The sequence below is a fragment of the Marmota monax genome, unplaced genomic scaffold (assembly GCF_021218885.2).
Source record: "Marmota monax isolate L192 unplaced genomic scaffold, Marmota_monax_Labrador192_F-V1.1 WCK01_AAM20220418_F8-fsc00015, whole genome shotgun sequence".
Classification (NCBI taxonomy): Eukaryota; Metazoa; Chordata; class Mammalia; order Rodentia; family Sciuridae; genus Marmota; species Marmota monax.
In genome coordinates, this window is record NW_026692194.1 from 4,123,977 (window position 1) to 4,268,155 (window position 144,179).

The 144,179-nt window shown below is 41.2% G+C and overlaps 1 protein-coding gene across 4 annotated transcripts; it reads left to right on the forward strand.

Moving 5' to 3' along the window:
* The first annotated feature begins 5,939 nt into the window (after positions 1-5,939).
* Sertad2 (SERTA domain containing 2) lies at positions 5,940-117,284 on the forward strand. 4 transcript variants are annotated; one of them, XM_046422879.2, is made up of 3 exons: positions 5,940-6,627; positions 23,392-23,489; positions 111,994-117,284. In XM_046422879.2, exon 3 carries the CDS (start codon positions 111,998-112,000, stop codon positions 112,940-112,942), a length of 945 nt encoding a protein of 314 aa, XP_046278835.1. In that variant the 5' UTR covers positions 5,940-6,627; positions 23,392-23,489; positions 111,994-111,997; the 3' UTR covers positions 112,943-117,284. The 4 variants fall into 4 exon arrangements, with proteins under 4 accessions (XP_046278835.1, XP_046278828.1, XP_058428657.1 ...); XM_046422872.2 differs by lacking the exon at positions 23,392-23,489; XM_058572674.1 differs by lacking the exons at positions 5,940-6,627; positions 23,392-23,489 and adding an exon at positions 48,363-48,530.
* Positions 117,285-144,179: the final 26,895 nt, after the last annotated feature.

The window sequence follows — 144,179 nt, forward strand, 5'->3', positions numbered from 1 at the left end:
AGTGAACCAATTTCCCCAACATTATCTGTGAAACCAAATCTTTGTTAGATTAGCTTATTATTCCCAATCCTTCCTGTGCTATAGAGTGCCTTTGCTGTGGGATTTCACCAGAACTTCCACTATTGATGTTTGACTTGGCCATATATCTTGTCTGGACAATGGAACATTAGTCGATATGACAGGAGCAGAGACATTAAATGTGTTTGAATGACTTGGCTTCACCTTTTGAGCTTCTGTCATTGCCAGAATGAGACGTAGTGAAGACTTGAGCCTGACCTGCAGCCTGGAGCCAAACTCAAATAAACTTTGTGAGCCTAACTAAGCCTTGAAGAGCCCGGCTGAGATCAGCTGGATCTCAGTTCATATACAAATCCATGGGAGGTTGGTGGTGGGGAGAGACAAGTGGCTGCAGTAAGCCACTGACATTTGAGGATTGTTTGTTATATAATATTATTATTGTAGTAAGCAATAACTGTCTATCTCAAATGATTTCCACATGGATTTGTGGTGTCACTGTTACCGTATATCAGGTTCTTATAGGTAATTGGGTTGTTGCCAATTTCTCTATTTTTGTTCTACTGTTCTATGTGTCACTCAAACCTAAAGTATGTCTTAGTATCTGGAGCTCAAATCTCCCTTCTATGATTTTTTTTTCAAAAATGGCCAGATTATGATGGAATTTATTCTTCCATATACATTTTAGAGTAAGTATAAATTGTTGGGCATCGTGTTACACACCTGTAATCCCTGCAACTTGGGAGTCTAAAGAAGGAGGATTGCAAATTCAAGGCCAGCCTCAGCAACTTAGCGAGGACTTAAGCACCTTATTGAGATCCTGTCTCAAAATAAAAAATAAAAAGGGCTGGGGAAGTAGTTGAAGGTAAAGCACCCCTGGGTTCACTCCCCAGCAACACCCTGCCCCACCAAGAGAATAAAGAGAAATTCCTAATATCTTGCTACAAATTCGATTTGCATTGAGTTTATGATGAAATCAAGAACTAATTGATTTTTTTTTCCACTTAGGAGGGTTGAACCCAGGGATCTGAGCTATATCTCCAGTACTTTTAACTTTTGAGACAGGGTCTCACTAGGTTGCCAAGGCTGGCCTCAAACTAGTGATCCCCCTGCCTGGGTCTCCTAAATATATGGAATTAGAGGTGTGCACCACTATGCCCAACCCTTGTTATTTCTGATCATTTATTTTGGATATGTTGGATGTTTTCTATGGTTGATCATATTACTGCAAATAATTCCAGTTTTGTTTCCTTCTTTGTACTTCTTTTATTTACTTTCTTCCTTCTTTAAAATATATTATTCACTTAGCTAGGACTTTCAGTAGTCTCATGTTAAACAATAGTAACAACACTATCTTGATCTCACACTTAAATGGAATGTGCTAAAGTTAATCCATTAAGTAACATTCTTGCTGTACATTTTGTTCCTTTATAAAGTTAAGTAAATTTCCTTCTATTTCTACTTTTCAGAAAAAAAAATTATCATTAATAGGTGATATACTTTCTCAAATGCTTTTTCTCTTCGTATTTTCTAGATAAATTACATGGATAGATTTTCTAGTGTTAAGTCATACTTGTATTTCTAGAATAGCCTCTACTTGATTTATTATGTTTTTATGAGAGATGGCTAGATAGGTGGTACATTGGTCACCTTTCCATAACTGTAAATACCCGAGACAATCAACTTATAAGGAAGAAAAGTTTATTTTGACTCATATTTTTAGAAGTTTAAATCCATGCTCAGTTGATCCATTTTGGGGGGCCTCAGGTGAAGCAGTAAGCATGGTTGGAGTACATGGTAGAGCAAAGAAGTGTACATCATGGCCTTTGGGAAGCAAAAGAGAGAGTAGGGGTGGGGATCCCAATATCCCCTTCTAGGGCATATCTCAAATGACCTTATTTCCTTTCACTGGACCCTACCTTCTAAGGGTTCTACCACTTCCCAATTGTGCTACAGGCTGGGGACCAAGTCATCCATATATGGGCTTTTGGGGGTAGTCAAGGTCCAAAGTATAGCGGGTAGAAGGGAAATGGATTTCAAAGTTTCTCCAAGCTCAACATAGCAAGCATGTTGTATTTAGTTGGATAATATTTTATTTATAATTTTTGCAACCATGTTCACAAGCAAAGTAGGCTTATTCTTTTTTTCTTTACTTTTTCTTTTTTGGGTGCCACGGATTGAACTCAGGAGTGCTTAACCACTAAGCCACATCCCTAGCCTGTTTTTTTTTTTTGTTGTTGTTGTTTTGTTTTGTTTTTGAGACAGGGTCTTGCTAAGTTGCTTAGGGCCCTGCTAAATTGCTGAGATTGGCTTTGAACTTGTGATCCTCCTCTCTCAGCCTCTCAAATTCTGGGATTAGAGGCATGTGCCACTGTGCCTGGTTGGGCCTATCACTTTCTTGAACTTTTTTTTTCAGATTCAGAATTAAATTCTACTGTGTGTGTGTGTGTGTGTGTGTGTTCTGCTGTGCTTCCTCTTTTTCACAAATGGCTTTTTTTTTTCCTCATTTGTTTTGTAATTCAAATTGTGAGCTCATGTTTGCCCAGCATTTATATGTGGGAATTCTGTAAGGTTTGAGATTAATCCTTTATCTATGATAAAGAATTTGCTTTTGCTTCCTGGTTCATGTGGGTAGTATATATTCAAAACTGTTTGTATGGAACTTAAATAATCTAATTGAGGAGATCAGCTATAACCCTATAAGCTAAGTAATAGTAAAGAGGAAGAAATCTTTTAGCACATGTCACTTGTATTTTATTTTAGATTCTATAAACTTGTACATGTAACTCACATCACAATAGATTAGAAAGTACAGATAAGCAAAAGGAAAAGTAGATAAATATGCACCAAATCCATCTTTTTTTCCTGACAAACACACTTAAAGTTCCTAGACTTTTCCTCAGGTTCCTATTTAAATGTCTCATGTGTGTACTTTTGAGCCTCTCAACCAGATTGTAAGCTATTTGAGACAACATAGTACTTTCTAAAAAAATTAGGCACACAATCTAAGCATATCACTAGTCTCACTCCACTGTTCAAAAGAAAAAAAATATAGTAACAATAGAAATATAGCATTTGCATGTAGAAATTTAGATTTTGAAATGTAGATCACATGTAGGAAAAATTCTGCTTGTGTGAACTTTGAGATCATAAATTAGCTAAACTTTATATACACACACTGAATCATACATAAAATAAGCTACAGTTGTTCTTTTAGGCTTCTAACATTTTTATTTGACTTCACTGTACTTTTCAGTGTTATAGTTCCAAAGTATGCCCATGTCATTCGTGAAGGGCAGTTTTTCAGCTTCATCCTCTTTTTTTAGGGATTACCCACGTACTAGGCCTGTGTACAAGAAACATAGAGAGGGAAGTGATCACAAAAATGAAAATAGAAGAAACATGGAAGCAAGGAGATAGGCATGTGAGAGAATGAAAAAAATAGGAAGAAAGGAAGGAATAAATAGGGATTCTCAAATAAAATATGTATTGTATTTAAATATTTAAAATTTCAATACTAGTTCAAGTCCCCTGGGTTATATGTTTAGAAAGATGTCCAGGTACAAGCTAAAGAAATGGATGACTCAGTAATCTGAGAGTGGACCCAGAAACCTGGGTGGGCCTTACACATAATTTAAGAAATATTGGAATAGGAAGAGCATAGAATTAGAAAGTGACTCATGGTGGATTGGAGGCATGTAACAATTGACAAAGGGGCAATTTTTGCCACAAGATGCTAATCCTGGGTATTTGGGAATCCTCTGAAATATACTAGTGAATGTCTAGACTCAAAATCTTCTTCTGTTTTTATAGTACCCACCACAGTATGTAAAATAATACTTTCACCATCTACTTTCACTTGTCCACAAAACGACTTCTCAGAGGAAGAAATAAGAAAAGGGCTTTCTAACATGTTTCACAAGCACATTCTTAAATGTAATACAGTAATCTACATTAGAAAATGCAGCAGATTTTCCCCACATGAGGGATCTAGTTTGTTGAACTTATCACAGAACCCTGGCCAGGGGAACACTGTGTACCTTCTGTGGATCAGGATGTTTTAGCGGGAGGACACTGGTCTCTTTGCCCTGCAGAACTCCAAAGGAGTTTTAACACATTAAGGGACAACGTATACATAACCTGTGTGCTACAAGAAGTTTGTGATACAGCTCACTTTCCTAAGTGGATTTAGAATTACAGAAATCCTGGTGCAGGCTTAAATCAGAAGGGGGAGAGGTAAGAGATATCAGGTTTTGTGTCACAGCTAAGCCCAGGAGAAGGATCTGATCCTAAAGTGACATAATCAAGGCAAGCCCCCAAATGACTAGAGTAAAACCTTTGTTTTTACTTAATACATCTCTTTTGATTCCAGACCACTGTAGGTTTCAGTTATGTGGGAAAAAAAATTACCTCGCTCACCTCAAGACCCTATATTAATCCTCCATCTCTAGTAGACTTGTATATGGAAAGTGAATGTTGGGTATACTGAGTGGATGGGAATACAAATGCAATATCTGATTTGCCTTTCCTTAGTTTCTTGACAGAAAGTAATTATTTTAAGCCTCGGGAATGCACCTTGGAGCAAAGAAGATGAGCTCTAGCCAGTGCTTCTGAGGGCATCTCTATTCGGGTTTATTGGTGATTGCAGTTACTTCCAAGCACAAGTGCATGGAAAGGGTTAAGATATGTGAAATAATTATTGGAGAGTGGCCAAGATATTGAGAAACGCCATAGATCCTGGGAATCAGCAGTGAGGAGATCTAGGAGTGGGTGCGCCCGAGCCTTGCCATCAGGGTTCAAGGTGAGGAAGTGGGAGAAAGAGCGGTGAGGGCGGGTGGGTTGGGAGGAAACTAAGGTACACGCATGCACTGAAAAAGCAAAGCCGATACAGCTTCACTCGTGCCAGGTTAAGTGCCTTTTCCAGAAACTCAATAAAGACACGGTGTGTTTTCAGGAGCTGTTTCAACCTGTCCACACCCTACCCTGACTTTCCCAGAAAACAGGCGAGGGACAAATGCCATTGCTAAGCCTCCCGTCTCCTCTGGTTTGCAGGCTCCTCAGATCCCAGAACACATCCTCATTGACTTCACACAGAGTTGTCTCCAAAAGTGGGCACTGTGTAGACATGGGCCAACTTTGGATGTGATTCACTCCAAATCGGGTTATCCCCCGGGAGTGGGGTTTGGCCGCAGGGGCTCCCGGGCAGCGCCAGGCAGAGGCTGAGCAGCAGCAGCAGCAGCCAGCAAGCTGAGTGAGGAGCAACCCTCCGCTGCCGCCTCCTCCTGCCGGCGCGGAGTCGGCAGCACAGCCAGTCCCTATCGCTGTCACGCAGCCAGCAGCACGGCCCCCGCCCCCCCGGGCGGCCCCAGCCCTCACACTGTTATTTGCGTGACTGACCCGAGCGGGGTGGGAGGGAGGACCCGGCTGGGTAGAGAGGGAGGGCGTGGGCCCGCCGGCTCCTTCCCTCTGGCTCCCTGCGGCAACTTTCTCCTCCTCATTGGCCATCCGCTTACGTCCATCACCCCCACGCGGCGCTCGGATTGGCAGAAGGCGCACTTCTGGAGCGAGGAGGGCAGAGTGACTCCGCTGGTCTCCGGCGCCTTGTCTTTCCCTCCACCCCCCACTTCAACGTCCACCCACCTCTCCCCACCCCCCACTCCACTTCCCCCGCCCGGTTCGCGGCAGTGTCCTTAGAAGACTCATTGGGCCAGGGGCGAAGCCAGCCGCCTATCGAGCCGCACCATCATTGGTCGATACTCATGCCCGTCGGGACGGCAGGCCTCGCCATGGGGCGGCTCCGCTCCGCTCCCCGCCCCGCAACGCCTCGCCCTCCCAGTAGCCTCCTCCCCTCGCGGCTCTCCCTCGGCCCCCTTACCCCGCCCGTCCCCGCCGCATCTCCCCTGTCCAGCTGGGCGGGGACTGCTGTACGACTCTGTAAAGTCTGTGAGTCACTGCACAACCCATCAATCCAATTAAATGTCTTGAGCGAGCTGAGCAGGCGGTGCTGCCGCCCGCTGCCGCTCGCCCCGCCGCGGCAGCCCCTGCTCGCAGCGCCCCTCTGATCCATGGCTGTCTGTCTGTACTTGTTACGGTGTAACATCTTCCTTCTCCTCCTTCTCCTCCTTCTCCTCCTCCTCCTAGGGAGCCGCTGCAACTTCCCCTCAGCCAGCCTCCTCCTCTGCTTGGGGACTGCAAAGGCATGGGATAGACCCAAAGCCACTTCTCTCTGTCTCCCCACCAGCCCTTGCTCAGTTTTGCTCCTTTAAATTAAAGTCCGTTCCTCGCTCCTCATCGTTTTAGAGATTTATTTGTCAGACTATTATTTCCCCTGGTTTTTCTTTTTCCTCGGCGGGGGCAAGGGTCGTAGGGGCCGGTGGGTTTATGTTAGGGAGGGGCGCTCCCTCACCCCACCCCCTCGGTTTTTCCTCCTCCCTTTTCGACCGTGACTTGATTTCCCTGCTCCTTTCCGTTCCCACCCGTCGAACTCACCGTCCTGCACTCGAGTGACGCACCGACACCCCCCCCCCCCCCAGCCCACAGCCCAGACGTCCCCTCCCTCGCTGCCACCCCGACCCGTCTCGGAGCTGGACCGGGTGCAGACTTTGCAAAAGGGTGAGTACCATGTAGGTTTTCTTTGGTGGGGGTGGGGGATGTGAGATCCAAACGCGGTAGCCGGTCCGCTCTTGGGGAGGGCAGGGATCAGGTTGTGGGCTGGAGATTCCTGGTCCGGCGTGGATTTGAGGTGGCGACTCCCTCCCTCCCTTGCTCCCTCTTCCCCCGCCCCTCGACTCCTTATTCACCAGCCTTGCTGTATTTCTAGGTATTGCCAGACTTCCACCATCGGGGCATTATAACGCTTATACAATAATTGGTGATGGCATGCTTTCTGTCTTTTGGATGCCTAGTGAGCAGTAATAGCGATGTGATCCGATAGACTCTGTGACCTGCAAAAAGTGTAAAATGGCTAATGGGTACATTTTCCTGTAAATCAAAGTTAACTTTTGTTCAGTAAAGGCAAAGCAGAAGGTATTATTCATTTGAATGTGTGGTGATAGAGCAAGGAAAGACAGGTTGCCTAGTGGCATCGCTCAGTGTTATTTTTTAAAGATAATTTTATGGTTCCCTTTTGAAAAAATATCAATTCAGGATTAAAGGTTATGAAGTCTTTGAACCTGTTGGAGGAAAAAGCAAGGTAAGATGGAAATTCCGTTTAACACTTCGTCTTTAGCTCCTTTCTATTCTAGGGAGGCATCACAGTACAGAATTTTGTGTTTCCCAGTTACTGGACACAGTGGAGTGTGTTAAGGATATATGAGAAATATGGATTATGTTTCCTTTGATATTCATCTTTTGGTACTTGTATTACTCTTTAAACAATGTCATTCTACAGTTTTTTTTTTTTTTGTAAAATTTTAATTTGGTTTCTTGGTTATCAGTAGTTCAAAAGTACAAATATCTACCCTTATGTGCTTTATGACAACCTTGTCTTATGCATCTTTAATATTTAGTGTGAGATAAAAGTAAAAATTATGAGAATGGTTATTCTGAATTGGCTTCTGTGGTCACTGTTTAGAATTCTGCTATTTTAAATTGGTATTACTCTTTTTGAATCAAGTTCTGGGCTAGTTGTCCACAAGAGTCAAATTAGGCCAAACTAAACATGTTTTGAAATATTAAAGTACAGGAAAGGCTTCTTAGTAGTTAATTCTCTCCTTCTCTTTCAGACTAACCAGAATAAGTTGTTGCTAAATTTAATTTTAAAGAATAGACTGTTCCTGTACTGAAATCTGCCAAGTTGCTACAGAAAGATTCTTTTTAAAGAGCAGAAATGTGTTTATGATCAGTCCCAAGTAGTAAAGTTGAAAAGTGACTTACATGTAAATGCTGTCTTAAAGAAATGCTTGTCATAAACTCCAAACCTTTCAATGTGTTTCAGAAAGACTTATACAAAGCCTTTTTTGAATTGCTTAATAAATTTCAGCATGTGACCTTTTTCATGAGGGTACAACTGAACCTTTGAAAGGCCAGATAGCACAGGGGAGGTATACTGCCTGAATTTGAATTTTGCCATCCCTCACTGGCTCTGTGACCTTGGATAAATTTCTAAACTGCTCTGTGCTGGTTTTCTCCTATACATGGGAAGGGAGACTCCTTTTTAAAGGGTTGCTGTAAAGATTAATCAGAGTGGACAACACAGAGCACTGTGTTAGCTGCCTCATAATTATCACCATTCTCAGAGAGGGTGTCAAATGTAGTGGCTAAGAGTAGAGTCTCTGGAACCAGATTCTGTAGGTTCAAGCCCAGCATTTCTGTTTTGACCTTGGTCAAATTAACCATAGATTTCTCATCTGTAAAATGGGAATAATGGTAGCACCTGCTTCATAGGGTTATGGTGAGAGGTATGGATAAAATGAGTTAGTATGTACAGATTTTAGTAGCATTTGGGATATGTATCTTGACCAATTAAGCTTTTTAGCTTTTTTTTTTCCCCCCATCACTGGAAATTGAACCTAGGGGGTTCTATTGCTGAGCTACCTCCCCAACCCTACTTTTTCTTTTCTTTCTTTCTTTTTTTTTTTGAAACAGAGTCTTGCTAAGTTGCTGAGACTGGTCTTGAAATTTAGATACTCCTGCCTCAGACTCCCAAGTAGCTGGGATTATAAACATGTACCATTATGGTGGGCCCACATTCAGCTCTTTCATGTTGCTTGGTATTTCTTGAAATATGAATGACTATTTTGTTTACACGTATTTTTTTTTGCAAAGATAAAGAATCATTGCTGTTAATAAAATAAATATAATTTAATCAATATGTCTGATGTTTGAACTAGAGTTTATCAGAGCCTTTAAGAAGTTTGATTATTGAATGAGTTGAGTTGATCACTTGTTCATTTGAACTTGTATAATATAATTACTGCCTCTATTAAAATTATAATATAGATCACATACTTGCTGATATCTAGTTTTCTCTCCTACTAAACAGAAAGCTTTTTGAGGGTAACAGTAGTGTTTCAATCATGAGTTAATCTCTGTTGCCTAGCAAAGCTACTAGCACAAAAAGAAGCTTAATGAATACTTGTAGAATTAAACAATGTTATTCTCAAATCATTTATGAGTAGTTGAATGAACAGTACACATGATACTATGAAGAATACTGTTATTTGTATTGTTAAATTGAATTTTCACTTTCTCAATTATTATTTTTGTAACTAGAGAATAAGTGAGGGGATTCACAATATAATTTGTCTTTTACTAATAGTTTTTGGCTGGGCATGGTCATACACGCCTGAAATACCAATGACTCTGGAGGCAGCAGGATGACAAGTTGGAGGCCAGCCTCCACAATTTAGTGAGACCTGTCTCAAAGTAAAAAAATAAAAAGGGCTGGGGATGTAATTCCATGGTAGAGCTTCCCTGGATAATCCCCAGTGAGAGAAAAAATAAAGACAAATTTTCATTTTGAAGAATAAATTAAAAGTCACCTGAAAAGCCCGTCTGGTATTTTCCTTTGTTGCCTGATATGTCAATTTTTTATCATGACTCTCTTATTCCCAAACTTTGTCATTAAGTTGAATGTTATTGTTAATGTAAATTACACAAATTAGACTTTGAATGTCTGAAAATATGGTAGTTATTTTCTCTGCCTCAGAATTAATAATAAAGAGACTTTTCAACCTAACACTGTAAAATAAAATTTTATCATTTCCTTAAGGACCAGAGCCTTATTTTTCTTGCCATTCAAGAATAAAACTCTTTCTTTTTAAAAAATATTTATTTTTTAGTTGTAGGTTGACATGATACATTTATTTTACTTATTTATATGTGGTGCTGAGAATCGAACCCAGGGCCTCACACGTGCTAGGTGAGCGCTCTACCACTGAGCCACAATCCCAGCCCCAAACTCTTTATTTTGAATAGTCTTAATAGATAATTAGGTATTGGAATAGCTGCAATAAATAGTGTGATAGGATCATAAAGGAGGTGTATGTAATTAGTAAATAAAACACTTAAACTTTGCACTTTACCACATACTTTAATAGGCATTACATAATTGTGGAATATATACATTTTTAAATAAGCAAAAATGATGGGGCCTACCACCTGCTTCATTTATAGAATCATCCTGTTTTACTTGTCAATAAAATTCATTTTAATTACTGTGCCCTCCAAAGTTATAAAATACAAGAATTGAGAAAGGATCCTCAGCAAAAAAATCTGAATACTAATCTACTCAGAAGTGTTATAGTGTCTCATAACATTGTTAAAACTTTTCTAACATATGAAACATTTGTTAGTTACAATGCGTGTAACTTTGAGTACATAGACCTTTGTTTCTCCAAATCTTGTTATCCAGTTGAGTTGAATATATTGCATTTTCATTTTTTAAAACAATTGATTTTTAGAAAGCTTGCCCTTTTCTTTTTGTATGAATACTTTTAAAGCAGTTAATCAAAAAGCAAAATTTGAAATAATTTATAGGCATATAGAAAAAAACTTAAGGATCTGGTCAGCAAAATGGAAAGTCTCATCTCAAGTTTTTCCTTGACATATTTTTGCATGACATTGTTTCCACAGCTCAAATATCTTTCATTTAACTGCTTTTGTGAAGACATTTGGCTATTTATTAGGATTTTATAGACATTTACAATGTTTCCAACTTTATTGGGGTTGGGTGGAATCTCACTATGTTGCCCAGGCAGGCCTGAGCTCCTGGGCTCAAGTGATCCTCCTGCCTGGGTCTCCTGAGTAGCTGGCTAATGTTCCCAACTTTTAAAAATGCAGTATTTGTTGTGAAGAAGTCTTTGGAAAGAAAAGGAGTAGAAATAACCTTTAGGGTTTGTGATTTCTATGCTTATAGTGGGAAAATGGATAGTTATATCAGGTAGTGATGGAAAGGAGAGAAAAATAACACATGCATTGTCTAATGACGTGGGCTCATGGCCTTTCACATTGAGTGGCAGTACGGATTGGCATGTGACCTTGAGCGTTACACTTTACCTCATCTATTCTCCATGGTATTGCCCTGTCAGTGGGAAGAAAAAAGATAGTTAATCCTGCTCTCACTCACAGAGGAAGTTATAAGAGTAAATTGTGTTTTTAAAAATCATTTGGGAAGGACAAAATTCTCATAAACACAAAGTAAACTTTAGCATTTAGAAATAGATATTTGTTTATCATTATATAAAAATTGTGATCTCTCAGATATTTATCTACAGGGCATTCCTTTTGAGTTCAGACTTGAAGAGACTTCTTATTGATATGCCTAAGGTACCATTTAAAGAAGTAAGAAACTTTGCTTTAGTTGGATGGGGTTTTAAATGTTAATACTGAGTTTTGGGGTATCCCAATTTATAGCAGATGTTGATATTTTAAAAACTTACGTTAGGTGTCTGGGAAATAATACATTTTATTAAGTTAAAGTTTGCAAAATTTGTAAAAAAAAATAAAGTTTGTAAAATTTGTATTTGCATTGCAGGGGAAAATGTGTAGATTTACTGGATTCCATTAGAAGTATATTCAAAGAGAAAAATTAATTGCCTTCTTTACTTTTAAATTTCAAAAGGATTACTTGACTGTAGGACCCCCCCCTTTATACTCAATTTACTTTGTACCTTGAATACAGTGAAATATGCACATTTCAGAATAGTAGTTTTGAGGATTTAATTTATCCCAATTGTTGATGGACCTTTATTTTATTTATTTATGTGTGGTGCTGATGAGAATCAGACCCAGTGCTAGGCAAGTGCTCTACCACTAAGCCACAACTCAGCCCTAACCCAGTTAAATTTTTATTTAGAAAGGTGAGTGAAGACACATGCAGAAAGGCTGCATTTTAAGAAATCATTTTTTTCTTTTGTCCCTAAAAATGAGTGATGAGTCGTCTTTAAAAGTCTGAGGCTTGGGGTTAATACAGTATATAAATTTCTTTGAATTAAGCTTTACTTCTCTACAGTTGTTAGCAGAATTATGATTATGATGATGATCACTTTTCTAAGAGGAAATATAATTCTAGGGTACTCAGAGTAAGATGTATTAAACAAAGCATATAAAATATTATTTATTCTAATATTGACGATAGTAAATGGTGAGCCTCACATGTGAGATTTCTAAGCAGAGAATAATTTTTTTCGGGGGAGGGGTGGGGGTACATAGCATGCTAAGGATGCACTATTATCACTGAACTATACCCCCAGCCTCCAAAAAAGTAACTTTTAAAAGTATCATTCTTTTGTCCTTTTGTTCAACAGCCAACCCAACTGAGGCAGAACTATCTGATTTCTTCCCCACCTTTGAATCTAACATCCACATTGATGTTTTTAATGTTTTGCATTGAATATTGGCTTTAACACATTAAATAAAATGACCAAAATAGTTCACCCTCTTGACTTTGTTCTAACATTGTTTTTCATTTTTCTTAATATTTCCATATGAGTTTGTCTTTTCTTTTTATGTGACATCTCTCTGATTTTATTATTACTTCTTTTCAAGAGTCATTTGGATTCTTTTTCATTGATGATAGCAATTTTTTTAAGCTATGTTTGCCTCTGTATAAAGTATGAAGAAGGGGCTTTCATTTTATTCCAGTCCATTTTATGAGACTTCTGTAAAGAAAAATTTTCTTTGCTTTATGTCAAAAGAAGAGTTCTCTCCTTTTATCTGCACAAAATTTAAGGATCTGCTTCATAAACCTAAGACCAAGTTTTAGCCTGTGCAAGGTGGTGTCAAGGGAAAACTGTAATATGTTTATTAACGTCAGATTTTCTATTCTTCTATTGTATCCAAGGGGAAACCTACAGAATTTTTTCTGTCCAGGTTATCATGAAATGTCTCAGACATCCAAGCTGTTTTTGCTCTATGCCAGGTGCCCTGGTGTGCTTTGGAGACTGTTTGTGTGATGGCCATGGCCACCTGACCTCGTGGGGGTAGGGCTGGAGCAGGGGGTGGGGGAGGTGGGGGGGGGTACTGGCTAAGAACATTACAGCAGACAGGATGAGCAGCTCCTTTTGTTTTGTTTTGTTTTTAACTCTTTAAGCCAGACAGAACTTCAGACCATGTCCACTGTGAAGTTTTCCAGGGCTCTCCATTGTTGCTTGATTAATGGTTCCTTGTGAAGTAACCATCAGCTTTATTGTCTTCCATGGCTTCAACTCAAATGAAATGTATTCCTTTGGGTTAACTTTTGTGTTGATTTTAAGGGTTCTTTTTTACACAGAAAATCAGAGTGTGAAAGTGAAGTGTTTTTTTTTTTTTTTTTTTTTTTTTTTGCCATGTGGGGATTGAATCATGGCAGGCAAGTATACTACTGCTGAGCTACATACTCAATCCTGAATATATACTTTGTAAATCAAAAAGATTTGCATAAAAATCCTGTGAGTAACAAGTTTTTTAAGGACCAAATCCTTTTTTTTTTTTTTGCCCCTGATACCAGGGATTGAACCCAGAGGCACCTGACCACTGAACTACATCTCCAGCCCTTTTTACTTTGAGACAGAGGTCTTGCTAAGGACTTGCCTTAAGGCCTTGATAAATTGCTGAGGCTGGCTTTGAACTTGCAATCCTCCTGACTCAGCCTCCTGAGTCACTGGGACTACAGGCGTGCCCCAACAGATCCAGCCTAAAATCCTCTGATTTGGAGAGTGCCTAGTAGTTTTAAAAATACATACAGATATTAGTAGTAAAAAACCTTAAATTCCACTAAACAAGGGTTGGGAATGTAGCTCAGTGGTAGAGTGCCTATCGGCATTCCTAAGGTTGTGGGTTCCATCCCCAGTACTGAATAAAAAATAAATAAGTAATTTTTTTCCCCAGAAAAACTGAAGCCTCCTTTTGATTTAACAGTCCATTGCTAATTTTTATTTTAACAATTCAAATATAAAATTAGATAAACTGCATTTTGGAGTTGATTAAAATATTTTCTAGAAATTGCACTTTATACATCCTATGCCTTTGGGAAAAAGGTTGGTCTTTTTGTGCCCCTGAATCTATTTTTGGCTTCTGTTTATTCACTCATTCAGTGAATTCAACAGATATTTATGGAGCACTTGCTACTATGTGACAACTAAGTCTTCCTGGGCACATACAATATATCAGTGAGGAAAAGAAATGAATATTCCTACCCTTGTGGAAATTATTTCCAAACTATTTCTGTGTGTACAGAATTTGTTGTCTACTATTTGAAATAGTCTTAATTAAATATTATATAATAATGATCTGAAAAAATAAGGATTCTTTATATGGATTTTATGCTCTTTGACTTTTTATTTATTTATTTTTAAAGCAAATGAAGAGAAGCAGAGATTTTTTTAAAAATATATTTATTATATTTTTAGGTGTAGATGGACACAACACAATGCCTTTATTTTTATGTGGTGCTGAGGATCGAACCCGGGTCCCACTTGTGCTAGGCGAGTGCTCTACCACTGAGCACAATCCCAGCCCTCTTTGGCTTTTTATAAAAGGAACCTTAAGTCCTTAAAAACAATTCCACTTGAGTGGACATTTTTTAAATTTGAATTTGGGTTGAAATGTTAAATGTTAAACTGATGTTGTCTATAGTTTCTACCAGAAATCATTAACCTTGTTTACTTATGAACCTTGGAAAACCATATAGTGGATGAGGTCTGAAGTTTCTCTTAGGTTTTCTTTACATTTTTAATGTTGTTTTCTCCTGTTGCTTTGTTTTCTTTGTGACAGAGCCTGGAGGGGGGGAGTGCACCCTGAAAGTTTCACAGTGGAAATGTAGTTATCCCTTGTATATTGCACAATTAACAAGGAAACCTTAACTTTGCTTTGTCTAGTGCACCCAAAGAACTAATTTTTGTTTCAGTGATTATACGTGTGTAATTTCCTACATAAGTATAACCTTCAGTGTTCATTTCCAATTCAGATACTAAAGTGGATGGACCTAAGTTTATTTTTTTAAAATGCAGTGCAAATAGCATCAATACATTCTCATAAAATGATTTTCATTATTTTGTTTTATTCATAAATATTTAATACATGTCCCAAGTGCTTAAGAGTATCAGAAACTAATAATAAGACATGACATCTGCTCATAATTTTGCTCAAGGTCCAGTTGGAGACAAAAGATCCCCACATGGAAATTAAATCTCTCATATTGAGCAATATGGGATTTAACGTAATGGGGAGTCCAGCGTAGCCACTATGGTAAGCCAAGTGCTAGGTCAAGTGGATCTGCCTTCTAGAAGTTCTCGATGGACTTTAAAATTCTTTCTTTTTAAATTTGAGCAAAGCTGGTAGCAGAAGACATCTAAGAATAGAATAGTCTTTAGCTACTGTGGTTCAGCTGAGAAGGTGATGGAAAGATGGAGCAAACAACATGGCCATTATTACATTCACTACCCCGACTGGAAGCAGAGACTGCACTTTTGAGTAGATTATATAGACAACATAAGATACATTTTAGGTTCTTGAGGGAAAAATTTCATAGTCTGGAGAAGCCTCATCAATGAGGGCACTGTGGACAAAGGGAGTTCCCTGAAAAATGGAACAAACACTGGAAGAGGAGAAAAGAATTGGAGGTGGAGACTTAACAGTTACTGAAGTCACTTTCTTCCTCGGTTTTGCCTAGAGCAACCCTGCCTGCAAGATGGATATACTCTGGGCCTAATACAACAACTTTAGGAAGTCTGTATATATTACTGCTATATGTAGATATACTCTTTCTAAATTGTTTTACTTTGGAATTAGCCGAAATTCTTACTGTGGGTATATTTAAAATCTCAAACATAGTGTTGTATGACTATGGCTTTAGTTTTTATTTTTCTAAGTATTTGGAAATGTTAAGGATACATATGTTTATATTTACACCTACACTTAGATAGGATAATACAATGTATGTTTGTCTCTTAGATTTAAATTCAGGAGGAAAAATCAAAATCCTCATGTTTATTTTATTTTTTTAATGAAAGTATTTGGACTTTTATATGGAGACTGTTTTTCTGTTCTTTTAAATAACAACCTCTGTGAAGAGTTTCCTTTCCTGAAAACTCTCTCTGCTAGGACCATCATTCCAGTCCATTGATTCACAAAGTTACCCAGGATACTTCTGTGAATTATCTTGATTGCTATGATGGTTTCAAGGGTGTATACATATTGTCAAAACTTACCAAATTGTATAATTTAAATGTATGCACATTTTATACCAATAAAACTTTTATAAAATCCATATATGTTGTAAGGTCTATTTTCATGATAAAAACTCTATTGTAAGAATTATGTTTTTAAGGTTTATTGTTTATTTTTTATTTTGCTACTTAATTTTATCAAATCTTTATTCACCTACATTCTGTACCCCATACACATTTATACATTTCAAGTAAGAAAGATAAATAGAACTGAGGCAGCCCATGTGCTGGCTGAAATTTAGATATTGGACCTTAGAGAGCTTTTTTCCATATGTAAGACTCACTGGAGTATCTTTAAGTAATTTGCACAAATTTGAATTTGGAGACTTGGAGTTGTGTATTTATTCTTCATGGAATCCTTTCCTTATAGTTGAGCAGATTATGGCTCATTTTTAACATGGAGTAAAGAGCATGATTTTAGTAAGACTTTTTCTTTTTAAATGAGGACAGATGGCTTAATGCTTCTCCCTAAATATTGTTCCTTTTTTTTTTTTTGGCATTTTTATAAGCTAAATTTTGGGCTGCTGGGAACAGTGTCACATGCCTATAATCCTGGCTACATGGGAGACTAAAGCAGGAAGATTGAGAGTTCAAAGCCAGCTTGGGCAATTTAGCAGGACCCTGTCTCAAAACCAACCAACCAACAAACAAATCCCCTTCTTAAACAGTTTCAGCAAGTAAACTCTCCAAATAGATTTGTTTAGGGAAGAACTAAGTCTATTTCATTCTTCCTGCCACTATGATCACTGAGCACAGCACAGAAGGCTTAATTTAAGTTTGTGATGCTTTAATATTAATTGAATATTTCTTGTGTTATCCAGCATACATTTCAGGTAAATTTCTTTATTGTTGGAATTAATGACAATGTTAAGTTTAAAACACTGACAATTTTTAATAAATGGTAGTCAAGAAAAATGATCTGAGTTGTGTTTCTGGGGTTGGAACTATCAGAATGTTAATGAGCTATGACTCTGAAGCTCACCCTCTTTCTACCATACCAGCAGGACACCTTAGAGGTGGCTCTAGCTTCAGTACTTTAAAAAGTCCCCAGGTTATTCTAATGTACAACCATACTATATAGTGCTGTCTCCCTCACCACCCCCCCCACTTTTAAAATGTGAAGAAAACCTGAAAGAATAATTCAACAAACACCCATATGCCCTCTGCCTAGATTCAGTAATTATTAATGTTTTGCCATATTTGCTTTATGACTTGATCTTTCCCTCTTTCTCCATATGTATACTTTTTTTTTTTTCCTATATTAAGTGAAAGTAAGTTTCAGGCATCATGACTCTTTACCATTGAATATTTCAGTGTACATCTCCTGAGACTAAGGACATTCTTCTATATAATCACAATACCATTTTCATATCTAAGAAAATTAAAGATAACTTGGAATGCTTTTCAGAAGTTCGATTCCATTTATTAAAGCAGAAGAGTCTATGTTCTACTAAAAATTAAATGCATACAAAGTGAGAAGTTCCACAGAATATATAATTCTGAGAATTTTTGCTAAGATATGTGTTTGTGTTTGCAAGTAAGGCCACTGCTTCAAGAATTCTGATGAAGTCAGTGTGTTTTCTTATTGATGGTGAGGGAAGAGCCTTCTAGTTCTAATGTTATGTGATCATGTCACAGGGAGCTGCATTGATCAACACTACAGGATGGTTTAATGGGAAAACTGAGTTTCAAGCCAGACAATGTTGGGTCAAATACTTGCTTGGTCACTTGCTGCAGGGCACGTTGAGAAACTTAAATTCTTATATCAGTTAAGAGGCTTTCAGAAACCGCCTTCACATTCATTGGAATCTTCAGGAAATTTATTATATCACAACAAATTCAGAGATAAGGCAGGCTCCAGGCTTGGTCAGTTCTTAGCTCAGGTTCTTACTGTCTTTCTATCAATTCTGACTCCTTGTTTGTTCCAGATTCTGCTTTGGTTCCTTCTACAGCTGGTTCATATTCATACAGTGAGTATTGTGAGGAAGTCAGAAACCTCTACATAGAGATGGACCGTCTGTCTTTCTGTCTGTGCATCTCTGCCCATCTCCTCAGAGGAGCGTTCTGTCTGGCCTGGCATAGGCTAACCTAGGTCCTCCCTAGAGCTGGGTTCTCTTGGGGAGTGGGGAAAATGGATGTGAGTACACCAGTAACAAGTGCTGGTCCCTCCTCTCAGCCTGTTTTCTTTTCTAGAAGCTGGGCATGGTGGTGCATGCCTGTAATCCCAGTGACTCAGGAGACTGAGGCAGGAGGATTGTGAGTTCAAAGTTAGCCTCCGCAAAAGCAAGGTGCTGAGTAACTCAGAGAGACCCTGCCTCTAAATAAAATATAAAATAGGGCTTGGGGATGTGGCTTGGTAACCGAGTGCCCCTGAGTTCAATCTCTGGTACTACCCCCCCCCAAAAAAAAAAAAAAAAATCCTGTTTTCTTTGCTATAAAGTAGGAACAGTGATATCTATCTCTGTGATTATACTAATGTAAAATAGGTAACATGAAAAAATAAAGCTGATGTTTAATAAATGTTCTTATTCTTTCTTATCTCCTTTCCATCTTATAGAAAATTCCATCTTCCTTTGACACATCTGCCACACTCTATACTGTAACCACCTGTAAATGACTCTTCCTGAAAGGTCTCTTACTTGTCTTCTCCCCTTAGCATCTAGGGCACAGCATTTTATGTGAAGTTTGTTTGCAGATTGGTCTGATACCTTCCATTAACCTATCTTGGCCCATCTTATTTTTTCTGGTGTATTTCAGCTTGATAATATATTATTCCAAAGCAGGGAAGGGAAACTGTCAACAGTGTGTACATATTTATCGAATCAAGTGGGAGCAGAAATCTCTCCAATTTTACTATCCACAAAAACAGCAGACTTAATAGATTCCCCCTCTTTATTTAAAAATAAAGCACCACAACCCATGATAAAATCAGCAAAACAGAATGGTATTTGAAATATAAGTAAGTAGCTTATCTGTCAGGATCAACCAGGTCTTTGATATTTTAGGGAAGTCCAGGCTTATTAATATAGTTTAGCTGCACTGCTTTCTCCAGAACTTCCTTTCTAAAAACAATTGTGTCTAATATTCCGTGAGTCTTTTTTGAATTGTTTGGTCTTGAACCCCCTCACACTCACTGAAAGAGAGTCATCTTCCCAAGACATGTTTTCTAGAATGTGTGAACAAGGGAGGGTCTTTGTTCAGGCTTGCCCTTTTCAAAATAGGTAAAGTGGATTGTCAGATTTTGCCCCCTGTGGTATTTCTAACTACTCCTGGAACACCTGTGATATCCTTCAAAATTGTCACAACCCAATTACAAGGGACAATCTCCCCTGCCTTTTTTTTTTTTTCAAATTTTCTTCCAAAACAATAAGATCCCTCTTGAGGATCCTTCTGGATACCTTAAGTTTAGTTCCTGCCGCCCTCCATGGCCAGGGAGTAGAAGAGTGAAAAGCCTGGTGCCTCTCTTGGCTTGGAAGATGCCGAACCCTGGCTTGTCCCTCTTCAGTTACAGTTATTTTCACTTTGTCTTTAATTTTTAGATTTAGTATTGATGAAGTGTCTATGGATCTGTTAAGGTCTGTGAACACTGAAAATACTCAGATTTTGAATGATTCCAGCCATAATTCAAAGCTCTGTTGGCATGAATCGATTCACCAGAGGAATGTTTTTAAGTGTGTGTTGATGTTTCTTATGTGTCTCAAATGAAGGTTCTATATATGTTAAACTATAAAGCAGCACAATGAAAGAAAAACTCTGAAATAAATTGTGATTTTAATGAAAGAAGCCAAGAAGGGACATTTTGGCTATAATTTTACTTAAAAAGTCCTGGAGTTTTGAGAGGAAAAAAGTTTGAAATTTGTATTGCATGTCCTTGAAGTGCTATTAGTTACTTTTAAGAAGGATGAAATATGATTTTTAACTTGCAAAGCTTTGTTTCATTTGGGTAGCTTTTTAATTTTAGTGCCTTGCAAAAAAGTTTTGTGGGCAAGATTCCCTTTGCTATGTAACAAATGCTTTCACTGTTTAGCTAAGGCTTGCTACCAGTGGCTCAGAGGTTGAAATAAAAAGTGAAATGGCTGTTGTTTCCCCATTTAATAACCGGATTTTATTTTTATTTCCACTCCCCAGTGTTAAAAAAAGAAATGAGGGGGAAAAAAAAAGCAAGGATTGAGATCCAAAAGCTCAAAGTTAGATTTAATTTCCTAACTAGAATGAGGCTAGCTTTGCCGTGATGTGAAAGGCATATGTAGGAAACATTTGTTCATAGCCACACGGTTGACCGTATGATTGCTGGGCTTAGTACTTGGATCAGGTTGTATTCCTGTCTTTAGACAGTCAAGCAGGTAAGAACCAGTCAAGTCTAAGCAGTTGAAGTGACTTAACTTCTTTCTTCCTCCCTTTTGAAAAATATTTTGAGTGTGCTTCTTGCCCCACTTCTTAATCCACATGAGAGAATGTAACACAGGTCTAAATGACACTGGGTTGGACAGCAACAAAGAGTTAAAGAGTGTATTTTCTGCCTCTTATTATGGAAGACTTTAATGATAAGTAGTTGTCAGGGATTTGTCTTTGCTTTCCTCCTCCTCCTCCTCCTCCCCCTCCCCCTCCTCCTCCTCCTCCCCCCTCCCCCTCCCCCTCCTCCCCCCTCCTCCTCCCTTTTTCTTCTTAAAGAGGGATTGAATCCAGGGCCATGCACATGCTAGGCAAGCACTCTGCCACTGAGCTACCCGCCCCCCCCCCCAATCCTTTATTAGAATTTCATTTTGAGACAGGGTTGCCCAGATTTCCCTTGAACTTGTGATTCTCCTGTCTCAGCCTCCTGAGCAGCTGGGATTACAGGTCTGAATGACTACCTCAGGCTTTTTGTTTGTTGGATTGCCATGCTGGGGATGGAACCCAGAACCTTGCACATGCTAGGCAAGTACTCTGTGACTGAGCCACACCCTCAATCCAGCTTTGCTTTTTTCTTAATTTTGTCATTTCTCAATTCTACCTTTGAGCTTCTTGTGGGCAAGGTCTACTGCCATAAGTTGTGTGAAGTGAATTCTAAGGAAAAACTGCTTTTGTCCCAGGTCCTTCATTGTTTTCATTTTTCTTCAAGGAGTTCTCACTTTGGTTGAAAATCTTAGTGTGACTAATGAAAAACTGTTAACTAGCTAAGAAAAATATTTTTTTTACATTATCTTTAAAAAGTATTTGGAAAAAGAGTGGGGCATGGTGGCACACGCCTATAATTCCATCAGTTTAGGAGACTGAGACAGAAGAACAATGAGTTCAAAGCCAGCCTCAACAACTTAGCAAGGCCCTAAGCAAATCAAGGAGAACCCATCTCTAAATAAAATACAAAATAAGTGATGGAGATGTAACTTTGTGGTTAAGCACCCCTGAGTTCAATCCCCGATACCAAAAAAAAAAATAGTATTTGGAAAAAGGATTATATTTGGAGAATATTATTTGTTACTGTTTCTGCAAGATCCAAATAGCCTGGTGAAATTTTAGGGCTACAGTTCCATTTTGCCATATTAAGCATTTTGCCATTCAGTACGTGCATCCTCAGTGCGTGTTATGTTACTGGCACTTGAGTTTTGAGAATGCTTTTTTTGTTTTTAAATTAATTTGCAGCTGGCCAAAAACAAAGGCTAGTTTGAGGATATTATTGGAATTGTGCTATGTTTGAGAAACTTGATTGTCAGAAAATATGTCTGTAATTTGTTGAAGTGCCTAGATATAAACTTAGCTTTACTGGAGACCACATCACAGATCTGTGCCTCCTACCTTAGCATGAAGATAAAGGCAATTCTGTCTTCTTATCTCTGTTGTATTCCATTGCAACTAACTTCACATGTTGCCACTGAGTGGTAAGTACACTAGATTGACATGATTTTTTTGTATTTTATACTTTTTATAATTTATTATATCTTGTAGTGTTTATGCATAAAGAATGGTAAGATTAAAAAAATGAAGCCTTTTCTATGGGCTAATTTAGGATTACTAACAGCTATAAAGGCACTTGCAGGGCTGAGAATACAGCTCGTGGCAGAGTGTATACTTAGCATGCGTGCATGAGGCCCAGATAATAAAAGAAGAAGGCATTTGACCACTCTTTTTTTCTGTTTTGCTCATACAGGATGATGAATAAAGGATGGGCAAGAATTTGTACTGGGGTGTTCTAGGAGAGGTGTTTGTTACCACTGCATTTTGTGTAGTCTACATCATTTCATATGACCTTTGATGGCTGTTCTGGTGACCTGGGCTTCACATCCTTCTGAGAAACTGTAGATTTTATTATGGAATGCTTATACAAATAAGATTTTAAAAAATTATTTTTTAAGATGGGGCTCTTACTATGTTGCCCAGCCTGACCTGGAACTCTGGGGCTCAAGTGATCCTTTTGCCTTAGAGTCCTGAGTAGCTAAAACTATAGTACATGCTACTGTGCCCAGAAAATAAAATAAAATAAATAAATTTCCTATTTCTCAAAATAGAGGTCTTTTTTTTTTTTTTATTCTTCTGCTTCATTATACGTTAGTCATTTGTATACTTACAGGCGTTGTCTGTGTGAGAATTTCTCTCTTGAAAGCTTTTGAGTTGTTTTTCAGCCTAAGTTGTGTACCTTCCAGCGAGCACTATCCCTGCCTCTTACTTAGGAATACAAAATAAGATGCACGTTGAAATGCTTATCCTTTAACTCTGAGCAGGTATCAGTGCAAACCCAGTATGTATCATTATGTGATGAGAAATATATATTTTTTTTATGACTAGGAAAAAGTTTTTGGCAAAAAGAAGTTCTGTCCTGTTCAGTCAGCTACTGAAATGGAACTGAGTCTTCTTTTATTAGGTGGGTCTTTGAAGTTGGGATGATTTAATGCTCATAGTCACCTGTGAGTGTTAGTGCAGTGAGTCCCTGGAACCCTTTGTGCTCCCGAGGAGGCCATTTATGTAGCAAATGTGCAGTGAGTAAGCGTATTATGACTTTTCTAAATAGCATGCTGTAGAGCAGATGATATTTTGGTATACTGGAGTGCAGCAGCTTAGCCAGAAGGTGTCAAGTGGAGACTCAGGCACTTGGTCAATGCAGTTATAAATTTCTACTCTTCACGTGCCCTATTTTCTCTGTGTGAGTTTGTAATTGCTTTGTAGTAATCCTGTCAATTTGACAAACAGAAAAGTCAACAAAAATAAAATCTAAGTGGTCAATTCTAGAGTTTTTTTTTTTTTTTTCTTACAGATTTTTTTTTTCTTCTCTTGTACCTGGGATTGAATCCAGAGGTGCTCTACCACCAAGCTGCATCCCCAATCTCCAGCCCTTCAATTTTAGAATTTTAAGTAAGTTTTTATTAAAATATTAAGAATGAGGATTACTATCAATTTGGTTTCTCTTACCATTCCTCCAGCTGATTGCCTCCTCTGGCAAGTTGACTGCTTTACTTCAGGCCAAATTTTATTCCTTTTAAAGACAAAGTTCATGAACTTTGTACCTGCTCAGGATGTGTGGAAGCTCTGCTCTATAATCATTACTTTGTTGATTCAATGAAAATTCGGTGCATTTGAAACCTCCCTGACCATGGATTCTTAATGCTCTTGTCACCATGTTGTCATTGTTGCTCTGTCCTTTACCACACAAAGCTGGTAACAGCCACTTGCAAATCTAAAACATGTCCATATTTTTCTACAAAGGTTTTTGGCATTCTTTCTTGGCATTCATATTAAGGAGGAGCCCAGGGATGGCCCTTCCGATTTCTTGAGGTGTTTAAGAATATGTGGCTAATACTACTTGCTGGAACCGACCTTGGAAAAATTGAACTGGTGCCATATTTTTTGTGCTACTATTGTGTCTGACTATAAAATGAAGGAAGTGCTAATAACACTTCCTACTTGTTTAGCACGTTTTCCTCCCCAGCTCTCAGAGGAGTTGGCCAATAGCAGGCTGGATCTCCAGCCTCTGTTTCTGTTCTTTTCTAATTCCTGTCTTATAATGTTGAATAAAACTTTCACTTGTTAGCTGCTTCTTTTTTCTTATGTTCTCCTAAAAATTAGAAGATGATATTTGTTTTTTCATTCCCATTTCTCAGATACTGAGAACAAGGCACGTCTCAGCTAAGTATTTGACCTGGGTTTATGCTGTAATCAGTCGCAGAGCCAAAGCAGACTGGGGATCCTTCCTTGGCTTCATTTTATTACTGAGTCAGTTTCTCTCCTTTTCAGCTACCCTTACAGGACCAAAGAAAACAATTTTCAGGTGCCAAAAATATTTCCTGCATCTCTTCTTCAGTGTTCCAATGTTAGGATTTACACTAGATTTATTGTCTGAAGTAAAGTTTCATTGCCAGTTATAAACATGATCTGCTCCCATATTATTCCTGATCTGACTGCTGTCCCAGAAGGTGATGGATAGTTGGAGGAAGATTATAATGAATGCAGCCCCTATTTTCTTTTTGCCCTTCTAAATTTGATTTAACAAGTTGCTTTCTGCCAGGAAATTTCATGAATGGTCAGATTTTAATAAGCCAAAATTTTTTCCTTTATAATAATAAATGTAACAAAATCTCTCCCCAAGGTGGATTTAGCTAGAGTAATACTTGTGTGAGTACTTTCTGAATTTATAGGTAGAAACAACTCCAATCACTCTTAAAATGTGTTGTTCTTATAAAATGTGATCACTACATCTGAATATAATTTATGTTTGGAATATGTTGTCCTCAGTTCTTTTCACTAGTGAATGTTGATAGAGAATGTAAGGAGCACTCTGTAAAAACTAGAAGAATTGACTGTTCTGCTTTCAAAACCCTTTTTCAAAATCAGACTGAGGATGAAATTTTTGAGAGTGACAGTCCCTTTCCCCCACTTCAAATTAACAAAAGTGAAAGTTGCATTTTGGTCAATTTTGTACATTCTTCTTAGTGAAACTGTAAGAATCGGAGTGAATGCACTTCACCTCTATTCCAAGCAGTTCTGTTGTTCTACTGCCCTCCGCCTGTGCTTGTACCCACACACCGCACAGAAAGAGTTCATTCTTGCTCACATGCAGCCACAGGAGGCTAGCTCCTATGGTCCTGGGCTCAGTGGAAATTGGCAGCCTTTCTCCTCTTGCAAACAACAGCCTAACATCACCTCAGGCAGTGGTGATAGTGGACCCACTTCAGAGATTCTCAATTGGCAGAACTGTGGAAGGCCTGGCTTTGATCATCTTCTGTCACACTTGAGTAAATGCAGTGCAGAGAAATTTGTTAATGTCGGAAATACTAGGGTGGCCCTTTAAGACTGTTTTTAAAGTACAGTACTTATCCCTGCATTTTCATATGTAATCTGAACAACAAACCTGTGTGATAAGCAAGAGAAATGAAGTCATTTCTATTTTAAAAATGTGCCAACCCAAGTCCAGGGAATTAAAAAGTCAGTAGTGGCAGTGGAGTGACTGAAATTTAGGCCTTCCAATCCCTGTCTTGTCTCTCTCTTCACTGTTAAATAACTTCTTTAGAATAGTAATTATTAATTGTTCTGTTCTGTTACTCCCTCTCCCATCTAAACTGTGTAGGATGATGATTTATGAGTTTTTTGTTTTTTTTTTTTTTCCATTCAAGACATCTGTGCCTTAAAATCAGATAGTCTTGCTGCATAGGGATCTCCTAGACAATGAGACACTCCACTTCCCTGCCTCTGAGAGTCTTTGGAAACATCTAGCATTAAATCTACACTTGCGAGCTTAATTGGGAAGATTTATTAACAAGATGATCCTGCTGCTCATTTGGCTTGTGAAAGCTACATAAAATTGAGAGGATGGATGATTGAATTATTGTTGTTAACTGGAGGAGACAAAACCAACATGAAAGGACTGTTTCATTTGTTAGAAATCAGAACTTTGTTGGGGGAGAGGGAAGAGAGTTGAAGAGCTACTAATTAAACTAAACTAGTTCGTTTTATAAAATAGTTGTCTTTCTCAAATGCCCACTTCTGGTTCATTTTCAGGCAGTTACAAAACGTGAAAAAAAAGAACAATTACCTTCTAGGTTTTATATAGCTGCATGTATGGTTTGGGAATACTTCAGGTTGCAGGTAATGCTTGGTTTTCTGTTTGTGACTCGTGAGTTAATTTTTCAAGGTGATATTAAGAATAGGCAGAAGGAGCTGGACATGTAGCTCAGTGATAGAGAGTATTTGCTTAGCATGTTTGAGGTCCTGGGTTTGGTCCCCAGTGCTGCTAAAACAAAACAAACAAACAAAAAACTATTAGGCAGCAAAGGTGTTTAGGTTCCTGTGGATTGACCACAGTAAATTACATGGACCTTAACTTCTTTGCTGAAAGCCCCAGACTCCCAACAAGCTTACCTAATTTTGAGGCATATATTTAGAGTATGGAAATTAATATTTATTTTAGTTTTCTTCGGACATGAAATATTTAAAAAATAAAATTCTATACATTAAAAAAGCAAATATAATTTTTTAAAATGAAACTTTTTAAAAATATTTTTTTAGTGTTGACGGAACTTTTATTTATATGCGGTGCTGAGAATTGAACCCAGAGCTTCACACATGTGAGGCAAACACTCAACCAGTGAACCACAACCCAGCCCCCAAAAGGAAACTTTTTGTTTTATTTTATTCTGTGCAGTGGCTGTAACCTTGAGCCCTAGGTCCTGTACTTGCCAGGGAAGCTCTACTACTGAGTGTACCCCTCTCCCCAAATAAACTGCTTTTAAGAAGTGCACTCTGGCACATAGTAGGCACTCTAAAAGGAATTTGAAATAAAAACATGATGATCATAAGTTAACTATATTAGCAATCTCAATATACTAGCATCTATATAATACTTGACTAAACTATACCTGAGAAATAAGTACATTTGGGTGGGGGAAAAATAATCTTTATTGAATAACTTGAAACAAAAGGATGTATGTTTTGCTTTAATTTTTTTTTTTTTTTTTTGTAGTTGTAATGCTGAGAATCGAACTCAGTGCCTCACATATGCCAGCCAGGCAAGTGCGCTACCGCTGAGCCACAGCCACAGCCCTGTTTTGCTTTTTAGTTCATTAAATGGAAGAAAAGTTTTGCCTTCACAAGATTGTACTGCCAGTGTTTTTAAAATTATAGCAGGCTGAGGGAATAGAGGTGAAGTGCATGAAACCTGCGGCAACAAAGAAAACAAGTCTCTGCCTTGTCACCGTCTTTCGCTTCTTTCGGTGACAAAGAAAAAGGAGCACGTAACAGCTGCCAGCCAAAGCCTCTCACTTCTGCTCTGCCGCGAAGGTCTCCAACTCTGGGGTTGCCGCGGGAGCAGAACCGAGTGGCCCGTGCAGCGCGCCGTGCAGGCTGCGCAGGGAGCTGCCTCTGAAGGGAGTGGCCGTGCAGTGAGCTGCTCGTGCAGCCAGCGCCTGCCGAGGAATGCAGTGCAGAAAGCAGCCCTTGCTCTTCCCCACCCCTGGCCTCGGGAGCCCACACTCACTGCTTACAGGAATGGCAGCCGCGGTTCTCTCCAACCAGTTAAAGTTAAAAAGAAAAAGAAAAGATTCCCCCAAGGGTCTCCCCTTATCATCTTACAGCAGTGGACTTTCTCAGCCTCCTGTGAGGTTGTTTGTAATTGTGAACAAATAGTCGTAAGGGCGGAGGTCAGAGGCTGGCTATTGAAGCCAGGGCGAGGGCAGAGAGAGACAGGTTGGGCTTTGATTGGCAAACTATCTTGCTATCCATTCCACAGTGGATGTAGTAAGAGCAGAAAACAAAGTTGGATTTTAATTTGAATTCTTCATGAAAGCACTAGCTTTTTATTTTAACATTTCAGAGTTGGTTGAAAAATACCTCTGGGGCAGGATGGTTACAAATAATCATAGCACCTTGATTTGTATGGAGCATTGTATTTCTAATTGCCCTAATGAGCATTATCCTGTTCAGCACCCACAGCCACAACTACCTTGTGAAGTATTTATTGTCTTTCCCATTTTAAAAATGATAAGCCAGAATTCTAAAGTTAGGGCTTGTCTAAGAGCACACAGTTTCTGTGCAGGGCAGCTGTCCTGCTCCAGTATTCCCTTCACTGTGCTAGGAACCAGCCCCTTGATAGCATCTAGCTTTCTGGTTGTCACTACTTCTCACAGAAAGCCACAGTCCAAAAACCACCGTAGTGACCATTTCATGTAGTTTACCATAAGAACAAACACATCATCAAAGGGCCACTTCTTGATTAACTTTGACTTTAATTATCAAACAAAGGAAGAGGAGCCTTGTTATTTCCTACCTTGAATCAGAATGGTAGTGCAAAATGAACAGTAGAGATTATTGAGTTTTAATATACATTTTTAAAAAACTGGAGTTAAAGCCCTTCATAAAGAAAGTGAAACTTCTGTTAGTTACAGAAACTAGGGCCCACTTCCTCAGACTAGACCAGTGTGTTCTTTCAAAGGACACCTCCTTCAAGAGGTCGTAGCTTCATCCCTAAAGCTAATTTGACATGAGCTTTTAACATATTTCTGAGAATCTATGCTGTGCAAAACCCTGTGCAGCCAGCTATGCAAGCATTTAGGATCCAGTGGGAGACTTAATCCAGGGGAGAATGTACCCAGGGTTGTGTTCAGCCATTTAAAAGACTCAGAATGTTACCATTTGACAAATTTGGCCCCAGTCCTCTGGAAACATTAATGAAGAAACCCTTTCTTATATGTCCTTATGTGGCCTCCCATTTGGACAAAAAAGTGATGATTTTGGCCACTTTGGAAGTTTTAGAATAATGCCACACAACCCTGAGAAACTTGTTATCACAGGTTTCTTTTTAGGCATTATCCCTAGATGTTTTAACTGAGAAAAGTATTTATTGCTCATGCCTGGTTATCAAAGCTTTGCTAATAACATTTAACTCCTTGGAGTAGATTTTCAAAGAGGTAATGGTGAGCAAACCACATGCATCATGGTCTTCCATGAGCACTGATCAGCTGAGAACCTGGAGGGCCTTTCTGGATGTACCCATGATCAGCTGGGCAGTCTCCAAATCAAGTTGAATTGAGAGAGAATGCAGAATGGATCACAATAATTATTAGTGTCATCATATGTAAGAGATCACCTTACCAACACACACTCACAGAATGCCATATAAACCTAACTTGCACCAAATTAAACTTGACTTTCTCAACAGTTGCTTCCAAAGCTGAGCAAACTGCATTGTGTAAATGGGTCATTCAGTGCAGTATTCTCCAAGGCATGCTCAGATACACAAAGGCAGCTGGGTTGTAAGTTTCAAAGACAAACTAGCCTCCAGTAAAGCAGGTATGGGAGGAGCTGTGTTGTAGTCTTAGAGGAAGAGAAGTTTCTCTTTAACTTAAAACACTGTATTCAATTTCCTAGTCTCTTGGCTTGGATTGTGCTACCTCTGTGAGTTCCAGTTTTTACTTTTTAGCCAACCCATCTTTTTATTCTCTTATATTTCTGCATCCAAGTCCTTGAACCACATGCAGTAGAACTTGATTATAATCAGATGGTCCTGCCCTTGCACAGTTCTCCTGGGCCTAAGAACTTGATGGGATGATTTGGGGTTAACTTAAAAAGAAAGACACTCCTTTGACAAAGGTCTGTGCAGTACCTTTTGGCCAAAGTGTATCTCACTGGCTTCAAATTAGGCTAGAGAGAAGGTCAAAATATTATAAATGGTGCATACATGAACTTTGCTATAGAGACTTTGAGGATCCTGCTTCTCTCTGCTTACCATGTTTACCCCCAAATATCCTTTGTTCCATTATAGTTGTGAAGATCAAAGTTGATCTTCAGCAACAATCTTTTTTTATATTTGTAGTTTTTTATGAATTAATTTTGTCTCTTACATGATCAGTGGAGGGTTCGTCTGTAGGTTTTAGGGCAAGAACCTATTTGTTGTCCCTTGGAATTGAAATTTTTAATTTATTAATTCTGTCCCAAGACTGTAAGAGAAGAACAGGCATTGTATATTTATTTGATTGAAAATGTCAGAAACTTGTGAAAGAAATTTGGGAGAGAACTTAGACATAAAGGATCTCAGAAGAAGTTGTCACCAAACTGTGGGAAGGGCAAGAATGCAGCTGACCCCAGTGTGGCCAGAACTCTCTTCATCTTTCATCTCTGCCTCCTTCTACATGCTTGATCATCTAACCCAGCAGCGCTTAACCACTGAGCCATATCCCCAACCCCTTTTTTTGTATTTTATTTAGAAACAGGATCTCACTGAGTTGCTCAGGGCCTTGCTAAGTTGCTAAGCTGGCTTTGAATCTATGATCCTCCTGCCTCAGCCTTCCAATCCACTGGATTACAAGCATGCTGTAGCTTGAAACATAGCCACCAGCAATTTATCATATAACGTCTGTCACTGAAATGTTCCCTGGACACCAAATTAACAAATCATAAGCAAGGAACTCATGATTAATATGATCGGTTGTCCCTCTCTGTGTTATTCAAAGGGAGGTGGGGTCATGTAGAAACATGGTGAAATGGGTAAAACTCTCCAGCATGTATATGCAATGCAACATGCTAGCCTCTTGTGCCTTTAAAAAGTTGGGCTGGAAACCCATAGTAAGAAATACATTTTGCATTGGGGTATACATATATACAAATTTAACTGGGAAAAAATTGTGAAGCAATATTCACTATGTTCCAGGCATTCTGATATTTTCTTTTGTATCGCATTGTAGTTCATCTTTAAATAATGCTAATTGTAACCTACCTCATTGATTTCATGACTCATTGATAGATAATATGTAAAGTTTGAAAAATGCTGTGTGAGACATTAAATGTAGCAGTTAAGCTCATGTTCAAAAGATATTTGGGCATGGATATTTATTGAGTCTTGTTGAAGAACTATCTTACATTCTAGTAAGATGCTAGGGTCTCAGAGGGTGACAAATATGTGATATGAGTGCCCTTTCCTGTTCCCATAGTGGATGTGCCAGCACTTCCTACTGAGGGGTATTCTGGAGCCAATTCCTCGACTCTTACAAAGTAAAACAAGTGCCATATGTTATCAGCCCCACTCCCCTCAGTTTTGGATTTACCTCTTGCTGAAAAACACTGAAATCTTGTGGATCTAGAAAATTTCCCAAAGTGCTTTCAGTTCTCTCTTAAAGTAAAACATCAACATGACATTCTTGAGAGCATTTTTATGGCAGCACAAAGTGCAACTTTGCTGATTATGGTAATGCTATGAAAGGATGGCTGATATCTTCACCTCTCCAGGACACTGTGGAAAAACTGAGGTCCCTGGGTTTTTTTTTCCTTCTGTCAAAAATTTGAATCTGTAGTCTTCCATCTCTAGAGTTACATTGAAAGATTCACACAGAAAATTGGTAAGGATAGTGCAGAATAACTTCTGAATGAGACATAACAACGCAGAGAGGTAGCATTCCTTACTGCTGACAGCCAGAAGCCCATCAGGATCCCAAATGACCAATGACCATGTAGTGCATCAAATCTAACTGTGAAATGCAGCACAATGCAACTTTTAGAAGATAATACTTAGGAAAGGGAAGGACTTCACAAACAAAACACAAAAAGTACTGGTCAAGGAGGAAAAGATTGATACATTTGACTACTATTAATGAACTTCAATTCACCAAAAGAAAGAAAAATACTAATTACACACATCACGGACAGCTCATATTACGAATATATAAAGAACTACTGGTGGGAACGTAAACTGGTACCACATGTGAGCAAAAAGGCTGGCAGTGTCTAGTAAACTGGGAAAAGATAACCCTACCATTCAGCAGCTTCACTCCTGGGTTTACACCCAGAAGCAGCAGTTCCTCAGACCTCTGATCTCACTTTACACTTGTTTTCCTTATATTTTTAATTATTTTGTGGTTCTGGAGATTGAACCCAGGGTCTTGCACATGCCAGGCAGGCACTGTACCACTGAGTTACATCCCCAGCCCCTATACATTCTTAAATATTATTGAGGACCTCAAAGAACTTACATTAATATGGATTATATCTATTGATTTCTACCACATTAATAATAGAAAAACAATTTTAAATATCATATATTTATTACATGTTAACATAAATTTTAAAAAATTTTTATTTTGTTTTGGAGTGCTGGGGATCAAACCCAGGGCCTTGAACATGCCAGGCAAGTGATCTGTCTTTAAGCTACACCTCTGGCACAAATAACTTATTATTTTTTTAATGAAAAAAATCACTAAACTTTACCAAAACATAAAAACCGTGGTGAAATAGTCATACTGTTGTAGTATTTTGCAAATGTCTTTACTGCCTATTCTTCATCTAAAAACAATACATCACAACTGCTAGAGCATCCTTTGATAGAAGACAGCTGGGTACTCATATCTGCTTTTTGTTTTAGAAGTTGTGATGTATTGTTTTGGCTGAAGAATATAAAGAAAATCTGACTTCACAGGTATGTAGTTGGAAAAAGGAGGAATATTTTAATAAATTCTTCAAATAATTGTGGATATTCTACTTTTATACTGTACTCTTGACAAATGGCAGTCTAAGAGGTTGGTGGCAATATGAAACCCAAATTCATCAAGGCACCTTTTTTTTCTTTTCTTTTTTTTTTGGTACTGGGATTTAACCCAGGGCACTCTTCCACTGAGCTACATTCCTGGCTCTTTTTTATTTCATATTGAGACAAGCTAAATTGTCTAGGCTGGCCTGGAACTTGCTATCCTCCTGCCTCAGCCTCCCAAGTCTCTGGGATTACAGGCATGTGACACCACACCTGGCATCAATGAACTTTTAATTTGTTACCTTATACATTGAATAGGTTTTTACTCATGAAAGATTAAGGAATATCATACAGTGATTACTTGGAACATATTGGTTTACTGAACCATGTGATCTTTACATGGTTCACATATTTCATTGTACAATATTAAAATATCACATTCTTTAATTTTACCACTGATTTCATCATAAAAGCATTATAAATATTGGGTTGTTGTCAAGCTAATAATGGCAGTACAAGTTTTCCAAAAATTCTAATTTTTCACTTGAAAGCCTGAATTTTATCACTGGGATGGGAACTGTGATAGGCTCACTGCCTGCCAGATCCTGGAGTCTGAATACCCATGGGTGGTCCCACAGTCCTGTCTTCAAGCAGAAGTGGCCCTGTGTGAGCTGTGTCTGCTCAATGGCAAACAAGCTCCCACAGCTTTTCCTCCGGGCACCGTGAGCCTCACCACTCAGAGCTCTGTGTGTGCGCCCCTCTCCTCACACAGTGCTGCAGACATGTGCCCAAGGGGAGAGGATCAGTAAAATAATGTTTCTCTTGCCTTGCCCAGGACATTTTGTAGGACACTGGTATGTTCTGTAGGTGTGGAGGAGAGGGTGTGATGACTGTCTGTCACTGTGTCACTGTAGGGCTCCTTCCTGCCTTTACTCTGGCAAAGGCACCAGCAGTTCTACCCATCCCCCATGTCAACAGTGAAAAAGGCAAAATACCTCCGAATTATTATGAAAATAGAGTTTTCATAATATTTGTGTGTCCTCTGAAAGGGTCTGGAGATCCCCAGGGATCCTGTGCAGCCCTCAGGACCCCACTTTGAGAACTGCCCTAGAGCATACCCAGCTCTTATACATGTGGATCATGGGGTGGGGGTGGGGAGCAGGGTATGTGAGCAAGAACTGCTCATGGCTGGAGGGGGGTTGTAGGATACTGGTAATGTTGTCTGTTTTGATCTGGGTGGGCATGTTTGTTCTAGAATTTGAAAATCTGTTCATTTATATTTTTGCACTTTTCTAAAAGTCTATTATCCTTTTAAGTTTTGTTTTGAAATCCCCCCCCCCCCCGCCCACGCTGTAAGACCTGTGCTCTAAGTTTTTAAGCTACATCATTAACTTTGGTTTGGTGATATGAAAACCACACTGAGAAGAGCAGAGCCAACCTTTGGTGTTTCCCTCTTTGTAGTGTACATAGGGTTTATTTGTTGAACCTTTTCTCCTTTGGGGCTGTGGTTCCTTCAGCTATATTACAATTGGGGTGCATTTTTTCCCCTTGTAGTTACTGACATGACTAATGATGAAACTTTTTTTTTTAATCTAAAACTTTATATGGTATTTAGTTATTTGAGACTCAGGAACCTTGCCATAGAAGCTGTACCCCTAACATCATTTTCTGGAAAGGGAACACAGTAAAGAGTGACTTGAGCAAGGACACAAAGTGGAGAGTAAAATTCTTAACTTCCTTTCATGACTTTCCTTTTATAGTAAGATTTCAGCATGACCATATTATCTTTGTACACTTTGTCTCATTGTATCTCTATCACACTGTGAGTTAAGCATAAAGGCACCAATATTTCCATTTTATAGATAAGAAGAGTGAGGCACAGGAAAGATCAGTGACTTATGTATAGCTGTTTCAGTAGCAAAGCCAGAACTAGTGTAGACTTCATTCTAGAATTCACCACCCCCCAACCTGGTTTAATTGTAAGTAATTCAAGATGGCCATCAAAATCTGGACCTTTTTATTCTTGAGTCATTGGCTATCTTTCTGGAAGCCATGTGTCCCTTCCTTGGGTTTATACTAGCATCAGCCTTATCCATTGTGCTTCCTTATATTCTGAGGCTTGGCATGAGAACATTTAGAGGACCACAGAGATGCATTCAATTTCAATTTTGTCTTTAGAGACTGAGTCCACTGAGGTGCACATAGGCTTCAACATGCACCCAGGTGCCATAAGCAGGGGGAGTGTTTATTCTCCATTTATCAGTTATCAAGATGACTGGAAAGTAGGGCTGCAGATGAAGGTGGCTAGCTTTCACATGGACCTGATCTCCCAATAGGCACATTTCCTCATTCCTTGGCACTGGTTCGCACACCAGGGTTGTGCATGCAGGAGTACAGGCACTAAGAGAAAAGATTCACTCCAGCATGGTTAATTGGTCAGGCAAAGAAATCACTGAGGCTCTGCAGTGTGTGTGGAATGGTGTCCTCCAGAGTTCATTGACTTAAATGGACACGTGGTCTTCACAAAGCAGCCCAGACTCTCTGGCAACAGAGTGAGGAAATTAGAAATAAGGGCTGCTTTTATTGTTTATCTTTTTTTCTTTTTTAAAGTATGATTTACCTTTGCTAAATGTTAGCATCCATCCCTGAATAAATGAGAACATTTTGGGATATTATGGGACCCATATTTCACAGCCAGAATCCAGATTCAGTGAATACTTTTCTCATTAAATCCTGAGGCATTATTTTAAGCATAAGGTCTCTTTAAAAAATTTTTTTTTTAGTTGTTGATGAACCTTTATTTATTTTTTATTTATTTATATGTGGTGCTGAGGATTGAACCCAGTGCCTCACATATGCTAGGCAAGTGCTCTATCACTGAGCCACAACCCCAGTCCCAGCATAAGGTCTTAATCCAAGTGTTTCACAAGTGAAGTATAACAGAAATCTAATAAATGAATCTGCTAATTGTGCTTTTCCTGATGCATTTCAAATAGGGCAGTCTCTAATTATAAGCAATCCTTCATACAAATGGCTGCTGCTCTTGCCCCAGTTTCCCCTTCTAACCAGGCCCAGATGCTGCAGCCACAGAAGACGCTGGCTCACATAGAATTGGAGGGTCAGAGTGGAGGAAGGAGGGGAGAAAATTACTGAAACGGTCCCTGGAAGCAGATCCCAAGAACACAGCTATCTGGTCCTACTGTGGTACTTTCTTGCCCTCTAGCCCACTACCATAGTTCTTTTTTTTTTTTTTTTAATCCTTGTCATATGCCACTAAATAGAGTAACTCATTGTGTGTGTGTGTGTGTGTAGGGGGGCGTATCATGGGTCTTCTTTAATGTTGGCAAAGAGGTTATATTGTAAAGCATAAGCTTTGGAGCCTGATCTTTGAACTTGAAATTGGGCGTTACCACTTCCCAGCTGTGTGACCTTTGGGCAGATTGCTTCACCTTTCCTGACAAGTCTGTTTTGTCTTCTGTGAATAGGAATAATTATACCTGCCTCCCAGGGTTTCCCTAAAGATTAAATTAAGACCTGTGTACATGTAGTGTTCATGACCCCATGCCTAAAATATAGTAAGCTCTCATCAAACAGTAGTTCTTATGGTCTGTGAAAACCAAGAAAAGGTTCACTGATGATCCATATGATATAAATTATTTTTATGACAATGTTTTTTTTTTTCCCCCAAATATCTAACTCTACTTCTTGGAGAAACTGATGGTAGGGTGGGGTGGGGGTGCGGGGCACAGTAGGAAACTTTCCTCATGGAAGGGCTAGGGAAAGGGCAGGCCAAGATGGGGAACTCAAGAGATTTTAAGCTTCATGTGGACCTGGGAAATGGGGAGAGAATTCTAAGGTGGGAGTGGGTGCATTCTGCCTGCACTGAACCACATACTTGTTTTTTGGACTCGGATTATTAACACTGTATCTGCCTTCTGGCTTGCACGTTCAATTACTGGAAGAGCTTAAATAACAAAATACCCCATGCTTTGGGTCCTGCCCAGCCAGTCAAATCTGAATCTCCAAGCGTGAGATGCCACCATACCTGTAGCACCTCAGGTAAAAAGTGTACAACCAGGGTTGGGAAGCTCATGAGTTATGTGTGTACTAAATATACTATTTAGGCCAACCTGGAACTCTACTCATTTTGACTTTTACACCAGTGGGAACTTTACACACACACACACACACACACACACCATCCCAAATGTATGTAGTTTTACCTTAACCAAAACTTTTTCCTTCATTGATTCAACAATTATGAGGAGTACAGAAGAGATGATACTGTCAGTGCTTTTGAGGTGGAGGGAGATTTATGCACAACTACAGAAATTTCCAAGGTAGCATGAATGCCAAGTAGAGATGCAAATTATGATGACAGTTAAGAGGAACAACATGGTATTTTGTTAGTGCTGGCAGGGAAGTTTCTGAAGGAAGGTATTATTTGAACAAAATCTTCAAGAACAGTTAGGATTAGGGACAGTGAGGATGAAGGGGGGAAGGGCATTTCAGAGGGAGGGAATATGTGAGGAAAAACTTGGAGATGACATTGTTCAGGGTTTATATGGAAAGTAATGAGTGGTTCTAGGTGATGGGAGCAGAGCATGTTAAGGGGATACATTCTAAATTTAAAGGGCAAAGAGTATACGAACCAGAGGGGGAGAGACCTGAGGTTCATGCCAAGGAATTTGGCAAGCTGATGCAGGAGGAGTTGAAGAGGAAAGTGATGTGGTGAGAACTGTTGTCTAGGAAGTTAATTCTGGTAGTAACTGAGAGAGGAGAAGAAGTTCGTGTGCTTCCATGGACATATGCCTTTCCTGAAGAAAAGAGGCTGTGCGAAGTCATGAGGGTCAGGTGGTGAGCCACAAACCGTGATAGTTGGGCCCACATGGAGAGAATGGGAATGGGAAGCAGGTGCTTGGTCAGAGGACAAGCTCATTCTTCATTGGATCCACCATTATCCAGTGTCTGCGAGTTATTCTGCAAGATCTATGTTAGCCCAATTCAAACCACAAGTTTGGGTTATTTCTAAGATGAAAAGGTGCAGAGAAAAAGCTGGACAATTTTTTTTGAAAACTACCCATTGAGCCTAGAAAATTGGAAAAATTGTTCAAGATGAGGTGTTTCCATTGCCACTTGCTCATAACTATGATTCTTCCTAGATTATTTCTAGAATAATCTAGGCAATCACCATTTCTCTGGAAACCATCTGAGCTCTTTCTTGAATCTCATTCTCCCTTTTTTAGGCATTCTTTATCTAATGGCTAGATAAAACCAACTTAGGAGTACAGAGTAATTCTTTATTTAGAAATAGGAAGAGTTTTGTTGTAAACCAATTCATGCAGCTGCAGAACTCTGATATCCAGAAATCAAGGAAGGAGTATGGGTGTGCATTTGCCCTATTAGCCCTGGACTCAGAGTCATGGGAGAGGAGAGTGATTTATGCCATTTCCATTTAATATAAATGTTAAGGATGAGAAGAAAGGCTAATGTTAGTGCTGCCTTAGAAATGAGATTAATTAGGTAGAACCATACATGGTTAATCAGGGAGATTAAGGGGAGGGAGGTGGCTTTCCCTTAGGAAGTTTCCTCTGCCTTAAAGAAAGTAAAAAGTCAACATGGATATAAAGACAATAAAAAAGACAATAGACAGCATTGAAACTTTTATTTTAAAAAACGCAATTGCAACCATTGAACTGCTTTTGAAAAACTTTGTCATTTGCTTATTCCATGTATGCATGTTTTTAAATAATATATAATGCATGATATAATACTGTATGCTAGAATATGCACTTAAAATATAACAATAATTTTCTTATATTTTTATATCATTTTATATTAGAAATTTATTTACTATTGTAAACATTCTATTTATAAATTACAGTTTATCAAGTCATTCTCTAATGTCAGATTATTATATTATTTCTTTTTTTAGGTCCTAGACAAACACTGCATGTTGTATCTTCCATATATGCCTTTATTTCTCCAAAATAGATTATTTCTCCAAAATAGATTCCTAGGAGTGAATTTATTGAGTCAAGCCTATAATATCTTTATAGTGAGTGTCACAGTTCCTTCTTTCACATTCTTTAACATTCTCATAATAATGAACCCAGAAATTATGGAGCTTTCTTATTTTACAGTTTTTTTAGTTTTTTTTTTTTAAATTTCAAATTCTCTTAAAGTTAGCATCTCACAAATACATCTTCATCTATAATTTAAGTTAAATAACTCAATTCATTAATTTATAGTTCTCTAAATAAGCTATAACCTTTATTATGTTTTTTAAAAACCCCACAAATTATATTCTTTTTTCTTCAGTATTTCCAAAAAAACAGCTTATATCACTATTTTGTTAAAACTATAAATCTCTATAAAATTCTAGGTTTTCTTTTCTTCATAAAGTGCTAAGTCAATTAAATCATATTTATATATTTAGTATGTTTCAGAATTTTTTTTTCATTTATAGCTTTTTAAAAAAAAATTACTGCACCATGGATAAAAAGGTGAAATTCATTGTGGTATATTCATATAGGTACATAGGAAAGTTTGGCAAGATTCATTCCACTGTTCCTCCCTTTTCCGTTCTTCCTCCCTCCTCCTCAATCCCCTTCCTCTACTCCACCGATTTCTATTTTCATGGAATACTGCCCCCCCCATCACATGTGCATGCACGCACACATTTGTTTTTTTCTTTCTTTGTTCGAGCTTCTGCATATGAGAGAAAACTTTCAACCCTTGACTTTCTGGGTCTAGCTTATTTCACTTAGCATGATGCTCTCCAGTTCCAGCCATTTCAGCAAATGTCATAATTTTATTCTTCTTTATGATTCAGTAAAACTCCATTGTGTATATATATTTTCCTTTAACCATTTGTTTGTTGATGGATATTGAAGTTGGTTCCATAGCTTACTTTGAAATTTTTGATGTTTGTACATACAGAAAGTTTGTGACTTCTATTAATTTTTAAAAGGAACTACCTAATTTTTATTTGAGCTGGTAAATATAGATCTAGAATATTAAAGCATATTTTTCTGTAAACTGCAAGTTATTTTGTATTCAGGTGAGTCTTTTTCTGAGGATTTATTTTCTGTGCATCTGATATACAGCTTTGTTAAGACTAAAATAAGCTCTGTGGCCTACAATAGCCTTCTAGCCAGTCAATCTCTGCCGTACTTCTCTTTCCCCTCCAGTTCATCCTATTCATTACTCCCAGATTAATTTTCCTAAAACACGGCCTACTGGAAAACCTTAATTGACTCCCCATTTCTAGATGAATTTAACATAATGCTAATTTAACCTTAGCATTTAAAAGCTATAACAGAACATGCCTCTGCAGGCTTATGAGAACCACTGGCAAAGACATCAGTGTACCAAGTGGCTCCTCACCTGTACCTACTAGTCAGACGCCTTGAGGGGAGGACCTGCTGAAATCCCACTCCCTTTTAAAGCTCCCCACTAGCCTGAAGTGCTTTGCTCTGGACCTGGAAGTGGTGGACCCAGCCTCACGTGCTGACAGACAGCACCATGCTCTCCAGCATGAATGCAGGCCTCTCTCTGCTTAGGCTTCTTCTGCCTGTAAAATGGGATCAAACAGTATCCTGTGAGAACAACTGCAATTATGCAAACAATAATAATTGGTACAGGGTAAGCCCTAAACACATGTTAGCTGCTACTCTTGTGTAGAAATAATAGTAGTAATAAAATCACATGCTTCATTTTCAGTCAGATGTGGGCTCAGGTCACAACTGTTTTTCTTCTCTCTAGATCTTATCCAAATTGCCTAATTCTTTGACCCTCATCTACAAACAGGGCTAATAATAGAGTTAACTTATTTAATATGAGATGTAAAATCGTTAGCACATTGCTACATAATAGACACAAAATCACAGCCAACATTTTAGTATGTGCCAGGCAGAGTTCTAAGCTCTTTATTCTTTAATTACATTTCCTGTCAAACCCAAGAGTTGGTACCACTAATATCATCATTTTATGAGGAAGAAACTAAGACACAGAGAAGTTCAGTGATTTTCTCAGGGTCCCACAGCTAAAAGCCATAGATTTCAGACTCAACCTACAGACTCCAGAGCTCACTCTTAACCTGCACTATGATGTAACTTCACATTATTATATTGAATTGCATTATTATCGACTTCCTTTATTTCCCCACATCTCTCCTGTCAACACTAGCTCCCTTAGGACTGTGGGTAATTATTTCTTTATGTCTCCTATAGCACCTAGCAAGTACTTCATATGTTGAAGACATTTAACAAATAAGTACTCAGTTGAGCATAACAAACATACCCATTTCTGACACCTGGTCACAGGTAAACTACTGCTGACTTTCCCTTCTAGGCAGGTGTCTTCTGGCAGGCAGTGTTCCACCCTCAATTTGGAGGGCTGTGATTTGCCCACTTAGCTACTTTCAGGAGCCTCTTCCCTCCGAGCTTTGAAAGCCTGTGTCCCCGGGAGGGCTAGAGAAGGAGGAGGCACAGGACTTGGGAGGAACTCTGAAGTACCAAGCATCTGGAAGCAGCCTGGTCAGCTATGACGGGAGGAAGAGCCCGGGCCGGGTAAGAGATGGCTCAGGGAAGGCAGGTTTAGCCTCCACCCTTCCTCTGTGACTGGGCTAGGAAGAAACCTTACCCCTGGACTCTACCACAGTTAACCCTGTGGACTGTGTCATTCCAGAGAGATGCTGCATTCTTTTCCCAAAGACATGGCCCTGTTTCACTTGCTATTTTCAAGGAGCCGTTTCTGAGCTGATTGTCTTCTGTGTCCTTGTGCATTCTACCTGCACCATGAAAGTGCCATCACATTCTCCTCCTGCTGCCACACTTGCTTCTGTGGATTTCATGATTATCCCTTAAAACAAAACAACAACAACAACAACAAATCTTTTTATTCTAGCTTTCTCCAAAGGAGAAATTTAGGTGTGCATCATTCTTTATTTTATTGCTTCTATTCTGAAAATTTGGAGATTTAATCACAATTGCTATCTTCCTGAGTAATCTGAAATTCTGTATTGCCACTGTGATTGTTTTTCTTTGACATTGACACTTTGATTTATTTTTTAAAACACTTTTTTCTTATTTCATATTTTTCTTATTATTACACAATATATATTCATTGTATAAAACTATGTAAAATGAAGAAATAATATGTTAAAAATAAAAACTAGGCTGCATTTTGCTAGATACTTGCTTCGAACATTTTGATAAATGTGCTTCTTTTGTTTTTTCAGTGAACATACACACCTTTCATAAAATTAGGATCTAACTGTGCATACTACATCTTAATTTGCTTTTATTGTATGATTTACACACATTATTCTTTGACTTGCTTAGAAATAATGGAAATGAATGAAAAGGAGACTTTATATATTGCTGACAATCAACATTAGGCATTTATTATTAATACATTTCTTAGGACCTAGGTAGCCTTTTGTCCAGACTCCACTTAGGTGTCTATCTCAGTTTTTCAAAGAAGAGTAATTAAAAAGAGAGAAAGAGGGGGGGGGAGAGAGAGAGAGAGAGAGAGAGAGAACCTTAAAAAGGGAGTTTTGAGGTGTTTTGAGGTGGTTTCCTCTGTGGATGGCAGGCACTGGCCTTCACTCTGCCATTTGAGTCCTGCTAATGAAAACAAAGCTGGCTTTGGGCTGTGCACTACTCTATGTGGTACTTGATTCTATATGCCTTGGTTTTCCACATGCCTTGCCAAATTGGTTTCCTGACCATGACCTTGTAGTTCAGCATTTCCCCTTCCCTCCACCCGTTTCCTGCCTTCACTTTTGATCATTAGAACTTTTTTCTTTTTTTTCACATGAATCCCATGGTAGTAATGTGGTAGCCAGATCTGCAATCAGGAGACCCCACCCTTGGTCCCCTGAAATCCTTTTTGGAAAAGTACATTTTACAGTTCTATACTCAATCAATGTAATATGAAACCACCACACTTTTTCTTTCTATTTTTCATCCAGATTTTGGAACAGAGTAACATTTTTCCCTCATTAATCTTGGCATGAACTTTGCTCTGGAGTGTTTTCGACTCTTACCTGTGTGCATGTGACTGCTACATCTTGTCCAGCCCTGACCTCTCCCCTCTGCTACAGTTCTGTACTTCTGGGTACTTTTAGGAGGTCTTCATTTAAGTATAATGTTGTCTGCTTTAAACTCAACATGTCTTAAATGGACCTAATTATCTTGCATACAAACCTGCTTCAGCTGCCGCTTCTTAACCACTCCCCTGCCCCTTTCCTATAGAACCCAATACTTTGAGTCTCCTGGAGTACTATCAGAACTGGTAAGGGAAAACAGTAGTGACCAGATGCAAAGAGAGTATGCAGAACTTGACAGCTTTCCAATCACTTTGAAAATATAATGAAATAAAATGCCAATCACCCAGCTATTAAAATTATAAAATACCTTGGAAAAAATTTAGTAGTAATTTTGTAAGATGTGTATTACAAAATCACTTTCGCTGAAGAGCTAAATACATACAGAAGAATATATTTTCAGATGGGAAGGTGTCAGTATTCCCAAACGTGGTCTGTACATTTATGCGATTTCAACTAAAAGTACCAATGGCATTTTTTTTTGTGTGTGTTTTTTATTGAGAAGGGGTCTCATTATGCCCAGGCTGGTCTTGAACTTGTGAGCTCAAGTGAACCTGAGTAGCTGGCACTATAGACATGTGCCAATGTGCCCAGATTGGAATTTTTAATAGGATTTAATAAGCTGATTCCAGTAGCCCTCAAAGTTTGGAATAGTCCCGACAAGTAGGAAGGAAAGTATACTGAAATCTAAAACATTATGGTGGGTTAGGGATGTAGTTCAGTTGTAGAGCACTTACTAACATGCAGGAGACCCTTCACTCCACAGCACCGCCAAAAAAAAAAAAAAAAAGGGACAAACAGATCATTAGAACAAAACAGAATAGAATCCAGAAAAAGACTTTAGAACTAAATTTAATATATGATAAATATAGTATTTAAAATCAGGAGGAAGTGGATGGACTGTTTGGTAAATTAAGGGAGACACAGAAAACACTGGCAAGGCCTTCAGGTGCCCGCATGCATGGTGTATCTCTTGGAGCACAAAATCCCTATGACTGGAGAGCAGGAGCTAGGGGTGGTAGGGAGACAAGATAAAGGGGTGAGCAAGGGTAAGATTCATGTGTCCTAAAAAGTCTGGGCTTTTATTCAAGTACCTTTTTCATCCTCAGATTGGTAAGAACTATTCTCTCATATTTTCTTCCATGTTCTTTTATACTTTCTTTTATTACATTGAGATCTTTATCTGGAATTTATACCTGCTCATTTTATGAGGTATGGATGCAACTTTCATTTTTCCAAACTAAATAGCCTGTTGTCTCAACTCCTCTCCCACAGATTTTAAATGCTGTTTTAAATGTCATCATTTGTCAAATTCTGTTTCTGAGCCTGTTTATGGACTATCTTCTGTCCCATAAATCTGTCTAGTCCTGTGCCTAGGTTAAATGCACACCTTTCATTAGTCATAAGTAATTGAGTGACATGGTGTATATGTAGAAAGATTGTCCTGGCCAGGTAGGATTTTGTTCCAGTAAAACTGAAGCAAGAGATAGTCTCTGCCTGAGCTGAACTGAAACAGCTGGGGTGGGATGGGCAGAACTTGATGCTTTCTGAGATAGGGTGAATATAGGGAGAGGCCTGAAGATCAGGATGATGCCCAGCTTTCTGGCTTTGGAAACTGGTTGGATGATGGTTGATATTTTTCACTGAGAGAGGAAGTGGACCAGATTTGAAGACAGGGAAAAGAGGCTTTGTTCTGGTTTGGGCATGTTGAACTTAAAATTTACCTATGAAAGTTTTCAGAGAAATAGACTTAGGCAGTTTAATTTGTAGACCTGAATCTCATTAAAGATCTGGGTAGAGAAGCATCAGCATAGAGCCCACAGTTGACATCATGGAGTAAATGGAAGAATACAAGGAGAGTGTGTAAGTGAACAGGGAAGGATGGCAGCCTGAGGACTACCTGAGGGAGCAGAGCCTCCAAGAGACTGAGAAGGGGGAAAGGTGAGTGTAGTCAATTTAATTCATTTAGCTGCAAAGGCAAGAAAGACTGATACTTAAGGAATGCATGGAGTTGAATGGTTTTTTGAGGGCTTTGTTTTTGTGTTGTGTTACTGGAAAAGGCTTCAATATTCTTAGATTGATGGGAAGAGTCCAGAAGAGGAAAAGGAAATAATTGATAGATCCTGGTTCCCAGAGAGACTGAAAATAAGAGCCCCAGAGGGGTTGAGATGCAGAGAAGGAATACATGTGTAAGTCACTTTATCAGGTAGGGTTAGTTAAGAGAGATGGTTTCTGTTTTCTCTGTGAAGTAGGAGAGAGGGGGGATGTGGTAGAATGAGGGGACTGAGGAAAGTGCAGAGTTTGAAATAGCTCCATCTGTGGAGAATGGAGAGAGCAATTCACTGGCCTGGCATGATGTTTTTGGACATGTGGAATTTGAACTCCAGGATGCAACATCTGTGAAAGGTGAGAGTCAGGAGCTGAGGCTGGAGCTCAGGTTTGCATAGGGAGATTTGGAATTATTAGATTCCTTAAATTAATGAGTCAGTGGGAAATGAACAATAGGCAGAGCAAATGGAATCAGAGAGTTTCTAAACAAAGATCTTGAAAAGGAATAGTAGAAAAAATAGAAATATTTATTAAGTATTACATCACGGTGACCAAGAGGTCCAAATAGAAGGGTGTATTCATGAGTGGACTTAATGTGGAAGAGTAGTGGGTTTGACCCTGGCTGCCCATTTGAATCACTTGGGGAACTTGAAGCAGGTGACTGTGCCTCTGACAATCCAATAGCAATTAAGTTGGAACCTTTGGGTATGGCCCTGGCATCTGTATTTTTCTTTGTACAATGAACTTCAAATCTGTAAGTAGGGTGTAGACTAAGAGAGACAGAGATGGAGTGAGAAAAAGTAATTAGACCTGGCAAGCAGATCATCAGTGGCCTCAGGGAGTACAGTTTCAGTCAAGTGGTGAGACTAGGTTATTCCAATTTGTCGAATGGGGCTGGGAGAGGGAGGGGGCTCAATGAGGATACAGAGTTTAGTGGTGAAAGTAAGTGGAGAGAACTGATGCTGCGTGCCCCCCATCTTTCTTATAAAGTTACATGTTATTATCTGCTACAGACTGTGAGTGGAGTGTGGATCTGTTTGAGATTTTGTGGAGAGGGAGGAAAATGAAACAGTTGCTATGAGGAATACAAGGGACTGCAAAGCCACAGCAATGACCTTGATGAGCAGGAATTGCATTCTGTAATTATCTGGCCTCTGTTAACTCTGTTATTGGGATAAGGCACACAGTGCTAATGCATGTAGTGCAGTGATATCTAAGGCAGGGGACAGGTTTTGAAGTTAGCATGTAAGGAAAAACTGCATTTGGTCAAAATTGCTCTTATAAATCTCATAGGAAGGTGCACAGTGGGGAGGACCGACATTCCATCTCCACAGAGAGCCCATTTTCCCCAGCTGCAATGGAATCATCTTCTTCAATTGAGCACAAAATGAAATAGTTGACTTGCATACAACTAATGTTATATGAAAAATGTGACTCTCTGCATTCAAATCACACTCAAGTTAATTAAATACTCTCATTAAGGAGAAATACTTGTGTCTTTAAGAAGGGGCACTTAAGAACTGAAATTGACTGAGGGTAGAAAAGAATGTTTTTTGTCTCTGACTTCTAGGCATACAATGAATAAAAATGGGAATTGCCTATACTATCTAAATCATTATTTTTCAGCTTTCCTTTTTAAATTGGGCACATTGGATTTGATTAAATTAAATGCATACTTATGTAGCTCACACCACTGTATTTTTATTTCTTGCTTGTCCAAAATTATCTTTGAGAAAGTATGATATATTTGTTAAGAGCATGGGCCCTGGCTTAGACCATGTGGGTTTGAATCATAGTATGTGTGACTGTTCGTGTTACTTCATCTCTCTTTTCTTCCGATTTCCCATCTATAAAGTCAATTTGAAAACACTATCTACCTCATAGCCTTGTTATGAGGACCAAGTAAGTGCAAAGCACTCATTGATGTTAGAAGTGACTGTTATAGTAGTGGTGTGTGTTGATTTGTAAGTGTGATTTGACATTAGACTACAACTTACATCACAAGGTCAGACTTTTACTAGAGCTTGGGCTGTTGCCCAAAAAGATAATCTTGCCTTTCCAATGGAGCCCAGATGAAAGAGCTGCTGGCAAAAGTTTGGATTTTTACTACTAAAGGGGTCGGGGAGGGGTGCTTATTTATGACTTAAAAAAATTGAATCTGCCCAAAAGAGATCTCTCTCAAAACTCAGAACAAAAAAAAATACACCTATCAGACACAAAATTGTAGTCTTTGGACTAAGATAAACAATAAATGCATTGGGATATAGGAGATTCCTAATAAACGTAAGATCGATGGATTGTTCCTGCCAAAACCAATGGTGCCCTGTGTGTTCAAGACAGACTCTTTTAGGTGAAGTGATATAAGTTTGCCAGATTTAGGCTTCATGAGTTATGAGAGCAAAAGCGAGAAGACGGGGAGGGGAGAGAGAGAGGAATTTATTTAAAAAGAGCATCTCTATTGAAAAGGGGCAATGAAGAGAAGTCTAATGATGTGTTGATGAAATTAAAGGGTGGCTAAAGATGAAGTGATAAAATAGTAAAAAGAAAGCAGCTTCATTTTGATAGAGTGGGGAAAAACCCAGTAGATCTAAGATTAGAGCATTTTTAGTACTAGGCTTTTCATATCTGGTTTTTGCAGTGGTCCCTTTCAAATGTGTAGTAGTTACTGGCATAAACTTCTCATTACCACTCCTTTGAAGTATATCTGCCCTGTTTGCAATTTTTTTTTCAGAATAAAACCTGTAGCTGATAAACATGTCCACATTTAGAAATTGTCTATATGAAAAAATTATCACACTTTGACTCAGAAAATAATTAGACCAAGCCTCCGAGCTCTTTGAAATAATTGTACTATATAACCTATGTTTAGAAGTACCTCAGAGAATTAAAATTCATTATTCTCCATGTTTAAAAAGTCAGAACCACAGTGAGTTGAATGACAAAAAAGTCATAAAATTTAAATTTTAGTTGGCTGGTTTCATGGCTATTCCATAGCATTATAGTACTGAAATCATTTTTATCCTATAATCATATAATAACTAATATTTCTGGAGCATTTTTTGGCTGTAAATTGTCCTAAATGCTTTATATTTATTAACTTCTTTGTGAAGTTAATATTAATAAGTTAATATTAACTTCTCTGTGAAGTAGAGTTTATTGTTACCCCTACTCTTTAGATGAAGAAACCAAGGCACAGAGAGGGTAGGCCTTCACTAATATGTGGCAGAGCAGAATCTATATTCTTCTCTGCCTCCAGGCTTTCACCACTGGGCTAGAGTGCTTAGGCTTGAACACACATTCTGAGATGGAGTTTAATATGCTTGGATTTCCAGATTTCTTAATTTTTAAAGACAAGGGGAGAGTTTACAAAATTAACTTGAATTTATTGTACTAATTATGGTACCCTTGCAGAGATGATGCCTGTTTGAAAGGTAAAATTCCTGAGATTGTAAGTTCTTCTGAATCTTATGGGCGACTGAAACAAAACTTCCAGCTGCTCTGGTTGTACTGTTTACTAAAGAAGGCTAATAACATGGGTGACGTTAACTGTTCCTGGTAAGGATACTACTTCCACATTGCATGCCCAGCATTTTAAATTACTACTTTCTTTTTTTTTTTTGCTTGCAGTACTGGGGGCTGAACCCAGGAGTGCTCTACCACTAAACTACAACTCCAGCCCTTTAATTTTTTTTTCTTTTGTTTTGAGACAGGGTCTCACTAAGTTGCCCAGGCTGGCCTTGGACTTTTGATCCTCCTGCCTCAGCCTCCCAAGTGTTTGGGATTACAGGTGTGTGCTACTGTGCTTGATTTACTTCCTACTTTTTAAATTGATTATATGTCTGAGGATTTGGGAATAGGTAGTGAGTGAAGATATTCGGGTTTTCAGCAAAATAAAGAGATCTTTTGGTAGTTTAGGACAAAAGAATTCCATTACATTTTGGATGTGTTTTCAAGTGTCTTTCTGACTGGGCAGAATTGATGCAATGATCATTTGAACAACTCCTGGTGGCCTTGAACAGTTCTTTCAAAGTTCCTCAGATGCTTTTGCTTTTTGTATGAAATTCAGAAGAGCATCATGTATAAGATAAAACAAGTGATTTTCTTAGGATGCGTCACCTCCATAGCTGATCTAGTCTGTTTTTTTTCCTTAGGTCCAACCCCTCTAAATGAGAAGGGAGGATTTTATTCCCTGTTAGCTCAACTTGGTAAAAGTTTAGGCTTATACTGCCATAAAGAATAGATTAAAATTATCTTATGTCTTAACTGAATTCATATTATATTTTACTCTTTTAGAAATTGTCCTAATTCTTTGTATGTGCCTCCATGTGTGGTTTTTCTTATTATTTTGTCTAATCATAAAGATAATGTATGTTTGTGCAAGAGATACAAATCATAAAAGTATATCCCACCTCCACCAAGCCCTCCACTCAATCGCTGTCTTAAACAACAGTGAATAAAATCATATTACAGATGCTGTTTTGCTTTCTGTTATTTTCTGTCATAGAAATCTTTCCATGTTTTGAATAGCAGTATAGTATTCCAATGTGAAAGGATATATTATAATTTATTCAACAAACCATATTTTCAGGCATCTGTGTTGCTTTTCATTTAGACTCTTATAAGCAGTGTGCTGTTGGGAACATCACATATACTGACATCTTTGCACACTTTTCCATTTTCCTCCATAGGATAAGTCTGTTAGGAATGGGCTTGCTGATTCTAGCAAAATATATAATAAAACATTTTTATAAGTTGCTAGTGTGCTTCGGTGACTGTACTGGTATGAGCTCCTACTATCAGTGCATGAGAAGGTCTAGTTCATTATACCTAAATTTCTTCTTTCCTGATATTATTTACTCATTATTTTAATAATTATCAAATACCTACTACATGCCAGGTGCTATCTTTTCAATGATTCAAAAATGTTTTTTGCCTTCTTAGGATTTATTGTTTTGAAAGGCTAGGACCTTTCTAGGTTTTTGTTTTGTTTTGTTTTTGGTATGGTGGATTGAATCAAGGGGTGCTTTGCCACTAAGCTACATTCTCAGCCCCCTGCCCCAACCTTTTTAAAAAATGTTATTTTTTGAGACAGAGCCTTGCAAAGTTGCTGAGGGTCTCACTAAATTGCTGAGGCTCTCCTTGAACTTGCATCCTCCTACATTGACCTCCCAAGACTTCTTTCTGTTTGTTTGATCTTTAGTATTTTTGCTTGTTTCTTTTTAAATCTACATGTATTTTCTTCTCATTAATTTTAATTTTTATGTGTCTATTGACTAATAGTCATCTTTTGTGAATCACATATTCATATACTTGTTTTTCTGTATGTTTTTTTCCCTGATTTTATTACTATTTTTAGATTATTATGTAGTCAGATTCTATCTTTCTAGGCAGGCCTCCTCCACCCTAAAGATCATAAAATTTGTTTGCCCATTGGACTAGCCAAGGTTCTTGGTTGCAAAAACAGAAACTGTGGTCTACTTAAGCCAAAAATGGTATTGGGTGCTCCCAGCATTGCCAGGAAGGCTGGAAACAAGGAGTCGAAGGGGCTGGGACCTGTACCAGAGGGGACGGCAGGGCAGGGACAGGCTGGTAATGTGAGCCTCCTCTGCCCTTGAACCTGGCACTTCTCAAATAATATTTTCAAGAAGACAGTTTTTCCACCGTTCTTCATTGTTTTCAGGGTGTCTTCATTTTTAGGTGCATTATCCCCCTGTGGTTAGTAAAAACAGGCAGAAGTAATAGTCTGCTTTAGCTTCCCAGGCAGAAGGACACTTCCTAGCAGATGATTGTATAAAGCCTTGGTGGTGTTTGGTCTCATTGGCCTGTTTTGAGACTTGTGTGTCTGTGAACCAATCACTGTGGCAAGTGGGGTGGAATGCTTTGATTGGACAAACTAATGTCATATGTTTGTCCCTGTGATTGTGCTGGGAGTACAATCAGCTGGACTGAGAAAAAAAGGGAGAAGAACTTCTCAAAGAAAAGCAGGGTGTTATTGTAGAAGAAGGGAAATAGATGCAACAAAAGCATTAGCTATCATCTTTGATTATAGTACCTGACATGTTTTATATTTGACTGGATTCTATAATAAGTAGTGCAGAATGCCACTTACTAATTTATTGTTTTAGAAAATTAAAATGTAATTTTTATTAAATTATTCTTTCTCAATATACATCAATCACTAGGGAGATGAAATAGTAAAATCCCTATACAGAAAGTAAGTCTCGTCCTTCATTTTTAAATTAGTTATACTGCCTGAGAGAAAGCTGTTTGGAGGAGTTACTTCCTTTTTTGTTGACTACAAGGAACATGAATTCTTAAACGTGCAAGATTCATACAGGGTGAAGATGTATATTTTACTAAAAGCCCAATGTAGTGTTATAGGCATGTTTGGAGGTCTAGACTGTAGCATATACTAAGAAAGCCAAAAATATAAAACCGAGAAAAAAAAAAAAACACCCTCAATAACATGCCATAAAAAGTTACTGCTGTGTTATAGTCCTGCAGTCATTCAAAACAGTTTCCCTTTTTGAGTCACAACTTGCTCAGTGTATTTTCTCCTATGAATGTCAGTAATATGTCCTTTAACAAATAGAAACATATCAAGAAAACAATGTAGTATATGAAACAAATGTGGGTTTTTTAGAGTCAGACAAACCTGGGTTTCAATCTGATCTTTAAAATTTTACCTTAAGTGTGTGTGTGTGTCTCTCTCTCTCTCTCTCTCTTTTTTTTTTTTTTTGGTGCTGGGGATTGAACCCAGGGCCTTGTGCATGCAAGGCAAGCACTCTACCAACTGAGCTATATCCCCAGCCCCTTAAGTGTGTCTCTCTATGTGAAAAGTGATGTGATAACAATTACACAAATTTAAGGATTAAATTATGATGTTTGCATAATAACAGTATCTATTATTATTACAATTTAAAATTATTATTTGGGAGAAAGTAGCATTCTTTTGGAAAATCAGTTGTGCCAATTAGCATATGCGGAGACAATTGTGTGTCTGAAAGAAGCAGTGCACATTTTCAAACTGGAATTTATTTATTAAATTATTGTTGTGGTTCTGGGGATGAAACCCAGGGTCACACATGCCAGGCAATCCCTCTACTACTGAGCTACATCCTTAGCCCTGGGATTTTCTTTTTGATATCTGTAGATTGGGAGTAACTATGGTAAGCCTGTAAGGCTGATATACCCAAGATAGGCTATGATGTGCTAGCTTGGATCTTTCTACACTGTTCAGGGATCTATGAGATGTGGTATTTGTGTGCACTTTCAGGCAGAACAGCCATGACCCCAAATGCCTGGTCACTGCCCAGTAGTCTTGGCCCCTAGGAACTAAATGAATCCTCTTTAGAATAGTTGCCCATTCTAGCCCAGCAGGCTTTGAACTTGGGGCCACACTATAATTTGATTAACACTTTCACTTATTGATGGTCTCATTTTTTTTGGCCCTTTGCAATTGGATGACTTTTACAAAGGCTTTATCCTTCAGGCAAAGCATATATTTGTTGTCTAACTACAGAGTTTAGCATTGAATAATTTTATGACAGACCACATTTGGCATGCTTAGTTATTCAGGGAATTTTCAAAGAACCGTGGAGGGACTTTTTAGTCACACATCCTCTGTTCTTAGTCATCTATTCCTTTTATGGTAGTCATTAGCAAATATCTCTCAACCTCTTCTATAATGTTTAACAGTCAGTGTAAGCTCTCTGTAGTGTTGGCTGTTTTGAGCTCTGTGTACTTAATTATGAGACAGTCAGCATATACTTGTGAAAACATAAACTAAATGTTGGTATATTCTCCACATGGTTTCTTTTTACAGAACCACACTTGTTAATACCCACATTAAACTATTTAGGCCATTAATTAAAATATTTTTCTTTTCTATGCCATTTTTGGTATTATCTCTTCTCTCCTTCTCTTGTACCACTTACTTAAGTGTCATTGATTACATTCAGAATTAAGGAACAAGAGGACTGAAGGCCAGTGTGATTAGGAGGTTTGCTTTACTGCACAGGAAAACCAACATGTCTACGTTCTGGGACGTCAGAATCACCGTTTGCGATTAACTGCTTGACCTGGTGGCCTGGTCAAATTCCAGGGTTGCACCACTGCATTGTGCCTTCCCTAATACCTAGTAAACCCAGCTGTTTGGCTGACACCTATTCTCCTTAACTGCTAAATGCTGTTTTTAGGCTGTTTTTTTACTCTTATAAGAGTAGACCAGAAGAACTTCTTGTACCTTTTCTAAAAATTTGATAATTTTCACTCCAACTCCTTCTAACCTCTGCTTTCTTCCCCAACTCATAGACACATTTCCCTAAACATATTCATAGTGTGTCTTTTTCATACACCTAGAAGACCTTGGACTCACAGCTTTAAATCAACACTGAAGGTAATAATTAAGGTAAGAAAACAAGGATTTGGGTTGATGAGTCAGATAACTGGTAGGACCTTCCTCCGGATCTCTAGCACAGTATTGTATTACAAAGTGCTCTTCTAAATGTCTTGCAGGCCCATGACTCAGCATATCCTGAGTGAAACTTGTTGTCTCTCTCCAGCCCCTGGCTTCCCCCTCCAAATTCTCTGTCATGGAACTCTCTCCACCCTTTAATCAACTAACCTGGAAGCCAGCTCTCTTCTCCACACTCCATATCCAACCCCCCCAGCCCCTGGGAGGGGGCAGTAGACCCTGGGTCCCCTCATCTCCAGCAGATGCCCCAGCAGTAATAAGCAGGTGCACCATTCACCGTGGTGGGCTGTCCCACCATCCCTGCCAGGTGACCCCAACCAACTTCCGGCTTCATCTTCTTACACCACCAAGTGCATTTTATGTTCTGACCTCATCAAAAAAGTCTCGGTGCCCTCAACACACTTTGCCATTTCATTCCCTTCTCTTAATGAGCTCATTTTTGTGGTTGCCTTTCCTTGTTTGTACATGATGAAGTTTTATTCATCCTTTAAGCACAACCCAAATGTTATCTCTTCCTTGGCCTTGCTCTGCAGAATTAATGGTGTTTCCTTTTGTGACTTGAGAGCTTATGCTTCTAGCTGCTCTGCTGTAGTGAACCAGTAAATCTCTGCTGCTCTGGAATTAGACACCTGGGTTGAGATCCCAGCTGAATGCCCACTGAAAGACTTTGGGTAGTTGTGAAAATCTCCAAGCTCTCAGTTTCCATTTTCCATATTTTTGTAAAATGAACACAAGCCTCTACCTCATGAGGTTGTTATGAGGATTAAGTGGCAGAAAAAAGTACCCAGTGTTCAGGGTTATCTTAAAATGATGAACTACTGAATATTTGAAAGATAAACTTGTTGCTGTGCCTTTTGCTGCGCTGTGCTCACCTGTCTTCCTCCTTTTTGCACTGTGGAGAGCTTCCTGTGTAGCAGGCACTGTGCTAAGAATGGTCATAATAGTGTCTCCCTCAAGTACCCTCACAACAACCCTCGGAGGGAAATATATTCATGAGTATGACTATATGCTTTGTAAGTTAACCAAGGAGGAAACTAAGGCACTGAACAGAGATTCAGTGCCTTGTTTAGGTGAGAGGAGAAACCAGAATTTGATTCCAGGGAGTTCTGGCCAAAGAGCCCATACTCTCAACCACCACACAAGTTTACCTCACAGTGAGTACTTAATAAGTGTCTGCTGGAACAATAATAAATGAGATTCAGATAAACAGGCTTGTGGGGCCAAGTTCTGGGAGATGACCTATTGAAAGAGATATGGGTAAGAAGTAAAATAAATCATCAAGAGATAGACTAAATGAGTAAAAGAACATGATAATAGTAGTGATACCAGGGGCCATCAGTATTAGTGACTGGGGCTGGCTGGTCCTGGCAGATGTATAAAACTCTGTTTCTTGAGTTGGAATGCTTCTGGATTATAAAAAGTGGCTTTATTCCTCTAACTAGTTTGATTCAAACCCAAATTAAAATGTATTATGAGGAGGACTTCTTTTTCCACCACAAAAGAGTCAATGGTATTGTTTCTACCTTCCTACTGTAAATAATTAGAAAACTGGACAAAATGTGTGAAAGTTGTTTCCAACAATAGACAGCAGGCAGTGTGACTATGATCAATCTCTCAGAGAAGGGAGGTGGGTAAGTCCCTTGAGTCTGTGGCAGACATCAGGCTCTGCATGCCCACAGTCCAACTCCACATGGCCAGTGTGTGGGTGGCCCCAGATCACCCTCAGTTGGGTGATTTGCTGGGAGGACTCACAGGACTCAACATATAGTCATACTCGTGACTAAGGTTTGATAGTGGAAGAATACAAAGCAGAAAATCAACAAAAAGAGAAGGTAAATGAGGTAAAGTCAGGAGGAAACCAGGGACAAGCTTCCAGGAGTCCTCTCCTGAGTGCTGCACAGGATGCCCTTAATTTCCCTAGCAACAAGTTGTGACAACACATGTGAAATGTTGTCATACTAGGGAACCTTATTAAAGACACTGTGCCACCCTAGCAGGGACAGGCCTGCTAGGTTGGCTCTGTTCTGTGATTTCTAATCTTCTGTGAATATCTAATTTCTAATATCTGCTGTGAAGATAAAAATAAAAAGGTCCAGGATGTAGCTCAGCAGTAGAGTACCCCCAGGTTCCATCCTAAATACCAGGGGGCAGGGGACATAAGTGTGAAAATGGAAGATACATCAAAACTGGTAGTTCTAGAACTGAAAAATACAATGTCTGAAATGAAAACTCCACTGGATGGCATTCACAGCAGATTAGAAATCACAGAAAAAAAGGTCAGTGATCTTGAAAACATAACCATAGAAGCCATCTCATGTGAAACATGGAGAAAAATAACTGCAAAAGAAATGAACCTCTAGATGCTCAGTGACCTGTGAGACATTGCTAAGTTGTCTAGTATGCATGTAATTGAAGTTCTAAGGGTGGAGGGGGAAAAAAATTGAACAAAACAAAGGCCCAAATGTCCAAATTTAATGAGGACATTTGAATGAAACCAACAAAGAAAACCACAGCAAAGCATAGCATAACCAAATTGCCAGAACCCAGTGACAGTGACAGAATTCTTAAACCAGTGAAAAGAAAACACTTACATGTAAAGAATTAAAAATGAGAATATCACGTACTCCCCATCAGAATCCATAAAGCAGCAGACAATGGAGTGGCATCTTAAATGCTGAAGGGGAAAAAAAGCGAATATAAAATTATATACCAGGTGAAAATAATTTCAAAAACAAAACAAAGACCTTTTCAAACTAACAAAAGCTGAGAAAATTCATAGCCAGCAGACCTGTACACTGAGAAATGTAATGGCAAACTTTTCAAGCTGAAGGGAAAGATCCCAGATGGAAACTTCATGTATAGAAATAAATAAAGAGCACTAGATAATGGTTAGTATGTAGGAAAATACAAAAGACTTTGTTGTCCTTTAAAAAAAAATTGTTTAAAAATATCTTTTAAATAATAAGTTAAATAAATAAATGACTATTTAAAGCAACATAATAGCATTCATTACATTGTGAAGTTTATAACTTTTGCACAAATAAAATTTTTGACACTAATATCAAAAATGGTTCTTACAATATCTGCAAAGTGGTCTAATATCATTTGAAGGTACAATTGATTGAATTTTAAATGCAAGCCAGGCACAGTAGCACACACCTGAATCCCACATTGGGACGCTGAGGCAGGAGGATCACAAGTTCAAGGCCAACCTCAGCAATTTAATGAATCCCTAAGCAACTTAATGAGACCCTGTCTCAAAATAAAAAATAAAAAGGGTTGGGATGTGGCTCAGTGGTAAAGTGCCCATGGTTTCAATCCCCACCGAAAAAAAAGGAATCAATAACAAATAATATCTGAATAATACCTAGGAAATTCTCCAACCAACTATTTGGAAATTAACTTCACATTTTGAAACAGATCATGATATAAAGAAGAAATCACCAGGGAAAGTAGAACATTTTTTTGAATTGAATAAAAAAGGCTGGGAGACACAACTCAGTGGTAGAGCACTGCCTAGCATGCTTTGAGGCTCTGGGTTAGAGCTCTGAGCTGGGGAAAAAGGACAAAAAACAAACAAACAAAAAAAAGAAAATGAAACCACATCATATCGAAATTTGTAGGGTGCAGTCAAAGCAATGCTTGAGGGAAATTTATAGTTTTAAATGTGTATGTCAAAGAAGAAACCAATGGTTTAAGCCCGACCTGGAGAAACTAGAAAACAAAAACCAAAACAAACAAAAAAACACAGCCAATTAAATCCAAAGTGAGGAAAATAGAGATCTAGAAAGTAGAAAAGAGGTAAACAATACAAAACAATAAAAACAAAAACCAACTATGAAACCAAAAATTGCAAAGAACCATAAAATCGATTAAATGAGTCTGATTCCCTTTTATATTCTTGAAACACAATGTAGTATACTGTTAAAATGAATTTTTGAGAATCTGAGATCCATGACCTTGTTTTAAGATTTGGGTATTGAGCTATAATAAAAGTTTTTCTTTGGTACTGGAGATTGAATCCAGGAGTGTTTTACCACTGAGCTAATCCCCAGACCCTTTTTGCTGTTGTTTTTTGAGACAGGGTCTCACTAAATTGCCCAGGTTAGCCTTGAACTTGTGATTCTCCTGCCTTAGCCTCCCAAGTAACTGAGTGCTACCTCACCTGGCATAAAGCACACTTACTTTAGCAAGTGTGTTACAAGTTAAGTTATGATAAATAGTGTTTATTTTTGTCTAAACATTTCACAAAGTTCCTCCTGGAAGATAGCTATACTAACGGAGAAATTGTATTTGGAAAAACCCATACAATTTCTTTGTCTTCAGTTTTGAGCAAAACATTATGTAAAGCAGGTGACGAAAATTTAAGATCAAGAACAATAATATATGTCCTAGGAAAATACAGTTAAAGATATTGAAAAACATGTATTGTTTAATTTGTATTTTCTGTTTAGAAGAAATGTGTTTTCATAATATTCAGACACCATAATCTATAAAACAAATACCCATGAAAAGAAATTAAACTATTCAGAGATCAAACCATCAATATGCCACATGATGATATGCAATTTTAATAGCTGATCTCTTCAGTTATCAAACCCATTGATAAATAATCTGTGCCACTAGTTGTAGTGTTATTCACAGTGACAGAACCTGTAATAAAGATGAAGTGAGGTAAGTATGTATAAGGAGTGGTTTTGTTCTTAATGAAAGCAACCTCAAATATTCAACTTTATTTGTCTTGTATGATAATAAACTACTTAATTGTTCTGTTCAGCAAATACTGAATACAATCTTGAGAAAAAACTAAAATCAATTAAATTCATCTTAATTATTAGGATATTGAGTAAATACACTTTTCTCAGCTTTTCACTCTGATTATTTAGTTCATGGATGATACAGATTTTCTGTTTGCTTATAAAATCTTAGAATCAAACAATATAATCTGGCCCCCATCCCCCGTTCCTTTAGCTTTCATCTTTTGAAACACTTCACTGATTATGAGCTTTCCAGATACAGGAAGAAATGTTTCAAAGCAAACCAGTTAGTTTAGCCACATTCTAGTAGTGCTTTTAAAAATTTATTTATTTATTTGTTTGTTTGTTTGTTTGTTGTTTTGAGTGGCTGTAGATGGACAACATGCCTTTATTATTTGTTTATTTTTATGTGGTGCTAAGGATAGAACCTGTGCTAGGCAGGTGCTCTGCCTCTGAGCTACAGCCCCAGCCCCTTTTTTACTAAAAGATTTCTTCATACAGGAGATGGGAATGGGGGTGGAGGAAGGACATTCAATAATAAAGCAGCTCAGACTGGGATTTTTGGACTATAGGTGGAATTCAATTTCAGTTCTAATTTTTATTTTAATCTAGTCACCTCGAAGTTTGCTTGTCAAAAGGAGTTCCTATCTGTTTTTTTTTTTTATTATCTTCTTTCTGAAGTCTGATCTGAATTTTCACCTCAGGCAAAAGATTCAGAGTTAGTTCATGGATAGGACAAACTCAAGAGAAACTTTATGAGAATTCATTTTCTGAGAGAATCTTGACAAGGTGATTACATAGGGTTCAATGCTCAGAAACAGGAGACTTTTGATTGACCTGGGCAAGAACCAGTTTCAAGAGTAGGAGTATCATTCTTTCTGCCTGTTACAGCTTCAGCAACCAGGAATTCTCCAAGTGCTGTGAATCCCAGGGATTAAGTGTGACAGGGTGATCATTAACCACATCATTGCTAGGAATAGTTTGCAGTCTCCTTTCCAAATGACATCCTCCCTACACATTTTTGGAGTGCCTTGTATTTGACAACTATACATGGGTGATATTTTTATAGTTCAAAATAAGTCAAAATGTATTATAATTCTATTTTCTGTAATTTTCTCCCTTTTTACCATCTACTATAAGGGTTTGTTTTTGTTTGGGGCTTTATTGACAAAGTAGAGGGAAATAAACAGCAGGTAAAGTTGAATTGTAAGATTTATTGTTGCAGAAGACAGGATCTAAAACCATCATAAATTATCAGAGAGATATAAAATGAATGGTAACCCTCCACACTCACTTTGATTTTCTGTTTGATTTGTTAATATCAGTGTTTCCCTTTTCTCAGTTCAAGTTCTCAATCTATGTGCTTCTTCTTCCTCTTTACTATTCCTGGAGGTCTCCTTCTGGCCAAGGAAGTTCTTGAATCTTTCTTCTCAAAACTGTATCTTCCCACCTGGCACAGTGGCACATGCCTGTAATCCCGGTGGCTCGAGAGGCTGAGACAGGAGGATCGTGTGTTCAAAACCAGCCTCAGCAAAAAGTGAGGTGCTAAGCAACTCAGTGAGACCCTGTCTCTAAATAAAATACAAAATAAGACAGTGGTTGAGTGCCCCTGAGTTCAGTCCCCGGTACCAAAACAAAAACAGAAAAAAAAAAAAAAAAACCCTGTATCTTCTCTATGTTTAAAGGAGGTGAGGGGTTCCTAGAACCTCACTTTTCTTACCAAGATTTATTTGGCAGATAGCGTTTTTAAAAAATGAATATTGTGAAATCTGTAAATTTCCCAGTAAAGAGCTGGGCTGTAAATAAATATATGTTGACTTGAATGAATGCCCATGCTTAGACTTAATGCAGAATTGAGAAATATCAGATTATTGGAGTCCTCAAAAAGGGACCAGTTGATCCCTCAGATGAAGGACAAAGATAACATGGACCCAGAGGTTTAGTAATTATGCAAAGACTGACGAAAGTGAGCTCTTAGATACCAAATCACATTGCTTGAGGAGTGTGAGTTCTGTTCATTTAACAAAATGTATCCAATACCTGGAGAGAGAGCCTGTGCTGGTGCTGGGATTCAGGGATTAATAGGTACAAGTTGTCTAGGTCTTCCTGACACTGGCCTTCCAGGTTCCCAGAGAAAGCTTTTCCTTACCCAGAGGCAGCCATTCCTCATCTGCCTCCCACTTTCCCTTGTTTGGATTCTCAAACCAGATCCAGAAGCTTTCTTTGTTACATTCTGTTACAGCATTACCTTGGAGTTCATACCACAGTATAGTTACTAATATGTTCGTTTCCCACATTATAGAGGCTATTTTCTGTTGCCCTGATACTTCACAGAATGATCAGAACGTGGTTGCTGTCAAGATATATTGCTTCACTGAATAAGTTAAAAAAAAAAAAAATACCAGAGCTTCACAGCCCTTTCCATGTGACCACATAGAAAGTGGTGAAGAGGTGAGTTCTTGCAGAGGCGCTGGCTTGAGGGGTTCCATTGTCTTGGGCTCTCCATGGCTGCCATGCAGACTGAAAGATCAGCATCCCAGCGCACCTGTCCCTTTGGGACACTTTGCACATTCCACAGAAGCTCTATGGAGGTTTTTGGGTCTGGAGATTGTCACTAGAGGAACTAGGGAAAGAGCAGAAGCCGTGAGCAAGGGCGGGGCTGGAGAGCTGAAGGGCAGTCATTTGAGAATATAGACTGAAAAAGAATCTAGGCATTTTAGCCAGTTGTCTGAAGGAGAAGCAGCTTTAAAAAATTCCTGCACGTGAGCTTTGGAAAGATGGGACTTTCACCTTTGAAAAGGGTGGTAGTTTCTGTAAAAGTTCCTCCTTTTTATTTTCTTCCCATCCTGGCCTGTCAAAGCACCAAGTGCAAAAAGTAGTTGGTTTTACAACTCTGAATATATTAAAAGTCCTTCAATTGTATACTTAAATGGATGGGTAACACAGTTTGTGAATTCTTGCTCCATAATGCTGCTAAAAACTTTGTCCTCACTGTATTTAAGTTTTTTTTTTTTAATATTTTTTTAGTTGTTGGCAGACCTTTACTTTATTTATTTATATGCGGGGCTGAAAATCGAAGCCAGTGCCTCACACATGCCAGGCAAGTGCACTACTGCTCAGCCCCAGCCCCAGCCCCAGCCCCTATGTTTTAAGTAAATGAATCATGAAGAAGAAAAAGAAGAAGAAAACACCAATTAACCAAAAGCAAAAGCGGTTTTCCTCTATGTTCAAGAAAGAGTGTATACCTAAGGTGTCTGGAGTTACCAAGTTATGAATAAATTACTTATTTAAACAGTTTCAAATCTTGAATATTTAGAAATTTGATATTGATACTTCTTATGAATTTTATAACATTTTATAAATCTGCCAGAATTGCATCCTAAGATATTATTTTACTTTGATAGAAAAGGAATAATAAATATGAAGATATAAATAATATAGATTATTACTTTGATATGAAATCATTAGTCCCAAATGATTGAAATAAAATTAATTATTTGGGTACTTTCAAAGACTGATCTGCTAGTGTCCAAATTATCGCTATAAACAAAGCTACCTCCATACTCTGGGTAATGTATTCTTTTTATTTTCACATAAACATTACCTAAAAATTTCAAATATGTGTAAAAACTGCAAAATCATGAAACAAAATGCATTTGTGCCTTTTAATATTTATATTTTATTACATGTTATCTGGTGCTACATAATGATTTACCTTAAAACTTAGCATCTCAAAACAACAAGCACTTATTATCTTGATTTCTGTTAACTCAGGAATCTAAGCCCTCTACCACAGGGTATTCTAGTATCAGGCCTGGCTGCATTCCCACCTGAAGGTTCGGACAAGGGAGGTCTACTTGTGAGCTTTCTGCCATGGTTGGCATCAGGATTCAGTTCCTCATGGGCTGTCGGAATGAGGTCCTCGGTCGCTCAAATGTTGTTGGGTGGGGTGACATGTGGACTTCTGCCTAGAGTAGCCAGCTACCATCAGAGCAAACTAGACACACCAAGAGAAGGCAAGCAAGAAGGAAGCCACAGTCTTTTTGTAAACCTAATCTTGAAAGCAACATCCCATGACCTTTGTCTCGTGTGTTTGTTACAAGTGAGTCACTAGGTGAGTCTACACTCAAGGGAAGGGAATTTCACATTTCACAAGGGCATGAATACCAGCAAGCAAGAATAAATGGGGTTCATCTTGGAGGCGGCCTACCACAACATTTCTCTCAGGAAGTTCTACATAGCAATGTATTTTAACTTAGATTTCATTTTTTTACTAAGAATTTTATAGCATCTCTTGAAAATATTAGTGATGCTCAAAGATGCAATAGATAAAGGATTGGAGAACAGTACCCTAGAACTATTACCATATTACCCTCTGTCTTGTTACTCCAGAGCCCCTGGAGCATTTCCTTTGTGGGGGGGTGGTGGCTCAGCACCCATTAAGATAGCCATCTGAACTGAGCACAGTGGTGACACCTTTAAACCCAGCTACTTGGGAGGCTGAGACAGGAGGATCTCTTGAATCCATGAGTTTAATGCCGGCCTGTGCAACATAGTGAAACCCGGTCTCAAAAACAAACAACAAAATGCAGCCATTAGAAAATGGGGAAAAATGGGGGCTGGAGGTGGTAAGGATGAACAACCAGGAAGTGTCAGCTGTCATATCTCATTTGTATGAACATATTCATACAGCCATACAAGAGGCTAGGTAATATAGTCTTTGAGCAGTTAAGAACTCAACAAAAAATGATTATATTGTGAAATAAAGGGAGTATAAATATTAAGGGGAAAGCCAGAAGCCTTTGCCAAGCAGCATTAAAGTGGATGTCACATGCACACACTAATGCATTTTACTCAGAGGGGAGCAAAATCATGTCCTCACTCAGAGCCTCTTACTCTTAATTTAGACAGAACTCTTATTAACTTGGTTATGGAGTTTCCCAAACCACTGCAGATTAAGAGGAAGTGTAGTGAGAGGCAGGCCATTTGACAGCTGCAAGAATTGAGAGCAGAATGTCCAGTAACAAATAAGGGAGTATGAAAGGCTGAGGGCAGAGCTAAGCTGGCAGTGCAGAGGAATTTGATATAGGGGCAAACAGTCCTGTGAACTCCAGTAGCCCCAAGGCATTGCCCATTTAAAAACAGTACTGCATAGAAAAATGCTTAGATTTAGTAATGATCTGGAGTCTTCCTCAGTGATTAGAAAACATTACAGCACTCTAAAAGAGGTAAGCTTCATCAATTATCTGAAATGCTTATCTATGTAGAACATTCTATAAAAATGTTTCTGTCAAATAAAGGAGAGGCCCCTCTACTCACAATGCTCTTCACCTTTATCTAATTAGCACCATGTTATTTGTACAGGAGAATGCTTTCCAAGTTCCATTTCTGAAATCTAGGACTATGTATTGTCTCAGAGCATGTGGTACTAGTAATTTCTTTGTTTTTAAAGGGAGTGTTTATACTCATCAGTCCCCAAATATTTCAAATTGTAAACACAGAACAATTACCCTCCTCACTATGTGCACCTCGCCATCCTAAAAAGAGCATAGAACTTTCTGACTGTGCAGAAAATGTTATTGAAGACATATGATTGTCAAAGATTTCTCTAGTTCTCATGTTTTTTAAGCTCACTGGCATCCTTGCCAGTCTTGCAAATGTTAACCTTGAGTGTTCTTTGCCATTTCTCCATCTGGCAAAACTTCACTCATTTAAGACCCAGACTCATTAATGAAATAGATTGTATTATATGTTGTTAATGGCAGGGAAAATTGATAAATTAGACCATCAAAATTAAAAAGTGAAAGTGGGTTAAAAAGTGTTAAGAGGATAGAAAGATAAGCTGTAGACTCAGGAAAAATGTTTGCAAATCAGATATCTGAGATACATAAGGACTCATATCTAGGATACCGAAAGAACTCTCAAAACCCAACAATAGAGCTGGGAGTGCAACTCAGTGATAGAACACTTGCCTAACATGAGCTAGCCTTGTGTTCAATCCCCAGAATTGCCAAAATGAAATCTCAAAAACAAAACAATAACAACAACAAAAATCCAATTAAAAAAATGATAAAAGATGAAGTATACTGGCACATAACTGTAATCCCGGCTACTTGGGAGGCTGAAGCAGGCGGATCACAAGTTTAAGGCCAGCCTTAGCAACTTAGGAGACCCTATTTAAAAAAAAAAGAAAAAGAAAAAGAAGGAGGAGGAGGAAGTAAAAGGCATAAAAAGACATTTCACCAAAGAGGATACACACATGCAAAAGGATATTCATCCTCACTAGGGAAATGTAAACTAAAACCACAAAATACACACACACCTATCAGAATGGCTCAATTAACAAATAATGAAAAGTGCCAGGCACAATGGCACGTGCCTGTAATCCCAGAGATTAGGGAGGCTGAGGTGGGAAGATCACAAATTTGAGATCAGCCTGGTCAATTTAGTGAGACCTTGTCTCAAAAATAAAAAGGACTGGGCTTTAGCTTAGTGGTAGAGCAGCCCTGGTTCAATCCTCAGTACTGCAAAAAAATAAAAAGATAATAATAATGAAAATGCCAAATGCTGACATGAATGTGGTTTAGTAATGATCCGGAGCCTTCCTCGGTGATTAGAAAACATTAGGACACTCTGAAAGAGGAACTGGATCACAGACCCTTTGCTGGGGGAGCGTGAAACAGCACAGGCATTCTGGAAAGCAACCTGGCAGTTTCTTTAAAAGCTGAACCTGCCACTGCCACATGACCCAGCAGTTGCACACCTGGACATTTATTCCAGAGAAATTAAAGCTTAAAGTCATAGAAAAATCTGCATACAAATGTTAACAGCAACTTTATTCCGAATAACTCCAAACTGGAAACAACCCAGAGACCTTCAGGGAGTGAATGGTTAAACAAGCCATGTCCATTCAGCATTACTCTGCAGGGAGAAGGACGGGCTAATGGTACCTGCCACCTCCTGAATGGATAATGCTGAGTGAAACAAGCCAGGCCCACAAGGTCACATGGTCTATCATGCCATGTACATAACAGTTTTGAAATGACAGAATCGAAGAAATGGAGAACAAATTAGTGATTTCCAGGGGCTGAGGTGGGACAGCAAGCATGAGGCAGGGAAGGGGGCACAGTTGGAGGAAAGCAACACGAGGGATTTGTGGGCCGAGGGCAGAGTTGTTAATCTTGACTGTGTCAATGTTGATGTCTTGCGCAGTTTTTTGAGATGTTACCATTGGGGGAAACTAGGTAAAGGGGATTTGGTGTCTCAGAATCTGCAAGTGAAAATACAATGATCTTAAAATTGAAAGCTTAAGAACTCTTGAGAACTCCACTGGACTGGGAACTCCATAAGGGAAGGGCTATCTGTATTTCCTCAGCAGCTAGTATATGCTTGAATTGGGGAAAATGCTTGAAAAATGTGTGTGAGCTGCTTTGGGGGAGAGAGGCTGAAGACCTGAATGGAGCTGTATTAAGGGCCATAGCTGATAGTGTCTCTCAGAATGAAAGGCATCTCTGGACTGATCCATTCATTTAAAAATTGTCCATTGAGCATCCACTTTATGGTAGGCATGGTTCTAAGTTCCAGTGTCTTTGTTCAGGCTGCTATAACAAAATACCATAGACTGGGTGGCTTAAACAACATTTACTTCTCACAGATCTGTAGGATGAAGTCTGACATCAGTGCCAAAATGGCTGGTTTCTTGGTCAAGGTTGTGTCCTCTCATAGCCTTCTTTAGTTTGTGCACACACAGAGAACTCTTGAGTCTTTCTGTTTGTAAAAGCACAAATGCCACCTCAGGACCTCAACTTAACCTAATCACTTCCCAGAGGCCCCATCTCTCAATACCATCACACTGGGGGTCAGGACTTCAATGTATGAATTTTCAGGGGACATAAATATTCAGTCCATAGCCGATAGAAATCTAGCAGTGAACAAACCCAGGGCAAGAACATTCCTGCTTTCACAAAGCTTAGTTTGTGGCAAAACACAATGGACAATAACACATAAATTATACAGTATACTAGGTGATAATTGCTTTGGAAATAAAGTTGTACAAAGGAGTTGAGGATATGGAAAGGACTGCAAGACAGGGTTTGAAGACATAGAGATTACCATTTGAGCAAAATCTTGAAGGAATTGAGGGAGATGACCGTGCAGCTACGTGGAGGCAGAAGGAGCAGTCGGAGGGCTTCTGGTAGAAACGTATCTAGCATGTTCACAGAGGCAGAGTTGAAGGCAGGGTTAATGGAAAGAGAATGGGTGAGGGAGAGTAGTTCTGGGATGAGAACTGAGGGACATTAAGTGTGGAGATGTGGAGCCTTCTGGCTTTTACTGTGAGTGAAATGGGGTGTCACTGAAGGCCTTGGAGTAGAAGAGTTGCATGACCTGACCTCCATGTTATAAAGGGCCTCTCTGGCTGCTGAGTTGAGGTAGAGGGCTCGCCTCGCACTTGCAAGGCCCTGGATTCGATCCTTAGCACCACATAAAAAGAGGAGACTAGAGGAACAAGGGAAAAGCAAGGAAGACTGTGTGCCCAAGCTCCTGGGGCAAGAGGTGGTAGTGACTTGGACCAGGGTAGGTAGCACTGGAGTTGTGACAAGTGACCCGTTTGTGTTTAGGTTTTTGAGAAAGAGCCAGCAGGATTTCCTGCCAGATTGGATGTGAGGAATTCATGAGAGCTTGGAACAGAGGACTTGGACAATGGTGTTGTCATTAACTGAGCTGGAATAAACTTCAGGGAAGCAGCTTTGGGACAAAGTTGAGGGGCACACGTCCAGTTGAAGACGTCCGCGTGGGGATGTTGGGTAGCTGGTTGGAGATGCAAGTCTGGAGTTCAGAGGAGGTAGAACACAGGCTGCAGATACATGTTTGGAAGTTGTCAGCATCTATATGGTATTTAAAGCCTGGAAACTAGATGAGATTTCCAAGGGAGAAGAGTAGTGAAGAAGTCCAGGGGCCATTTAGAGTTTTAGAGGCAAGGTACAGGGAGCAGAGCCCGCTGAGAGAGGCTGAGAGCCATGGCCAGTGAGAGCAGAAGAAAACCAGGAGGGCAAGTTCCTGGGAGCCAGGTGGACAGAGTGTCTCCTGGAGGAGGAGGGAGTGATCCCTGATGTGGGTCGGGTAAGGTAAGGTCTGATAACTGGCTGGGTAGAAGCAATTGGTGACTCTCACCACCACGAAGCATTTCAGCCATAGGGCTGAGGTTGTGGCTCAGCGGTAGAGGGCTCACCTCGCACTTGCAAGGCCCTGGATTCGATCCTCAGCACCACATAAAAATAAATAAATAAAATAAAGGTATTGTGTCCAACTACTAAAAAATAAATTTAAAAAAAACACCACTAATCAGATTTAAAAAAAAAAAAATTAGCCATAAAGCCAACTTATGGTCATTACAAGGACAATATTCAGTTGCAAAGATTTGTTTTAAAAAGGCATTTTTCAATTCCTTAGAAAGTTAAATATAGAATTACAGTATGATCCAGCAATTCCACTTCTAGGTATATACCCCAAAGAATCAAAAGCAGGAACTCAGACAAATGCTTGTGTGCCAGTGTTCACATCAGCTTATTCACAGTAGCCAAAAGGTAGAAATAACCCAAATGTCCATCAAGAAATGACTAAGTAAACAAAATGTATTGTATACCTACAATGAAATGTTAGTTGGCCTTTATAAAAAGGAAATTTTGATTTATGGTACAGTATGTGTGAACCTGGAACCCCTACAACATAAAATAAACCAGACCCACAAGAACAAATATCCTAGGACTCCACTCATTTGAGGTACCTAGAATAGCCAAACTCAGGGACAAAAAGTAGAACAGAAGTTACAGGGCAGGAGGGACTAGAGAGTTATTGTTTAATCAATATAGAGTTTCTGTTTGGGGTGATGAAAAAGTTCTGGAAGTGGGTAACGCAATATGAGTTGTGCAACGTTCTGAAGGAACTTCATGCCACTGAATTGCACACTGGGAAAAAAAGGTTAAATAGTAAATATAAATACCACAATTTTGAAAAAGCATAGGGCTGGGAATGTAGCTCAGTGGTAGAGCACAGGCTTAGTGGGCATTAGGGCCCTCAGTTCAATCCCCAGTACAAGAAAGAGGGGAGAGAGCAAGAGAGCGAGAGAGAGAAGCGTAGGATGCCAGAAAGGCTGTCTAAAGGGAAATTGATAGCACAAATATATGTGTGTATGTGTGTGTGTCTATCTATCTATCTTAGAATTGAAATCAATGAGTGAGCAAAAGAAAAGTCATCTTTCACTTGTTTCTGACCTAAGTTTGCTTTATGCTTTAGGCATCGTCTGTGATGTGGCTTTACTGACGGAGCCTTTAGTACCGTGTCTGTTATATGCCTTTCTGAATGGCTCAAGCCTTCATTGCAGTTAAAGAAAACAGTATCCCCTTATACAGGACCTTATTAGCAGAAGGCCAGGAGAAAAGCCAATGGCTATAGAGCGATGGAGCTAATTACAATTTTTAGAAAAGAGCATCTTTTTAAAATTATATATACTTAAAATATTATGTATCGATATGTCCCTTACTCAGGGGAAACTGTTCTCTCATATAACGCCTTTCAAAAATAATGTTCTTTAAATGCACATGTAAATGATTTTCCTGCTAAAACCAGCATTTCTGACAATTGCACAGAGCTGATATGGAGAAAACCTTGAGCACTGGAAGGTTTTGTGGTGCAGCATATTTAATAACCGTGACAACTCAAGAATTTTAAGCAGACTCGCCTCCTTGTCTGGGATCTGTCGGCAGCATTGTGTCTCGGCTGGCAAGCCCCTCAACGCACTGTTTCAGCCAAAACCGTGCTAATGATGGTCTACCAAAAAATTTACAGGATATTTTTAAAGTCTCTATAGTCTCAGCATTAAAAACAACAGCAACAACAACAATTAAAAAAAAAAAACTTTCCCCCATTCTTTTTAAAAGCTGCCACTCTAAAATATGTAGCAAATTAAGAAAAAGAAGGAAAAAAAAAAACAAAAAAAACACCCAAACCCAAAAAACCAAAACAGTCTAAAATTGCTTTACAGTCTTGATGAAACAAAGACTGGTGTGTTGGCGTGGCTGCAGGGAGCTCCGCGCTGCTTTTGTATGATTTCAGAGGTGAATTTAGATGGCTGGAAGATAGATGGGTGCCAGATGCAGTTTGACATAGATTCAGGCAGCTGCTCCTGGGCTAGGTTTCATTAGCTGGTAAGTGCGCCAGCAGAAGCAGCAGCGCCAGGCCCCAAATGACAGTGAGAACAGTGGAACAATACAATATTCACTAAGTGATTTTAATCTCAGAGATTGAATGTCACCCAATCAGTTTCCAGGTTTTAAAAAAAACCAACTTGTAGGAAGCCATGAGAGAACCCAAGTCTTTGTCCATTGGGAGAAAAAAGTTTTACTTTCTTTGTTTCTTGTTTTTGTTCATTAGTTTTAAAACAACAATAACAACAAAATGCTTTCACCCCCATCTTGGTAGCATTCAATTAAAACATCATGTCAACCTCCCTAACACACACACTGCCATAAAACAAATGTATTCCTTATTGCAACCAGGAAAATATTCCTCTCAATAGATGAAACCGATGTTTGTTTATCTTAGGTGAAAGTCTCACAGGAGCTTCCTGAGCCTCTTCCAGCTTTAAAGTCCCCTCTCCCCAACCACTGTCACCTCCATTCCCCAAAGAAAAGCAGAAGTCTCCACAAAGAAAGTAAACTTATTTGTTTGGGGGGACCATATGATCTGCATACATAGCTAGTGGTTAAAAATATGTACCCAACCACATAATTCTAAACTTACAAAAAAAAAAAATGTTCCAGTAAAGGATTTTTGTTCTAACTACTTGTGGGGTCATAAATAATTATGAAACTGATTCTAAACTTGCTGGATTTTAACTCATAAGTTTTCTCAACTGACAAAGGGAACTTTTACTTAGTATATTATTTAAACTGCTGGATTTATCTTTGCTTCTCTGAAAAGAGTGCAGAGATCTAATCCATCCATGGCACAATCATTTCAGGTGGGATAATTTTTTCATTCAAAGTAACACAAAATAAGTAATTGGTTGGACATGTACATTTTGAGAACTGTACATCTACGCTATCTCTGTTTTTTTTAAGAGAATTTTTTTTTAAAGAGAGAGTGAGAGAGGGAGAGAGAGAGAGAGAGAATTTTAATATCTATTTTTCAGTTATCGGTGGACACAACATCTTTGTTTTGTATGTGGTACTGAGGATTGAACCCGGGCCGCACACATGCCAGGCGAGCGCGCTACCCCTTGAGCCACATCCCCAGCCCCTGTTTTTTTTATTTAGTCTTAGGAAGCTAATGGAGCACCTCTCACAGCTCTACAAGCATCAGAGAGTATTTTCATTCCCTCCAAATGTGTGTGCGCTCAGCTTTCTTCACAACAGGAGTTGTATCTGCTCTCAGAGAAGAATAGCTTCCATTGTGTTTTAATATTTTTTAGTATCTTGTTTAGTAATGTTGTACTATTCTTTTTTTCCCCCTAATCCACAGAATGGCTCAAGATTTGGAGATAAACTCCAATTGAGTTAGAGACTGTTCAAAAGCAAGTTGTAATGTTGGTTAATAGCTATATGACACCCTTCTGAGTTTGAATATGCTCTGGACTTGAAAATATTCTCTGAAAGTTTAATTTCCTTGGAGCAATGCTCCCCAGTGAATTTATATTTGAATTAAAGGGAATCATATCTTAGGTGATGTGGTTTGACTTCCTCTAAATCTTTGGGAGTTGTTTCGTGGATATCAAAGCTTTCCCTCCATTCCTCTCCCCCTGCACCAACAGTCATACCATTTGGACCTGAATATTGAGACTTGTTTTCCTTTCCCTGTCATACATTCATAGGGCTGCGCCTGTAGACCTCTGGATAGGGGTGAATGTGGGCCTATGGAGAAACGTTGGGTTGAGCATGCTCGGTAGGTCGTTGTGTTGTGGTGGCTAAGTAGACTCAGATGTCATTTCTGCCCCCTCCCTGCCCGACCTCCAGCCCCACAGTGCTGGGGATTAAACCCAGGGCCTGGTGCTTCAAAGGCAAGTGCTCCACCTTGGAGCCACACTGCAGCCTCAGAGGGCATTTCTCTTGAACAGTCCTATCTAACCTATCTTTCTTTCTTTCTTTCTTTCTTTCTTTCTTTCTTTCTTTCTTTCTTTCTTTCTTTCTTTCTCTCTCTCTCTCTCTCTCTCTCTCTCTCTCTCTCTCTTTCTTTCTTCTTTTTAGTGATACATGACAGTAGGATGTATTTTGACATATTACACAATATCTAACCTTTCTCTAGGTCTGAATTTACATACCTCCTCCATCCATTTGACTTCCTTTTCACTTCCATTTCAGAGAAGCTGGGGCGAGACATCTAGTCTGGTGCTGGCACAGGGCTCATTCTGTAGTCCCATGTCCTATGTCTTTCTTTGACCTTATGCAAATATTCCCAGGAAAGTTTTTCATTTAATTTTGTGAGAAAAATTTTTATGTGTAGAAAAACATGGAGATCGTCAAACAAGTGCTATATGAATTGATCCAAGGTCTGTTGTTACTGTTAATTACCAACTAACACAAAGCCATTTCGGTTAGCGATTTCTTGCCATTTTAATTCCCCTCCTCACCCCATGGTGAAACCGTAAACTCAAGCCACAGTCTGTCAACACTTAGGACAATTTCTGTTAATCTCTATATTCTATTTTTTTTTCCATTTCTTTCTTTTTAAAATTTGTTTGTTTTTTGCTTTTGTTTTTGTTTTGTGGAGCTGGAGATCAAAGCCAGGGTCTCAGGAATACTAGGCAAGTGCTCTACCACTAAACTACATCCCTAGTCTTCCCATTCTGTTTTAAGGGAACCTTGATTTTATTTGGGGTAGCTCTGTGCTAAGCTAAAATATCTAATGGAAATATCGATGTCTTGGCACCCTTATGGCTAAGTGTCTGTTTTTTGTTCTGCTCTGGTCTGTGAGATGTGGGTAGAGGTCTGGGGGTATGATATCCTTTTTTGAATGAAAAGACAAAAGTCTCACAAAAACAATACATTTAACTTTATTCTTGCCTAGAATGTAGATGAAATACCTGATGGGCAGCAGCCTTCTTGTGACTCTTGAGGACAAGGAGGATGGTACAGCCAGGTACCTTTGAGCTATCTGGTTGTAGACTTCTTAACCCTAGACTTTAGTTTTGCATTAAAAAAAAGAACAACAACAACTTTGGTCATTTAAGCCAATGTCAGTAGTTCTTTACTCACAAATGGAAATCCTGATATACCATTCAAGCCCTATAATCCATCAGCTTGGGCCAAGGAGGTGTTTGTGTCTGTGTCTGTGATTAGCACCAGTAGTTTTCAGAGAAACCTGAGATTTGAGATCTGTGGTTTGACTTCACATTGGTATTATAGGTACCACGTAAAGAAAGACTCATGCAACTACTCCAAGTGAGGCTTAAAGCTCTCTACATTTTGTGTGTGTACGTTCTCTGTTTCTTCGAGTTCACTTGCTGAGATTACTGGCATTTTTTTAAGCTAGAAAAAGAAAGTATTATGGCCCAATTATTGCAATGAAAGGAGGAGGAGGTGTGCAGGTTGTCCCTGTTGCTTGGATTTTAAAGCCATTGAAGAAAGTGGCTGATCTTTCCTAGTCTTATTATGTTTTCCCATAGGAATGTAATTAAAGAAAGGGGACAAAGAGGAGGGAATCACAGATAATAATTAATAGTCCAGAGGTTTAACATGTTCTCAGTTATTTGTGAGAACATCTTTTCTTTAGCTTTGCGTAGGGCCTCACACAAAAAGTAGGGTTGGCTTTATACTGAATTACAGCGACAGAGGCACATTTTGAATGCTAGTCAGATGATGAGAATTTACTCAATAATAACTGTCTTTTTCCTGCACTGCAGCTTGACCTAATGCCTTAAGTGAATGGAGTTGTCTAATCTCCAGTGTTGTGGGACGTGGGTCACACAGATCCTTCCTCAGATGCGTGTCTGTTGGCAGTCCTGACGAGGCCTGCCTGCTGGGGATGTCAGAGAGTTCTGCCTCCAATACCAGTGACACCAGCACAGTGTGCAACTTAGTGAGCACCATATCATTAAGTCGTTATTAACAAGAGTAGCTCCTGTTTATTGTTTTCAGAGGCTGTATTAACTTCTGTACATATCTCATTTAATTCCCACCGTAGCACCAGGTTGTAGGTCCAAATTTTATCCCCTTTTCATAAGTGAGGACGCTCAGGCCTAAGCAAGCTGCCCAAAGCCAAATAGTCAACACTTGGTCAAACTAGAACCTGAAACGTGTCCATTCCAGAAAATACTTAACTCCAGTGTCAGTGTTCCTAGGCATATAGAACTTAGCTTTTTAAGTGATATGTTTTTTTGGTTTTTTTGTTTTTTCAGCACTGGGGATTGAACCCAGGGGTGCTTTACCAATGAGCTACATCCTCAGTCCTTTTAGTTTTATTTTGACACAGTGTCTGGCTAAGTCACCCAGGCTGGCCTTGAACTTGTGATCTTCCTCTCTCAGCTTCCCAAGTAGCTGGAATTTATTACAGGCATGGGGCACCACACCCAGCAAGTTACATGTTAAATAGTCAAAATATTCTGTATTTTGTCCTTTGGTTTCTCTGCAAAAGAACCAAAAGGTAATGGCATAAAAGTGGCCAAACCCACAGTGAAGACTTTTTCTGTTAATGTAGACAAGACGACAGTCTCTGACTAAGGGTGCCTTTATGTAATCCTTTTATACTGCAGTTGCACATTGAGCACTGTCCCTCAGGTGGCAGGGTGGGTTGGAGGAGGCTCATGCAGCACACAGTGGGGGCAGGAGAGCATGCAGGCAGTTAGGCAGAGCCGGTCTCCTGTCCCATGGCCCCTCCCAGAGCCGCCCAGGGTGGCCTCCGGTGAATCATGGCACTTCAGGCTCGGAATGTGTCATCGGCATCCGTGGGCTGAAGCAGCACAGAAGCATAGTAGTATAGTCCTGTAGAAATATAAATAAAAGTAAAATGAACCACCGGAATACCTACAGGCTTTCATAGAGCAACCAAATGCTGGTGAAATCTGCACATTTGGGGCTTTTTGTCTTTAAAGCTAATACTTCTAGCTAAGCCTGTCTTAGCATTTTCTATTTAAGTATCTCAGATTCAGTCATAAAATTTCACTCCAAGCTAAAGCTGTTTATAGAAACATAACTGGTATGTAGGCATATTAAAAAGAAAAAGACTATAGTTAAAAATATATATACTTTTCTGACTCATGATGCTTGATAGACAGAAAGACAGACAGACGATCACACTTGAAGTTCCTGTCTGAGTTTGTTTGTGGAACTGTGCTTTGGCAAATAGTCTTCTTTCGAAGTAATAGTTGTAGTAATGTAAATTCAAAACTGAAAACTGGATCTTGAATCCAGTTTAGTTCTGGGTTCTGGTCTAGGATTTGCTGCATGGTGGCATCTTGAGAAAGTTTCTCTGAGCCTCAGATCCTCAATTATAAAAAAAGAATAGTAGCTGGATCTTGGGGGTCTCAGGGTGGGGGGCAAATACATTGTGCTTTGTAATCTGCACATGCTACACAATTTTAAAAGGTAATTATCGAATCCTAAAGGTATTGTACTGTTTTCCCATACTCCGCAGTCACAGAGGAACTGATCTTTCACCAGCCTTCATCCATGAAGGTGACAATATTAATTTTGGTCTCCCAAACAACTCAGATTTATTGAGCTCTTGTGATGTGTAAGGGCTTCCTACACATCAGCAGAACTTAAGTGTAGATTTACAACAGCCAGGGTTTATAACATAGTGATTATTTGTATAGCATTCTGCACACATGAATTTATCTTATAGATGCCTAAAATGTATCTCTTCAAGCACCCAAATTTGTCTAACATAAGCTTGTTCAATAAAAAATCATTCTTAACCAGGCATTGGTGCTGCCCACCTATAGTCCCAGCTACTCAAGAGGCTGAAGTAGGAGGATTTTGAGTTTGAGGCCAACTGGGACAACTTACTGAGACCCTGTAAAATGAAAAGGGCTGAGAAGGTAGCGCAGTGGTAGAGCACTTGCCTAGCATGTGGGAGGCTCTAGGTGTTCTCCCTAGTAACACAAAACAACAACAAAAAACAGATTTCTATCCTTGTTGTTGTCAATGTTCCTAGTACATTTTTTTTTCCTCACAGACAGCATTGTGTATAATGCTACCTTTTCTTCATGATTCAGGATTATTTAGATTGTTAATTAAATAATTATTAATTAAATAATTATTAAAATAGAGTCCTTCAGGGTGGGACTAGAGAGGGGCGTGGTACTATTTGCTCCTGCTTTAAATGGTTCCAAATCAGTAAATTATTTTTCAAGTTCTTATAGCAACATTTTTAAATACCACCTTCTAGTTGTGGATTTTGTTGTTGTTATTGTTTTTTTGGTTGCTTATTTTTTTGGTACAAAGGATTGAACCTAGAGGAATGCTTTACCACTGAGCTACACCCTCAGTACTTTTTATTTTTTTATTTTAAGATAGGGTCTCACTAATTTGCTGAGGCTGGCCTCAAACTTGTGACCCTCTTGCCTCAGCCTCCTGAGTCACTGGGATTACAGGTGTGCACCACCACACTTGGCTTCCTGTTGTTGCTGGGGTTTTGTTTTATTGTTGTTTGTTTATTTATTAGTTTTTTGAGTTTTTTGTTTTATTGCTGTTTTATGTGCTGTCATTCTATGCTTGCTTCTTTCATTCTCCCTTGTCTGTCTTTGGTTTGGTGAAAAAGTCAACTGTATTGAAATTTCTTTAAATTAAGAGTAAATAGAGCTGTGTGCAGTGGTGCACACTGTAATCGTGGCTTCTCGGGAGGCTGAGGCAGGAGGATTGCAAGTTCAAGACCAGCCTGGGCTAGCAAGACCCTGTCTCTAAAAAATAAAAAGGGTTGGTGATGTGACTCAGTGGTTGCGCACACCTGGGTTCACTCCTCAGTATTGCTGGGGGAAGAAGGTAGGCACTCAGGGAATACATGTCAATGTGTGAGGTTGGGTATAGGAAACTGGTGATATCTTTTGCTTCTCAAAAGCTTATCCTTGGGCTGGGGATGTGGCTCAAGCGGTAGCGTGCTCGCCTGGCATGCATGCGGCCCGGGTTCGATCCTCAGCACCACATACAAACAAAGATGTTGTGTCCGCCAAATAAATAAATAAATAAATATTAAAAAAAAAAAAAAAGCTTATCCTTGCTAGCTTTGTAAGTTCTGAGTAACTGAGGCTCTCTGGACCAACTCTTTGGTACACACCACTATTTATAGTCTATCTCAGTTTCCTCTCATAATCGCTGGTGATACTGACACAGCTCGTTACCAGTTGTGAAGTGCTTCCCCACACCTTGCCCACCTTTATCCTCACATGATCATGAGAGGTAGGTGGACATGTGCTATTTTTATGTCTTATAGATAAGAAAACCTAGGCATAGTTGGAGATTATTCAGTAGACCTTAAACAGGGCTTGCAATTGAATCTCCTTGGGAGGTTTGCTCACCCAGGACCTGGCCTGTGCCTGTGTGTCCTAACTCCATGGGTCTGGCAGGACCCATATTGGTATACATTGGAAACACTCCCAAACAATTCTAATGTAAGTAGCTTTCCCAGATCTTATTGACTATCCTCTCCTCACCCACTTCTGCTCCCACTGGGAACAACTAGATTAAGGTTTTTACAAGTGGTTTCCTAAGATGCTTTTACCTTCAGGTTCCAGAAAAGCCAAAAAAAAAAAAAAAAAAAAAAACAGTGGCTTTAACCATTTTCAGTAGTTCCATGATCCACTGATTTGGTGATCAAAGTAATGCCCCCCCACCCCCGCCATATTACTTTGCTTGGTAAAGGGATTTAAAAATGTGATTAAAGTTAGAGTTCTTGAGACAGGGAGATGGTTTACCTAGATTACTTGCTAGGCTCCATGTAATTACAAGGGTCCTCATAAGAGGGAGGCAAGAGAATCAAAAGCAGAGGAAATGGGACAACAGAAGCAGTGGTTGGAATAATGTGCTTTGAAGATGCAGGAAAGGGCATGGGCCAAGGAATGCAGGCACCCCCTAGAAGCTGGAAAAGATAAGGACATTCTCCTTTGAAGCTTCAGAAGGAATGCAGCCCTGTCTGCACCTTGATTTTAGACTTCTGACCTCCAGAACTGTAAGAGAATAAGTTTGTGTCATAGATCACCAGATGCTGAACCGAGAATACACAGTTAAGCATTAAGGTATTTCAGTTATCACTTTGTATCTGACTGAAGATAAAAGCCAAAGTCATTGCATGGGCATGTAAGGCCCCCTGCAGCCTGCCCCCTCGCCTCCTGTGCTTCCTCTCCTTCCACACTCTCACCAGCTCTTGTCCACGTGGACATTGACTAGACCACAGGTGGGCCTCTTCCCTCTGCCTTGAAAGTTCTTCTGCCAGGTAGCTTGGCTCTTCTCCTCCCCTCCTACAGGTCCTTACTCAAAGGTCATCTTCTTAGTGCGGGTGCTTTAACCACCCCCACCCCACACATAAACACACAAAATTCCCATTCTCTTTTCTTGCTTTATATTTCCTGCAGCACTTAATTTCTAATATACCATATAATTTACTCATTTATTCTGCTGCCCTCTCAACTCCTCCCCCCAGCTGAATGTAAAAACATGGATTTTAGTTTTGTGTTTTATTTGCAGCCATATTCCCACCTCCTAGAACTTAGACCCAGTGAGTATTCAATGAATATTTGTTGAACAAATATGTTCTTTATACGCAGCCCTAATCAGTTCTGTAAGGCAAATTCTTAGAAATGAAATGACCACATTACAGAATATGGACATTTAAAAAGGTTCTTGATACACACGACCAAAATCCTGTCCTTCCCAAGGTTGAATCAATTACTACTCCATCAGTAGCTATGAGACAACCCTGTCCACTGTACCCGCATCAGTTTTTAAAACAACTCTAGACAGCGAGGTATATGGGAAGTCTATTTCTTTTAAATCTGCTTTGATTAAGTAAATTTGTGTTTGCTTGTTCATGCATGTCCTCTTTTGGTGACCATTACCTGTGTCCATTGCCCATATTTCTAATTTGGTTTCAGAGTTTTCTAATTCAGTATTGTTTTTCTAATTGATTCATAGGCCCTCTTTAAGTTGTAAGGATTACTAAGTCTTTGCTATCTGTGTTGCAAATATTTTCCTAGTTTTGCATTTAAATTTTTTTCTTATGGTGTTTTTGCTACATGTTCTTTTTTTTTTCCCCCTAATGTAGTCAGTTTTATCCTTTATGGGTCTTTTGCTGTGTACCTGGAAAGGTTTTGTCTACCTCTAAGATCAATTATTCATCTGTGATTTCTTTTAGTTCTCTTAGGTTTAGGTTTATATTTTTAAATGTTATTCTTTAGTATTTCATCATATTGTGCCCAAAGCAGGAATCAAATGTCCAGTTTTCCTCCCTAAATAGTAACCATTGCACACACTTTCTTTTCCTGTTAGCAGCAGCACATCTTGAGTGCATATAAAACTTGTGTACTAGGTCTATTTAAAGAATTTTTATTTTTCTAGTTCCAGAACCTAATTTTTGAAAATTAATTAATTTATATATTAATTAATTTATTTATTTTGCAGTGATAGGGATTGAACCCAGGCCTTGCTCATGCCAGGCAAGTGCTCTACCACAGAGCTACATTCTCAGCCCTTTTTATTTTGAGACAGTCTCACTAAGTTTCTGAGGCTGGCTTGAACTTGTGATCCTCCTGCCTCAGACTTGGCTGGAATTACAGATGTGTACCTCTATGCCCAGCTCCAACCCTTCATATTACACTTTTTAAGTATGTCTTATTGTTTTCTTTTGAATTTTATATTTCCTCACCTGTTGGTTATTCTAATAATTCTTAGGATAGTTCTGTCAAGTTTAGAAAGAGATGTGGAATTAACTTCCTAAAATAAAAATCTGGTCATTCCTATCTCCCATGGAAAATCTTTTAATAACTCCTCACAGCCTACAAAATATAAAGGCCATTCTCCTTAATGTGCCTCCACAGCCTTCTAGGCCCTGCTCCAGCCAAACTCTCTAGTCTTCTGTACTGCTACTCCCTGCCGGGAATTTACACTCCAGATCTGCACCCATGTCATATGCCCTTCCCACCCCCTGTCTTGGCTCCTATTGCTCCATCTGCCTTTAGTGACCTTGATTAATGAGGTAGGCTGACTATTTTGCCCTACAATCAAATGGTCACCATCTGCCAGCCTCCTTCCACACTGGCCAGGCTGTGTGGTATGCATGTGTCTATCACCTTGTAACCCATGGCATCACATCCATGGGTTAGTCTTCCCTGAGACTCAGTAGGAATATTTCCTGTTCTGTTTTTATTTGTTTGTTTGTTTGTGGGGGTACCAGAGATTGAACTCAGGGGCATTCAACCACCAAGCCACATCCCCAGCCCTATTTTGTATTTTATTTAGAGATAGAGTCTCACTGAGTTGCTTAATGCCTCACTTTTGCTGAGGCTGGCTTTGAACTCATGATCCTCCAGAGCCACTGGGATTACAAGGGTGCATCATTGCACACAGCTGTTTGTTTTGTGGTGCTGGGAATTGGACACAGGGCCTCACACATGCTATCACTGAGCCACACACCCAGCCCCCCTTCACTTTGTATTTCTAGTACTTATCATATTCCCTGCCACACAATGGGTGGTATGGATGTATTAGAGAATATTCAAGACTGGAAATTGGGAAATAGATTATTGCAGTAACGGAAGTGAAAGATAATTGATGAGGGCAATAGTACAGAAATGGAGCAGACATGGAAAATACTGAAGAAAAAGGACAGAACTTCGTGTCTGGATGAACATGAGGGTATAGAGTAGAATTAGATTTCCAATTTAGACACCAAGGGATATTGGTGCCCTAACTTCACATAAGCATTCAAGAGGAGGGACAGATTTAAGAAGGATACAACCAGGACCATTTTGGATGATCTGTGAGTTGGAGATACCTTTATGATAACCAGGGAAAATGTCTAGTAGGCAATGAGATAGAACTAGGCTAATCATATGATTTTATTGTTCAAACCAGGATTCTTTTGAGATTGAGACAGTATGTCATTAATAATTATGGCAGGACAGCAAGCATAAACCAGGAATGACCCCAGTGCATACTGGGATGTGGGGTCTTCCTACACGAAAAGGTCAGATTGAAAGCTCAGGAAGAAAGGTCTGGAATATAGTTAATGAATTGTGAGTCATTAGCATATAGGTGCCCTGAGAGTGAGTGAGGTTGCCTAGGAGGGTTTTACAGGATGAGAAGAGAAAAGGGAGCAGAGACAAAACCATAGTGAGTACCAACATTTACAGAGTGAATATCAACTGGGAAATTTTTTTTTAAAAACACTACTGTCCCCAAATTTTCCTGAAGATTCTGACATGCTGGGTTGGGGGTGTGGCTAATTGGTAGAGTAGGAGAGCACGTGCCTAGCATGTGTGAGGCCCTGAGTTCTGTCTCCAGTACTGTAAAAAAAGAAAGGAAAAAATCTAAAGTAAAGATTTATAAGGAGGGCAGAGGAAGAAAAACTGGTAAAAAGAATCCAACTGGCCAGAGAGACAAGAGTCGGGAGACTGTAGTTCAACCTGAAAGAAAAAACTGGAGGTGGACAGTAATGTCCAGTGTGAGTGACAGATGTGTCTTCTGGCCATGGTATTTAGAGGTCACTGTTGCCCTTTCCTGGGGTGCCCAGTGCCATTGTCCTGCAGTAGGCAGAGGAAGCTGGGGAAATATAAAGCTGGGAAGGTAAAGGCAAGTGTGGAAGCAGGGAGGATGGGTCTTGTTCTAAAGGAAGACAGAGCCTGTTAAGTCTGTAATTTATTGACTGCAGGAAGGAGCCAGTAGGGAGGGCAGGGCTGAGTGTCCCAGGGAGGAGGGAAGAAATACCAGTCTGCAGTCACTCTGAAGCTATTTTGCTGGGAGCCCCTCCCTTGTCAGGAGCACCTGTGCTATGCTGTAGTTGCCACCAGTCGGTTCCAGTCCAAGCCACTTTGACTTTGAAAATCACCATCCAAAAAGTCTTTCTGTTTGGTTGATTTGGGATCAACCCTTTTCTCCCTTTTTTTCCCTAAAGACTCAAGGTGGGAGACTTTGAAGAGATCATCAGTTTGTCTTCTAGTGCATTGATTTGCTGAAATGTCTCTGGCAAAATGCTGAGGGTGCATTTGTCTAGATTTATGGGTTGACATGATGCATCTTTGTTGATAGATTTAGAAGTATCTCTACAGGTGAACACATGGCCTTCAAAATGTATGTGTGTGTTTACATAGCACTATAGACAGAAAAGTGAGTTTTTAAACCAAAAAATGTTCTTGAGAAGCTAAATTAAAAAAAAAAAAGTTACAATAAAAACTTCAGTTTTCTGATCTGCTATCTCTAAGAAGTTAGTTTGTAAGATTAACCTCCTCACAGGGAAGAAGGCAAGGACACAGCAGAAGGATAAGAAATGTTTCATTGCTCTGCAGAGGCCCCAACATGCTCTGAAAAGTAAAGATTTCAGGCTCAGTGTGCATGGAACAAAAGGCCGTTGTGAACTGTGTACAAGAGTTGGTGAGAGTTTGTATTCTGCCCCTTTTTTCTGTGGGAGTTATTTCCTGTTGTTGACTAGAGTTCTTTATTTAGAACCACCTAGCTTCAGAATGCCTGCTAGCTCACAGAAAAGCGTGTACTTAAAACATAGGCTCAGTTCAAGACAATCTCTTTGAAAAAAAAAAATCACACTGTTCATGCACTGAGACAACATGATGTTCCCAAAGGTCACCATCCCTGATACCAAGAGATGCAGTAAGAAAGAACCAAATTGTGCTTGGTGTAGCCGTCAGTGGTCAACCGAGCACCCACCAGAGTGAAAGAAACTTCATGGAGAAAGTTTGCTTCCACTTGTTTAAAAAAACGACAATAACAATAAGATTTTACGTTTTAGTGCTAAATGAGTTCTTCGGCATTTTAAGGAAGTAACCAAAAGTCTTCCATATTTTGTAAGGAAGCTTTTATCCTTTCTAGCATGATAGAAGTTAGCCTAGCAGGTGAGAAATATGCCCAAAACACAGGCTTTAAGCTAATTATGCCTTTATTCTTGGCCTATCCAAAGGACTTCCTATTAAGAACTTTAGGTTACTCCAGCATTGACATTGGATTTTATAGTCTTTCAAGAGAGAGAGGGAAGAAGATAATATATCAAAATAAATGAGAGGAGTAAATTGTTTTTTACTGAGATCACAGGGAATAAATGAATGTTTGAGATAAAGGGATTGTCCAGTATTTATTAATATACACCTGAAATTGTAGGGGAAAAATTTTTCTGAAGTTATTTCATGGGACCCATAAAGAAGAAAGCAAAGAAAATGTGTTTCTTTGTCCTAATAAATTCTGAAAAAAAAATTGAAATTATTAGTTACAGTGTATTTAGTTTTAATGCTTTCTAAAAAAAAAAAAAATAAACTCTCTAGAGAAATTGCTATGTATCTCTCCCTGATTCCATTACCTTCCTCTCTTTACCCAAGATTGCCACTTTCTAGAACTTTGTTATCTCTAATATATTTTCGTTATTGCCCACATATGTACATCTAAGTAATACATAGCAATGTTTTGCATGTTTTAAGATATATAGGTGTATTTTACAACTTGCTTTACTTTATTCAACATCTTGATTTTGAGATAACTTCAGTTCTTTTTAACCACTGTAGTTTTCAAGCATATCAATTCACTGTTCATCTCAGATGAACCTTAATGTTGCTTCAGGGACTTTGCTGTTACAAGCAGTGCTGCCAGACATTCTTCCTCTCTGTCTCCAGGGGCATGAAAACAGGGAGTTTCTCTAGACTTTGGATTCCAGGTCTCTGGAGTTGGCCCTTCTCATCCCAAATTCCTCAAGAGAATCAAGCCTCAATGCCATAAGGGATTCACTGTAGGCAATGAACCAACTTTCTGTCATATAAGTCTAAAATGATTCAAATGCTGGGCTGTAGCTGGAGACCGATAGTATCTCCATAGAGGGATTGTGAGGAATCTCTTTTCTAGTTCCTGGGTTCCTTTGGGAGACATGAGATTAGCCATGATGGGTATTTACACCAGAGACATCAGCAGAGGCCACAAACAAGAGTCACCTTCCCCATCCCCCTAACCTGTTGTTAAACATTTGCCAGCACACCACTGTTTTTAACTTCATAGCATTCTTGGGAGAACTGAGGAAATAGTTCTCCAAATCATTTTCCATAGGGCTTATTTTCTATGGAACCCCAGTTGAGAATGACTGCAGGAGTGTGGGCAGGGTGTGTGCATCTCCCGCTTTACTAAATCTCCAGAGTGTCCACCAAGGATCCATCTACAGTTTCAGTTATCAGACTTCAGTTTTTGTCAGTTTATTGCTATAAAATATCTCTTTATAATTGTCCTTTTTCTTATTAGTGATGAGGTTGAGTATCTTTTACTTGTTTATTAGGCATTTGTGTTTCCTCTTTTACCCAATTTTTTATTTGGTTTATGTGTCTTCTCATAAAAACTCAGAAGAGTCCTTTATTAATTTTATTATTTTTTTGTTGATTCTGTGAATCACACGTATCATTTGACAATCTTTAAGTTGTCTTTAACTTGTTAATAGTAAATTTTGTTTAATAGATGCTTAATTTTTAATGTAAACATTGATTTTTTTTCTTTATAGTTTGTGCATTAGGTGTCTTTTTTCTTAATAGAGTTACTACAGAGAACAGAATTTCACTCAAATGATTCAACTAAAGAGGCTTTAGCCAGGCACCGTGGCACATGCCTGTAAGGAGGCTGAGGCGGGAAGATCACAAGTTCAAAGCCAGCCTCAGCAAGGGTGAGGCACTAAGCAACTCAGTGAGACCATGTTTTTAAATAAAACACAAAATAGGGCTTTAATTACTAGAGCTCAGTGGTTGAGTGCCCTTGAGTTCAATCCCTGGTACCAACCAACCAACCAACCAATCAACAATAAATAGAGACTTTGAGGCTGGAACACCAGTGACCCTAGGAAGCTATTACAGCCTTTCCTCCTGAAGGGGACAGGGGAGGAAATGGTGTTGCTAGGGTAAGCCCTACAGAAGCCCAGTGGGAGCTGGCATCCTGGAGGAGGATGTGGTTGAGGAGGCATAGGTACTACCAGTCAGAGGTCCAAAGCAGGAAGGAAAAGGCTGCCTCTCTCCCTTCTAACCCACTGATCTCCTTCTGGTGCCTTATTTAGGAGAATCTGATTGCAAACCATTTGGCAAAAGAGCTCGAATGAGATAGTGCCTAGAGGTCTGTATGTCAAGGCTCCAAGCAAAGCAGAAGCCAAGTAGAGAATGAATCTCAGGAGATGAAAAAGAATCAGCACACGTTATTTGTCCCAAAGCCACAAACATATTTTCCTGTATTTTCTCCTAAAATGTTTGAAATTTTGTTTTACATATTTAGATTCTAGTCCACCCGAAATATATTCTTAGGTCAATATTAGGCACTTAGTTTTATTTTTCCTACAAGTAACTCTGAGCTATTTATTGAATAGTCCATTCATTATTTCCCCATCAACCTCTTGTTATATAGTTCCATATGTATATGGGTCTGTTTCTGTACTCTGAATTCTGTTCTACTGACCTATTTTCTATACCTATGCCAAGACCACTCTGCTTTAATTACTAGAGCTTTATAATAAGCTTTGCTGTCTGATAGGACACATTCCCCATCTTGTTCTTTAAACTGATTATAGCTATCTTGGCCTTTTCTATTATAGATGAATTTTAGGATTAGTTTACCAACTTCCATGAAAAGAATTTGGTTTAAACACACACACACACACACACACACACATTTTTTAATGATATTGGAGATCAAATTCAGGACCGCATGAAGGTTAGGCAAGCACTCTACCACTGAGCTACATTCTTGGCCCCCAAAATTGGAACTTAAATTGGAATTACATTTAATTTATTGGGGGAGGACTGGTATTTTATAGAGGATTAAATATTCTTGTCCATGAAATGCCATGGTTCTCCATTAATTCTGCTCTTTTCATCTGATGAACTTTGGAAAGGTGTTTATTTTCTCACTTTTCATTTCTGACTGTGATGTAAAAATAGTAATCTGAAATATTTATCCTCATGGGTATTAATTTTTGTCATTAGAACTAAAAGCATGATGTCCAACAATTTTAAAGTGGTAGCAAATTATAATAGGTTGGAAATGAATACCTGATTAATTAAAAATTTTCTCCACCCTTTTGTAATTTGGGCTTTGGTTTCTTAAGGAAGTTAAGCCGAAATGCAAATACTATTGCAATCACCAATAGTCCCACAGAAGCTATTTTTTTCTGCCTCCTCAAATCTGGATTGTGCAGTAGTCTGGGTAATAAGGCCAAATGAATCGCTAGAGTCAGAGAATCTGGCATTTTTTAGGTGAGGTTTCTTTGCCTTGGATGCGACTTTCAGATGTGTGATTCCTTTCCTACGTTCCATCTCTACCGACAACTAAATACGTGCATTATTTGAGCAAATTCAGGATCACAGCGTGTACATGTGTTTGTAACAGAACAGAGCAGCAGTGGGCGTCAATGCTATAGATGATATTTTTGAGTTATTTGCTACCATCCACTCTCCTTTCTAAATTTGGTTTTACAGATTCAACTTCTGTTTTTAAAAAGGGAAGTTGCATATAGATCATTCACACTATTATTTTCTCCTTAAAGCCAGTTTCTTTGGTAATTGCCCATTTAAGGAGTTTCATATCACCCAAACAAGATTTCTCTAAGAAAACAGTTTTGAAACAAATATTACTAAGCAAGGTTAAATCTTTTTTTTTTTTTTGTTACTATTTAAAGCATGTTTTAAAAAAACAATTGAGTGGTTACACAAGTGACCTTAATATGTTACTGGTATCTATTAACTGCTTGTTTAGTTTTTTTCTAGTTGACTTCACTCTTTACATTACTGAAATTCTAAATATAAAAATGTATAAATTTTAAATTTAAAAAGATATTTTTAAAATTTTAAACAAGGAACTACTATTATTGGACAGTTGGTAATTTTGAAAGTCTTATTTATTCTGGCAATAGATTCTCAACAGACAATTCTACATAGGTGATTAAAAAAAATGTCTATACTGTTTTGGCAAGTGATTAAAAAAACTAAAACTAAAAAAAAAAACTAGAAAACTAAAAAAAAAGAATTCAAAGTGGCAAAGAGCTGATTCATTTTTTTTGTTGTATGTTGTGTTTACATTTAAATCATATCCTCTCTTCTCTTCTAATGATACCTCATAGACTCAACGTAAAGGCATTTCCTGGCATCCATACACATTCATGCCTTGAATTTTTTTAACTTCTCAAAGTAGAATTTTTACAGCTAGGGTTTCAAAAACTGGTTTGAATATATTATTTGCATTACAAAAATCATCATACTTCTTTCAGAGTTCCTCTTTACTCTTAGGTGACTTAAAGACAGGTAATCCTAGATCATTATAACAATGGACATAGGAATATGTATTACAAAAAACAGAATTTAGGTCATATAGGTTTGCTTGATTTTGAAACAAAAGAGACATCTGACATTAGAGTAATGCTTTTGAAAAAACCATTTTTCCTATAATTTAAACAAGTTTTCCTCAAAATTAATATTGATTGATAATATTCATAACTTATTTAATTACTGACATATTTTTGTATGAAGGCTTGAAGGTAACAGTGATAAATGACCATCTGAACCATTCAGATAATCACTTAAAAATTTAGATAAGCAAGTTCTTTTCTGTTTGTTTGTTTTATCTCAAGATTGATGTCCTAAGCCTATAGTTTGGTTTTCTCCATCCTCTGCTTGGCTTTTTTACCCGTAAATATCAAATGCTATATTTAATTTATTTATTTACTTTGGAATGATGGATAGCACTTCTTTTTTAAATTTTTTTATTTGTTTTAATTAGTTTTATATGACAGTAGAATGCATTAATGCACTTTGATATATCATGCTCATTTTTCTGAGTGTACATGTTGCAGAATCATATTGGTCATGCAATCATGTATATACATACAGTAATAATATCTGTTTCATTCTACTCTCTTTCCTATCCCCACATTCCCTCCTCTCCCCTCCCATCACTTCCCTCTACCTAATCTAAAGTAATGCTATTCTTCCCTAGTGCCTCCCTATCCTCCCGCCATTGTGAATTAGCATCCACATATTAGAGAAAACATTTGGCCTTTGGTTTTGTGGGATTGGCTTATTTCGCTTAGCATGATATTCTCCAACTTCAACCATTTACTGGCAAATGCCATAATTTCACTCTTCTTTAAAGCTGAGTAATATTCCATTGAGTATATATACCTCATTTTCTTTATCCATTCATCTATTGAGGGACACCTAGGTTGGTTCCATAGTCTAGCTATTGTGAATTGAGCTGCTATAAACATTAATGTGACTGCATCACTATAGTATGTTGATTTTAAGTCCTTTGGGTATAAACCAAGGAATGGAATAGCTGGGTCAAATCATGGTTCCTGAGGAATCTCCATACTGCTTTCCACAGTGGTCGAACCAATATGGGATTCTATCCCACCAGCAATAGAATCAATAAATGGGATGGACTCAAACTAAAAAGTTTCTTCTCAGCAAAAGAAACAATCTGTGGGGTGAATAGATAGCCTACATCTTGGGAGCAAATCTTTACCCCTCACACATCAGAGAGAGCACTAATCTATAGAGCATATAAAGAACTGAAAAAGCTAAGCACCAAAACCACAAATAACCCAATCAATAAATGGGCCAACGACCTGAACAAGACACTTCTCAGAAGATAATATACAATCAAACAACAAATATATGAAAAAATGTTCATCATTGCTAGCAGAGAAATGCAAATCAAAACTACTCTAAAGTTTCATCTCAAATGCTGTATTTTAAAGTATTAATTGAGATTTAATTCTTAGAATAAGTAGGAAGAGAAATATCTTCATAAAGAAGTTCAGAATGGTGGAATTATGGCAATGATTTGGTATTTATCTGTAGGGTTGTTCTCCAAATAGTGAGGCTGTATAGATTAACTTTTGTTTTAAGGTGCTAGGGCTTGAACCCAGAGCCTCAGGGCATGCCCAGAAAGCTCTCTATTGCTGCACTACACCTTTAGCCCTGGATTACCTTTGTGAGTGCCCATTAGTCATTTTAATTAGGTTAAACTCAAATCACATATTTTAGAAATGCTAAAAAGTAGTTATAATTAAAATACCATATTACTTACTAGTGATCTCTTTAATTAAGCAAGTTCTAAAAGGCTTGTGTGCAGTTATTTATATGTATATGCACACAAAACTTAGTGGAAAGGTAGTGAAAGGGAGATTTTAGCTGGAAAGATTAACCCCTTGAGTTATGAAGCTGGTATAAGCTCATCAGCATTCCTTAATTTCTTTTTTTTTTTTTTAAAGAGAGAGAGAGAGAGAGAGAGAGAGAGAGAGAGAGTTGTTTAATATTTATTTTTTAGTTTTTGGCGGACACAACATGTTTGTTTTTTATACGTGGTGCTGAGGATCGAACCTGGGCCGCACGCATAGCCAGGCAAGCGCGCTACCGCTTGAGCCACATCCCCAGCCCCAGCATTCCTTAATTTCTTCATCATTCAGTGCTTCCTGAGTGAATATTTTGGACTGCTTACTGTGCCAGGTACTGTTCCAGAGGCTAGAGATAGAGTGACAAGCAAGAACCACAGTTCTCTGAACCATGTTGGAAATGAGTGCAGAGCTAAAGAGTATGATGAACTTACTTTCTTTTTTGTTGTGGTGGTTGTGGGTTGTTCATTCTGTGGGTTAAAATATGGGTTAAAACAAGACCAAGAACAGGTGGGGTTGGGGGTTTTTGTGTAAGAAATAGAATTGTTGTTATCCTCTGACCCCCATCTAGAATGGAGCAAAGTGTGGTCCAGTTGCTGGCCCCGCACTGCTCTCCTGTTGGTCCTGTGCACTGTCTGTAAACCACATTTTACTCTTCCTAAGGGATTCCTACTCCTCTGCTGACACTCAGCACTCCTGGCTTCCACAGAAAAGCTCAGTGGATGTTAAATTATGCAGCTTCTGGACCTTCTTTGTCCCTGAGAGTCAGCTTGATAAAGTGAAGAGCTCTGTTGGCAGGTCCTTCTCCTGGTGAGACATGGGCAACAGGATTCGCCCTGCCTGTGGCCCAGGGAGGTGCTAAGCAAACAAGTCATCCAGGTGAGGGGTTCCTCTAGGTTGTCCTCCTGCTGCACAAAGGCCGGGGGGCAGTATTTCAGACTTCATAGCCAGGTGACTTGAACCATAATGGGTAACAAATCAAGGAGAATATGGCTTGAATCTATCTTCTGGACATGAAAAAAAAAAAAAAAAAAAAAACATAGCCTACTGAGGAAAGCATATTATCATTATTTATATTTCTCCTTCTTTCATTTAGAAATGTGTGAATGTAAATTTGTTTTTATATTCTTTAAAGAATCTAAATATGTTATAAAACATTTTATTTCATTTGAGCCAGAATACTCCTCTGTAGTCAGAAGTTACTCTTAGAAAGGGCTCTAGAAATATTTGAGTCTACCCCCCTTTTTCCAGGTGCAGGAGCAGGCGCAGTGGTGCTGAGGGTCTGATTCGGCCTCCCCACAGGCTATGGATAAGGAATTAGACCTGACTTGGCTCAGCAGCCCTGTGCTCACCAATCCTGTGCTTGTTTCAGCAGAACCATGCTAATCTGAAATCTATGGCATAGTAGATGAAGAAACTAAAAAGTCACAGATTAATCATAGTTTGGTAATTGATTTGTACATGATCTTTGCACTCCTAGTCCAGAATTTTTAATCTCACCAGGCTGTTTGTCAAAGACAGGAAAAGTCTGGAGGCTGCACAGTTCTAATATTCATTGGCATTTTCTGTGGAAACTAGAAACGCTGAGCATCTTGAAAAGACTATGAACACTCAAGACCTGCAGATCGTTCATAGGCCTTTGTCTACAATGGAGACTAGCAGGTAGTGCTGTTGAGGACTGGGGACCAGGGCACGTGTTCCTGAGAAAGTCTTAGTGGAGCAGCATCCTAACAGGAAGGGAATGTTGGAGTTATAGAGCCAACAAGAATGTCCTTTGCAAATGGAATAGGAAGGAGCTAATGCCTCAGAAGTCATCATGTCTAGAAATGGCTAGAAGAAACTGATTAAAAATGCTAGAAAAAAGCCTGGTGCAGTGGTGAATGCCTGTAATCCCAGCTACTCAGGAGGCTGAGGCAGGAGGATCTCAACTTAGTGGTGGACCCTGTTGCAAAAGAAAGGGCCAGGTATAGATCATTGCTATAGCATTTGCCTAGCATGTGTAGGGCCCTAGGTTCAATTTTCAATACCAAGAATTAAAAAAAAAAAAAAAGAAAGAAAGAAAGAAAAGAAAAAAGCTAGGAAAAATTAAAATGTTTTTAAAAGCATTTCAATATTGTCTTTAAAATTGTGTTCCAAGTTAATATTTAAATATTGTCAGGACTGGGGTTGTAGCTCAGTGGTTAAGCACTTGCCTCGCATGCATGAGGCACTGGGTTCAATCCTCAGCACCACATAAAAATAAATAAATAAAGATTATGTCCATCTACAACTAAAAAAAATTTAAAAAATAAATAAATATGGTCAACTTTTTAAAAGAGGAAAACGCAGATTTCTAACAGAAAGAAACTCCTTTAAAACATAAGAAGTGGTTGTTACCCAGCAGATAAGGATGATGTGGAAAGCTTTGCAAAAGGAGCCCTTCATTGGGATTGTAGTTTTGCTGCTGTGAACTGTGATTTTAGGAAGAAGCAAGAAAAAATTCTAACAAAAGTAGTTGGAAGAAGATACAGACAAATTTGCACACTGTAATCCCAGCTACTGGGGAGGCTGAGGCAGGAGAATCACAAGTTCAAGGCCAGCCTCAGCCACTTAGTCAGGCCCTAAGCAACTTAACAAGACACTGTCTTGGGATAGAGTTGTGGCTCAGTGATAGAGCACTTGCCTAAAAAATAAGAAAGGGCTGGGGATGTGACTCTGTGGTAAAGCGCCCCAGGTCCAATCCCCAATGCCAAAAAAATAAAAGTAAAATTTAAAAAAGACTTAACTTGTTCCTTTGGTGCAATAAAGTTTACATTTCTAGTACATAAACCTGTCTTTGCCGTCTTTATGAGAGTGTTAGTTTTCCAATCATCCTATCCTATAAAATCTTCTTGGTATTGTTTAAGTGATCTGATTCCAGAATATAAAATTTATTTCAAGATTTCAGTTATTAGTGAATGGGAAGTCTACAATTTGCATCTCTGTATTTTCCATGAAAAGATTATTTAGCCCAGCTGGTTCTATGTGGTTTGTTTAATAACTGAAACATATATCCTTTTTTCTTTTTGGTCATAAAACCAAGACTAATTTTTACAATGTATATGAATGGATGATTACAGCTAGTATTTCAGGTGGAATCTGAAACGTAGCATTTAATAAAGGCAAAAGAAAAATAAGGGCTGGGGTTGTGGCTCAGCGATGGAGGGCTCGCCTAGCACATGTGGGGCACTGGGTTTGATCCTCAGCACCAGATTAAAAAAAAAAAAGTAAAGATATTGTGTCCACCTGTAACTAAAAAATAAATATTTAAAAAAAATAAAAAAGTTTGAAACCTGTTTAAAAATCTGTTTCTTGGGCTAGAGGTGTAGTTTGGTGGTAGAGCACTTGCCTGGCATGTGGCCAAACCCTGGGTTCAATCCCCAGCACTGTTTCTCAGTTTATACATCTGGCTTGTCCCTTGTTTCTTTGGTGCATACTAATTAAGCACTGAAAGTGGCCTTCAGTTAGTACAGTAGTGTGCTAGTCTACAAGATATAGGGGCACAGAAACTTTCAAAAGAGAAGCAGTGAAGTGTAAAGTAGTAACCCAGAAGTATAAAGTGATGCCAAAAACAATCTCTCTGAAATAGGCATTTAAAAAATTTACCATCGCAATTATATGCTTATAAAAGGAATATTTCTTTTCTAATTATGTTTCTGATAGTTAAATGTGAATGACTGCTCTAATTTCTTGTAACTATTCTAAAGTTATATGAAATTGAGAGGGACAGCTGGGCATTGTGGCTCATGCCTGTAATCCCAGTGACTGGGGGAGGCTGAAGCAGGAGGATCTCAAGTTCAAAGCCAGCCTCTGTAATTTAGTGAGACTCTATCTCAAGATTAAAACAATATATAAAAGGGCTGGGGATGTAGCTCAGTGGTAAAGTACTCTGGGTTCAATCCCCAGTACAAAAAAAAAAAAGAAAAAAGAAAGGAAGAAATTGATTGAAAGAAGCTCTAAATTGTGGATGAAGTCCTGGGAGTAGGATTATTTTAAATGTCCCAAAATCATAAAGAGTGGGGGAAAAAAAAAACCTTTCATGTCACTAAGCTTTTCTTGTTCATTTCCTGGGAATACATATTAAAAAAGAAAAAAAAAATCATGCCACTAAGTACTGTGAAAGCGTAGGGAGGACCTTCTTTATCCTCAAAGACTTGAATTTCCAGGGCTGGGCAGGATTGCTATGCTGGCCTGTATGTGACTCAGCCTGGGGGAGAGGAGGAGGGGACAAGGTTAACCACCTGGTATTGGACCACACTGGCAGCTGTTGAAGCTGCCACTATGCTTTGACTTGTTCCAAGATGCCAGATTCTAAAAGTGGGGAAGTGGGAGTTGTATATAACATATGTATTGATAAGATACTACAAAATTCAAAAGCATCAAAGAGGCAGAAACCATTTCACTCCAAAACCCAGTGAACTCAAACCTTTATTGAGCACACATTCAACATAGACTTTAGCAAACTGTGTGTCCACTCTGGGGACTCAAAAGTTGTCACTTGATTTTTTTTTTCCTTTTGTTTAGGAACAGTGTATTTGGGAAGTCATTTACTAGAAAATATCCAAGTATCACATAAATTCTGCAGGTCTTTCTGCTAACTTCAATGCATGAATAAAGTTTAAGTTCATTTTAAATTCAACAGAGCTAATGTCTCTGGCCTCCTACAATGATATCACAGGAAGAGATTATTGCAGCTTCTATTTCAATGGCTTTTCCTTAAAGTGAGCACTGAAACTATAAGTGAGTGGGTGGTTAGGAAACTGTTAGTAGTTAGTGTCATCTCTAAGATGTAGAACTCTGGAAGTGAAAATATCTTGGCTCCCTAGCAGAATGTTTGAATGTTATGCCACCCAGGCACAAACTGAGCAAGACCTACAGAGAGCCCAGAGCTCTACTTCTATGATATTTGATTTTGAATGTCATTAAAATAAAACTTTCAAAGACATCCACAAATAGTTTGGGGCACTGGTTGTACTTAGTGAAACATCTGTGTAAGATTTTGAGTATACTGAGAGTCCAGAAAAACCTTTTCTATTCTTCTTAGAGATAAAACTGGACACATTGTCTCCTACATTTCAACCCAAGTTCAATTTCAATAAGATTATCAATTTGATTGATAACAAATCATTACAGAACAGTTTGAATAGGTCTAAATTTGTGCTAATGTTAACGGCTTATAATCACCTTGATGTTAGGTTTTAAAGCTTTATTATCCTTAAATGCAACTAGTATAGTGGACCATTAAACAGCAAAGTGATCTCAGAAGATATTGATTGGGGTAGCAGCCAAAATCTTAAAATGTCTAAATTACTTTTATAACAATTTTATCACTGAATATGCATGTTATTTTAAAAATAATCATTAATTTCCCAATTGAGTTGTTTCCCTGGCCTCTTTTCCTTGTGTTCTTAAATTTGAACCATTTAGGCATATACATGCGTCTCCAAACTATTACTGTATAAATTTCCCTGCTAAATATTAGTAGTTCAGAGCCTAAGATTTCTTAAGGGGAGGGAAAAAGCAATCCACAGGAAACTTGTGAGCAGAGGACGGCACCTCTGCTCACAAGTTGGGACGACCCAACTCCAAGCTTGGCTTTCCTCGGGCTAGCTGTCGGATCTACACCGTGGCTCTGCCTACGGTTAACTCGCTTCTGTTCAGCTTCTAAAGTACTGTTGAGTTGGTGACACTTTTCGAGTGTCGGACTGAAGCAACCGCGCGCAAAGGGCTTTTTCTGTCCCCAGCTCCATCTCTACGGGCTACTCGTGCGTCCTGAGACTAGGGCGTCGGGTGAGTGTCGGGGCGGACCGGTGGACGCCTGCCTCGGGAACCCCGCGGGAAGCGTAGATGTAGTGCCTCGGGACAGATCTTCGCCCCCAGTACCCTGCTGGGACCCTGCCCGCCCTGCTGGCCGGCCCCAAGTTGCCGAATAGCTCGGATGCTTGTCATATTTGCGGTCGCGCGACTCAGCGGGCTGTGCGCGCGCTACACTCGCCGCCGCCTTTGTCACTAGCGGCTTCGTCATTCGCCTGTGTTCCAGAGTGTGGAGGGTTATTGGTGGTAGCCGCGGCCCTCCGGCCAGAGTGTCTCCTTTTCTCTTTCCTCCTCTTTAAATCTTCCCCTAAGAGAAAAAGGGCGCGCCGGGAGGAGAGCGAGCTGTGGGCGGCGCTGCCGTCCGAGGCCTCGCGCTCCGCCTGCCCCTTCCTGCTGCTCGGGCTGCTGCGGCCGGGCTCCGCATTTATCGCGCCTCCCGGGACCGCCAGGGGAGGGTGGGGCGGGGCGAGGGCCGGGGGCGGGGCCGGGCGGCGGCGGGGCGGGGCCTGCGGAGCCCGGGGCCCGGAGCTCGCGGGAGGCTCGCTGGCCGCACGTCACTCCTGCACGGCGAGTGCTGGAGCACGAGCTGCCGCTTGCTCGGCCGGGCGCCCCCTCCGCCCGCCTCCCGCTTCCTCCTCGCTGCCTGCTGCCGCTGCCTCCACCATTGTATAATGCTCCGGGAGCTCAGGCAGAGGACGCCGGAGTCTTAGCTTCGGTCTCGCCTCCTGCCCGTTTCCCGGCGCCACCCTCGGGCCCCCGCGGTGGGGCACTCCGCATGGAGAGGGAATAGCTTGAGGAGTGGGCGGAAACCCCTCCTGATGCGTTAGTTCCCAGGTGGAGCTGCATGTGGTAAGTTCTCCCGGCGCCGGGTTGGAGGGGATCCTCGGGTGCGCTGGGCTCTCGGGTGGGTGGGGGGCGGTGTTGGGAGTCCGCCAGGGCCGGGAGTGGGGGAGGAGGGGGCCGGGCGCCTCCGCGAGAGGGACCCGGGACTGAAGCAGGTACGAGCTGGAGCGCTCCCTCCCTCTACCGCCCGGCCCCGCACCCTCGGACCCCCGGGGCTAGGGCCGCGACCCCCGCGTCCGCGAGCAGATCTGCGGGGGGAAGGGCAGGGGCCGGGCAGTCACCGGCCGGGGTCAGGAGGGGGTCGGGAGCTGATGAGAGCCGAGCGGTGGGGAGGAGGGAGCCTGGAGCTGTCGCCTTTTACAGCTGGGATGTGTGTGCGTGTTGTGACGGTTGTGTTGTTGTGAACGTGCGAGACTTTTTTTTTAAGGCTCAGATTGCTGGCGCGGAGGCTGCTTCACTTTGGAGTTCCGTGGCCGGGTTTGCAACCAACTTGATATAGTGTGTTTTTGTGAGTTTCCCAGTGTTTTTATATTAAAACATCCTTCCCACCCTCTCTTCGTCCTTGTCCAGATGAATTGATTTTGGATCCGAATGTATAGCAAACTTATCGTCTGGTTGGTTTTTAAATTAGAAATTTACAAGTCATCTTCGTGGTAACCGCCTATGACGGAGAGGGAGGGGGGCTGAGGGGAGCCAGCTGTCCCAAGCCCTAGACTTTGTACCATTAAGAGAGGGGTGCCGTCAGAGGGCTATTGCATCGAGAGAAAATCCTGAATTGTTCTTATTTTCCTCCTTGGCCATAAATTCTCCTACTTTCAGCAGAGCTGGTGGTAATCGATTCAGATGAGTGCTGAGTTTTTAAGTTTCACAAAAAGATCCGATGTAGTTTTCTTAGACAAACTTTTTGCTTGCAAGCTGGGTGGTTTCAGGAGGTAGAAAGTAAGTTTTTACAGGCACAGAATGGGGAAGGACAGTCAATAGGGTGAGACATCTAGCCTCCGACTTCAGCGGTTTTTATTTGAATCAAATTGGGCAGCCCCAGTCAGCCTTAAGGAACTGAGTGAATGTTTTCAAGCCTTATTCATGAGATATGCTTTTTGATTTCCCAATAGGTGTTAAGAAATGTTTATAATGTTTGTAAAGAGCCTAGAAGTTGTAGTCACCAGTAGGATTACTGAGGCCCTAAGTGTTCTAAGTTGCTTTTTGTAATAGGGCTTTTGGGTCCACTCAAGCCTGGGAGGGCCATCCACCTGAGAGCCCTCAGTTGTTTTGCTGATGGGCATAGTTGCTCAGCTCACCAGAAGGCTTGTCTCACCCTAGCAGCTCCCATTCCTCCCCCTTTTTATAGCAGTCTATTCTGATTTGAGTGTGCTGGGCGGATGAAAATACCCATCCTCAGATCCCAGCTTCTGGCATAAGTAAGAATAGCTTGTCCCTGGGTCCCTCCTTTCCTGTTCATTTTATCAATTTCAATTTAAAAAGAGATATAGAGACAAATGTTTAGATTTCCTTTAGCTTCACTGACTTAGAGGTTTTACGTGTTAATGTAAAATTGTGTTGTTCACCAAGTTACTAATCCTTTTAAATAATTTTACTTCTTTCCCCTCCTCCTAATTAAAATATATATAACCATTTTGCTCTGAAGTGAGAAAACTTACAAAACGGATTGGATGCTCCCTACCCCTGCCCTTAATATGGGGTGCTTGCTATTCCTTCACTTGAGCAGGTAGGGGAGAGGGCTCACATTTTATAATGCCAACCAAATATACCACAGGAGGTGTCCTAGGGAACAGTTTTATTGTCAGGCCAGTGTCAGCCTTTTAGGTAACAGCTGCTCAGGGTTGTTTCCATTAAAGAACCAAGAGAAGGATATTATCTCAGATTTAGAAAATCTTTACACTCCTATCTGCTGTATTGTACCTCATTAAAACTTTTTAAATTTAATTGAAGAGCTGAAATATAAATTTGTCAGTTGTTACACACTAAATTATTAATAATAAGCATAGTAAAATAGCATAGATTTCAATTTTTAAAAATTCATTCCAATTTACGTGGTGACTGATAGCCATTATTTAAAGCAGTCCACAGTCAGTAAATGTTACACCCTACAAGCTATCCCTCAAAATATTTTATCCTTTAGTTAGCAAAGAAAGGTAAAAGTTGCAACAAATGTTTAGATGTTTCTTTTGCTGTGGCTTGTTTCTTGTTAAAGAACACTGATAAAAGTATGAACTTTATATTTCATTTATATCAGCAGAATCAAGACCACTTTGTTGGTATTACATGCAAATAAAAATGGATGCAGTATTTAGGAGGGTGAACTTTTAATTCTCTTGCAGAATTTTTAAAACTGTGTGGCTACAGAAGTTTCATATTTGCTCTCTGTCATATTAAGTAGAAAATAGCTCTAGCTGCAGTAGTTTCTTGGTGAGAGAGAGAGAGAGAGAGAGAAAAAAAAAAAAAAAAGAGAGAGAAAGGTGTCTGTGTCTCTGATTACTGAGTCCAAAGATCAGGTGTATGCTGAAGGCACCAGAGGGCAAGCTCCAGTTTAAGTGAAAAATGGCCTCACCGTCAGCCCTCATAGGTCTTTCCATTAATTAATTCTGACTAGCAGAACATGAAAATCTAAAAATGCTTTTGGCCACTGTGTATGTGCAAATAATATATTTTCTACCTACTCACTAAACAATTAATAGAAACCTACAGGCTGACTTGTGTTTAAGAAGTATGTTTAAGTATAACTTGTTGTTGTTGTTTTTGTTGTTTATTTGTTTGTTTTTGCAGTGCTGGGAATTGAACCCAGGGCCTCAAGAATGTTAGGCAAATCCTATACCACAGAACTATGTCCCCGGCCCCTTAATTTAGTGTTAATATTTTTGAAGGAAACAATGAGTAACCAAAGTGGGCATGCCTTATTTTTTTTCCCCTCTTCTCTAATTGTTGTATTAAATGGCCAGTGTGTTTGGTATTAAAGGCAAACTTCTGCCCTGTGTGCAGATGCTGGGAAACCCTTATGAACAGAACTGTCCCCTGGAGCGTCCATCACTCATTGTGTGGAGCTGTGTCTTTCTCCATTAGCACTGCGTGGCAGTTCATTCTTTGTATAAATCTGTGAATGGCATATGTCAGCCCAATAAGAGGACATTCCTATTCTGGGCAATAAATAGATGCTTTGTTTGATTGTCCCCCCCACCCCCGAAGATCATGAGACAAACAAAAACATACTTGACTGTCTAAAAATTTTCTTGGCAATACATACAAATTAAAATTTCAAAATAAAGACAGCACAATGTCTTTTAAAATGCATGATGTCTAATAGGACAGCACAGATACAAACTTGTAATTTCAACAAGTACCACATGCAGACAGTGCAAGCTCCCTTTTGAAAATTTGGCTGTCTTTGTGGTCTGAGGGGTCCTAAAACTGGAAAGACTCACTCTCCTCTCAGGATCCTCTTTCATCTGAACTTAATTGGAAATACCTGCCAGGATTCACTGAAGCAAGTGCCGCAGTTGGATTGATCTATGGTAGAAGCCCAGGATCACTTAAGCTCTATTCTGCCCCCATTGCAGTTTTCAGTACTGAATGAAGTCTCCTGGCCTCCTCTTCCACTTGCATGCTGTCTGGTGGACCTGGCCCTGCCTCCCAAGAGAGACAGCAGAACTAGGGTTGAGTGTGCCTGGCCTGGCTATGGAGAGTGGACTGAGCTGTGCGGATGCGTGGGGGTGGGGGGCTAAAGGGAGGGGGCGGAGGACAGATCAGCTGCCGCTGTGCAACTGCTACAGCAGGTCTGACTAGTTTGAGGTGCCCAAAGGCAGCTTTGTTTCTGTAGTAACTCTGGTAGCAGCAAACTTAAGTTCTTAAAACTAACTCACGTCTGCGTTACTATCTTTTGGTCACTTTGCAAAAACCTGTAGCTTTGAGGGTTACTAGTTAATTATAAGATTTTTTTTTTTTGATTTAAAAACTTTCATAGGTGGTTAACTCAAAGGAAGAATCTAGACTAAGCATTTTTATTTTTCTAAGGAGTTTCACATAAAATAGTGAAGGTGATGAGATTCTGGCTCTAGCACTATATGTGTGTGTGTGTATGTATGTGTGTGTGTGTTATATACACACACACATACATACACACACATATATATATATACACATATACATTACATATAATTTTTTTAAAGTATTTTTTAGTTGTTGATGGACCTTTATTTTATTTATTTGTATGTGGTGCTTAGAATCGAACCCAGTGCCTCACTCGTGCTAAGCAAGTGCTCTACCACTGAGCCACAACCACAGCCATACATATAATATTTATATAAAACAATATATAGATAATACACACACATACGCACACTCCTGGTTATAGTGGATTGTGTGAACTCACTGAACAAAAGGAAAAAGCACACTTGACTGTGCTATGGTCAAATTCAATAATCAAAAGTCCCTGCTGCAGATCAACCTTTAGCCCTTTGCTCTCCTCTTCTCTGGCTGACTGCTTATCATTTCAGGCCATGCCGCTGCTCCTGGGGCTTGGAGCAGGCCTGCTGGAGTACCCCACCCTTGTGTTGAGAAGCATTGCCCAAGTTAGACCCAGGGAATCTGAAAGTCCCAAGGTCATCTCTGCACCAGAACAGGTTTGCATACAATTCTAGCCACTGGAATGAGATAGTGAGGCAGCAACTGTTTCAAACTGATCTTCAGTGAGTACTTGTCCCATTCCCTGGTAGATGATACAGATTTGCTTTTCAGATTTCTTCCCTTTGTTGAGGGGAGCGCCTCCATGTCTGTGTCTTTTTGTATCTTGCATGGTATCATGGAAGAGCCACCTGCCAGAGGACTTTAGGCACTGTGGTCTGCAGCCTAAGGATTTCTGCTTAGCCTCTCTAGTTGTCAGGAATCTGGTAATGGTCTATCTGAATAGACCAGATCTTTAAAACACTGATTTTAAAAAATAGTTTTACCATATCAAAAATATAAAATTAGATTGATTTCACCTGGTAGTGATTCTTAGCTGACAGTAGTTGGTTTACAAAATCAAAACATGATTATTCAGGTAGCCCCTGCTTCTGCTAAAGCTTCCAAAGAGGAAGGACAAATAGAATGTTAGGGGAGGCTAGCTGGGGAGGTTAGAGGAAGGCTTTCCTTAAAGGTCCTTTGAAGAAATTAAAGTTAAAGTATTAAGAACTATTTTCCTTAGAAATAAATATTTATTACATTTAGTGTGTTACTCTGATTATTTTGATTGTATATAGCTAAATGACTTTGCTTAAAGTTCAGTGAGTCATTCATTATCAATACACAGAAGTGCTTGGAAAGAAATACATTTTATCTCAGAAGAGCCCAGAAGTAGTTATTAAAAAAAAAAAAAAAAAATTACAAAGTATCATTTACTGCACTGAAGTTTAGTTTTATTCTTCATTGCCTTTTTCTACTATGTGAATTTTTCAAGTATATGATATAAAATTTAAATTGTCTTTAATAAAACCTCATCAGCCTACCTAATTCTTAAAGGCAACTAAAATAAACATTCCAAAGATGTAGGTTACCTACATGGAACAGGTATTTGCATAATAGAAATTATTTCCTTCCTTTTACATATCTCTGGAGCATATTTCTATGATACTGTACTTTAAATTTTTGTACTCGTATGTCATGTTGTAGAAATGTGATATCTTTCTTTTAAGGAACCCAGATTTAAGCCATACAATACAGTGGTTCACCTTACTCAGTAGGTAAAGAAGAAACCATTTCTCTGGTTTTCTTCTGTAGACCACACGTGGGAGTTAAAAGGTGAAATCTATGCTGTATATGTGAAGAATATTTTAAAAGATATTTCATAGTAATAAGCTATCCAAATCAGAAAGCATGATTAGTTTTTAATCTTTAACTTTTAAGCAAAAAGTGCTTCCTGGAGTTACATGCATGGTTTTTCTTCAGTGGCAAAACCTGGATTTAACTAAGATGCAATTTTTTCCCCCACAGAATTGTTCTAAAACTTACATTTACCTGTTGTAGTATTGACTGTTTTATATATTTGGTGACCCTCTTTAAGAAACAAAAAATGTCACTTTTGGCAAAGCCTTTGGTGTCTACCCTATGCCTTCTTTATTTTCCCCTGACATTGTTATATTAAGGGTCTCTTGTGTGAGGAGAAAAACAAGGTGTCTTTGGGGAAAAGATGCTACAGGAGAGTTGAAACCAGAATCCCATCCATGCAATTATAAATACAGGAGAAAAAAATATTTTCATTATGCATGGGAATGGGTGGGGGTTGGTGGGTGATCCTGGCTCTCTCTTTATGGGCAGACAGTCCTGGGGGGGGGGGGGACGGGGGGGTCAAATCTGAGGATTCTTTCCCTTAATGAGACTCTCATTCAGAATTGTAAAGATGTAGGTACTCCTGACACCAAATTACCATGAAGTAGCTTATTAATGTAAATAATTGTAGTTCACAGTTACCAATTTTCAAATGGAAAAACTGATAACTAGTTCATCTGTTGTGATACATACACATCGTATAACCTGAACTTGTAATTTGAATAGAAAAAATTCTATCAAGTAGTTACACAGGCAATTGCTTCATTATCTCCTTTAAGTTAACTGCATTGCATTTTACAGTCAAATAGCTCCTCCCCAATGTCCTTTATGAAGGGTTTTCCCAAATAACTGCCTGAAGCAGAATCTGCTCAGTGTGGAGGTAACTTACTGTTATTAAGAAGCAATAGGATTATTGAAGACTTCTATACTAGTAAAATTCTTGGTGCTGAACTTATGAGATTCCGTGTGTGGTTAAGAGTCCACATTAGAACCCCACTGGACAGTTGAACTGTTGGCTTCTTTAAGTCCACACCCCGTGACTTGCGTTTGTGTTTGTTTTTGTGTGTTTGTTCTCACTTCAGGAATCCTCCAGGGATCTTAACCATGGCTTTAGAAACATCGTTGTTACTTATATTCAGGCATCAACCTTTCCTGTACAGTGTTTCCAGAGCTTGAACCATAGCATAATATAATTTAGTTGGGCTTGGCAAGGCTCCCAGCTTGCTTAACATCGCCCTGTGGATACCTGAATTTGGGACTGGTTCTTGAAATGTGTAGACTTTGAGAGCTCTGTAGACAGAAATTGCAGTGGAGAAGCTGACTTCAGGGGTGCCTTGTTGCTCTGCTGCGCCCCCGTGTGGCTGGATGTGATGCTGCCTTTCAGAGTTTACCGGTGTTCCTGCTTGTACTGGGCTTGCTTGTTTACATAGAGCATTAGCAGCTTTCTTCTGTGCAAAAACACCTCGCAAGTTAATATAATAGTTCTCACTGAGGGTGTAAATAATTTTTTGTACTTATTTGATTTTTTTTATTTGTAGAATTTTAAAAGTATGTATTGATGTGTTGTGCTTTTTAACTTTTTATTATGGAAAATTCCAAACATACTCAAAAGTAAAAGAAAGAGTCCAATACACCACCTCATACTTGTCACCTGCTTCAACAGTTATCCACTTTTTGTTGATCTTGTTTCATCTTCGTGGCCAGTTGTTTTTGAGTATTTTAAAGCCAATTTCAGGCATCAGATCATGTTGAATATGTTTTTATTTAACTAAATTCAGACACTGCATAATTCCACTCAATTTTTCATTTGAATTAAGTGTGCCCTGCTTTTAGCCACACTCCTTAGGTAAAATAAAGGAATTCTTAGCACTTCCATTGTCCTTGGAAGGTGATGGGTGTCCTTGGCCTCATTAGAAACGGGATTGAAATCTAAAATTCCAGCGAGATGAAAAGCATTAAGACAGGATATTAGAAACATTTTATTTCTACTTGACATTTAGGTTCTAAAAAGCCTATTTTTCTTTCCAAATGTTTACCAACATGGACATAATTTATTCTAAAGAATGTTTCTTGAAATATTCCCTTCCAGAATTTGACAGTTTACTAAATGCAATTAGAGTTAGTTAATATTTTAAGACTTCTTTTTTCCAAGAGGAAAGATTATATTTGACAAAGTATCAGCATTAGAAATTGTCCTCAATTTAATGGAGACATATAAATAGAGGGAACACTAGAATTTGTTAAAATGTGGACATTAGAAAACAACCCCACATGATGAGACTTGTTTCTTACGTTTACTTGAGATTGGCCTCCTGGCCGAACTCAGCTTTTCTGTGGGCTTCAGGCCACTGCAGGAAGGCTAGGAGGCTTGTGCTGGTGTCCCTGATTCCAGGCAGGCTGGTGGGAGCTGCGGCTGCAGTGGGAGGCGCCATCATCTGCCGTGTCAGGTTACAGTCTCCCTGAGCTGGGGTAACTGGCTTGATCTAGTGACTGGCTTTATAATTACATTGCTGATTTGTTAGGGGAGGCTTTGTCTTACTTACCAATTAGCATGGATGTTACTGCAGGGACCTCCGAAATCCTGGAAGGGCTTTGGTTTAAGGAAAAAAAAAAAAAGTTTCCTGATCCAGGCAGCTCTTAGGGTTTCTGTCACCAGCCCCGCCCCATCTGTATAAATAAGCCGAGGTGCTCTCCCCACTGGAATTTTGTCTCTGTGGCTGTCACTTTGGGGTCTGGAGTCTAGCTTGAGGGTGGGGAATACCATCCCCCACACCTGTCACCCCCCCCCTTCATTGGGGGGTGACAGTCACCACTGCCCAGCTGCAGTGCCAGGATACTGGGAGGCCCTGCTGGGGCCTTCTGTTTCTTCTCTTGGGCTTCCATCTCTGATCCCGCCAGCATCCCCAACCACCGTGTCCTTTTCAAAGTGGTCTTTTTGTTCTGGCCGGGATTGCTGTTACTTGGAGCAGGGAGGGTGTTAAAAGCTTAGCCGTCATCAGGTTCCTTAGCCCTTAGTTTTTCAAGGTGGAGTATTGTAAGTGTGAAAACTTGCCTCAGCGAATGAGGCTGCCCCTGTCCAAGTGTCTAGGAGGCTCCGGCTTCTCCCTCCTGCCCCGAGACACAGTAGGACAGTGGACTATGGGGAGGCTCCAGGTTGCTGGTGGGAGGTGGCCTTCTGTCAGGGACGCCTCCAAAGCAGGATCCCAAGCTCATCTGAAGGCAAGCAGGAAAGTGAGGAGAAAGGAGAGGCTATTCTGTGTGTCAGAAGTTGTCCCCAGGCAATGCCCAGCCTACCCACCACCGACCTTTCTTTGGCTCAGAAGTCTGTCACAGACACAGTTTTGCCAGGGCCATTCCTTTCTTCCACTACCCCAAAAGAAACTGGAAGGATGTGTCTCCACTTAGAGGGCCTGGGCTCTGGGGGCACAGGATGTCACGAGGAAGCAGCTGCTCTGGCCTTGCGAGGTGCTTGTCACTCCTCTTTGGTTGTTTTCCTCAGAAGAAGCAGATCCGTGTGGACGTTGGGGTAGAGGCCTCGTTTTTATGGGTTTTATGGTTTTATCTTCAGCATTGGTGGCTGCCAGGCTCTTCAGCAACTGATCGTCACCCCAGGAGTCATATTGGACCGTGTGCTAAGGAGGTTAGGGGAATGACATGAAATATGACCAGCTCCCCAGAAGCCACATGCACCACTAGAAACCCTAGATGCCGTAGATTAGTTTTGCCTTGTAACTGACTTTTGAAATAACGTGCAGCTTCCTATACTCCTGAAAAGGGAAAATGCTGAATTTATAGCTGCTCTTAGTTACTAGTCCAAAAGGAATTGGATCAAGTTCTTGAAAATGCACATAAGGGACCAACCTACTAGGCCTGGTACAAACCATCCCAACCTGGGTGTTAGCAAGCACCCCTCTTCCAGGTGAGGGTGGTGTTGAGCTCAGAGCCTTCTCTCCGTGAAGGACCAGGGGCCTCCACTCTCTCTGACTCCATTTTGGTCAGGCATCAGTCACACCTTCTCCAGTCATTGCTCCACTTCAGAAATTGGGACTCAGCTGTCAGTTTTTAGCCCCCTCTTAAAGATCTTAGATAGCATTCATTCTCTTCTCTGGATACCAAGTAAAAAAGTCTATTAGCTAAGGAGGCTTTTCTTTCTGTGTGGAGCGGTGACTGAGTTATCTGATCGCTGAGTTTGGGCAATGAATCGAGTGAACATATAATACAGACCTTTGCATCATTCTTGACTGGCACAGTCAGAAGCAAATCCTCCTGGGGGGCTGAGGAGGACCCCCACAGTATAGCCTTTCCCTAGGGTCTTCACCTAGGCCACTAGGAAGCCCTGGGGCCACAGACTCAGTGAGCCTGCCTATGAAAGCAGTATGTTTTGGTGGTGAGGTTGGGATGACAGGAGTGGTGGTTTGAAAATGTAGATTTCATATTCATTCCTTAAAAATCATAACATTTTATTTTATTTTGACAGTTTAATAACCCTAAAGGGACAGTGATTAAAAAAAAAAAAAAAAGTTTAAGTCAGCTGTGGTACTGCATGCTTGTAATCCCAGCTACTCAGGAGGCTGAGTGAGGAGGATCTCAAGTTCTAGATCAGCCTCAGCAACCTGGTGAGACCCTGTCTCAAATTTTAAAGAAGGGCTGAAGATTTAGCTCAGTTGTGGAGTAACAACCCTCAGTGCCACTAATTAAAATAATGATGATGATGCCGGTTGTGGTGGTGCACACTTGTGCCCAGGCTTGAGGACCACAGGTTCAAATCCAGCCTCAGCAATTTATCGAGGCTGTAGGCAACCTAGTGAGACCCTGTCTCAAAATAAAAAATAAAAAAGGCTGGGGATGTGGCTCAGTGGTTAAAAAGTGTCCTTGGGTTCAATCCCTATTACCAAAAAATTAATAAATAAAAATTTTAAGAAACACAGGTTTTTAAATAATTGAAAAAAAATGGTTTAAATATAACTTTTTTTGATTCATTTTATGTTTGCATATTTTTTCTGAATGTCTTAAAAGGTAATATTTCACAAATTTTATTTTTAGGTACTAGCCTTGTCGGGTAATGCACAAATGTAATTCCAGCTACTCAGGAGGCTAAGTAAGAAGGATTGCCAGTTGGAGGCCAAGTTGGGCAACTTAGCAAGATCCTGTCTCAAAATAAAAAGAGCTGGGGGGCTGGAGTTGAAGCTCAGTCGTAGAGCGCTTGCCTAGCACTTGTGAGGCACTGCGTTTGATCCTCAGCACTACATAAAAATTAATAAAGTATTATGTTCATCTACAACTGAATATATTAAAAAAAAAAAAAGATGGGGATGTAACTCAATGATAGAGCACCCTAGATTCAATTTCCATTGTCACAAAAATAAATAATTAAACAATTAAGCATAAACATAGGTACTGTTCCAGCTCCTTTTTTGGACCTTGGGCCTCACTGCATTCACTTTAAGATCATAACAAGTGTCATCTAGACCTCATAGCCAGTAGGATCTGATATTTCATTCTGAGAGGCCCAAACTTTGTCATTCAGGTTAAACTTAAAACATCTTAATTGTGCATGTAGTATTTTTTAAAATATCAGTTGTCAGGCCAGGCACAGTGGTACATTCCTGTGGTTCCAACTACTCAGGGGGCTACAGGATCATTTGGGCCCAGGAGTTTGAGAACAGCCTGGGCAACATAGCAAGGCCCTGTCTCTTAAAAAAAAAAAAAAAAAAAATTGTGTACGCATGTGTGAGCCGTCAGTTGCTGTCACAAAGAGGCTGTTCATTCCTTTTTGCCCTCTTGCTTAGTCACAAATAGGGAAGACCTCTGGAATCAAGATTAACTGAGAAAAGATGTTCTCAGACTTAAATGTAAGTGGCCTGATGGGGAAAAGAGGAAACAGTGGTTCTCAGAATTCTCCCGTCACCTGGAAACTTGTTGGGAAGGCAGATCCCTGGGCCAGGAGTCTGGGTTTCACGGGCCTCCGGGAGAGGCTGGGGAGGCTGATGCATGCCCAAGTTTGAAAATGGAAGCTCCAATGAGGGGCTCTCACAGGAAGGCTTCCCAGCTTCAGCTTTCCTGCCCACCCTGTGTGCCTCAGACCCCTCCTTGTGACCAGGTCCCCTGTAAAGCTGAGCCGCTCTCCCCTTTCTCCCGCCCTCTAGTCCTTGCAGTTAAGGACACATACCTGGCTTTGGATCTACACCATCTTCTCTGCTGTCCCTTGTGTCTTTTCTCATTCTTTCCACTTACTGTTCATTTATTCAGCCACCAAGGGGGCATCTTTTGTGTTTCAGGGACTGTCTGTGCCTTCATGGGGCTCACTGTGGAGGTAGGAGACAAACATGAAGAGATAAGCTCACTTTAAATACAAACTTCAAACAGGGGGCCACAAAGCCTGTTTCCAGAGGTCTCCCTTGTTGGCTCCAGTCCATGGTAATTGCTAATTCCCTCCTGGGGGAGCCACTCAGAATCTGGAATTGCAGAAGGAAGAACAGCCAGGTCAAACAGTCTCCTGGTCCTCTGGCCCTTTGTCTGCTCCGGGAAACTCCTAGTGACATTTGTTACTTTTTAGCTTGTGCCCCAGCAGACTGTAGCTTTTGAGGATAGGGTCTTTCCTAATGAAAGGCTGCTCCATTGAAGGTCAGGCCTGGTGTACAGAGAGTTCTATTCAGAACTAATCTTCCTGGGAAAGTTTTCATTTATTTTGCTACTAGTGAGTTTTGTTCCTTATCTTTTAAATTTAGTTTGCTGCAGTGTATGCTAAAGTTTGTTTTTAAAAATACAGATGGGGCGGGGGGGTGGGGGGGTGTGTAGCCCAGTGGCAGAGAGAGCACTTAAGCGTAGCATGTGCGAGGTCCAGGGTTCCTTTCCCAGCACCACAAAAAATCTGTAAAAATACAGAAAAGTTAAGAATTTGTTTCTAACAAGTTCACTGGGGAGGGAGGGTGTTCCATCTCCAACCTTGTAGTAAGAGTCAGTGAAAATTCAATAGAAAAGTGGCTGGGCTTAGTTTTGAGTCCCCTTTGGGTAGCAGAAGAGGGAGGGAGCACTTGCCTGATTTCTTCATATGGTGGGATCTCTGACCCACCCCAAAGCTCTAGGTCTTTGGGGGCTTTGTCTGAAAAACTGGGTAGAAGACGAGGGGTTTGGACTTTGGTCTTCACAAGCAGAAGGAGAGGAGATAGAGTGGGCGACAGATCCCTGGGGTGGCCCGGAAGCAAGCAAGTCACCAGCCCGTCCTCCGGGTGAACTCCAGGCCCATGAACTGCACAGCCAGCCGAGGGGGGGAGCCCCCTTCCGCAGCGCAGCGTTCCCTGGAAGCCCTTAATGAGCTCCTGCTACTGCTGCATCTGCAAGCTGCTGCCTAGTGAGGCCTTTTGAAAGGTCACGTGCCTCTCCAACTGCGCTTAAAGAACTATTGCTATTTTCTCAGAAAGCCTGAAGAGAAAGAGGCTTCTGAGGAGCTGGCGACCCTGGCCATGGCCAGCCCGAGCCAGGCCCAGAGAGGCCAGGAGGGGCCCACGCGTCTGGCTTCCTGCCCTCTGGTTCTTGAGGGCATGTCTTGTCTTTTCTTCTTTAAATTGTGCCCTGCTTAAGGAGGTGGTGGTTAACACAGAGTCCTGAGAAGGGGAGTTCTCGCCGCCCTTCCCCTTCAGGAGTTGGAGGCCTCTCCTGACCAGGCTAATTGGAATGTTGCTGTGGCGTCTGAAGCAAACTTAGGGACAGCTTTCTTTTTAAATAAAAATGTGGAATAGATTTTGATCATGTTGCACTTTTATTCCTTTCTTAAGGATTTAGAATTAGGATTAAAAATCAGGATGGTGTGCATTTTGCAATTTTAGTGGGTGTGTGAAGCCAGCCCTGCCTCTCCACACAGCAGAGAAATGAAGACAGACCTGCTCAGAGACACACTCTTATCAGGGGTCCTCATTTACACATTCCAAGAGCACCCGGGCTTCAATTTGTGTATCTGTTCCTGCTCACCAAGTGTTGCTCACCAGGGCCCTCCACCCTCCTGGTTCAGGCAGTATCACAGATGGCTTCTCAGGCTTTTCCTAAATCATGAGGATCCTCACAGGGCTCTGATCAGCTGGATCTTCCCTACTGGAAACCAACGGGAATCTCTCTGAGAGTGCCACCTCAGATCTTTAAGGATCAAGTGGCCTGTTTGTTTCTTAAATATTCGAGTGCAGTAGGTTCAGTAATTATTTCTAGGAAAATGTATTATTGAAAAAGTACTGTTGCTTATTATGGTAAAAAGTCTTTAAATAGTTCTACATTGATGGGTAAAGAAAAGTTTATACCCGCCTTTCCTCCAAAACTGATAGAAATTCAAAGTGGCATTCTGTTTACTAATTTGTTTTTAGTTTTATTTTGGTTTACATTTGAGGACAGTGCTTCTCCAGACTTTTCTGTAGTGATGGACCATCTTGCTTTTTCCTCTCAATCCTTCATGGACTTTAGTAAAACAAAATAAAAATAACTACTTGAAAAGTGAAGTAAAAACAGAAAGATGTAAAAGGTAAAAGCTCCTGTTTTAAAATTAGATGTGCAAACATACAATTACTTTGTTAAGTTTACTGTAAAAGTTTATAAATAAAACTATATCTCTACTTACCTCATTGCAAACTGATGACAGTGCGTATGGGTCCCCTCTGTGGGCCACACTTTGACAAACACTGTTTTATTTACTTTTTTTTTTTTATTTTTAATATTTTTATTTTTTAGTTATCGGCGGACACAACATCTTTGTTTGTATGTGGTGCTGAGGATCGAACCCGGGCAGCACGCATGCCAGGCGAGCGCACTACTGCTTGAGCCACATCCCCAGCCCCATGACAAACACTGTTTTAGATGGTGCATGTGTGTATTTGTGTACTTACATATATATTTAAGTGTACTGGCCTGATAACATTATAATGTAACATGGATCCGATAGTAACTTTATGTGTGAATTAAATGCACCCAGAAGCTCTTTGGCAAAAGTGAGGTGTTGTTGTTGTTGTTTTTAAACAAGTGTTTAAATGTTCAAATTGTAAGGGTATACAAATACACAAATAGTATAATTGTGAATACAACTATGTGTTTCAAAACTCAGATGTCTGGTAACACTTTTTTTTTTTTTTTTAATTTTTGCATCCTGGGGATCGAATCCAGGGCCCCATATATGCTAGGCAAGCACTCTACCACTAAGCTATATCCCCAACCTGGTAACAGTTCTGATATATAAAGTAGAAACTGTTGTGCAAAGTGAGATGAAACCACCTCCACTCTGATTCACCCTCAAAATTTAAATGAGCACAGATACTTTAGATAGGAAATGGCTTATGCAAAGCAGATACACAAATGAGACTTTTAGCACTGAATGATAGGAACTCTGTCATATGAAGTGTTAGATAAGCCAGTTCTTACTATTGTACCTTCCTTGTCTCAGAGAACAGTTAATTACAGGATGGATCTTTGGTCTTTTTGGTCCTAGTGATTGACAGCCATTTTGTTAATGCTTACAGAATGAGGGGAAATCTTTTGTACAAGTATCTTCACATTCTTTGTAAGCATTAACAGATCTCAAGCTGATACTGATGTTGATAGGTTGCAGTTGTCATTATCTCCTGGTGACTGGGGCATTGGAAGTCAGTCGCCACACTTGGGATTGTGTGCCAGGCATTGTCTTCTGTATGTGTGCCTCAGGGGACAGCATGGCCATCTTTTAAGCAAGTATTGGAAAGAAGTTTTGTGAAGTGTCAGTATCCCATTAGCCTTATTCCTTTAGGATGAGACTTGGAATTCAAGACGCTGATGAGTTGTAGGAGGAGAAGGCCTCTTGGAGACCAGCCTTTGCTCTCATGGGGCTCCACGCAGGGCCTGGCAGAGTGCCTGAGACAGCGTAGAGGTGGAGTGAGCTAGAACTAGGCAACTTCAGCCAGTTGTGAAGCAGTTCAGTAAAAGGTAAGTAACGAATAGAAGAAAAACTAGGTACCTACAAAATAGTTGCCTGGATATGACGCTCACAGATGTCATGTTCAGAAAGGATTCACAGGGTCCAGGTGTGAGTGCCATGCACCAAGAGAAGGAACACGCCAGGGTCTGGCTTAGTTAGACCAGGCATCCAGGTCCAGACAACAGAGGGATGACTTCCTTGATTGAATGGTTGGAAGTGAGATCTGAGGCACAGGCTGCTGGATTTGAGATGGTTCTCTGATGGTGGAGGCTGTGAAAAGAGGTAATGACAGCGTGACCACAGAGTTGGAAGGGTCACTGTGTAGAAGGCAACAACCAACTGAAGACCAGGACTCAGAAAGGAGTTTTAAAATTCAACCCATTATCAAATTGCAAGGCCTAACACGGGGACCTTGTTCATTTGAAGTACATATGTATCTGTAGAATCACAGTAGGTATTTCCTTATGAAATGTCTCAAGTATCCAAACAACAGTACCTATAATCAGAGCAGATTATTTTAAAATTAATGCAGTTGCATTCAGACATGACCTTGTGCAGTGAAACTGAGCCAAGGAGAAACTTGGATTCTCCACTTGATTCTAGAGTGAAAAGCAGCGGCCACTCCATCTCTGTGGTCATTTAACACAGGCCAAGTGTTTCACCACATGTCACCCAACAGGCAGGAAGGCTCTGATGCATAATGAGGAAGGAAAAGGCATTTTGAAAGCACACACAGTTCTACCAAAATTGTACACCTTCCTCCTTGTCTAACTTTTTTTTTTTTTTTTAATCATTCAAGATGCATTGAAGCTGTAATTTATGACACCTATATCTGTTTAGGTCATAGCGTTGTAAGTGTTTTCTTGAGCTTTAAAAATAAATCCATTTGGGGAAGGGAAATTGAACCTGCATGATAATGTTAGGCATGCGAACGCAAGCACATGAGCTGAGAAAGTCAAAATCACAGTTTCCATGGTAACTTTTAACTTGTCTGTGTCGTACACATTTCTCAAGAAATACATTCGCCAGACTACCTAGTGATAAAAACCGCTCTGCAGGCATATGAGGGTAGATTTCCCAGTTTTCTCTCTTTCTGAAAGGTCTTCCCCCAATTAATCCATCTGCTCTTCTAAATCACCCAGGCAAGAAACTAAAGTCCAAGTTCTGACGTCTAAGTCAGCACCTTTTTTTTTTTTTTTTAATTTTTTTTTTTATGGTGGAGATCAGCCTTTGTGTGATTCATGCCATTTCCTGCCTTTCTCCTTTGCAGATATATGTTGGGTAAAGGAGGAAAACGGAAGTTTGATGAGCATGAAGATGGGCTGGAAGGCAAAATCGTGTCTCCCTCCGACGGTCCATCCAAGGTGTCTTACACCTTACAGCGCCAGACTATCTTCAACATTTCCCTTATGAAACTCTATAACCACAGGCCCCTGACAGAGCCCAGCTTGCAAAAGACCGTTTTAATTAACAACATGTTGAGGCGGATCCAGGAGGAACTCAAGCAGGAAGGCAGCCTGAGGCCCGGCTTCACCCCCTCCTCCCAGCCCAGCGACTCCCTGAGCGACAGCTACCGAGAGGCCCCGCCCGCCTTCAGCCACCTCGCACCCCCTCCCACCCTTCCCTGCGACCTCGGAAGCACTACACCCCTGGAGGCCTGCCTCACCCCGGCCTCCCTGCTGGAGGACGACGATGACACTTTTTGCACTTCGCAGGCTGTGCAGCCCACAGCTCCTACCAGACTCTCCCCTCCAGCCCTCCCGCAGGAGAAGGACAGCTTCTCCTCTGCCTTGGACGAGATCGAGGAGCTCTGTCCCACATCTACCTCCACAGAGGCCACCGTGGCAGCGACTGACAGCTTGAAAGGGACCTCCAGTGAGTCCAGCATCCAGAAATCCGAGGGGCCCCAAGAGGGCCGCACGGATGACTCAAAACTGATGGACTCTCTGCCTGGGAATTTTGAAATAACAACTTCCACGGGTTTCCTGACAGACTTGACCCTGGACGACATCCTGTTTGCTGACATTGACACGTCCATGTATGATTTTGACCCCTGCACATCTGCGTCGGGGGCAGCCTCAAAAATGGCCCCTGTGTCGGCCGATGACCTCCTCAAGACTCTGGCTCCTTATAGCAGTCAGCCCGTCACCCCGAGTCAGCCTTTCAAAATGGACCTCACAGAACTGGACCACATCATGGAGGTGCTCGTTGGGTCCTAAGACCCGGGGACTCCGCCACCTGACCCCACTGCCACGCCCGCCCAGACACTGCGAGCGTCTCCCCACAACCCTGACAATTCTCCGCACTGTGCATGCACCCTTGCCTGCCTTTTTCAGAGAAAAAAAGAAAATTTTACAAAAGGATCACACTAGTTTTTGCTTTGAGCAGAGTTGGAGTGCCTTCATCCAAGTATGACCACTTTTAATATGCTTTTTTTGAGTGGTTCCTCAGAGACCTACTACCCTGGTATAGGAAAGAGTCCATTTGAAGACAATGTTGCTAATGTTGAATGGCAAACAAACAGTTCGAGTGAAGCACAAGGATTAAGTTGGAAAAGCTGTAAATTGCATGTGCATATTTGTCTATTTTTTCTATAAGTTTTAATGCAAGAGGTAAAAAAGAAAAAATATATATATATATATTATTTAGATAATCTCAGTACCTTTCCTGGCATTTTCGCCCTGTATAGGTTGACCCGGCAAATCAGCCTTTTTAGAGGCATTAAGTACTCCTCGTAAGTGTTGCATTTACATGGCTGTTTAGAAAACTGCTGCCCAAATTTATTTTATATTTTTGTACAGATTCTGCAGTTTATGATATTGTTTTTCTAAAAACAAATGCTGTTTATACATATGAGATAGCTATTTTGATAGGATTTGCTCACATAGTTCCTGCAAACTTCAGATGTACAAGTTGCACTTGTACTTTTATAGAGTTGTAATGTTTTATATGTGTATGGTGCAAGAGAAAATTGGATCAAATCAATCTGCAGTTGATGTCCCCAAATGCAAACAGACACACACACACACAGGGCCAGGTGATATCACACCCAAATTTCACAAGCACCATCCCTCTGGCACAAACACCCGCCAGTACTGTGACTTCCAAAGCCAGAGCCGCATCTGCTCATCAAACTTGCATTAAGCAATTGGTGGGAGGTGGCCATGGAACTCGGGGTTGGAGTGATGGTTCTCCTTAGCTTCCTCTGTGGGGGGACGGCTATCATCTTACTTAAGAGTGTATTTATGCCAAGTTTGCGCTTTTAATTGTTTTTATTTTTATTTTTTTAATGAAAACCCAAATCTTTCCCTTTTTGGCGTAATTTTTATGATGAACCAGAAATTTTACATACAAACAAAATTTTATGAAAAGCAACCAACCTCTTCATGGAGCTGAGCCCTATTGCAATGCTCAGGGCTCATAAAGAAGAAATTCTTTCCAGAAGGCATCCATCATGTTGCTAAATTGTCTTTTCCAGCATCCCTTCCCTAGAGCTTTTGTTCCCTCTGTTGCTAAGAGCTGGAAATGGCATCCTCATGATCACCACAGTGAGCTCGGCTCGCTCGCCTCGCCTCTGCTGGCCGGGATGCACTCTTCCTCCAACATCCGCCACTCTTGAAGCTGGAGTTCCTCACCTCGCATCACGGCATCTGGTCTCGTTGCTTTCTTAAATCAACTGCTAATTTAACCACACTTTACAAGGCTGTTTCACCCAAATACACAGACAGGAATTTCTATGCATGTTTCCCCCTCCTCCCCTACGCCCCCCACCCCCAGGAGACCCTTAAGAAGTAGCTTTTTATTCCTAGTGGTGTACATTTAATTTTAAAACATTTGCAATGTATCATGCTTGTTGCCGAGATTGTTTGTGGCCTTTCTGTTTCAGTTTTCTCTTTCTTCCAATGGTACTTTAGCTGTTGAGTGCAGGTTACAACCTATATTGTTATGCAGGTGGCTTCTTTAGGAATAACTTTTATATTTATTTAAAAATTTTTAAATTATGGGATTTTGTTTTGTTGTTATTGTTGTTGTCGTCTGTTGTTGGTCATTTGTCAATATGCAGTCACCAATTCTGCTCACTTCTTGCCATGGATAAAATTGGGTCTCTCTGGCCAATTAAAAAAGTCAACTTGAGAAAATGGCACTTTAAACAAGCCATAGATAGTTTTATTTTTATAATGCACATGGCAAAGCAAATACGTTTGTGATGAAGGACCTGCTCATCTAAGCAAGAGATTCGGGTATGATACGATTAAATCTTTTCTGCATTCTAATTTTCTTTTTTTTCCCCACTCGAATGTGTCTTTAAAGGCTAATTATCAACTCAGTAGAGCAATGAGAAACTGATCAAATTGCAACTCGTTCTCCTACAAGCAACCTCCACGCAAACACCTCTTACTGCTGCACATGTGTCATTTCCTTTGATATAGGACCAGGGACCATATAATTAAGGTTAGAGTTGTTATCGATGCTTCCAGTGTCGCCGAGCTTCCCTTTATTGTAAGGAGACGGGCCTGCCCAGGCTGCATGCATTGTACAACTGGAGGACCCTGCAAACTGGCCACGTGCTGCACACATCTACATACATACACGCACACAATAGTGTTGATTATTCTGAACAATAACAGGGTAAAGCAGTTGATTTGCCATTGTTAAAAACTGATTTACAGTAACTTAGAACAACTGTACTTTCGTTGGATTACCAAACCGTGTGTTTAAACAAATCCCATATGTTGGGCAACAGTTCAAATAAGCACAGAGAAGCGCTGCCCAAACTTGGTTCTCTGACTCTGGTGTATTTGTAAGGCTGGGCTTCAAAATCAAAACAAAAACCCCCAGCGACAGCAGGCAAGTGCTTTTTAACTCTGAAACCCTTGCCATAAACTCTTGATGCTCACGGTCTGACAGAGATGTTCATGGGAAACCAATGGCCCATTTTCAGAAAGAGTGAAGCCTTCAAGAGTTTAAAGTGTCTTTGTGTCCTATTTTTACCAAGCCATGTCCCAACAGAGAGGAGTAGGAGCTGGAGTGGGATCTCCACATCTCAGTTCCAGTGCAGGATGTGCTTCCAAATGCCTCTTGGCAGCAGTTCCTTCCCCTTTAAGAATGGCATCCAGAGCCAGGCAGGCAACTTGAGGTACCTTTAATGAGAAAGATGGGCTGGGTGGGGCTGGGGCTGGGAGAGGACAATTATTGACAGTGATGTGCAATGAAGTGACAAGATGAGAGCAGAATCATAAGAGCTTTGAATTTGAAGTGATTTTTTTCCCATAAGTTATTTATTCCTTTTTATTTCTGTGTAAATATATTTATTTTACTGTGGAGCTCTAACAACATCTGGATGGTAATGTGCAGAATGTATGGTAGGAATGTATTCTCTTGTAGGAATGTAAATCTGTATTAAAAGGGGGTCCAAGCCAGACCCCCATGGGTCTTCTCATCAGACACACAGTCCACATCCACTTTTACTGTCTCTTCTAATATGGGTCTATTTGAAATATGCAAAAGGTATGGATGAGGAATGTTTTAATACCTCCAAATTTTTAAGAAAATCAAGCATCAAAGGGTTGATATTTTTAAAAGTTTTCTTAGTAGCACTTTCTCTTGATGACAGAAAGGGGCAACCACACGGGCACCCACATTCATACCAAAGGGTGAGAAATGGCCAGAGCCTCCTACCACCCCTGAGTGTCTTTATCAATTGAACTTTTTATCGCCATAGCCCCTTGGAGTGCCCCCAACCACCCTGAGGTCAATCAAGGAAAATTTCTTAACTAAATAAGCTCCAAAGAGCCAAAGTATCAACTTACGGATCATTTTTAAAGCTTAAATTTATTAACCACCTTTGCGGTAAACAAATGAATTATGAATACTGCAGGGGCAGCCTTCTTAAGTGACAGATGTAAAAAAAAAAAAAAAAGACTCTGTGCAGCGATTGTTATTCTACTCTCTCTGAATTGTCTTAATTTCAAAACTTTGCTGTTACAAATTGGACCTTTATACCGTTTTCTGAAAAGATTGAAAAGAGCATATTTAACCTGTCCTGACTGTAAATGGTTAACTCCTGTAATTGCCCCACACATGGTGGGGGCAGCAAGGTGTTCCTGTCCTGCTTTGTGTACAATTGTTCTCAATGCTTCCAAGAATGAGTCTAAATGGTTCTTGAAAATTAGCCAGGATCAAATGCTATTGCAGACAAAGCCAATAAAAAAATTTTGGACTTCTTTTGGGGATAATAAGTTTGGAAGAGAAGTGCAGTCCACATGTACAAACAACCAAGATTTTGAAAAAGATGTACATAGTGACATGTTTGGTGCATGGGTTTTGAGGAAGGCTTTTTTTTTTTTTTTTTTGTCAAAAAGGAGGTGTGACCTTTCCCCACAGACCTGAGAGCTGTGCCTTTTCTATGCAATATTACAGACGTCACATCGGAACCCAGAGGGCTGTGTTCAATGTAGGTTCGGGCTGTAATCTAAACAATTGGACAGATTAAATGTACATGGAAATGAGCAGTCTTACTTTTGTAGTTTTATATATACAATAAACAGTTAAAAGATGGGAGATTCGTGTTTGCAGTTCTTTTGATGATTTTTGTGGGGTGGGGGTGGAGGGATTGCTGGGAATGGGTTTCCCATGTGCTAGGCAAGCCCTCTACCCATTTGCCTAGCACAGGACCATTCGTTCCCCTTAACCCAGGGTCTTGTCCACAGAGATTCTGCCAGGATTGGTGCTCTCTGTCCTCCTGAGCCACTTTGGTCTCCAGAACCACCACCTTTCCTGGTTCTCTCCAGACATCGTTTTTTCCAGGGTTTAGCCCATGACCAGCTCTCCAAGCCTGTACCCTGCCCACTGCCGGCTTTCCCGAGGCTATCTCACCCACTCTGGAGTCTCAAAACTAGTTGCCAGTTCCTGCCTCGCTCCTGAGCTCTGGACATCAATGTCAAATGCTAGAATTTTTCATCTCACAATGTGTCTTAAAATCGGCCTCTTTTCCCCGGAGGCCAAGCCTGCAGTCCTCACCCTGTTCCCTGGCTCCACATGTGAGGCATGGGGCCCAATCCTAGCCTCTTGGTCCCTCTGCTGCCTTCTTGCCAGTCCTCCTCTGCCCCCCACCGATGCACCTGCTTCCTAACTGGTCTCCTCCAGGCTTGCCTCTCTAGCATCTCTGACGCTGAAGGTGACATGCCAGAACACCAGCGGTGATTGCTGCCCATTCTCCTGGAGCTCCCGATGATAGCAGCCTCCCAATGATAACCCTCCCGCCAGCTTCCAGGGGCTGCCTGGGCCACCTTGGACGGAGTCATGGGATCCAGCTTACCTTGTCCAGGCCATTCTGGGCTACTAGATCAGCTGGATAGGAGAGAGCTGGAAATTAAATGTAAAATAATGGAGAGGTGGAGTGGGGGTGAGTCATGGGTGAATTGTGTCCTCCAAAGAAGATAGATCCAGTACCTCCAAATGTGACTTTAATTTGACAATAGGATCTTTGCAGAAATAAATGATTTAGCATGAGGTTGTTAGTGTGGACCCTAATCTAATACGAGTGTCCTTGGGAAACAGACACATAGGGAGAAGGCCTTCTGAGGATACAGGAAGAGGTTATAGAGTGTGTCTGCAAGTCAAGGCACACAAAGATGACCAGCAAACCCCCGAGAACTAGGAAAAAGGCATGGGACAAATTCTCCCTACAGCCCCCAAGGAGCCCACCCTGCTAACACCTTGCTCTTGGACTAATAGCTTCCAGAAAAGGGAGTTTCGTTGTTTTTTTTTTTTAAGAGAGAGAGAGAATTTTTAATATTTATTTTTTAGTTTTCGGCGAACACAACATCTTTGTATGCGGTGCTGAGGATCGAACCTGGGCTGCCCGCATGCCAGGCGAGCGCGCTACCGCTTGAGCCACATCCCCAGCCCAGAAAAGTGAGTTTCTATTGTGGACATCACCCAGTTTGGGGTTCTGTTTATGGTACCAGGGATTGAACCCAGGGGTGTTTTACCACTGAGGTAGATCCCCAGTCCTTTTTTATTTTGAGACAGGGTCTCACTGAGAACTTTCGATCCTCCTGCCTCAGCCTCCCAATTCACGGGGATTACAGGCATGCACCACTGCGCCTGGCTCGGGTCCTTTGTTATGGCAGCCCTTGCAAACTAATACAGGGGCAGAAGAGCAGAGTGAGTCCTTTTGAGATGCCCAGTGGAGACACGAGGCAATTGAAATCCAGGGTTCATTGCTCAGTTGTGTGGTATGTATCTGTAATTAAGAGCATTTGCTATTCATTAATGATATAACTATGGGAAGTCATTCAACCTCTGTACTTTCGGGGACAAGAAAAAGTCATATCTCCTAAAGTGCTTTGAAAATGTTGACCGTACAATAAAAATGCAAGTTATGAATGTTACCTCTCTCCTCTCTTGCCTACAACTGTGCCTGGCACGTAGCCGGCACAAATGTTTTGTTGAATTAAAGGAGGGAGAGAAATCCTGTGATTCGCTCTTCCTTATGGAATGAGAGAAGCACAGTGCTCAGCAGCATCACTGTCTGTCGAAGGGTCTTCTCCCCGCCTCCCTTGCGTGGGCCCCACTCCCAGCACACAGCTGCACCGTGCCTGTGACCTTGTCTTCTCCTTCTGCCTGTAGAATGCCCATCATTTAAAAGTCAAACTCAAATGCCTGTCCATGAAGTCACCTCTGCAACCCTGCAGTCAAAACCTGCCTCTCTCCTGGGCTCCTCCAGGGCTCTGGGCCCCTGCACATGCACTTGCTGCTCCTGTGGTGCCTTAAGGTTAGCATTGCACCATGGGTTTCCTCAGCTGCCCTCCGAGATTCTTGAAGATCAGCGACCCTATGGTTTTCATCTTTGCCAGGGGTCAGCACACTACAGCCAGTCGTCCAGGTCCTGCCCACTGCCTGTTATTGTTAAAAAAGTGACCCTAGGCCTGGCCCCATGGCTCACGCCTGAAATCCCAACGGCTTGGGAGGCTGACGCAGGAGGATCGCAAGTTCAAAGCCAGCCTCAGCAAAAGCAAGGTGCTTAGCAATTCAGTGAAATCCTGTCTCTGAATAAAACACAATAAAAGGGCTGGGGATGTGGTTCAGTGTTCAAGTGCCCCGGAGTTCAATCCCTGGTTCCAAAAAAAAAAAAAAAGGTGATTCTAGAACATGGTCATGCTCCCTTATCTGTAACTAGCCTATGGCCATTGTCACACCATGATGGCAGAGTTGCAGTTGAGACCACCCTGTGGCCCTCATAGCCAAAAGATTTGCATTTCGGTCCTTTACAGAAAGCATTTACCAAACCCTAATATTTGCAGCACACAGAACAGTGCCTGACGAATGATGGGACAGGGTCACACACCTCTGGAGAAAGGAATACAGCGCCTGGTGTGGGGAGGGGTCCAAGGTCACTGAGTACTGGAGGTGGGGGGTTCGAGGGCCTGAGGGGGCAGAGCAGTCAGGAGAGCCACACAAGAGTAGACATCTTCAGAGAGGTCAGGACTGATGAGAAGAGAAGCCTTAGATATGGATGCCCTGCTCAAAGAGCCAATTTCAATACATGTGAAAACTGAGCCCCAGAGAGGGAAGCGATCATGGTCTAAAGAAAAACAGTTTATAGCATTGAGGTTCCAGTTTTGGCTTTGCAACCACGACCACGTGAGTTTGAATCCTGGCTCCATCATTGACAACCTGTAATGTCGGGCACATTCCTGAACCTCTGTACCTTGCTTTTGTATTTATAAAATGAACTGAATAATTGAGCTTATCTCGTGGAATGCTGAGGATTAAATGAGTTGATGAATTTAAACCACTTAGAGTAGTTCTAGTACATTAAAAAAAAATAAAATTATAAGAAGTCCACAAATGTTGGCTGTAGCTAACATCAGTGGCCAAAATCTATGTCATTCTCAGGGTTGTGTGGGGCGGACCCTAAGCAAAATCTGGGGTGACTTCAATGCTGAAAGCATGTTTGATAGGGGACACTGTGACTCCCAGATACCATGTTTGTTCATGGGGTCAGCTATTTTCTTTCAGAAAACACTGCTGCCATCTGTGAGTCCGCACTCCCTACTGCCTCCTCCATCTTTCAAGATTCTTTTGTTCCTCTCAGAAAGTAATCTTGGACTGAATCAGAAATAAGAGTCCCCAGGGTCACCATTTACTGAGTGCTCACATGTGCCTGACACTGCTAAGTGCTGGTGTGCATGATTTTGTGAACCCTCCTACCCCCAACTCCCCCGAGGTTCTTCTTACCACCCCTGCTTTACAGAGAGGTTAAGCAGCTTCCCAAAGATCGGAGAGCCAGCAAGTGGCAGAGCTGGTATCATGGCCTGGGTCTCTCTCTTATAACCCCTTCAGGACACCATTGTCTTCTGCTTGAGGCTGAGCAGGGTGAGAGGGCAGGAGACTATGTTCTAATGTGAGGAACCCTGCATAGTCATCCCACCTCTCCTCTTCATGGGACTCCGTGGATCCCTGGTAGCACACTAGCAGCATTGTCCTGAGGAACAAGAGAAGAAAGGTGTCCAGGTGGGGCCAGCCGTGAAACAGGAATTGAGATCTTTTTTCAGGACTGAGTACCCAAGGTTCTCTTGTCCTGGCTCTGTGTGACCTTGGGCCAGTCTCTTCCCCTCTTGGGGTCTCAGGGGCAAAAAGAAGGAGGCAGGACATACGTGATCCTCCCTGGCTGGCCTTTAGAATCACAGGAAGTGGGGCTCACTAGCATCTCTGGGCATGGGGTGCCAGCCTCAAAGATTTTGTAAAAGCTCTTGGGAGGAGAACTGCTGGACTAAGGTGCCAGCCCTTGAGGCATCTGGGATGGTGTGGCCTTGTGCACGACAGGGGAAGCACACAGGCTGGCTTTGTCCCTGGAGCTGGGAACCCCCTCTGCAGAAGGCTGTCCCCCCACCCCCCACCCCGCAGGGCGGCCAAGCTGCCAGCTGCTAGCAAGGCCTATTGTTCAACAGTGACAAGAAATGGCTGCGGGAGCACAGGCCGGAGAAAGGCTGGAGGCAGGGGGAGGGGTGGGCGGGCTGGAAATCGGCTCCCAGCCCCGGCTCCCCTGGGGGCCGGCCTGTGCGCCTGAGAGGAGTCGGAGACAAACCCCCCTCCAGCGGTCTGTCCCCTCCCTCCTTAGGGTCTCCTGGACTGGGCGAGTTTGTGGGCGGAAGTGTGTGGCGCTGTGTTTGTGTCTTAGTGGAGGAGTCAGGCTGCCTGTGGAGAAGGATTGATGGTCACTCATGTCCCAGCGGAGTGACCGAAGGCAGTGCCAGGTGGCTGAGTGCTTTGAAACCGATTTCCAAGTCCACAGGGCCCATGCTCTTGCTGCGGCTAGAGAGGGCCCAGTGACGGTGACGACCCTTGACGTGGGGATTTGGCTTGATGTAGGAAGCATTTCTTGAACACTCAGGGTTCTGGTTCTGGTTTTCAGTTCTTGTGATGATCCTGGATGGTGGCTGAGCAGCCTGGGTGAGCTGGGGTGCAGAGGGGCGTAGGCCCCACTGGTAAGGGACTAGAAGGATGCATGCAGTTCGACCCTGGGTCCCTGTCCTTTGTCACACTCCAGTGATTTAACCCTTGTGGCTTAAAGAAGCTGACTGGGGGCTTGGTGCTGCGGAGAGCAGGATCTCAGCTGGCCTCCAGCAGACCAGACGTTCCTTCGCTCAGAGCTCTGTCATAGGGACTCCATGGGAACTGATCTCCCCTTTCTGTCCCTGGGAACCCCTCTCCCTGAATCCCAAACACACACAGCCATAACTCAGAGGGCAGGAGAGTCTCAGCTCTGGGGCAACCACTGCCCTCCCCATGGAACCCTCCCAGAGGAAGTTTGGCACTGGCTGGGTAACCCAGCTTTGAGACAAATCCGGGTCCCTCTTCACCACATTGCTGTCCCTAAGCCTTGCTGGTGCAGAACAACCCCGCCCCATCCCTTGGTCTCTCAGTCAGTCCCTCCCTGCCTCCCTCCTGTATTACTGCTGAAAAGTGAGCTCTGCTGTCCCTGGGCAGCTGGGTCAGCCTAGGGATGTCTGATGCCAGCGACCTCTGAGCCCTCTTGAGCTCAGAGTTTTTAGGGTCTGGTGTGCTGAGTTCTAGCTCCTGGGCTTCCAGGCAGGCCTGCGGGGTGCTGGGCAACTCCAGGACTTGGTTAATTGAAGTCAAGGGATCTGAGTCACCCACCCTTCAGGCCCCTGGGGGGTACGGGGTTTAAGGGGGACCTGAGGCTGCCCCCTGAGTACCTGGCTCCCCGCCCCCCAGAGCTGCCCAGCCCCCTGCTATGGGGTCTTTTGAGGTAGTGGTTTCTCTGTTTCCAGGTGGGCCTGAGCACTCTGAGCATGCGCAGTTAGCTTGCAGGTGTGGTGCGAGAGTGGGACTGTATGGCTCTGCTTTGCACCTCGCTGATACGCTGCCCAGCTGCCCAGGGCCCAGGCTACATTGTGGGTCATTGTGGAGATGCCACCAAGCAGAAAGCTTAGACATATCCCTCACTGGTTTGCAGCTGGCTCAGAGAGTGATGAGAGGCCAGGAATACTTTCTGGTCCCCAGTTCCTAATTGTCTGCATCCCAGGTCTGCCTGGCTCTTCAAAATGGCCCTGGGGAATAACAGGCCAATCAAGAGATCTTTGGAAGAGAGAAGGGCTCACCACCACCTAGAGCAGTCATTGCTGGTCATAAGAAGCCAGAGGACAGAAAAGGACCCATGTGATGGGTCTTGCTGGTGGCAACAAGAAGATGGGCTGGGCCACCACACAGTAGGGAGCCCTTGTGATGTGTGAGCTCCTTGTGGTGCTGGGGATTGAACCCAGGGCCTTGTGCTTGCAAGGCAAGCACCCTACCAACTGAGCTATATCCCCAGCCCAGCGTGGGTTCTTCCATTGAATGAAGCTTACAGGCTCATCCTCCAGTGCTCCCACCCCACACCAAAATCCTCAGAGTCACTCTTGACTATCCCCTTTTCTGTTCACATCCATTCTCAACAGACCCCCAACCTCCCTGCTACCAGCAGACTCCCCCCCACACACAGGATTATCACAACAGCCTCTACCTGGTCTACTGGCCCCCACCCTTGTTTGGATACTGCATACTCAACAGAGCACCCAGAGTGATCCTTTGGAAATAAACGAGGGTGCTGGGTGTGGTGGTGCTCACCTGTAATCCCAGCCATGGTGGAGGCTGAGGCCACAAGTTCAAGGCCAGCCTTAGCAATTTAGTGAAGCCCTAAGCAACTTAGAGAGACCCTGTCTCAAAAAATAAAAAAGGGCTGGGGTTGTAGCTCAGTGAACCCAAGTACCCCTGGGTTCAATTCCCAGTACTAGAAAAAGAAGAAGGAAGGAAGGAAGGAAGGAAGGAAGGAAGGAAGGAAGGAAGGAAGGAAGGAAAGGAGGGAGGGAGGGAGGGAGGGAGGGAAGGGAAGGAGGACGGACAAAGACACAAAGAGATATAAATAAAAAAATAAATGAGTTCTGTGCTTCTCTATAGGAGCACCTGGGGATCCTGAGAACATGCAGATTCTCACTCACTTAGTTGGGGGGGCCTGGGACTTTATTTCTAGCAAGTTCCCAAGTCATACTGATCCATGGAAACCACTGAGAAGCCAAAAGCTAACATTATGTTTCTCCTGTGCTCCAAGGATCCTTCTGTGTTCCTGCCTGCCTGCCTTCCTCTGTCCTTCGCTCTCTTTCTTTCTTCTTTCTTTTCTTCTCTTTCTTTTTTCCAGTGCTGGAGATCAAACCCAGGGCCTGGTACATGCTGGACAAGCCTCACCATTCTCCACTGAGCCACACCCCAGTCCTGGCCTGGTTTGTTTGGACTAAAACCCACAGTTCTCGTGATGGATTTTGTAGCCACCCCACACCTCCCCGCAGTCCCACTCACTTGGTTCCAGCTCCAACTGTCTCCAGTTCCTCGAGCGAACCTAGCAGAGTCCTCCTCTGGGCTTCATGCAGCCTGTTCCCTCTGCCTGGCTCACTCCTCCCTCCTGCCTGCTCTGCCCACCACCCAGTGCCTCTGGCTCACAGGCCCCTGTCCTGCTTGCCTTTTCTTCATAGCACTTGCTGTTTTCTCATAGCACACCTCAGGGTTGATTTGATCATTTCCTCTCCCTCATGGAATTGTACAGTCTGGGAGGACTGGGGGGAGGGGGGAGGGGGGAGGGTAGAGGAGTGTACAGTGTCTGCCTGCTGGGACTCCAGGCCAGAGCAAATCCCCCACAGAAGGACAGAGGACAGGGCTGAGGGGCAGGACAATCATGGTAGATGCTTCTTTTTTTTTTTTTTTTTAATATTTTATTTTTTAGTTGTAGTTGGACACAATACCTTTATTTTATTTATTTCTTTTTATGTGGTGCTGAGGATCGAACCCAGGGCTTCCCACATGCTAGGCAAGCGCTCTGCCGCTGAGCCCCAACCCCAGTCCTGGTAGATGTTTCTTGACCTCTTTTTACGTCTGCCCTGGGCTAAGTGTTGTCCGTGGATTATCTCATTTAATCTTCACTACAGCAAGGCAGGCCCTGTAATTGCCACCCATTGGAGGTTGGCCTCCTGCTTTGCTTGCTACCCCGTACCTCACGAGAGTCTCCCTCTCTCCCTGGGCCAGTGACCTGACTTCCTTATCCAATCCTATCCTGTCCCAGAGCCAACATTTGGCAACCTACAAGAAGGAGAAGCTTCTAACCCTGTATCCCTTCAGACCAAAGGAGCAAGCCCTGTCCCTGGGTCATGGAATAATCCAGCCCCTGCAACCAGGGACACTGTGAAGATTGAGAGGGCTCACCTGGAGGGAGAAAGCCTGAAGACACCATCCCAGGTGAGAGAATTAATGGGCATAATGACAGCGGGCTGGTCTTGTGAAAGATGTCCCCTTTACCACCCCACCCCACACGGCGTCCACCCCCTGCCTCCAGAGCTACTCCTCCATGTCTCCCGGTCTCCATGATGTGGCCTGTTGGCAACTAGTGTGGAGGGAGAGGGGCTGCCAGGCCCTGACCTGAAAGAAAGGGGAGTGGACACCAATGTTTTAAACATTATTAAAATTTTTTTTTTACAATAGATTTTATTTATCCAGAGCATTCTTAGGTTTACAAAAAAATCTCAAAAAAAAAAAATGTACAGAGTGGAGCTGGTAATGTAGCTCAGTGGTAGAGTGCATTCTATCTCACACACACACACACACACATATGCACACAAGGGTTCCCGTGTATGTGTCCTCTCCCTCCCCCCTCAGGGTTCCCCTATTACTAATATTTTGCATCCGTGTGTTACAATTTGTGACTGTTGATGAGCCAATAGTGATATATAATTATTAACCAAAGTTCACTGTTCGTACCAGAACTCACTGTTGGTGTGGTACATTCTGTGCATTTTAACAAATTTAATGACATGTGACCACCATTATTATATCATATGGAATAGTGTTACTACCCTGAAAATTCCCTGTTCCACCTGTTCATTCCTCACCTCTCCACCAGAATCCTGGCAACTATGGACGTTTTTACTATCTCCATGGTTTTGCCTTTTACAGAATGTCATATACAGTAGTTGAAAGCATATAGAGCATGAGGCCTTTTCAGACTTAGCAATACTTGTTTAAGGTTCCTCTATGTTTTTTAATAGTTTGATAGCTTTTGAGTCCTGAATAATATATATATATATATATATATATATATATATATATATATATATATATTTTTTTTTTTTTTTTCCTTTTTCTTTTTTGGTACTGGGCACTGAACACAGCACTTAACCACTGAGACATATCCCCAGCCCCTTTTATTTTATTTTTTTGAGACAGTCTTGCTAAGTTGCTTAGGGCCTCGCTAAATTGCTGAGGTTGGCTTTAAACTGGTGATTCTCCTGCCTCAGCCTCCCCAGTCACTATGATTACAGGTGTGTGCCATGGTGCCCCCCTAATTTGCAATATCTCAATGTAATATTTTGTTGATTATGTTGAGCAGAATTTTATATATTTGCTGATCATCTATATGCCTTTGGTGAGGTGTTTTTTCAAATCTTTGCCCATTTTTAAAACTGGATTGTCAGTTTTCTTTCTTTTTAATATTTCTTTAGTTGTAGTTGGACACAATACCTTTATTTTATTTTTGTATTTATATGTGATGCTGAGGATCGAACCCAGCACTGCACACATGCTAGGTGAGCGCTCTACTGCTGATCTACAACTGCAGCGCCATCAATTTTCTTATTGAAGTGTTCTTTGTGTATTTTCAAAACCAGTCTTTTTGCAAGTATGTATTTTGTAAAGATTCCTCCCCATTCTGTGGCTTGTATTTTCATTCTCTTAACAATTTTATTTTTCAGAGCAGAATTTTTTAAAAAATTTTATTGATGTCCATCTTAGTTTTTCTTAGTTTCTCACTTTTGGTGTTCTATCAAAAAAGTCATTCCCACATCCAAGATTGCCTAGATTTTCTCCTATGTCAACTTCTATGAGAAGATGTTGTTTGCATTTACATTTGTAAATTCTGCATTTTACATTTGTAAATTTGTAGTTCTGCATTTTACACTTAGGTTTATGATACATTTCAAGTTAATTTTTTGTTCTTCTTTTTGGCATTTTTCGTATTTGTTTTCTTTTATGGTACTAGGGATTGCATGCTGAGTACATGCTATAATGCTGAGCTATACTCCCAAAGCCTAGATTCATTTAAAATTTTTTTTCATTAAATACAGCTTTATTAAATTCATTTTTATATGAATCCATATCATATAATTTGTTTCAGCAGCATTTGATGAAAAGACTATTCCTTTTTATTGAACTGCTTTTTGCTGTTTTATCAAACACTTGTTAAACTGTATTTGTGTGTGTCCATTTCTGGGCTATCTATTGCTCAAAATCAAAAATTACAGGGCTGGGGATGTGGTTCCATGGTAGAGCACTTGCCTGACATACCTGAGGTCCTAGATTCAATCCTCAGTACGACAAAAAGAAAAAAAAAAATACAGCAAATTTTGTTTAAAGATCTTAATTGGTTTTATTTGCAAATCTTAAATCAGGCAACATTTTATTCCATGAAATAAATAAGCATTCCAATGAGATGAGTAGAAGAGATTGGATTTATAAGGCTGGGCACCGTGGCGCGAGGCTGAGGCAGAAGGATAGCTATTTCAAAGCCAGCCTCAGCAACAGCAAGGCACTAAGCAACTCAGTGAGACTCTGTGTCTAAAATACAGAATAGTGCTGGGGATGTGACTCAGTGGTCGAGTGCCCCTGAGTTCAATCCCTGGTATCCAAAAGAAAAAAAAAAGAGAGAGAGAGATAGAGAGAGAGAGAGAGAGATTGGTTTTATAGACAGAGAAGGGTTGAAGAAAGGAGAAATAAATAATTTAAAAAGCAGACTGGTCATTTCAAAGTTACTTTTACTTTTCCTTGTAAGTTAGAGACTGAGATACAAAACAATAAAAAATAGCTGATTAGTTAAGTTCAGGTTACAAAAAAAAAGCAAAATGAACTTCATTATCATGCTGATTAAAACTGTCCTGGGAAACTTGGCTATCACCTCTCTCACTGCTTTTCTCAGAAGATAAGAACTTAGTTTGGGGGGCTGGGATTTTAGCTCAGTGGTAGCGTGCGTGCGTGCCTGCCATGTACAGGCACAGGGTTCGATCCTCAGTACCACATAAAAATATATAAATAAAATAAAAGTATTGTGTCCATCTGCAACTAAAAAAATATTTTTTATAAGTTATAAGGCAGTAAATTCTTATTTTTATTTTTATTTTTTTTTAAAAAAGGAACTTGGCTCTGGTGGAACTCTAATGTGAGTGATTCCATTTTGACTTTTAGTCTGATCTATTAGAGCCTAGTGCAGGACCTTAGTCCAAACCAACAGCCTCCTCAAATTTTTATTTAACAGTGTTCTGGTCTACTTATCTATCCGTGTATCTGTTTTTCAATACCATGCTGCCTTGATCACCGTAACTTTATACAGTGAAATGGGGAGAGGCAGTCCAACCAACTTTGTTTTTCTCAATTTCAACATGTCTTTAGCTATCCTGGGTCTTTGCTTCTCCACATAAACTTTAGAATCAGTTTGCTAATATCTTACACAATAGCATGCTGGGATTTTGATTGTGATGATTGTCTTGAATCTCTAGATTGAGTTTAAAAGAATTGATGTCAGAGCAATAGTGAGTCTTCCTAACCATGAATATGGACTATCTCTGTTTACTTAGATCTTTGCTTTCATTCTTCCGTGATTTGCAGTTTTCCTCAAATTAGATTTTGCATGTGTTTTGTTAAATTTATTTCTTATTTTGGGGTGCTAATGTAAATAGTTGTGTCTTTAATTTCTAGTTCCAAAAACATTCAAAACTTCAACATTCTAAACATGAATCAGGTTACCTCCTGGTTCCCCTACCTCATTTTCCCCACTAACCTTCAAGTGTCATCTCCCTCCCTTGCCAGACCTCCCCTCCAACCTCAGCTTTCCCGTGTTCTCCCTCCCACAGAGCCATCATCGCACAAGCCTTTCTGACCTGGGACCACCTCTCCAAGCTCCATCCTGCCACAGAAACTTTGCACCTGCTACCCCTCGTTTTCTGTTATTGTGAACCCTCTCCTACTTCTATTTTTATAAACCAAAGACAGTTAAATATCAGTGATAATATAAGGTTCTTCTCCTCAATATGTCTCACTCCTTGTAATCCTCCAAGTCTCAGCTTATGTGCCAACTTCTCAGAGTGAACTTTTCTGGCCCCCTCATCCCCATCTAGGCACATCACTGTTTTATATTCTCCAGCCTTTATCACCATCAGAAGTCATCTCATGTATTCATATGTTTCCTGGTCTCTTACCTTCTTTCCCTCTTCTGGCATTCAGGAGTACTTCTGAACAGTAGAGACCTTGTCTTAGTGAGCAAGTCCCCTAGAGACCAGATAGGCTGTGGACCCTATTTGGTCCACCCTAAGGGAGGGGAAGTACGCACACCCACCTCAAAATCATCTTATGCCATATTATCAGCTAGATCTCTGGTTGGGGAGGGAGCCTGATTCACCTGACTTAGAACCACAGGGAAACATGACATTTCTGCCCCTAAGGGTTGAGGACCAAATTAATAATCTTCACAATCATGTGGTTGGAAGCAGAGGGAACGGGGTGAGAAGCAGCTCTGCTCTGGCAGCACCCATTTGTTTCTCCAGCTACCACTTTGTTCAGTCTATCCCACACTCAGCAACAGAATGGCTTTCCTTACATCACCAGCTCTCTCCTGCCCCATTGACAGCTCCCGGAGTCCCCGCAAAGGATGGCCTTCTTCCCTCTCTCCCTGACCAAATCCTGCCCATCTGGAGCTCAGATTTAGCTAGAGACATTCTCCGAGTCCACCTACAATACAAGTTCCTGGGCTTCTCCTATTGGGTGCCCAGATTAATTTGCTCAACTCACAGGGTTTCTTTGAGGACTACTGAACCCTGTTTCAGAGCTTAGGTTTGGCAGGATGGGGATGGAGTGCAGAGACTGAGTGCCGCTTTGGCTGGTGTGTATGACTTGTAGGAAGGGGAAGGAGAGGAGCCTGAGGGGCCTCCCACCTGGAAAGGTCCTTTGGGGGCAACATCTCCTCCATGATAGGGGCCACAACCCCCAGAGTACATAAGCTCAGGGAGGTCAGGTGTAATGCCCTCGAGGGGGGATCCACGTAGCAGTTCCCCCTCCCCTGCCTCCCCTCCCTTCTCCGAAGTGTGGAGCCAGCCGGTTTGACTCAAGTGGCAGGAAAAATGCCCCCCTTCCCCAAGCTGCTGCACATCTGTGCCCAGACAAAGCCAGCTATTAATCCAAGCCTTTGTGTGAGTGTTTGGGTGTTGAATTCCACTTGGATCTGCCGCTTTTGGAAGGGGAGATTGGAGGGGATTTAGCAAGGACAAAAGGAACCCACTGAGTGGAATGGTGGGGCGGGGAAGCAGGGAAGCTAAGAAACCCAAGTGCATTCACTCCCAGCCTGGTCAGGCCTTCTGGGAGCCAGCTTCAGCCAGAGCTGAGCGGCACCCGGATTCCCAGGGTCTGAGTCACAAAAAGGGGGCACTTCCCAGAAAATAAAAAAACCACCAGTTCCACTGGCCTGACAGGGGTCTACCTTTTACTCCAGCTGCTGCTCAGGGGGGCAGAGGCCCTGCTAGGACCTAGGCACTGCTCCTTTCAGACTTGGAAGCTCATTGCTCAGACAAGTCAAAGGGTGGGAGTCAGGAAGAGAGAGAAGAAGCCCCCAACCCCAGGGACCATGTCTAGACCAGGGAGCGGGTGCCAAAGCCACAAGGAGTCCCCAGCTGAGATAACAGCACTAAGGTGAGGACCTGAACAAGAACGGAGGGCCAGGATGGAGTTGTCCAGGTCTCGGTCTCTGGTGGAAGCTCAGTATTCAGGGAATACCATCTACGCAAGTCCTAACTGACCCAAGCATCAAACACGCAGAGTAACCCATGATGGGGTTACACTGTGTATGTGTTGTGTAAGTGTGCTCACGTGTGCAAATGTGAGCGTGTATTATAAGGGAAGGCAGTTCTGTGGAGAAGACCTGCATCCTGGGAAAGTGTTACTTGATTAGATTATTTAGCAGAAGCTCTGGTCTTGTTGCCAGACTGCTGGGCGGGCAGCCTGGGGTGGGAACTGAAACACCCTAATCTGCCCCTGCCCCTCCTACTTTGTTAATTTCATTTAAAACATGAGACTTCCCATCTGCAGGGATTGACTCCAACTCATGGAGTTGTCAAGTCACACCAAGAAGTACACATGATTTTAACTCTAGGTGGGTGTGGAAATACACACTCAAAGCTTCTCCCACCTTACCTGAGACACGTGGAGATATCATTCAATCATTGATTAAATAGTTAGCTGAATGATAACATTGTAAGACCAAATTCTGGGTTAGTTGCTGCTGGGTAGCAAATATAAAATGTGGTCCCTGGTGCCTGCTTGCACGGTGATAAAGAAGATTCTGGGCTTATTTAACTATTTTCTACTTGGTGTTAGCACACTGGGATGTGTTATTCTCTATCTTATTAACTGTAGAAATGAAGAGTCTTTCATTCACTCACCCTTCGCTCATTCAGGAACAGCGAAGGCAAGTCTGGCCCAATGCTCTCTCAACTCCCTCTTGGACTTTGGGGAAGGGAGTTTGGGAATTAAGATGGGGGTGGGTGGGACATAACCTGTTGCTGTCAAGGCACTCTTTTTGAGGCCTGGCAGCCCTACTCTGGAAGGTGGGGGGAGAGTAAGTGGGACCAGTCTCTTTGACTTCGAGATGGGGCTTTTTAGAAGACATAAAGCCACTTCTGTTCACCATTTTGCCAGAGCACATCAGCACTTTTTTGGGGGGGTCCCGGGATTGAACTCAGGAGCACTCAACCACTGAGCCACATCCACAGCCTTATTTTGTATTTTATTTAAAGGCAGAGTCTCACTGAGTTGCTTAGTGCCTTGCTGTTGCTGAGGCTGGCTTTGAACTCAGGATCCTCCTGCCTCAGCCTCCCTAGCCGCAGAGATTACAGACATGCGCACTGAGTGCCATCTGCACATTTGCTGAGGAGTCCTGAGTGGCTGGGTGGAAGGCCCAGCCCTGCACTGCCTGGGCAGTTTTGTCCTAGTGGAGACTTTGCTCTGTACTCAGGAGCTGGGCCAACTCTGGGCATAGCTTCTCCTCTGTGCTGACAGGGGCGGGGTGGGGGGTGGTGATCTTTGAGTGGAGGTGGTTTGTATTCCCCAAGGCAAGGTCACATCACTGTAAGGAAGGGCAGGTGAAAATGAACAGTGGCAAATTTCGAAGATGCGTTCTGAGGCTGGGGACAGCTCCCGCCCATCCCGGAGTGGACTGCAGCAAATGGAATTACTATGAGGAGGGAGGGTCAAGAGAGGGCAAGGGGACATTACAGGAGGTGTGACAGGGCAGGTGGGGGAAGGGGCTAGGGTCAGAAGCCCTAATCAAGTGGCCTCCCAGGCAATTGGTCCAGGCACAGAATCCCCCAAGGCTCTGCTCTGCTGGGAGCAGGTGGGCTTGAGGAGGATCAGAATCATCACCATCCAGAGGCTCCCTGTGTGCATCTGCCCACCCTGGGTGCAGGGAGAGTCTGGCTTCCCAAATAAAAGCAACCAGAGTAGCATTTATTGAGTGTCCTGTACAGGGCAATGTACTAAGTTTTTTTTTTTTTTTTGTTGTTGTTGTTGTTTTTAACATTGCATTATCTCAGTAAAGCTCAGAGCAACCCAAGAGGTCATTTCTACTATTATGCTCACTTATAGCTGCTGCATGGAAGATTAGAGAGGCAGAAACGTATCCAACATCACGTTGCTAAATAGAGCTGGAGTCAGGACCTTAAATGGAGGATCCCTCAGACCCCCAGAATACTTTTTTACTTCCCCAGCTCTATCTCCTCCACCCTTCACAACCAGCAATGTGGAAAAGAACTGGAAGAGGAGAAAAAGTCCAGTTTGAGCTTCTGTTATTGCAACTTGGTTGAATGTGGGATGGCTGGTCAGGAAATTATCTGGGGATTTCATTGCTTCAAGATGTAAACCAGCTACTTCCAGAGGAAAACAGATTAGCCATCTTTGGAGAGTAAATATTTTATTTTTACTTTTTAAATTTCATTTATTGTGGTGCTGGGATTGAACCCAGGGCCATGTGCATGCTAGGCAAGCATTCCACTACTGAGATGCATCCCTGTCCCAAAGCAAATTTAAAAAAAAAAAAAAATATATATATATATATATATATATATATATATATATATATATATATATATATATAGAAACAAACTGGAAAATCCAGAGAAACAAAAATAAAAATATAAAATACCCTTGCACGATTCAGGGATACTGACAGCTAAAACCTTGACATTTATTTTTGCAAGCTCCTTCCTAAGTACATGGGCACATATACGTTTCAAACTCTTTTGTTTTTTAAGGCACTAATATTATTATTATTATTTGGAAACTGCTTTATTTCACTGATTAATTTATCTGAACATCTTCCCAAGTCAGGACTTATTTATCCTCTAGGTCATATTCACTGGCTCTATGGCATTCTATTCTATGACTGTACCTTAATTCATTAAGTTAAATTAAATGTTAGATATTTAGGAATTTTCATTTTTTTTGGTTCCCTGTTATGATTAACCATTAGTTAAATCTCAGTACATTCCCATCTAGAATCTTAATGTAAAACTGATGGTCAAAAGGTGTGTGGTGTGTGCCCAATTGCCTTCACAAAAGATTATAGCCTTTTATTCCTAGAAGGGTTTGAAACCCAACCTTCTCCCTGCCCCCAACAAACACACACACACACACACACACACACACACACCCTTGTTATGCCTGGTAATATTCTTTCATTAGGGGAAAAAAAAAAGGTTGACAATTTGATACATGAAATGCTATCTCATTATTGTTTTATTTAGCATTTCTTTAATTATTAATCAGGGTCAACAGGTTTTCATGTGTCTATTAGCCATTTTTTATTTTGACTTGGTGAATGCCTCTGTCCATTTTTCTATGGGAGGATCTTTTTTTAACACAGCTGTGTTATTTTAGGTGAGTGGTTCTCAGCCCTAGCATATTAGTCACCTGAAAGACTTTTAAAAACGGGGATAGAAGGAAGGAGAGAGAGAGAGAGAGAGAGAGAGAGAGAGAGAGAGAGAGAGAGAGAGAGAGAGAAAGGGAGGAAAGAAGAGAGCTTCAATCCAAGGTAAATATTCGAGGGCCTAGACATCAGTAGTTTTGGTGTTCTATGCTTCTAATTTGAGCCACTGTTATAAATTAGATTTCTCCCACTGCCTGGCTCCAAATGCTTTCATTGCAGAATCTATTCTCATTTCATTGATACCCAGTTTTCTCTGGTGAAAAATGGTGGCAGGACTGCAAAGCAACACAGCAACCCCTCTTTCTTTTTTTTTAAACCATACGATTTATTTTTATTTTTTTTTAGTTATACATGACAGCAGAATGTATTTTGACATATAATACATACATGGAATGTACATACATCAATCATATTGTCTGTTCTATTCTGCTGCCCTTCCTATCCCTCCTACTCCTCCCCTCCTCTCCCATCCTTTCTCTCTGCAACCCCTCTTTCAAACTGTAAATCCCACAGAGTAGGAGGAGTTTCAGGAAAGAGGGTGAGGTGCCCTGTGATGGTCAGGCTTTCTACCAGGTGGGTGGGAAAAACCTGAAAAGAGCTTGCTCAGGCCTTGAGACTTCCCTGCAGACCTGTGGGCCATAGGTGGAGAAGGAAGCTGGGACTGTCTGGAGCTCCAGCTTCCCTTTTACACCCTCTGCAGATGCACAGTAATCTTGCCCTTTCTCAGCTTCCAGATTGAGGATTAGCATCTTGTCCAAGGGAAGTTCATCTCTTTCCAGATGCCAGCATAAGAGAGAAAAGAGGAGTTTGGGTCCAAGGAATGGAATCCTTCAGGACAGAGCTGCCCTCAGGCTCTGAGACTAGAACCCTCTTCTAGTGTTCTGGAGGGGTTGATGACATTCTCAGACTTATTTGAATTCACTTCCGTTAAAATCCAAAGAATCGCTGGGTTTGGTGGCACATGCCTGTAATCCCAGTGGCTCACGGAAGGCTGAGGCACAAGCATTTCTGGGTTCGAAGCCAGCCTCAGCAAAAGCGAGGTGCTGAACAACTCAGTGAGACTCTGTCTCTAAATAAAATACAAAATAGGGCTGGGGATGTGGCTCAGTGGTCGGGTGCCCCTGAGTTCAATCTCTGGTATGCCTCCCCCACCAAAAAAAATCCAAAGAATCTGTTTCCCTTCCTCTCCACTGTGGCTCCACCTTTATGCACACCTGGGAGACAAGATGGGATGTAAAAGGTCTTTCAGGCAATTAAGTAAGGAAGGTCCCTGGAAACCTCAGGCTGACTCAGGGGCAGGGGTCCTCACCGGTACCCAACCTTCCCCACACCCAGGCTGTGTCCAACCTCCCAGCCTCATTTCCCACCTGCCTCTGTGAGCCCTAGGCTCCTGCACCAGTTCCCTGTAGCCCCTGTGCTTTCCTGCCCAGACTCAACTTTGAATATTCCTTGAATTAGTTTGCTGTACTGAAGATTGAATCCAGAGCTTGCATATGCCAGGGAAGTGCTCTGCCTCCAAGTTAGATCCCCAGCCCTATTTTATTTCACTTATTTCATTTTACTTTAAAGACAGGGTCACACTAAGTTGCTCAGGCTGGCCCTCCAACTTGCTGTCCTCCTGCCTCAGCCTCCTAAGTAACTGGGGGTATAGGCATGTGCCATCATGCCTGTCTGTAAATTTGATTTTTATTGGGCACTTGTGCCAGGGAACATACCCTATCTTCATTAGTTTATTAATTGCTCATAGAGCCCTTTTATTATCCCATTTCATAGATGAGGAAAGCGAGACTAGCTCAGTAGAACTTGCCCCAAATCAAGGGCAATAGAGGGCAGAACCAGGGCTTTGACCCCAAGGTGTTCTACTGCTCAGGTTTTATATCACAGGCACTGACCTTCTCATGTGACCCCAGGGAGCTTAAATTCCAGCAGATGTTCTGGCTCCCTCCCCTCCACTCTCACTACCTTTTGCTCTCTATTCAGCATTTAGTCTAACCTGCCTCAAAATGGAATTTTCCATGATTTCCTCCAGGGCAGACATCTGTCTTCCTATCTTTTATTTTAATTTTTTATTTTTTGGTACCAGGGATTGAACCAGGGGTACTTAACCACTGAGCCACATCCCCAGCCCTTTTAGATTTTATTTAGAGACAGGGTCTTACTGAGTTGCTTAAGGCCTCACCAAGTTTCTGAGGCTGGCTTTGAACTTGAGATTCTCCTGCCTTAGCCTCTCAAGTTGCTGGGATTAAGGTGTGCGCCACCACATCTGGCTATGGCTTGTTTTTTTTTTGAGGCTGGGTCTGGCAGCTGGGTCTAGGCAGGCCCCAAACTCCTCTGCTCAAGTGATCCTACAGGTCCAGCCTCCTGGGCCACCCCACCTGGCTCATCTTTTTTAAAAAATATGTTATTTTTCTAAGATGAATGATATATATTTCGCATAAAGCAGGAATCCTACAACATTTATTTTTATTTTTATTTGTGTATTAAAGAATGAACCCAGGGGGTCTACCATTGAGCTACATCTCCAGCCCTTTTTATTTTATTTTGAGACAGGGTCTGGCTAAATTGACCAGGCTGGCCTTGAACTTGTGATCCTCCTGCCTCAACCCCCTGGGCTGTGGGGATTACAGGCATTCGCCACCGCACCCAGCCACAATACTACTTTCTTATAAGTACTGCCTGCTCACTGGTTGCGCCAATGGAGCTCCTACAGTACTGTATTCTATTCTGCTTTTTGCTTTATGTCATATACAATCCCCCATATCGGAAATTCTTTGAGGATGGAATTTTTACTTTATTCTTTTGTGGTACTGGAGAATGAACCTGGGCCCTTGCAGGTTAGGCAAGTACTCTACTACTGAGCAGTACTCCCAAACCTGAAAAAAGGGATTTTTCATCTTTGTGTGTGGTGTTGGGGATCAAATATGGGACTCAAACTCAGGCAAGCACTCTATCAGTAAGCTATCTCCAGCTCCCTAAAATGGCTTTTTTTTTTTTTTTTTTGGTCCTGGGGATTGAACCCAGGGGTGCTTAACCCCTTAGCCACATCCCAGCCCTTTTTATTTTTATTTTTTATTTAGAGAAAAGGTCTTGCGAAGGTGGTTAGGGCCTCCCTAAGTTGCTAAGGCTGGCTTTGAACTTGCGATCTTCCTGCCTCAGCCTCCTGAGTTGCTGGTGTGAGCTACTGTGCCTGGCCTCAGAATGGCACTTTTGATGGCAGCAGATTGTTCTCTCCTGTGATTGTGTCAGTCTCTAAGCAACATTCATAACTGTTAACAGTTCCTTTAAGGTCTCTCTGATTGTTCCCACAGGAGAAACTCCTGGAGTGGAATCTTTGGGACGGAAGAGGGAGGGGTCTTTTCAAGGCTTTGATGCAGCACAATTGGACATGGACAAACGCTTACTCTCTCAAATCCTCTTCTATCCTCACTGTGGGTGTCCTCAAGACCAGCCAGAAAAGCCCCATCCGTAGGGCCCCCTCTTCCCACTACTCCTTTAAAGATTCAAGTCACCTCCCCATGTCTGACCTGGAGTCCACTATCAGAATTATCCCCTTGAGTTAAGAGCAGGGTGGTTAGTTGGGTGAGAGGGCAGGATGGTTAGTTGGGTGAGAGGGCCTGTGCCTGTAATCCCAGCAACTCAGGAGGCTGAGGCAGGAGGATCCTGAGTTCAAAGTCAGCCTCAGCAATTTATCGATACCCTCAGCAATGCAGTGAGACCCTGTCTCTTAATAAAATAAAATGAAAAAGCGTTGGGGATGTGGCTCAGTGGTTAAACACCCCTGGATTCAATCCTGGTACCTAAATAAATAAATAAATAGATAAATAAGAGTGGGATGGTTTAAAGTTTGTTGGCTGCAAAATGGACTTCCACCAGGGAACATTCTAAGACAATAGTTCTTAACTAACAATGGCCAGGAGATTAACCTCTGTCACTAGGTTACCAGTAGAGACTTGGCCTCAGGGTATGAGGCACATTACAGAGGTATACATATGTTAAGTTTTATTGCAAACATTATGTAAAAATATTAAATATTCTGGGGAAAAAGATACAAAGTCATGGCCACATCTTTTAAATTTTTTTTTCATATTTTCTAGGTAAGGGAAGTAGTTCTTTTCCTATGAAATGAGAATAATCTTTAGCGAACTCCAGATCAATATCTTCAGATGTTTCCAGCACCTTCTGGGACAGATTCTTATTCAGCCTATGAAGGACACCCTTAGGGCAATGGCCCAGTCTCTCTGCAGGATCTGTGAGTTTATCAGGTGCTGTGAGCCCCCCAGAGGCCAGCACACGCAGTCAGAGGAGTTCTCCAGCTCCATTGCAAACAACTTTGGGCTTAATACAAACAGAGGTTCAGTGGATCAATCCTTTGAGGAAATTTGGCCAAGTTCCACATCAGTCCCGGCCGTCTTCCAAGAAAGACCATTTTTATTAAGGAACCCCAGGATTACCTTAGCAACAATTCTCCCTGTTTCACCAATCAGCAATCAGCAGGACACCCTGCTATTTGAGGGAACCAAGACAGGGTCCCTGTCTTCAGGGAGCGCAGTCTACCCTCCCGAACAATTTGGAGTTCCCGAGCAGAGGGTCTCCAACGTCAGTGCCCTTGGGAAGCGCCTGGGGGGCCTGGGGCACTCGGCTGGTCTAGGAGATTCTGATCCAAGAGTTCTGCGGGGCTGGAGAGTTTGCACCCGGGGCGGGGGTGAGGATGCATAGGGCACCTGCTGGTCCTGGGACCGCACTCTGAGCAGCGCTAGCCGGGGAGGTCAGAGCAAGTGACAGCCGGGGACCGCGACCCAGGGGAGACTGCCAGGGCTGGAATCAGAGGTGGGGAGCCGAGGGAGCTCCGGGCGCAGGAGGCGGTCGGCACAGAGGCGGTCGGGGCGCGGCCGCCAGGCCCTGGGAGCTGGACAGAGAAGGCTCGCAGGCCCAGATCTCAAGCGTCCGCAAGGGCCGGCGACACTGCGACTCCGTACGGTTCCGCCGCACGGGTCCGGAAGGTGAGGCCTCCTGCAGGCCCCGGCGCTCGGATCCAGCCTCCCCGGCAGGTCCGGATTGCACCGCGGGGATTCGCCCAGAGCGACCCGCTAAGAGGGCGCCCGGGCACCGAGGCCCCAGTGGACCCTGCCGCGGGCGGGGCGGGCCAGAGCTTCCTCTCGCCACCCAGGGCGCCAGTGGCACCCCGGAGTTTCCCTGGCGGCCAGCCCCGCCTGGCGACACCCCCTCCCCCCGGTTTCTCAGTTTGTCTGGGCCTGGGGACAGAGGGAGAGTTAGGAGACTGTCGCACAAGGGCAAAGTGGTTTGAGGAGGGGAGGGCCCTCTGAAGCCTGTCACCTCAACTTCTTCGCTCTGTCTAGGCTGATAAGGTTCCTGCCTCTCAGTCACCTCCTCTCCCCCAGTTTCCTGTCATCAGAGCACTGGGCTCCCCCGCAGTCCACAGAAGATAAAAGGCTTCAAACGTATACCCCACCCCCACCCTGGTCCCCAGGCACATTCAGAGCGCTGGCCACCTCTAGAGCCTGGTTCTACCCCCAGCGCAGGTCCTCTCAGCTGGTACTTTCAAAAGCTCGCTTCACCTTCCTGGCCTCAGTTTCTCCTTCTATAAAGCAACCAGGTTAGATGGTGATGGTCTCTGAGGCTCCTTCCAGCTCCAAAGGACTTTAACTGGCCACTTTAAACACCTCCATGTAAGCGTCAGAGGGTAGAGCTGGTCTGGATCAGAGAGGAGAGACGGGCTGCAGGCTGTGAAGTGGGGCAGAGGAAGGGAAGCTGGAGGCAGAAGAGGGGGCATTGAGGAGACCTTTGCCAGCCACTCCCCACCCCAGTCCTGGCCTCCAAGAGCATGCTAGGGGAGTCCCAAAGGCCTATACCAAGGAAGGCCTCCAAGGGAATCCCCTCACTATCTGGGTGTGTGAGTTTGCAGAAATATGTTTGCCAGAGGATGAGGGAACAGGAAGGAACGTGCAGCTCAACTGGAAAATCCAGCTGGGCAGGAGACAGGACTTCAAGTTCTGAGCAGAAAGTTCATTAGCTTTTAGTTTAGGGTATACACATGCTTCCAAGACTATGTGCAAATGACATTTTTTTTTTCACTTAAATTCACTTTCCTATAAATTTAGTCAACATGTTCAAAGATGCTGGTTCTTTAATTTACAAGATTGACAGCAGTTTTCAACACATTAACCCAAAGGCTTTCATGTCCTTCCCAGCCCATCCCAACCCCCTTCCACAGAAAGAGAAGCTTCCACAAAACACCCAAATGGAGCTGGGTGTAGTGACACACATCTGTAATTCCAGTGACTCGGGAAGCTGAGGCAGGAGGATCCCAAGTCCAAGGCCAGCCTCAGCAACTTAGAGAGATCCTGTCTCAAAATTTTTAAAGAAGAAAAGAAAAGAACTGGGGATGTAGCTCAGTGGTAAAGTGCCCCTGGATCCAATCCCCAGTGCCAAAAGAAAAAAGAAAAAAAAATACAAATGATTCAAGGAAGTATGTATATAAAACATTTTCTGTATATGACATACTTCTCTGAACCTTTAAGTAGCTTCTCTGAACCTATAAGTAACTTAAAGATACATGTATGGGGATGTGTTTATTTACCCATTCACAGAATCCAGGAGGTAAAGTTTAAATAACTTTTAGGAAGAACAGGATAAAATTGGGTCCTGAATGCAATAGGAGTCTTTGATAGCTGCTCCCAAGTTCAACAATTTGAAGTCTGACTGCAATTGTCCTCCAAAAATCTGGAGTAAGGCAATCTTTGAGTTTAACCTGATGCCTTCACTGTGCTGTGATTGGGGGACACTGAGCAAGGCACTTACTTGTGGGCCAATCAGCAGGGCCTGGGGGCTGACCCATGCATGTTTCACCCACCCTGCAGTTTCCACACCAGCAGGGTTTTGGGAAGTGGAGGTGGGCAGACAGACCCAAGGATGACCTGGAGAAGAAAGACCAGATAGGTGCAATGGACACAGAGTGTTTGAGAAAGTCCGCCTGAGGCCCTGTTTCTAAGTACAAAGCCCCTTACCTCCCAGGACTGATGTAGTGCATACAATTGTTAGACTGAGATCCACCAGTCAGGCATGCTGGAGATCCAGAACCAGAGGAAGAAGCCCAGCTTCTTGGAAGGACTAAAATTTGACCTCTTCAGCAGAAATGTTTAAAGCTATAGTTCCTAGTGGTGCAGGTTGTGCACCACTGTAGCTTCCGGAGTGCCTGTGAAGGTGCTCCTTGGAGTTGTCATGCTCAGTGTGTGTGGTCTTGGGGGTATGTCATTATTCAAACAACCAGGACCAAACACATATACACACATTTTTTTTTTTTTTTTTTTGCGCAGTTTCTTCCCTTTTGGCAATCTTTAGAAACAACTTGGTGAGGTACTGGCTAACACCTGACCTCTTAGAATTGCCCACTGGTATGGCTCCTACAGAGCTCAATCTCAAATGGCCTGAATCCTGGAGGATCCTTCTTCCCCTGAGAGGCCACTCCTGCAGAACTGTAAACACTCACATGGCCAATGATGGTGGACAAGAGGCCCAAGCAGGGCATTAGGTGGGGGTGGGGGAGCTGCCTTGTCAATTTCTCTCCACCTATACAAGGCTCTCACTGGGGCCCCTGAGACTGGTGCAGAAGAGAGAATGAAAGTATTAACTTTGAGATCTGGGCTTCATCTCCACCTCTGGGACCAAAAGCTACCTCTTGTGGGTTGCAGGCTCTGGAAGCCTGGCTATTCCCTGGTACCCAGGAGCTGTCCTTCATTTCTACCTTCTTTTGACCCCTCCCTCGTCACTGTGCTTAGAGTGACCTCTTGCCCTCTGAATTCCCAACTTTCCTCTGGCTCTTGGTTCTCACAGCAGGAGATATATAACCATGGGGTCACCTTGGGCAAGTTGCCAGACTTCAGTGTTATCACCTGTAGCACAAAATAGTAGTAACAGGAGATATCAGGGGTGTCTTGCAGCTCAAATGAGATATCAGGTCCTCTTCCTACGGCCACAGGCATCTACAGCTGGCTTCGCTAGGTTTAAATTCATCTGCCATGGGTTTTTGGGTAAATTACTTAACCTCTTTGTGCCTCAGTTTTACCATCTGTAAAGTGAGATGAGAATAATGGTACCTACTTCATAGGACTGCTGGGAATTAGACGGGAAGCATCATGAATGATACCTGGCACTTACCATGTGCTACTGTGGTTACTATAGAGCCTAACATTGTGCTATGCATGTAGGGAGCCCTCAAGGAATGGTAAAAAGAGCTGGGCATGATGGCAAACACCTGTAATCCCAGTAGCTTGGGAGGCTGAGGCAGGAGGATTGAGAGTTCAAAACCAGCCTCAGCAAAAGTGAGGCACTAAGCACTAACTTAGTGAGACCCTGTTTCTAAATAAAATACAAAATAGGGTTGGAAATGTGGCTCAGTGGTCAAGTGCCTCTGAGTTTAATCCCTGATACCTCCACCCCACCCCCGCAAAATGATAAAAAGAAATGAAGACACAACCTGCCTCCTCCCCTGGACCTTGAATCCTCCAGTAGCCTGAGCTCCTGGGTGAGGCAGGGCAGAGCGATGTTTGACACAACTTTGTTGATTGCTGTATCTCAAGAGCTGGCAGGTGCTATCTCTGTGCTTTCCTTACCCTTCCTTGGGGGTGAGGGTGGTTTCCAAACTCCCTTGGAAAATGGATGACAGCTACAGACCTTCTTCCCATAAAGGTACTCAGAAACAAATAGTCATAGTACATTGCACACAGTTTCAGAGGGTTCCTGGCCCCCCATCTGCCACCCCCAGAACCAGGGTGAGAAGCCCCACTTCTAGATGATGTCTGTTGCATGTCTCATTTGTGGGTTTTACCCCAACAAAACAAAAGCTAGTCCTCCTCCTTCCCTCATGGATTGGTGGTGCCAGGTTGCCCTCGCCCTCCCCCCACCAGGCCCTCTGGCTGAGTGCCTACTCCAAGCCACAGCCCTTGGCAAGGCATTGAATGCAGCACCTGTTCAGCATTTGAGACAAAAAAAAAAAAAAAAAAAAGGTGAGGAACCAGATCCAACTTAAAAAAAAAAATCAGACAAAAGGAAACATCCTCCAAGCCAAGTGCCATAATTCACAGGACTCTTATTTGCTGAACAGAACTGAATGGTATTTATGGCCGAGAGGCCTTGGACTCACCCTCAATCAAGGGATCCAGGAGTTGCCCAAACTCCAAGGGAGGAGAGGGCTGGGTGGCCCGGGGGTTGGCAGATCAGACAGCTGGCAGGGAAGACTTTGTTGGTCACAAGATGTGGGTTTTATTCCCCCCCTAAATGTTAAATATAGTTTCTGTCCCTGTTTCTGGGAAGATGATAACCTTGAATGATATCTATTTGCTTGGGGTCAGTTATGCGTTTGCCATTGGACTAATTGCTCTGGGGCCCATCCATTCATTCATTCACTCATTTGTTCCAGGTTTATCTGGTGCCTTCTGTGTATGAAAAGCTATTCCAGGCTCTGGAGGTACAGCACGGAACACAGCAACAAAGGTCTCTGTCCTAATAAAGTTCACAGTCCCGGCAAGAGGACAAAACACACAAAATAAACATCTCATGTTGGAGGGTGATATGTGCTCAGAAGAAAAACACAGCAGTCAGTGTTCCAGAGAGGCCTGGGGCACTGTCTCAGCTAGTGGGTAGGAAAGGCTTCTTTAGGAGAGCCCAGAGGGAGGGAGGGAGCCATGCAAGGTTCTGAGGAAGGTCCAGTCAAGAAGGAGGGCCCTCTACCAGGTGGCCAGCCCGGTTGTTGGGATAGTCAGCAAGAATGATGACCAGCTGAGACAGTTCCTACTGCAGGGGCTCTTTGGATGACAAAGCTTCAGAATGTCCCCTTACTTACAGGCTATACTGTTGGAGGAAATATAGGG

Bases quoted from the DNA above. Each gene is read 5' to 3' on its own strand.
- Sertad2 (XM_046422879.2), top strand. From the start codon at position 111,998: ATGTTGGGTAAAGGAGGAAAACGGAAGTTTGATGAGCATGAAGATGGG.